We start from the raw sequence: 139,848 nt of genomic DNA, 5'->3' as shown, positions 1-139,848 counted from the left end.
ACTCCGGCCGCCTGAGAGGAGGGGATCCGTGTGGAGCAGGAGGGAGAGGAGCTCACAGGAGAGAGTCCTTCAGAGAGAGAGGCCCGTGCGCCCGGGACAGGGATGGGATGTCCCGGTTCAGGCCAGCCGGGCCTGCAGGGGGAGGGGTCCTGGCGCCTCTGTCCCCGTGGGGTCACGCAGGGGCCGTGTGGGTGCAGGCCTCGTTCCTGCTGGGAGCTCCCACCCTGAGAGCAGCGAAAACAGACGCCCGTTCTGTGGGTGGACCGAGGCTCTGGCTGGGCAGCTTTCCCGGAGTCTGTGCCCAGGGTCTGTGCCCAGAGGGGCTGCAGCCCCCGCCCCTTCCCCGCGGCTGCGTTTACGCAGCCGGTGACTGAGCCCGACCGGGGCTGCTGGGCCTTTAAGATCTGTCTGTCTCCACAGGAGACGCAGAGAGAAACGCAGGGTGACTGGCAGGGCACCTTGGAATCCCCTGGCCAAGTCTCCTCATTGACAAATCTGTTAGGAAGAAGCGGGGCCTCCCCGTTCCACTAATCCGGCCTCGAGGGGCCCGCTCCGAAGGCACCAGGGAGAGTCCCGATTCCCGGCTGCTCGGCTGGACGCGCCCTGAGCTGCAGGGAGAACGGAGATCCGGCTGGGGAGGGCGGTGTGCAGGGCGGCACCGGGTCACAGGGGTGGGCGGGCAGGCGGGCGGGCAGGCTGGCGGCCTGATCACATCGCTCACCCACACGCCCTTTAAGCTGACAGAGCGCGGGGCCTGGGCGCCACCTTGTTAGGGGGCTGAGCGTGGAAAATGCTCTCCATTCTTCGGGAGGTCCTCCACGTTTACTTCATCTTAAACAAAATAATTACTTCCAGAACATACGCTTTTAAATGGTGATGACAGCCTGGTGGGCGTGGCTCAGCGGTTGAGCATCGACATATGAACCAGGAGGTCACAGTTCCATTCCTGGTCAGGGCACAGGCCTGGGTTGTGGGCTTGATCCTCAGTGGGGAGTGCAGGAGGCAGCCGATCCATGATTCTCTCTCATCATTGATGTTTCTCTCTCTCCCTCTCCCTCCCTTCCTCTCTGACATCAATAAAAATGTATTAAATTAACTAACAAACAAATAAATAAATGGTGATGGACCATAAGGTGACATTGACATGGAGCCGGGACCAACGCTGAGGCACCCCAGAAATTCCTGCCTCCTTGGAGGTTCTGACGCTGCCAGCAGGGTGCGGGGGACACTAGGGGAGGGGAGATGGGGACACAGATATAGGCCCTTCCTACCCTCTCTTCCTCATTGTCCCTTTGCACGAGGATGAACAAAAAACATTCAAACTGCGTCTCATAAATGAGGTGGTACAGCCCCCCGTGCGGGAGGCGAGCCCGGGCACCCGTGTGAGGACACGTGTGCGCGGGAGACGCAGCGCCCACAGGACAGAGCGGGCGTCCATGGGGGACCGGCAGCCCCGCCCGCCCTCCTTCCCGAGCCCCCTCTCCTTTCCTCACCCCCACACAGCTCCTCAAAGGAGGGTTGGGAGGGAGGCCGGAGCGCTCGGTCATCCCTCCTCCCGCCGCGGGGCCGGCTCTGGGCTGCCACGTCCGCCTGGAGCCGAAGCCCAGCAGAGAGGCCTGCACGGGAGGTGCCCGGGCCTGGGACCGAGACGCCGTGTGTGTGTGTGTGTGTGTGTGTGTGTGTGTGTGTGTGTGTGTGGTCACCTGCCCAGCCCCGTGCCGGCCTCTTCGTGTGCCTTTGTGCCCCTCTGTCCCCATGGAGATGGGTGCCACCCCCCTGAGAGCCTCCTCTTCTCCCTGGGCCCCCCACTCCCACCCCGCACCGCGAGGTCTGCAGGCGGGTGTCGGGCGCAGACCGTCTCCTGTGGGACACCGGCTTCTCCTGGGACCCCAGTTCCAGGAGCCAAGTCCTTCCCTGACTCGTGCTGATTTCTGGGACCTGCAGTCGGACCAGGGTGACCGGGCAGCCCGCGTGCAGCTGAGCCGGCCCCAGGGGAGGAGGGAATGACCCAGGCTCCCCAGCATCGGGACTGGCTACCTCGCCCTCCTCGCTGGCGCCAGGCCCGCGGGAGCCCCACTCAGCCCTCGGGAACGTGGGGCGGTGCCCACAGTGCAAGGTGCTCCCTTGGGCCTTGTCTTCCCGGCCGCCCCTTCCTCACCGGGGCTTCCCTGGCGTCCGGCTGCCCGTCCCCTCCCACCGCCCTCTGTCCTTCCCCCTCCGATCGTCGTCCGAATCCGGGTGAGTCTCAGATTGGGGGCTCGAGCCCAGATCTCTGCATTGAGCTCAAACCACACTCTCACTTCCCACCCACGCCCTCTCATGTTCCCAAGTCACCTCGAGTCCCACGGGGTCACACGGCGCATTACCCTCCCTCGCCCGACCCGCTGCCCACCTGAGTCGGCGGTGCTGCACCCCTCACCCGTGTTACCTGTGTCCCCGTCATCACAGCCTCCCCGAGTGCCCGCCACCTGGGGGCCCTGCGGAACGCGGGCCTGGTGCTGGCTCACAGGGAGGCCTCCTGGGCTTTGCGGGCCGCCCAGCGCCCAGCCCGACCTGCTCAGAGGCTCTGGGGAGTGTGGTCGGCGGGACTCCCGGTGCCGCTGGGCCTCGCCCTCAGGCCCCGCCTCCTCTGGTGTTTGCACAGCGTGGGTTTTCTGACCAAATGTTTTACTTTAAACAATGGTCTAAATTCATCCTAAGAGTCAGACATTCAACCACTGTTTCCCGCCTGTTTGAACGGCTGTGGCCTTGATCTGGGCAGAATTGTGCAACTTCCCAGGGGCGGGCCGTCCCGGGCAGAGCTGCTAACCGGTGCAGCAGCCGAGCCCACAGCCACAGCAAACCGCCTCCCGCCCCTGAACTCCCGGTGCCCCCAGGCGACGCGGCCTTAATTACAGCATTTCCAGCGTCTCAGTCAGCCTCAGACTGCGGCCACGGCCCCCTCCCGCGGGCACAGGGGCAGCGCCCATCCCACTTGAACTCGAGCGTACAGGAAGCCACGCCCGGGAGCTGGCCCTCCCTGCAGTCCGGTGGCTGCGCCCAGTCAGGCTTTCTCAGCCGGCCCGCGGCCAGCAGGAGCGCGTCCCTGGGACCTGCCTTCGCTCCTCGCCCCTGGGCCGCCACCCGCACTCACCCGTCTGTGGAGCACCTGGCGCATGTCCTCGAGGGCATCCCAGTAGGAGGCTGCCCCGGCTCTGCCCGCATCCTCACATCTGAGCCGTGGCGGCTCCTGGTTCTCTCCAGCCCTGCCCCTTCTGCGTGGGGACCTGGGGGAGGGGGGGCCTCGGTGCTCTCAGGGTCCACGAGGCGCTGGCAGGCTGCCCCCCCCCCCGCACCCCGCCCTCCGGGTCACCCCGTGGCCTGGGTGTGAATGCAGGCTCAGTGAGAGTCCCTTTCTCTGGGAAGAGCCTCGAAGGGAGACAGCCCAGCCCCCAGGCGAGGCGTCAGCCCAGCCCCCAGGCAAGGGCCATGGCTGCTGGTGGTGACTCACCAGGCCCTCCCCCCACCTGAGCCTCCAGATCTGGCCAGGGCAGAGCGAGGTCGCCGAGGTCCTGTGAGGGCCCCGCGGCAGGCAGGGGCACTGCCACATCAGGCCTAGACCGCTAGTCGGTGTTTATGGGGCAAACACCGTGCTCCAGGAAGACAGCCTTTGGTGGGGTGGGGAGCACGCGCCAGGCACGGCCTCGCCCCAGGGGATCCTGGCGGACAGTCTCCCAGATAAGAGAGCAGACTCTCTGGATCCACTCCTTCCAGAGTCTGAATCTCAGCCGGAAGGCGGGAGGGCGGGGAGGAGACCGAAGACCTGTGTGCACGTGTGCACAACCGTGGACACAGGCAGGAGGGCGGGGCGGGGCTGGGGTCCACGGGGGAAAGGGGACGTGTGCAGTACTTTCAACAATAAAGACTTAAAGGAAAAGAGAGGAACCCTGCATGGCCTGCCCCAGGTCGCACGGCAGGCTGCCCGGCTGGGGTTGGAGACTGGCCTCTGGGATCCCAGAGGTTAGTGAGGGAACACTCCAGGCTTCTAGTTTAGAAACGGAGGAGGCCGAGGGAGGCCAGAAAGGACTTATCTCCCATGGAGAGGCCGGGCTCCGGGTCGGGTCGCCCAGGCTGCCTCCCCCGGGCGGGCCTGCAGGCGGGCTCAGAGCTGAAAGTGAATTCCAGGCGTTCCGCGCTTCCCGCCCTCCTTATCAGAGGCTGTGCAGGGACCTTATCTCTCCTCTAAGCCTCAGCCCCAGGTCTTCCCGTCATCTCTGTCATCTCCATCTCCATCTTGACAGCAGCTGGAAGGAATGCCCTGGGCGCTGGCGGCCTCTCAGATAAGAGGGGCCGAGGGCTGGGGTCTCAGATCTCCTTTCCCTTCCTTGTGGCCACGCGGACGTAAGCGAGTGTATGCTCAACGGAAAAGGCCTGTCTGTACTCACATTTTTCCTATTTAAGTCTTGAAGACCAATGCTGCCCAAACAACTGCTCCCGCCTGCGGGCGTCAGCACGTGGGACTGGCGGGACTGGCGGCGGCAACCCCCAGGAGGTCAGGGTTCCAGCCCCACCTCCCCACAGGGGTGCAGGGCCTTGAGCAAGGCCTTTCCGGCTCGGGGCCTCGGGTGGCGTCTGGGGATACAGCTGGACTCGGGGTGCAGGCAGGGGGCTAGCCCACAGGCCTAGTGGTTGGCTAATCTGTTTAAGTTATAAAATGTTATTTTAAAACTTAAATATCTGGTTTTTTCTTTTAAAAAAGAAAAAGAAGCAAGGCCCTTATTTCCTGCTGTGGTGGGATTAGGGGTTCACCTCCCCCCCGCCAGCCCTCACGGTACAGGCGGGCAGGGGGCTGGGGGGAGGTCTCTGTGACCCCAGCCAGACCCGCCGCTTCCCAGCTCCCTGAGTCAGACCCGACTGTCCCGACCCCACACCAGCCCCCACCCCCTCGGGGGAGCGGAGGAGCTCAGGCCCAGCAAAAGGGAGACGTTTCACTTTCAGACAAAACCTGTGCCCTCTGTCCCACCAGGAACCCAGCCACGAGCGCCTGCCTCCGACCCAGGGCCGTGCAGCCAGGGATCTGGAACGGCACAAGCCAGGACCACCCTCCTGGGCTTTGCATCCCTCCCTGCTTCTTCCTGTCAAACGCCGACCGAGGCCCCCGTGGGACTGGTTGCCAGAATGTCGGCGAGGGGCACGGCCAGGCTCCCGACTGAGGCAGCCCCGGCCTCCCACCTGCGTCTCCCCCTGAAACGAGCCACAGCTTCCACCCGGCGGGCGGGAAGGGTGTGTTTTGTTGTGTGTTGTCTTCTGGTTGCTGTTAAATCCTCACCTGAGGACACTGACCCATTGATTTCTAGAGAGAGTGGAAGGGGAGGAGAGAGACGGGGAGAAGCGTCGTCCATGTGAGAGGGACTCATGGGGTTGCCTCCTGCACACGGGCCAGGGACGGAGCCCACAGCCGAGGCACCTGCCCTTGACTGGATGGAACCTGAGACCCTTCCATCTGCGGGCCGACGCTCTGACCCCTGAGCCACCGGCTAGGCTGACTCAGGGCTGTTTTAACCTGATGTTTTCGGGGACTCCTGCTTGTTTAGACTATTTTAATGATTGAATTTTACAAGATCTGTGCCCTGGGGCTTTCTTAGAGAAGAACAACCATTTTAGGACGAACCTTAAAATGCTCTGCATGGAAAGAAACACCGTCCGTGCCCATTTCCTGTCCTGCTCCCTCCTAAGGCCGCTGGTGCCCTTCCTCAGGTCGGGTCCTGGGAGCTCGGGGCGAGGCAGACACCCAAAGACCCGAATGCCTTTCGAGCTGGTTCTGCAACTTCCTGTCCTCGGGAGCTAGGCCATTAGGGTTTGGGGTTTGCCACAAGCCGGACTGTGACGCACACGGGAGCCTGCGGGAGCCGTGCCCTCCCTGGCGTGCAGGCGCGTTTCCGTCCTGGGCCGGCCACCACGTGTCCCTGGGCGACTGAGCTCCCTGCCGGCAGCGCGGGGCGCGAGGAAGGCGGGGCAGCGCGGGTGTTGGTGCACGGCCTGCCGCGGACTCGCTCTCCCCAGCCAGATGCATTATTGATGGGCCTGCTGTAAATTTTTAAACAAAATAAATAATGTATTCAGAACAGTGGCAGTTTGTGCTGGTTTAAATGTTCTTCTAAAACAATGCAAACATGCTCCCTTTGAAATAGCGCGGTGTTTCCACAGGGAGACAGCACATTCTTATTTTTATTTATTTTTTTTATATATCTTATTGATTTCAAAGAGTGAACGGAGGGAGAGAGAGAAACATCCCCCTTGGAGGGGAGTGGTGAGGGGACACGCCCTGCTGTCTGAGCCCCTGAGGACACCCGGTGAGGCCTGGCCGGCAGTGAAGGGTGCAGACTCGTGGGCAGGGCCACCAGGGGGCTGTGACGGACGGACGGGACAGGGCCACGCGCAGAGGGAGGCCGGGCACCCTTGGTCGGCTTGCCGAGGCCCTGTCACCCCGTGGCCTCCCTGGCATTCCCCTGGGAGCAGCCGATGTGTCTTATCTGCTCCCGCTGATACGGTGGCGCCCAGTCCGCCAAGGGGGCCTGAGCCGCCGTCACCCTCAGACCTCGGCGCTGACGACAGTCTGTCCCGCGTCCTGGGCCCTCGCCCTCCTCCCCCTCCTTCGGGGATGTTGGCAGGTGCCAGGGCCCGTCCACTGCAGCCCAGCAGGCGGGCACAGCGTCTTTGTCAGCCAGGCCCCTGCGAGCAGCAGCCCCTCCCTCGGAGCCCACGTGGGGCCTCCTGACGGGGGGACCCTCCGGGGAGTCAGCGCAGAGCAGGTGGCAGGGGAGCTGCTGCTGGAGGCGCAGGTCCCGGTTGTGGGGACAGGGCGGGGGGGGACAGCTGGACCCCACAGCACATCTGGGCGACCCCCGCTGTTCTCGGAACTCGGAGGCGGCCCACCCTGGAGCTGCCTCTGAGCAGGGCCCACCCAGCAGTTCCAGGCTCTGCCGTCCAGGACTGGACGCGGGAGGGGAGGTTGGGGAGCAGCGAGAGCACCACAGCAGCGCTCCCCGCGCACCCCGCTGCCCGGGATGGCGCCCATGGCCGGGTTCTGCCCCCCGCTCGCCCGCAGGAGCACCGCTGTGCTTGGCAGGGAGGCCGCCAGGAAGCCGGGCTGGGCGCTCGGTCCCGCACACGCCAAGGCCCTTCCTCCATGTCCAGGCCCCTCTGGCCTGTTCCCTCCCGGTCCCCACTGCTCACAGGCGCTGTCCCCACGCAGCGGACAGGCCCGACCCAGGAGCACTGTGACCACCTGGGCCTCTCCTGGACCCGGAACACAGGCCACCAGATAGCCAGCCGCCCCACTCCGCCTTCTGCCACCCCACAGCCTGAAGCAGGAAGAGGGAGCCTGGCCCGCCCGAGGCATCCCACGGTCAACCCAGAGACGGGCACCTGTTCCCGCAGGTCCCGCTCCCAGCTCAGTCCCGAGAGAACCCCAGCCACCTCGCGGGCGGAGCCCTCTCAGGGGTCCCCTAATTACTCCCTCCTCAGCCAGGGTCCCCACAGCTGTGATGAACTCTGTCCCTCGGGAATCTGTCATCTGGGGAGACAGGCAGGTTAATGACTATTGTGGAAGGCTGAGCGAAATAAATGCTTTAATAAACGTACAGACGTGCGTTATGGAGACGCACGGAGGCAGTGATGACAGCTGGCGGGGCGTTGGGTGGAGCTGGCATCGGAGCTGGGCTTCAAAGGATGCCACGGAGGAGGGGGAGGGTGCCATTGAGAAGGGGGAGGGGGAGGGTGCCATGGAGAAGGGGGAGGGGAGACAGAGATGCGCGAAACACTGACCTGAATCTCAAGCTGTTACCGAGGCTTTAACTTTCTGATGAGCCGGATGATAGCCATATATATATTTTATGGATTTCAGAGAGGAAGGGAGAGAGAGATAGAAACAGCAATGATGAGAGAGACTCATTGATGGGCTGCCTCCTGCACGCCCCCTACTGGGGATCGAGTCCACAACCCAGGCATGTGCTCTGACTGGGAATCAAACCCAGGACCTCTTGGTTCACAGATCGATGCTGAATCCACGGAGCCACACCAGCCGGCCGGTGTTAGCTTGAAGTTCAAAGCCCAGCATGATCTTAGAGATGTCCCACACCCAGTTCCCTCATCAGCTGTGTCATTTTTTGTTTCTTTATGTAAATAAAAGCCCATGCTGACACAGTCCTCCCCCCACCCCTGCAGGTCTGTATTTTGCTTCTCATTTGGCCTCATGCTCTGAAGACCTTGACAGCAGCACGCAGCTCGCCCTCGCCCTCACCCTTGCCCTCGCCCTCGCTCAGAGCTGCCTGGTGTCCCAGCAGCCCGGGCGCAGTAACCCAGGCCCTCCCGCCCTCTGCCCTCCGGGCTCTGCCCCGGGAGCCATGGTACATGTAGGTCGCTGTGCCGGTGGCCGGTGTGACCGAGTTACCGAGCTGGGGCTGCAGGCCAGGTCCCTGTGTCTCCCCACCTGTGGGGACCAGACAGATCCCTCCCCGATGCTGTGGCTTCCACACCCACCTCGGGTGCAGCCCCTGCTCCCAGCCCAGCCCAGTGCCTCTGGCCTGCGGCCGGTGTGCCCATCTGCGGGGGGAGAAATGGAGTGTTCGTTTCCGTTGCCTTCCTGTTGTTGGGAACGACGAAGAGCCACTGACTGTGTGTTCTTGGAAGAAGGATCCGGACCTCTCCTCCAACATCCACCCGAACACCCAGCACCGGCTTTGGGAGGCGCCTAGTGAGACCGCATCGCGCACCGCCCTCCCCTCCCTCCGCCTGGGTGGCTCCCTCTGGAGGAGGAGGGAGCGCACAGCACGGGGAGACCCGCAGAGGGCGACTTATCTGCTCCTGTTTGGTGGCTGGTGCTCCTGTTTGGTGGCTGGTGCTGTGGCCCAGGGGGCTTGGCCGGTGCCAGCGTGAGCCAGTCAGGCTGAGCCAGGGCGACCCTAGGGGTGCCTTCTCAGCACCCGGGCCCCTCCCCGCCCAGGCCGGCGTCCCTCTCCTCTGAGCGGGTCCCGTGGGCGGCCTGCCAGGCTGTGAAGACCCTGGAGCCTTCTTGTGGCCCCAACCTCAGCCCCTGTGCTCACAACCACCTTTGTGGCAGCCACAGGCCCCTGGTGTCCTCAGAGGTGACCTCGCCCAGGGCGCAGGCTGTCTCCGCTGGCGGAAGCCGGTGGCTGAGGGTTGGAAATACACAGACATTTTTAATGGAAGCAAAATGGGGCAAAGGCATCACGGCCATCAGGGATTGAGCTCAGGTGAGGCAATGCGAGGTCACCCCTGAGGGGTGAGGCGAAGACACCTGGGCAGGAGAAACACAGACCCTCCCGTCGGGAAGCTCCACGGTGGCATTGCCCGTTCTCCGTCTCAGGCTCGGACAGGGTCCTCCTGCGCTTTCCAGCAGAGACAGGGCCCGTGGGCGGCCTCGAGGGCAGAGGGAGGCACCAGGGAGCTGTGAGCGCGGAGAGCCTTGCATGTGAGGAGCAGTCCTCCCCTGGAGGCAGCTGGAGAATGTCCTAAGGACCCATTCACTGCCCGCCCGGGAGCACAGCGCTCTGCAGGCTTCCGGGCAGCCTGGGGTGCCGAGGTCAAAGGCGAGCAGTGATTGTGAAACTATGAAAACTCTTGGCTCCAGGCGGGCTCCCCAGCCCTCTGTCCAGAGTCTGGGTGGGCTGTCCCCTGAATGGGCGCTCACAGATCGCCCTGCCCGGCTCTGCCTCTCAGTCACAATGACTGGTGGCCGTCGTGAATATATGGCAGACACTGTTCCCAGTGCCTTCGATGGATTAGCTCATGGCATCCTCACCACAGTCCTGTTCCCACTCATGTTTTATATGTCAGAAGTCTGAGCAGGGAGGGAGTCCCCAGGGTCATGGGGGGAGGGTGTTGGGCACTGGGATTTAGACACAGGCAGGGGGGCTCCTCAGGCCTTGCTCTTAATCACACCCTAAGCTGCCTCTCCACCCAGATCACTAGATTATAGCTGCCCCCCCCCGAGTTCATTCACCCATCGAGCATGTAGCATCCATCTGCCCATCCACCCACCCACCCATCCATCCATCCATCCACCCATCCATCCACCCATCCATCCAACCAACCATCCATCCATCCACCTACCCACCCATCCATCCATCCACCCACCCAACCATCCATCCATCTGCCCATCCACCCATCCATCCACCTACCTACCCATCCACCCACCCACCCACCCAACCATCCATCCATCCACCTACCCACCCATCCATCCACCCACCCACCCATCCTTCTAACCATCCATCCATCCATCCATCCACCCACCCATCCATCCATCCACTCACTCATCCATTCACCCACCCATCCATCCACTCCTCTATAGTTTTATCATGAACAGATACTATGGTTTACTGGGTAGGCAGAATTCCACATTTGGCAAAGGAAGGAGACACACAGTTGTGCTTGTATTAACACATGTTAGTATTGGGGTCCAGCCCCAGCAGGTCCTGGGGTTCCCAAAGGTGTGGATGGAGTCGGCGAAGAAGGAATGACACGGAGGAAGCGTTCAGTTGATCATCATAGCTAGGTTCCGTGTTTTATTTTTTATTTTTTTTTAAGAATTTTTGTGAGTTTATTTGAGCCAAACTGTGGACATATGCCGGGCGGGAAGCAGAACCTCAACGAATTGAGATAGTGCTCCGGAGAATGGCTGGTTACATCCGTATTTATACATTTGCAATCAGAGGAGGGACGGAGGTGGGTTACATGAAATCCATTGGTGACAGATTAAGGAGGAGGGATAAAGCAAAGCAGGGAAACCCCTGGGATTGGATAAAAGTAAAATGATGGACACATACTTAGGTGGGTGCAGGATCAATGAACATAACAAGAAGTAATTTGTGGTATCTGTCCTGGGATCCAGCACTTTTGGTTGTGCCCCAGGGGCTCCAGAAAAAGGGGAGTTACAAGTTACCCAGACATTTCAAGGGTATGTTATCATAGATGCAAAAAGACAGATAGGCTCAGTTAAGGTAAAGGTTGATCTTGTCAGTGAAGATACCGGCCCAGGACGTAACTGCCCACCATCACTGCTTTTAGTTAAAGTTTAATTTCAGGCCATCCTTGGTGGTGAGTTTCGGTCTCTGAGTTTGTAAGACGGCCATGCAGGCCTCCCTGAGTTTGTCTGGTCAGCATGTGGCCCCTTTTGTCCACAATTACCTTCCCTCCATTAAGAGGTCCATAAAAAGGAGCAAACTGAGATCCACAAGGGGAGTCAGCAGGAGCCATGTTTGTTTTCCCCACCCCGTCATAGGTTTTTGCTGAGGGGCCACTGCTAGGTCCCCATTTGCTCCCCTACCATTGGCCTGAGATGGCAGGGCAGTACAGGGGCTTTGAAGGAGCAGGTCATGACTCCTCATTCCCAGAATCATCATCATCATCATCATCACAGTCGGCATCTTCCTCCTCCTCATCTTCATCATCAATGTCAAGGTCATACAAGTCGTCATAAAGCAAATCTGAGCTGTTGTCATTGGAAGGCACTTGAGTTTCGATGCAATATTCCGCCAGGGTCGTGGGGACTTTCACTCCATCCTTTTCTGCTTCGGCTTTAGTGGCTGAAACCTGTTTTCCAATGATTTCAGCATATGCTTTGTCTTTTCCTTGACTGTCCCTCCATTTCCTGAACATAACTGAAGCCTCCACATTGGCTGGGGAGAAGGTGTTGGGCTCATTAAGCAACGAGATGACACTTAACAGGATGGTCCTGACATTCTGAGTGGGATTCCACCTTTCGGAGGGCAGCTCACCACTCTGTGGGTCGTCTACGGGTGGATGAAGAATTGAAATGCATACATGTCCATTCCCATAAATGTTGGGGTGCCACATTTTGGTCAAGAATCTGAAGGTAGGTGGTGAATATGGATAGTCGATAGGAAACTTAATACGCGCCTTGAAGTAGCCGCCCTCGTAGAGGGTGTTGGGGGGCCCGAAGATGGCCACCTCCCAGTTGTAGAGGTCGGACTCATCCACCACGGCGATCCGGGAGCCCTCCACCGGCTCCTCCTGCAGGGACTTGAGCTCCAGCATCAGGGACTTCTGCGAGCTGGTCATCTGCTTCCAGGCCATTGCGGCGGCAGCGAGCTGGACCAGGCCCCCCGCCTTGGTTCGCCCTCAGGCCGGGCCGCACCTGCCCCGGTCTTCACACACCCAGCGGGCCGCACCAGGCCCAAGACGGCCCGTGGGCTGGCCCGTGGGCTGGCCCGGGTGCTCCTCACACACGACGCGGGCCGGGCCGGCTTCTCCTCACACTGGGGCCAGGTGTGGGGAGAGGGTGAAGGAGTTAGTGGAATTCACTCCTGGTCCCGTTCCCGGTCCTCCCCCCACCCCGCCCCTTGAGGGGGCCTTCACTTGAGGGGGAGAGGAGAAAAGGTGGAAGCGGAGAAAGGCGGCGGAGGGCCGGAGCTGGTGAGGAGAGGGGGCCAGGCTGGCCCGGGAGCACCTCACTCACTCACTCGCTCTCTCTCATTCTTCTCTGGGGCCTCCGCGGCCGCTGTTTCTCTTTAGAATAGTGCAAATGGGCAATGGTGCACTCACCTAAGGAGCAGATCCAGGGCTTTCCGTAGCAGGAAAAATAGGAAGAGGTCAGCTCAAGGATCAAGCCTTGATGTGTGGTTGCAGTCTCTTCCAGAAGTCTCCCCAGCCAGGTGAGTTCCCAAGACACTGTTCTGGAGAAGGTTCCAGGTTCTGTGTTTTACTGTCTTGTTACATCTGTATTTATACCAGTTGATTTTAATCCTGTCAATTTCTATTCCAAAGGTTAGGGCGTTTCTTATCTCCATTCCAGGGAGTAAAGATTATGTAGCTTAAGCATGATTGTTCGTAGTTAAAGTGATTAACTACCCACCTGGCACTTAGTTAAGGGGTTTTATCCCCTCCCTAACTTCAGGGGAAAATCCCTACCTGGGGAAACAACCTTTCTCGGGGAGGTGACCTTGGTTAGAACACACAGCGCTAAGGGGAGCAAACATATTAAGAACAGGATGCCATATACCCCAGGTCCCTTGGAACACATGCTGTGCAGATGTTTCTTCCTTGCAGCGACTGTGTCAAGCAGCAAGGATGGACCGGCTCCCGGCATGTTAGACTGCACGCATGGAGATGCGTGGACGGGAGGCTGGGGTCTGGTCAGCATCTTCGGCTGCCCGGAGGGTGCTCCCCCAGCACCTTCACTGTGGGCCTCACCATGGACCCTCCTCTGGCCGTCCCAGTCGTCATCTCTCCTTTCCTCTCTGCACTTCACCCGGGAGGCCCTCTTCTCGCCCCATGTTCACCTCAGTTCCGGACAACGCTGCATTTTTGCCGAGTCATCAACTTCATTTATGGGGGAAACTAACTGGGTTTTCTGTGACAAATGACCCAGACCAGAGGGTCGATGGCACTGACCGGTGAAATGATCACTAAACACATCTGGTCCTCCCCACGCTTGGCAGCTGCTTGGGGGCAGGTGAAACTCACTGCGGGACGAGGCCCATGTGACCACAGCCCAATCGTGCTACCACCCGCGGGAATTCCAGCGTCAGCACAGGCTGTTGCCAGGAGACGGCGCGAGGCCAGTGCGCAGGCTCTGTGCTCCCATCGGTGCAAAAGGGAGCAAACCAGCTCCGAGCGATCCGCACTGAGCGTGGTGGCCGCGTCTTCACCAGCCAGTGAACGCAGCCTCAGGCGGGCCTGTGGAGCCACTCGCCGCTCAGGGCTCGTTCCTGGATGGATCGGCCGGAGCCTCTGTGAAGTGTTCCCCACAGGACACAGCTGGCGGCCAAAACAAATCACACGAGAGAAACAAAAACGTCATCTTGATTTTCCTTCAGATTTGAAGACAGAGACACTATTTACAGCCTCTGTGTCACATGACTGTCCCGGGGTCCTTCTCCGCTCCGGTCAGAGCTTGGTCAGCAGCAGGGCTTTCTGAGCAGTAACAGCTGATGTTTGTTAAGCGTGTTCATGCTGCTCACCCATATCCACCACCTTCCTGACCCCGTGGTGGGCGTGGCCACGTGATCCACGACCTTCCTGACCCCGTGGTGGGCGTGGCCACGTGATCCACGACCTTCCTGACCCCGTGGTGGGTGTGGCCACGTGATCCACGACCTCGTGACCCCGTGGCAGGCAGTGTGTGCCCGGTCCGTCCAGACTCGCCGCCAGGCCCTTTCCTCCGGCCACTGGCTTTGCCCTGGACCCGTGTGGGGACAGGCGACCTGGTGGAGCAGCGGTGTCGGAACGTCGGGTCGTCCCCCCGAATCTGGCTGTAATGGCGACCGGTGCTGGGCCTGCTCACCGGGCACGTGTTGAGCCCACGCGGGGCACGGCGGCGCCGTCCGCTCGGGAAGGCGCGGGTCTGGGTCTACGTGGGACGGACTTAGCCCTTCTGGGCCCTGGGCCACGGTTCCAGCGACCAGCTGGCGGCCTGCGGGCTCCGGCTCCGGCTCTCAGGGGCCTTCTGCGCCGCCGGTGACGGCTCTCCCGCAGCCGTGACGGTGGGGAGCCCTGGCCCCGCCGCGGGTTTCCTGGCCGCCGGCGTGGGTGCCACCCCGCCCGGGCCGCGCTGCGAGGCTCCAGCCCTGGGCTCAGACGCGGGACCAGCTGGGACCGGGGCAGGTCCTCACCGGGGAGCTGGAGGTCACGCCTCCCACGGGCCGCCCGCTGCTTAGAGGTAAGTGGCCCCTGGCGCCCAGGAGGCCTCCATGGGTCATGGGCATTATTCGGACTTGCTGACCGGCGGCCGAACGTGCTGTCACCCTGCATCTTCGCGGACCTCGCATCACTGGGCCGTGGTGGCAGCGATGCCCAGAGACCCTCTGATGTTGGGGGTTGTCGCGAGCGGTGGAGGCGGCTCAGGTCCCCCCCACGGCCGGTCTCCCTTCTAGGCCTGGGGGTGCCAGGGCGCAGGGGGCACACTGGCAGGCAGGGGGGGAAGGCCTCTCGGGTGGACTGGCCTCCGTCTTCCCCAGAGCAGAGCTGATTGGCCTGGTGTGTCACCTGCCACCTGAGTTCCCCAGCAGGTCACCTAACCTCCGGCCACCAGCAGGTCAGACAGTGACCTCTCCCCCTCACAGCTGTGGGCTCGGGGTTAAGGTGGCATGCTATAGACCAGCGGTTCTCAACCTGTGGGTTGCGACCCCTTTGGGGGTTGAACGACCCTTTCACAGGGGTTGCCTAAGACCATCGGAAAACACATCTATAATTACATACTGTTTTTTTGATTAATCACTGTGCTTTAATTATGTTCAATTTGTAACAACGAAAATACATCCTGCATATCAGATATATACATGACGATTCACAACAGTAGCAACATTACAGTTATGAAGTAGCAACAAAAATAATTTTATGGCTGGGGGTCACCACAACATGAGGACCTGTATTAAAGGGTCGTGGCGTTAGGAAGGTTGAGAACTGCTGCTATAAACCATTGACCTGGTCCCACTTGATGCAACAGGGGAGAGTCAAAATAGGTTACTGAGCAGTAAAATAAATGAATATGTAGATCGACCTATGTTTTATTGTGATGATGATTATTTAATGCAGAAACAGTTTATTTTTTTATGCTTCAAAGTTTTTGTGTTTTTTTCAAAGTTTTTTTTAATATATTTTTTGTTGCTGATGGTATTATAGATATCTCCCATTTCCTCTCCTTCCCCCCCTCCTCCCAGCCCCTACCCACCCCAGGCATATGTCTTAAAATGGTAAAGCAGATTCCCTTTGTTCCCTGAGCTATATAATTATCACATAAGCACCTGTGTTCAGCCATCTGAACGTTGTTGGCACGGCTCCTGCCTGACCCGGCTGTTCCTATGGGACGCCCTCGACTTGACGGGAACTGCAAAACCCTCCCAACAACCTCGTTAATTACACGGCCGTTTGGCACCTGAGTCTGAGCTCTTGCAGCATCACTGCCATTGTCGGCATCCGCGTTGGCTCCTCCCACCTGTCGGCATTCGCCACGCCGACACCCCTTACACGCACATCTTCCCGCCCCAACAACACTGGCAATCTGCGGGCTGGCATCCCTACCTTCGAGCTCAGCCGGGAACGTTGGTTTTTGGTCGGTCACCCTTAGCTCGCTGGCCGGCCGAGCTGCCCTTGTCCACAGAGCTCCACACATGTCACCTGACTCCTTCCAGAGTTCCAACCATGCTTCAAAGTCAACACTTCATCTTTTTACTTTTCCCATTAAATGGTTACTACGTGGCATTGAATTATATCCTTTAAAGCGTTTCCTCGTTAGCGATTGCAAATGTGTTTGTGCGACCCACGAGCCTTCAGGAGACCCCGCCCACCCTCGCACTGAAATATGTGGGTCCCTCGCAGTTTCAGTTTTTAGCGTTACAAATGTTGGCCCCACTGGCATTTGGCATGTCCACTGATACAAGTCACTTCTGTTCTGCTGGAACGATCAACCTGTTGTGAGTGGCAGGAGCATGGCTCTTGTCTGCCTTCTGCACGTCGTCAGGTCCTGTTCCCGCGGGTCTGGCGTGCCCACGGGATCCGAGGTCTCGGGGAGCAGATCTGTTAACAGTCCCCCTTTTCCCTGGAGATTCGGTCTGAGGCTGCCTGGAGCTTGTCTCCACTCCAGGCTGGGGACCGGCATTTCCCGTGAGCTTGGGCCCGGCCTGGTCGCCTGGCGTGAGAGTAGGTCAGCATCTGTAGCTGCTGGGCCAACGACCCTCCTCCAGCGCCCCTGCCCGGTGCCCTCTGCGTGAGGGAGGCCCCGTCCACCTGCGCGCCAGGCAGACCTTCGCCGGGCGACCGCATGGGCCGCGCGTTGGAGAGCTGGGCCGTCTCCCTCGCTGGGTCTCGGCGCCCATCACTGTGTCTCGCTGTCATCTGTCCCGGTGGGAGAGCTCCCGTGGGACTCCTCCTCCGGCGTTTCTGCTTCGCGGGCTTTAGGGTCGATGAGTGCTGGGGTCCAACCCCAGCAGGTCCAGGGGTCCCCAAAGGTGTGGACGGAGTCGACGAAGAAGGAATGACACAGAGACAGCGTTCAGTTGATCAGCAGCCTAGCCAGGATCTCTAGCCAGGATCTCCAGCCAAGTTCTGGACTGGATCTCCAGAGAAGTTCTGGTTAAGATCTCCAGCCAGGTTCTGTGTCCATGCTCTCTTGCTAGGTTCTCCAGCCAGGTTCTGTAGCCATGTTCCCTCGCTAGGTTCTCCAGCCAGGTTCTGTCCAGGTTCTCCAGCCAGGTTCAGTTACCAGGTTCTAGTCAGGTTCTCTTGCCAATTTCTGTAGTCAGGTTCAGTCCCGGATCTTTTGCCATGTTCTCTCGCTAGGTTCTGTCTCTAGGTTCTGAGGCCAGTTTCTGTCCAGGATCTTTTGCCATGTTCTCTCCAGCGAAGTCCTTCTGTCTCTAGAGAACGTTCTGTGTAGGTTCTGTGTCTAGGTTCTGTCTCTCTTGGTCCTGTCTCCTAAGTCCTGTGTCTTTCTGTCTTGTTACATCTGTATTTATACCAGTTGATTCAATCCTATCAATCTCTATTACAAAGGTTAGGGCGATTCTTATCTCCATTCCAGGGAGTAAAGATTACGTAGCTTAAGCATGATTGTTCGTAGTTAAAGGGATTAATTACCCGCCTGGCACTTAGTTGAGGGGTTTTATTCCCTCCCTAACTTCAGGGGAAAATCCCTACCTGGGGAAACAACCTTTCTCAGAGAGGAGACCTTGGTTAAAACACATAGTGCCAAGAAGGTGAGCAAACATATTAAGAACAGTATGCCATATATGCCAGGTCCCTTGAAACAGCAAGGATGGACCGGCTCCCGGCAGATGAGGAGCTTGGTTGCTTCCCTTGTTGGGTTTGTTCTCTGAGGCCCAGTTCAGGGCCCTGTGTTCTGAGGAAGGGCTGACTGGCCCAGGGAAGTCTTTTTGTACAGGGTGTCTCCCTCTGGCTTTCCTGGGGACGGTGCTCCGTCTCCGAGGGAGGAGGCGCCCAGGGGGCAGACCGCGGAGCCGCAGCGCCGGTTGTGGGATCTGACGGTGAGCACGCGGTGACCTCACGGCCCTGGCATGGCCGCTGTGCCCCGCTGTCTAAATATTTGTACCCGAGCCGCACTGCTTCCTTCCCCGAGCGCTGGTCCCCGGCGTGCCCGTGAGCGGAGCAGCGGGCGGTGCTGTTTACGCTGGAAGGTCTTTGGAGAAATACAGAGACTAGGATTCCTGAAGCCAGAGGAGTTCTGCACAGAAGCGGGCACGTTTGGAAGCAGCGGGCTTTGTGGAAGGCGAGGGGGAGTGGGTGTTCCCCTAGCGACCCTGGGGACCTGCTCGGGTCAGCGCAGAAGGGCCCACGGCGCGGGTGGGTGGCACTAGTTCCATGAGGGGGGAGCCCCTCGCATCTGCTGAGCCATCAGGAGGAATGCGACGCCCGATTCTATTAAAAACCATCGGCTCCACCCACCTGCCGGCGGCCAGGTCCCCCAGGGCTCAGGGACACACAGGCTGGGGATTCCCAGCCACCATGTCCCCAACTAGTCTGTCTGGTTCTAGGCTTTCCGCACAAGCTGGTTCCAGCACCCGGAGGACGCCTGACTCCTCCTGTCTCCTCAGATCCTCTGTCCCCACCCTGTTCCTTACCGCCCTCCCCCCCTCCTCACCCACGATCCCACTCCCTGCCCCACCCCCTGTCCCCACCCCTTGTCCCATCCCCCCACCCCCCCCATCCCCACCCTCCTGTCCCCACTCCCCTGCCCCCCCCATCCCCACTCCCTGCCCCATCCCTCTGACCCACCTCCCGGTCCCCCCCCATCCCCACCCCCTGTCCCCTCCAGGCCTCACGAGGCCACTCCCAGCGCCGAGCGCACACCCACTCTCACTCCCGAGCTTCTCCTGGCACAGCTGCTCCTGTGGTGCCAGCACCTCCCCAGTCACTGGGCGCAGTTTCTCTGGCTACGGCGTCAGTCCTTCCACCCAGGCAGCGGGCATGATGGGAGAAATGCCCTGACTTACAGATGCCCGTCTTCCCCCAGTGATCACCTTCCACACTCAGTTAAAGCAACTCATGATCCGTCCTCATTAATTTAGACTATAAAGCCCATCCATTTCTTTACAAATCTGTGTTGTAAAATATTTAAGAGAAATGCAGTTTTATTCCTTTCAAATTTAGTAAAGAGTGGGAAGGCGTACGTGACTAAAAGCGAAATGAACCCACAAAGACGGGCAGCTGTGTGTCCTGGAGGGTCATCGCGGCTGCAGCGTCCCCACCCCAGCAGGCGGCGCGCCGGGCGCCAAGGCGCTCAGGGAGGCCTCGCGGGGCCACTTGTTCGCTGTTTGTTTTTGATGTTTCGGCCTCGACCCCCGACAAGCTCTCGATTTTCCACAGCCAGGAGCGTGCGTGTCTGTGAGGGGCTCTGACACGGGTCAGGGGCCACTCAGACATCTCGGCTCCATAGTGGCTATAGACTCAGCTGTGTGTCCCCACCCCCTTGCTGAAGCCCGAGGAGGTCCCGATGGGACTGCAGGGGCGAGAGAGGAGGTCGCGGGCCTCAGGGTGGGGCCGATGAGAGGAGGTGACGAGACCAGGGTCCCCAAAAGAGGCAGCAGAGCCCACCTTCTCTCCCTCCCTTCCTCCCTCTTCTCTCCCTCCCCCCTCTCTCTTCTCTTCTTTCTCTCTCCTTTCTCTCTCCTCTCTCTTCCTCTCTCTCTCCCTCTCTCCTCTCTCTCTCCCCCCCTCCTCCTCCCTCCCCCGCCCCCTGCACCCGGGAGGGGCTGCCAGCAGGTGCACCAGGTGTGGCCGTCCAACGGGTGCGGCAGCCTCGCCCACGGGACCTGGGGAGCCCTGTGTGTGGGCGCGGGCAGCTCTGTGTCCCTCGGGTGTCAGCCTGCAGCTGAGGTGACCCTAGCACCTTCGTGGCCCCATGTGAGGGTGAGGTGGACACTTCTGATCGCGGGACATCCTGAAGCGCAGCCCACACAGGCCTGGACGGAAGAGGAGGACAGGGTGAAGCTGGGCACAGGCTTAGGAGCACCTTCTCGGGGAGCCCGCGGCTTCCGCCTGCAGGGGCGGGCTGCCTCTAAAACTGTTAGTGGTGGGAACACTAGCCGTGTCCTCTCTGGCTGGGAGCCTGTGGGATGCGTGCCCGTCTGTCACCGTTGCCTTCACCCCCGTAAGGTTTCGGGCGGTGGCCCTGGGTGTGGTGCCCAGGCCCTGGGACCACCTCAGCGGGGACCGTGAGCCCGGCCCCAGAGACCCCCCCCCCCCCCACTCCGCCACGAAGCAGGGCCGCGCCCGACGGTGGCCTTGGCCAGGCCGTGTTTGCTGCCTCGCCCAAGGCCTGCCGTCCCCTCGGAACAAAGTCCTCTGGCTCCCAACGTACGTGCTGCTCAGCCGCGCTGCACGGTTTCGGTTCAAATTCCAAACTCCTGACAGGGGCCGGGCGAGAGCCGGAAGAGCAGGCTCCGGGGCCCACGAGGCTCCTCCCTGCCTCCGCCTCTCCAGGTCACTCCCAGGCCTTACGGTCCGCTCTCCCGCCACCGCCAGGTGCAGACGCTCATCTGAGACCTTCTCCGTCTCTGGGGTTCTGCCTCGCCCTGCCCCTGTCACACCATGTTGACCCTGATCGGTGGTTTGATCACTGCCCCCCTCATTGGTACTAGGCCCCTCCCTGGGGGCACCGCATGGCAGGACCACTGCTCACCGGCAGGTGGGGACTGACCCTCGGGGACCCGGAAGCCGGGGCCACCCCCTCGCGTCCCCCCGCAGTCAGCACCTCTCTTCCCGCCAGGGCGTGCCTGTGGCTGGGCACTGGGTCAGCCGCCTCTCAGGTGCCCACAGCCTCGTGAGGGACCCGACCTGCAGGTGCAGAGGCGCCCGCGGTAACTACAAAACGCTGCATGTGGGACGGCCTCATCCCCGCGTCCGGGGCGGCAGCGTGTGGACAGTGTCAACCGGCGGCCCGGTGACGGGGCGGGGCTGGGACCCCACAGGTCCCCGTGGCTGGGGCCCTTCAGATCCAGGGCCATCATGTGGTGTGTGTGTGTGTGTGTGTGAGTGTGAGTGTGTGCGTGCCGGGTCCCCTGCTCACCAGCTCCCTCTGGACCCCCGGGTCCTGCTGTGTTCCTCGTGCCTACACAGAGCATTCACCCCGTCACAGAGGTCACAGGTTGCCGGGGCAGGGCGACTGGATGGGGGAGGGGATTCTGAGCTCAGCCAGTGCAGCTGGGCCTCCCACACTGGGCTGGAGGCCCCTGGAGGCCTGGGCCACGGGGAGGGCTGCGGGCTCCCGGCAGGAGCAGAGGCAGGAGCAGAGCGGACCTGGTGTCCAGGCCAGTGACCGCAGCCCTTCACCTCCCGGCTCGTTAACTAGCACTAAAACCCTGCGCTCTGAAATACAGCTTTTGCCAAGAAAGCCATAAAAGGCGTAATTTTGATTCATTCACCCCAGGAGGGGGAGGGGCTGTCAGCTGTCATTGTTTTCATTTGACAATCGGAGGAAACGGTCAGCGCCCCTGGGCAGTCGGGAGCCATTCCTGCCTCACCGGTTGGTTGTGGCCTGGAGAGCCGAGGGGGAGGTCATGGGAGGGGTGGTCATGGGATGTGGGCGCCTGGGGCTGTGAGCGCAGAGTGAGGTCCTGGGCTGGGCCCCTCCCCCACGTCCTGGGCTGGCCACGCAGTAAGTGTGTCCTGTGAGGGGTCCTGTGTCATGTGGCACCAGAAAGTGATTTTTTAAGGCAACATCCACAAATGTGAAGACTTGCCATTGATGTATTCTGGAAAATTCCAGAAACTCCAGAAACAGCAGGCCTTCACGGCTCAGGTGACTGGGACACGGTGGTGAGACAGTCAGCAGAAGAGCGTTAGGTGCTGGTAGAAGTGGAGAAACGGGGACCCCACCCAGAGCGACGGCTCTGAGAATGCCGCCCGTCGGCCCTCGGAACAGTTTGAGGAGAAAAACTGCGGCTGCTGCTCCCTGGGCAGCGGGTGGCAGGGCCCGAGCCCCCTGTGCGGCCGGGGCTGTGAGGTTGGCCTGGTGCTGCCGTGACAGCCAGAGGCCGTGGCCGGAGGCCGTCCTGGGTTCAGACATGCCTGTGGGGTCGTCTGCAGTGACCGGGGTCCGGCCCGCGTGCCCACTGAGCGACAGCCTGGGCTCCCCGTTCCCACGCGCTGGGCCGAGTCCCCCTTTTCTCTCTCTCTCTCTCTCTTTTTTTTTTTTTTAATATTTGTGGTGATTGCAGAGAGGAAGGGAGAAGGAGAGGGAGATAGAAACATCAGTGATGAGAGAATCACGGGTCGGCTGCCTCCTGCACGCCCCACACTGGAGGTCGAGCCTGCAGCCCGGGCCTGTGGCCTGACCGGGAATCGAACCCTGACCTCCTGGTTCCTAGGTCGACGCTCACCCACTGAGCCAGCCGGCCGGACCCAAGTCCCCTTCCTAGTATGGCACCGACGGCACCCAGGGGTCCTGTGCCCACGGGGAGACGTAAGGTGCCCGGGAAGCCCCAGGTGCCGACGCCAGGCCTTGCCCTCTCCCTGGAAAGTGTGATGGACCCGAAATGAAACGCCCTGCACCGGGAAAGAGGGAAGACTGAGCTGAAATGGCATCGCCCTGGGCGACGTGAGCTTTAACATCCGAGCGAAACAGGCGCAAACCAGTATCTGTGGGTCCCGTGGGCACCTCTGGGCCGTGGAACGTGGATGTGAGTCGGGGCCTGAGTGCGCTGCTGCGGGGTCAGTTGTTGCCTCTTCACCTCCCTTGCCCCGTGGGGGTCAGTCGTTGCCCCCTCGCCCTCCCCTGTCCCATGGGGGTCAGTCGTTGCCCCCTCGCCCTCCCCTGTCCCATGGGGGTCAGTCGTTGCCCCTTCACCTCCCCTGCCCCGTGGGGGTCAGTCGTTGCCCCCTCACACTCCCCTGCCCCGTGGGGGTCAGTCGTTGCCCCCTCACACTCCCCCGCCCCGTGGCCACGGCCGCATGGCGCTGAGGGGATGACTGATGAATGGTGGTTTGTTTCCTCTCTGGAATGTGCTGCACGACCCATCGGGTCCACTTCCTGGTGATTCACACTCGACAGGTCACCTCCCCTCTTTCGAAGCGACTTTGAGGCGGGTGTGGGGGTGTACTGGCCACACGGCAGGGACAGGAAGGGCCTGTAACAATGGACACTGCCCACCGTTTCCTGCATCTCCCCCCGCGGGGCCTGGGCCGGCCCTTCTGACCCGTTGGCAGCCCAGGGAGCTGGACAGGCGGGTCTTAGGAGAGTCACTGCACCAGGGGCTGGGGGCGGGGGAAGGGGTGGCCGGTACTCGCTCTCAGGGTGACTGGCCAGACGGCTGCCCCCACCTCCTCTCCTCTTAGCCCCATGGGGAGCCTCCCTCCGCGTCAGGTCAGAACTCTTACCACCCAGTTCCGAGCGAGATGAGAAAACAAGCCGTGCACTGACCGTCACAGACACGCGTGTGAGTAGCTGACACGACGGCGTCCTGTTCTCAGCTCGGCCTCCGAGCACCGACAGCGCCCAGCGTGCCCAGTGACACCCGAGGAGAGGAGAGGACGGGAGGGGGAGGGGGAGGGGGAGGGGGAGAGGGACGGGGACAGGGACAGGGACAGGGACAGGGACAGGAGAGGGCACGGGCCTCGGACCAGGTCTAGTCTGGAGCAGGAAGGAGCCGCCCCGCTGGATCGCCAGGGAAGTCGGGGCGAAGGATGCCGCTGGGGCAGGGAGGGGAGAAGGCTGCTGAGGGGCGGCCCAGGTCCTCCCCCGGACAGCCCGCCTGGGCGTGGGCAGGGCTCCGCCGCCATCGCTCCCAGGTCTCCGAGCCCCCGTGGGTGCCTGAACCCGGGCAGCCGGACTGTGAGTGCTCTGTCCCCGCACCTGCACGGCTTCCCCTCACGGACGCCCGCTGGGCTCCTGTTTGGAAGGTGGACGCTGGGCTCCCTGCGGCCGAAGCTGCAGCACCCGCACCCGCACCCGCACCGCTGGCTCCTCCCGGGGCCGCCACGCGCCTGCTCTCCCCACTGGGTCACTCTCCTAGCACCCACTCTGTGCTTGGTCGGCGTTACTGGAGGCCAAGGGTCCCATACAGTCTATTTTTCTAAATACTGGGAATTTATTCCCTTAAGGGAGGGAACTTTTAACACCATTTTGGATGTGACACGTGTTTTGTTTGCATTCTTAATCAGATCCTTTATCCTCCGTGTGCATGTGTGGGACTCAGTGCCTTGTTAAGAAAGAAAAAGAAGAAAATGTTGCCCGGCCGGCGAGGCTCAGTGGTCGAGCATCGACCTAGGAACCAGGAGGTCACTGTTTGATTCCCGGTCAGGGCACAGGCCCGGGTTGTGGGCTCGGTCCCCAGTGTGGGGCATGCAGGAGGCAGCCGATCCATGATTCTCTCTCATCATTGATGCTTCTACCTCTCTCTCCCTCTCCCTTCTTCTCTGAAATCAATAAAAATATATTTTAAAAAAAACTTCAGCCTCCACTTTACACCAAACGTCTGGAAGAGTCACTTCCTGCTCCTACTCCCTCACTTCCCCTTCACATTTCAATAACCCTGGACTGATCCCTTCGCCCCCTCCCTCATCCCTTCTTCCTCCCTCTCCCCCTCCCCCTCCCCTCCCCTCCCCCTCACACCCCTCTCCCTCACTCCCTCCCCTCCCCCAGCAGAGAAGCAGAATCTACCAACCTTGACTCCACTCTCCACCTACAGTCAACCCCGACTTCCCAGGTCAGTGATGGCGAACCTTCTGAGCTCGGCGTGTCAGCATTTTGAAAAACCCTAACTTAACTCTGGTGCCGTGTCACATGTAGAAATTTTTTGATATTTGCAACCATAGTAAAACAAAGATTGATATTTTTGATATTTAGTTTATATATTTAAATGCCATTTAACAAAGAAAAATCAACCAAAAAAATGAGTTCGCGTGTCACCTCTGACACACGTGTCATAAGTTCGCTATCACTGGACTAGTCGATCGTTCCAGCGAATCCCCATCTCTTCCCTCCACACAGACAAGTAATGGCGCCCGCCCTGCAGGCCCTTCCCCGCTGCCAGGAGAAGGCCCCTGCCCGGCCTGCCTCCACCTCGACACCTCTCATGTCTCAGTCACCCTCCTGTGTGGACGTCTCACCCCCACCTGTGGCTTAGGTGGGGTCCTCGGGGTCCCTCTGTGGCCTTCCTTCCCCTCCTCGCTCCATGGACAGAGCTGCTAGCACGCAGGTGGCCCAGCCGGTGCCCAGCGATGCCTCCCTCCACCTGAACGTACCTGCTTCTCAACAATGAACCACAGCATCACACGTCTAAACAGGTGGAGGGCGACCGTTTGGAGGGGACGTTTGTCACGGACTAAAAAGTCTTTAGCTTCACGGGCAGGCGTGGCTCAGTGGCTGAGCGTCGACCTGTGAACCGGGAGGTCGGGGTTCGAGTCCTGGTCAGGGCACGTGCCCGGGTTGGGGAACTCCAGTCCCCTCCAGCTGACTGAGGAGACACCCACCGCCTCTCTTGGGGAGCAGGCGGGGAGGGAACCCTCCAGAAGCCCCTTCCTAAAGACGTTTTCCAGTGAAATAGCACCAAGGAGAAGGGGGGGGGGGGTTGGGTGCTTTCGTTAACCAGAGGTAACAATACAACGTTAGGGCCAGGAAGTGCTGTTTCGTGTGGTTTAACATTTCATGGTTCCCCGTGATTTTCACAAGCTCGGAGTCACTGCAGGGTAACGATGTTCCCGTGAAAAATCGGTATCCGATCGGGCTGAGATGAGAGCATGAAGGTGGGAGGCCCCGCCTTCTCGCCAGACAGGGACCAGCCACAGGAGCATAAATGCCACCGAGCAGAGCCCGCGGGCGGCCGTGGCTGCAGAGCGCGGGGCGCAGTAGCCGAGCTTCGTGCAGGGTGGGCGGCCCTGAGGAGCCATCTCTCCCTGAGAAGCCGGGGTTTCCATTTTCCTTCCGTCATCTCTCCGGTTTCCTGTCTCCTACAATCGGAGAACAGTGAGGCAGGCTCGAGGAGTGAGGGCCATTCCTGCTGGTCCCCTTCTGACGAGCAGGGTGGTGCTGGACTACGTGCTTGTCGTGAGGAACGCGTTCCTGCGCCCCACTCGGCCGCCTGCCGGGAGGGAACGTGTCCGTCTGTCTGTCCGGGCGTGGCCAAGACAAACGGGCAAGGAAACGCGTTCACTTTTCGCCGGCGGGTGACTGCCCCGCAGGGAGCATCAGAACGCGGCTTTGACTGTAACGACAGGCACCGACTGACACCCGGGAAAGTCAGGGCTGGCTGACAGGTATTTGCACTTTGAAAAAATTCTTGGTGTCAGAAAGGAAGGACGCGCATGTGCGAGGGACCGGCATTCAGCAACTCTGGGAGCCTCGGAGGCACACGCAGCACCCCCCCCCCCCCCCCCGGCACGCTCACCGGTCAGCCAGCACGGCCTTGTGGGTGCTGGGTCAGGGGCAGGAGCTCTCTGCTCCCGGCCCTGCCTCCGCGGCCTGCTCTCCAGGTCCCACGCCGATGTGGACTGTCCCTCTGGGTCACAGCTGACCGACTCCACGCCTAGGACCCCTGTCTGCGTCACGGGCTGCACGCAAACGCCCCCCGCCCCGCCCCAGGGAAGCCCTGCCGTGGTTGCTGGGGACGGCGGACAAACCCTTCGGGATGACATAGAGGAGACGCTCTCTCTGCCTGGGGGTGTCCCCGCCATCCGGGAAAGAGCCATGAGGAAAGCTGTCATGCCTCTGCCGCCGAGAGCATACAGGAAGCAAGAGGCCCCGGGACCCCTGTCCCCAGCGATGGCAGGACTTTCCAGTTGTTACAGATTCGCAGTCCAACACCCGACAAGGCAGCCAGCCCGCCCAAGTCTGCGTTGAGTCAGGAGTCCAGTCCAGGGACCTGGTCCAGAGCCCCCCTTCCTCCCCCAGCAGAGGAGCCGCCTCCACGGGCAGCAGCGTTCGTGGAGGCACAGAGTCAGCGTCTCCACGAACCCCGAAGGCACCGCGTGGCACCGCCTGACACTTCCAGTGCCCGCCCTGCTGTGTCATCAGTCCTGTGACCATGCCTCCCAGCCCCGCATTCTCAGCACGTCGAACAAGGATACAAAACAGCCCGCCGGCACGGCCCAGAGTAGCTGAGCGTCGACCTATAAACCGGGAGGTCGCAGTTCGATTCCCGGTCAGGCACAGGCCCGGGTTGTGGGCTCCATCCCTAGTGTGGGGCCTGCAGGATGCGGCCGATCCATGATTCTCTCTCATCATGGATGTTTTCATCTCTTTCTCTCTCCCGCCTCTCTCTGAAATCAATAACAATATTAAAAAAAAATACAAAACAAACTCGCAGGGGAATGGGCCCGAGCAGGGACAGGCTGCGTCCTTACTGCTGGTCTCGACTCTGGAACCAGGGGCCACTCCGTGCCCTGACCCAGCGCCTCTGAGTCCGCAGGCATCTAATGCTGCAGGCGCGGCTCCTGGGTGTGGGCACGTGGTGCGATTTCTTTTCCTTGTAAAGCCAGTAGAATACTTCACATTCATAAATGTTGATGATATACTTTAAGATTTGTTTCTGAACAAATTGTCTTAGTCACTGTTCTGTGTGTCCTGCTGCAGGGATTTATTACCAGGAAACACTTCTTTATCTTCGACGTGAAGATTATAATTTAACTTCTAGACACGGAGAAAGATTGGACACGGCCAAGCTGTGCGACCTCACTCCCAGTGCTGGCTGCTGGGTTCCTTCTGAAGGTGTGTGCCCCGGGAGCCCATTAGGAAAACAAAGACGCGAAATCGCTCAAGTCCAATGTCTACCAAAGGATCAGAAAGAAAGAAAAAAAAGGTGCCCAGCCTTTGCCGAAGTTTAACCGCCTCGGGAAGTGAAAACCACAACAGGAAACCGCCTGGCCGAGGGCGGCCCTGTCTGTAGATGGACGTGATTGGAGCCCGGAGGGCGGTCTTCCCCACTTGCTGAGGTCTGAGTAACATACAGTAATGGCCCGCGCGGACGGGGCACTGGTGGAGGGCTGGCACTGTACGCACCACGCCTGGCAGCGTCCTCCTGGGCCCCTGCGCTCTCCCCCTCCCACCCTCACGGACGCGGTTTGCAAATATTTCTTCCAGACCTGAGTAGACGCTTGACGTCTCATGAGAACTCAAGATAAACGTTTCCAAATTGAAGCTCCTTGGATTAGCTGTCAGTTTTTTCAAAATATATTTTTATTGATTTCAGAGAGGAAAGAAGTGGGAGAGAGAGAGAGAAACATTGGTGATGAGAGAGAAACATCAATTGGCCGCCTCCTACATGCCCCACACTAGAGATCGAGCCTGCAACCCAGGCATGTGTCCTGACTGGGAATCGGACCGGGAATGGAACCGTGACCTCCTGGTTCATAGGTCGACGCTCAACCTCTGAGCCATGCCGGCTGGGCAGCTGCTGCCAATTTTTACATTTTTAATTGGTATAAAATATCAAGATAGAGTACACTCTACTTTTAACTCAAGCTTTTCCATGTAATAATCATATCCTACAAAATACAGTGTCTGGCCTGTGTACTTATGTTTAATAATTTAGAAATAATGTTTCCGTTGATTAAGAACGCATTTAGAAATATTACTTGTATACCATGATCCTGCCACCCAATTTTCTTCGTTCAGCAAAATGAGCACACGTGCCCTGACTGGTGTGGCTCAGTGGATAGAGCGTCAGCCTGCGGACTCAAGGGGCCCAGGTTTGATCCCAGTCAGGGGCATGTACCTTGGTTGTGGGCACATCCCCAGTAGGGAGTGTGCAGGAGGCAGCTGATCAATGTTTCTCTTTCATCGATGTTTCTAACTCTCTATCCCTCTCCCTTCCTCTCTGTAAAAATCAATAAAATATATTTTTTAAAAAATGAGCACACGTTAGGATGCCATAATCCATAAAATTCAGTGTAAATGCTAACGCCTTGTGAAGCACGCTGGGGAGGGGTGACCGAGCCTACGACAGTGGCAGTGGTTTCACTGTGAACATATCATAGAATTTGTATGGTAACATTTTTCATTTTAAAACAAAGTTGTTCAGTAACATGGATGGACCTTGAAAACGTTAAGTGAAAGAAACAGTCCCAAAAGGCCACCTACTGCGTGACCCCTTTTCTGTGGGGCGTCTGGAAAGACACAAAGGAGAAGCGGGGAGGCCTGGCCCCCTGGGTGTGCGGGTTGGGGCAGAGTAGAAACTGCTCAGTAGCGGTTCCGTTTGGGTCAAGAAAATGTTCATAAATGAGTGGTGGCGGCTGCACAAGTGTGACTCCACCAAAACCACCGAAGTTCACACCTTCACAGGTGAATTTTATGGTGTGTGAATTGTATCTCAATAAAGTGATTATTTTATAAAAACTGTTGAATTTCCCTTTAAAAGAATCCACAGAGCTCACCTCCCTCTCTAGATGTGGGTCTCTCTGTTCGCACCCAGGTGCTCATGCTGCCCCTCCCTCCACGGCCCTTCCATGGCTGATGGGAATGATAAATCCAAGACTTGGCCCTTTTCAAAGACTGGGAGCAGGAGGCCCAGGGGACGTGGAAGTGCAGAACAAAGAGTGAGGACAGGCCCCTTCGCCAAGCATTCAGGAGCGAGGGGGGGCGGGGGGCTGGAGAAAGAGGGGCAGATGGGATGGGCAGCAAGGCCCCTGAGTCTCCGAGATGGAAGCACGAGCAGGTGCTCCTCCATGGGGAGAGGACAGATGCGGCCTCTTCTCCCGCACACAGAACGCAACGCTCGCCCACTCACTGCACACCAGGGCCGCTGCCGCCGCCAGGCCTGGCCGCCCTGCACTCATCCGCGGGCGTCAAAGCACCTTTCAGTGGAGCCTGGCATGCCAGAAACCCCGGCTTTTGTTGCTTCCATTACGCTCCCTGCCCTCCCGCCCCCGGCCTTCTGATCAGGTCCCGTCGCACGCTCGGCCTGCCGTTCCTGCCCCTTACGGAGTCTCATTGTAAAAAATCCTTCTGGTGCGATGGTAAATGGGATTGCTTTTTTAGTCTCCCTTTCTGTAAGTTCACTATTGGTATAAAGAAATGCCTTAGATTTCTTGGCATTAATTTTGTATCCTGCTACATTGCCGAATTCATTTATTAACTCTAATAATTTTTTGATGGAGTCTTTAGGGTTTTCTATGTACAGTATCATGTCGTCTGCAAATAAGGACAGTTTTACTTCCTCTTTTCCAATCTGGATGCCTTTTATTTCTTCTTCCTGTCTGATCGCAACGGCTAGTACTTCCAGTACTGTGTCGAACAGGAGTGGTGAGAGGGGGCCTCCCTGTCTTGTTCCTGTTCTCAGGGGAAATGGTTTTAGTTTTTGCCCAGTGATTATGATGTTGGCTGTGGGTTTGTCATCTTCCCTTCCACTTTCCACACGTGCTCAGCACTTTCCTTTTTTCTGCCGTGTTCTTACGTCAGTCACTAGATGGATCATTTCTAGGGTTTCTGACGGGTTCTTTTAAAATATGATCTTGTTTGATTTCTGCCAGTTGTTAATTTCTGATCCTTTTCATGGATGCTGTTCCACCATCTGCTTCTTCAGGGTTCCTAAACATGCACTTAAAGCTCTTTCCAGAATGCTCTGCCATTTTTTTGTTTTGTTTTTTAATGTATTTTTATTGATTTCAGAGAGGAAGGAAGAGGGAGAGAGAGAAACATCAATGATGAGAGAGAATCATGGATTGGCTGCCTCCTGCACGCCCCCCACTGGGAAGGGAGCCTGCAACTCAGGCATGTGACCTTGACTAGAATTGAACCTGGGACCCTTCAGTCCGCAGGCCGACTCTCCATCCACTGGGCCACACTGGCCAGGGCTGCTCTGCTGTTTTGATTTTGTCTGGAGTCGATTCTCTTTAGGTTGCTGCTGTTTGATGGCCTGTAGCATTTGGCTTATGCGTGTGGATTGGAATCTGTGGTCTGTGGGCTCCTGGGAGGTGGGGCTTCTCTTTCCTCTCCTCCCCTCTGCCTGTTCGCTCCCTCCTCCCTCCTGCTGAGGCCTTGACCTGCAGCGGGTCACATGGTCTCGGCCTGAGCAGCCCAGACACAGGGCCGCAGGGCTCAGCGGGGCTCCCAGTCAGGGGCTCCTCAGTGTGTTTTCTCCTCCAGGCTCCTTGGTCCTGAGCACAGGGCCCGGCTCCGTGCAGGATCCACCCGCTTTGGGCCAGAGAGGAGCCAGCTGCTGTTGTTCCAAGTACCCTTGAATTCTACCTTTTCTCCTTCGTTCTTAAAATTTTTGATTTAATTTTTTAAAATACATTTTGATTGATATCAGAGAGGAAGGGAGAGGGAGAGAGAGAAACATCAATGAGGAGAGAGAATCATCGATCTGCTGCCTCCTGCTCGTCCCACACTGGGGACCGAGCCGGCAACCCGGGCCTGTGCCCTGGCGGGGAACTGAACTGCGACCTCCTGGTCATAGGTCGCTGCCCAGCCTGAGCCACGCCGGGCTCCCTCCGGTGCTTCGCCTGTCCTTGGGGTGATGACCTCCGTGTGGCACGGAGGCTGCAGAGGACGGGCCTGTCACCAGCTCAGCAGGAGCCTGGGGCCGAGGCTCACAAGTCGCAGGGTGACTGCAAAGGTCAGCGGCAGGCACCCCTCGCGCAGACGTCTGCGACCAGGCCGCTTCATTGCGAGGTGCCTGCAGGTGAACAGAGATCCTCGGGGAGGGCGTCCCGGGGCAGCTCACACTCGCTTCTCTCGGTTCCCCTCGTTTTACCGCTGGTAGGGCATCTAACGGTGCCCACTCCCTTCATTGGGTGTTTTTGTTCAAATAACAGTTAAAGGGAGTTTGAATGAAAAAATTACCAATTTTCCAGAGAAGTTATGTATGTCCTGTATATCACCATAGTATGAATTAGTTATATAACTTTAATGTATTTCTGTAAGTAATATAACCCCATGTATTACATATTTATAAATCATCTATATTATAAAAATATATTTATATACATATGTAATATGCCTTTTCTGGCAAAAAGGGCATGATATATTCCTATTATATGATACTTTAAGGTTTTCAGTAGATTTAAGTTTTAGAGGTATTTAGAAGTATTTTTAGAGTAGGGCTGATTGAACTCTTTTTAAAAATAGTGTAACTAAAAATAAAATACTTTAAAAAATAAAACCAAAAGTTAAATATAAATTTAAAAACTCATATTTTTTAAAAATTAACCTTTTCCAACCTCACCCAATGCAGTCTTGTAGTCTTTCATCTCACACCTCAGTGTCTGTCTGTAAGGTGGGGTTGATAACAAATCCCACGGGATTTTATTTTTATACAGCATTTCTTGAGCACTTAAACACAATTTCTTAAATGGATCAGAACTCAGCAGGTACTCTATGGACGCCAGGCTGCTTTTAAAACTTTATCAATAAGTTTTAACTTATTAAACTTTATCAATAAGCCACAGTGGGTTGGGACGAGGAATTGTAGCCTGGGTATTAATACACCACTCACGCATACTCTAAATGGGGTTTTTAATGGGAGTCAGGAAAACACTAATAATTAGCACTGACACGTAGCCATCTCTGGGTGGTGCACCCCATGTGCCATATCTCCCATCACAAAAGCCCTGCAGGGAGCCCACCCTACGTTCTCGAAAAGCTGCGTTCCCTCCTGAGCAAAGACTCCATGCACTTCCGTGGGACACCAGCACTGGAACTGCCAGCTCTACAAACCGACTCCCGCCCCTCAGAGCCAAGTCATTCCTGGTAACAGCACCGCCAGGAATAAAGCTCTTTCTGTTAAAATTCAGCTGAAACGGGGGTCTGATGACCCGCGTGGCTGGGGGGAAGCCTCGCCCGGACAGCGCCTGCCGTATGGACATCAGGGTGCTGGCAGGAACCAAAACACACACAACAGCCTGCGTCTCTAGAGAAGCATAAAGGAGCAGAGCGCCGCACACGAGGACGCCACTCCTGCAGACGCTTTTCTGCGAGTCCCCGACTTTCCTGTCGAGAAAGAGCAGATAGAGGTCCATTGAAGGCTCCGTCCCCATGGCACGGGTTCAACACCTCAGGCTTCCGGCTGAAAAGCCTCCTTATGCAGCTCTGCATGGGCAGCAGCAAGAGCTGGCGGGGGACAAAGCCCAGCAGGAGCACAGAAGCCCATCGGCCGAGAGAAATTATCTCCAGGCTGGAACAAAGTGATGACGGAAATAAAGAGGCTTTGTCCCCTGCAGCTCCCCGTTCCCATTCCTTAGCTTCGGGTATTTCAGAGATGCAGGCCTTTTGCTACACCGCAGGGCGGGCAGGGTGAGAGCCCCGGGGCCTGAATGAGCGCGGCTGCGTGGGGAATATCCTGCGGGGATGTGTTCTGCAGCCAATTTGGGGGGGTTGGAGAGGGAGCAATTGAAAACATGCAAAGAGGCCCTGGCCGGGCGCTCAGTTGGTTAGGGCCTCGTCTGGATACACCAGGCTTGCGGGTTCCATCCCTGGTCAGGGCACATACAAGACTCAACCCATAACTGCATGAATCAGTGGAGCAACACATCAATGTTTCTCTCAAATCAATCAATAAATTAAAAAACCCCAAAAAGAACATCCAAAGGAAGAAACAGCTCTAAAATTTACAAAACTTGCTATGGATGCACCTCGGGGGAGTGGAAGACTTAGAGGCTGTCCTGTTCTGCAGCACAAACGCCGCCCGCGCCGCCCCCGTAATGATCTGCTATGGTCAGCGGGGGGTCCGGCCTGTCCGTGTCCCTGCGGCCTCGTGGCTCGTCTGGGAGGCTGTGCTGTGAGCACCGGGGCTCCGGCCGCGCCGGGGCTGCGAGCGCCCGGATGCCTGGAAGGAGCCGGGAGGGTTTCAAAACATGACCGCTGACCCGGGCGCGGGGGTTGCCGTCCCGGGAGGAAGGCCATCCGGGAAGGTCGGCTGCGGTCTGACCCTCGGCCGGGGAGTCGCCCCGAGGGACACGCCAACCGCCGGGGACACCGCGGCCGGCGGGAGGGGGGGAGGGCGGAGCGCGCGGGCCTCCTGCGGCGGTCGGCGCGGCCGGGCTCGGGCTCCCCACGCACAGACGCGGGTCCCCGCACCGGGTCCGTCTCGCCCGCCCGCAGCTGGACCGTAGCACCTTCGGGACCCGCACCTCTGGGACCCGCCCGCCGGCCCGAGGTGCTGCCGCGGGGACCGGCACCCCCGCGCCGGGCCCGGTGCAGCGGCGGCGCGGGCGGGAGGCGCGGGGTGCAGGCGGCGCGCGCAGCAGCACCGAGCGGAGGTGCCGAGGTGCGGCGGTACGCGTGCGCGGGCCGGGGGCGCGTGCGCGGAGGGGCGGTGCGCGTGCGCGGGGCGGGTGCGCGCACGGCGGGCGGGGCGGGCGGCGCGTGCGGGCGCGCAGGGCGCACACCGGCCGGCGGGCTGAGGCGGCTCGGGAGGCGGAGGCGCCCGCGGAGTCGGAGGCGGCGGGTCGGCGGAGGCGCCGCGGAGCACGGAGCCGGAGCGCGTGGAGCCGAGGAGCCTGCGGAGGCCGAGGAGCGCGGGGCGGCGGGGAAGCGGCCGAGCGCGGGGAGCCGGGCCCGCGGACCTGTGGGCGCGCGGTCCGGCCGGGCCCCACCCGCGCCCGCGCCCCCGGCCCCGACCCCCGCGGCGCCCGGCGGGGGAGCGCGGCCGCGAGGATGTCGGCGGGCGGCCGCGAGGAGGAGCGGCGGAAGCTGGCCGACATCATCCGCCACTGGAACGCCAACCGGCTGGACCTGTTCGAGATCAGCCAGCCCACCGAGGTGCGCTCGGGCCCGCCGCCCGCCCCTCCCCGCCCTCCCCCCCCCCCCCGCGACCCTTCCCCCCGCGACCCTCCCGCGGGACCCCCGCCCCGGCCGCCTCCCCGGCTCCCCCGCCCCGCGCCCCGGGTGGCCGCGCGGGCCGGCGCGGGCGGAGCGGTCACCTGTGCCCGGGCCGGGGCGGGGTTTCGGGCCGGGGGGGTCTGGTCCGGAGGTGGGGGCGCGGGCCGGGTGCGGGTGGCGGGCCCAGGGCGGGGGCCGGGTCTCGGCTCGGTGGGGCCGCGTGTGGGGGCCGGGGCCGGGGTCGGGGCGGCGGCGAGGCCCCCTCGTGTCCGGCGGGGGAGGGCGTGCCGGACGCGGTGTGACTGTCTCGCCGATCGCAGCCCGGGGTTCGCGGCGCCGGGGCCGCGGGGACCTTTGTCGCCAGAGCCTGCGGCGCGGCCTGGCTCCGGGCGCCTGGAGTCGGGGCGCCGGCCGCGAGCCGAGCGGAGCGGGGGTCGTGCTCGCCGCGCCTTCTGGGCCGCCGGGCGGCGGGGCGGCCAGTCCCGTCCTCGGGAGAAAAGGAGGAAATCGCGCCCGCCGGGCGGGGGACAATGGGGTGGCTGACGGCGGGCCCGCGGAAGGCGTCCAGCAGGTCCCCGAAAACCGGGGCGGAGGCGGGGGACCCTGGGCATCAGTGGGCGCAGGAGCGTGGGCGCTCGGAGCCGCGCCTCCCTCCCCGCGACGGCCGCACCTCCTGGCGCAGCGTGGACCCCACACGGGCTCGCGCCCTCGCGGGGCGCCCCTCAACCGCGCGCCTCCCCATTTGTTGCCACAAGCGACCCGAAGCGGACGTTGTTTGTGGAAATAACCCCGCAGCGCCCGTCCTTCTTGGCAAACCTGGACGTTCCCTGCGACGTGGCTCCCCGCTCACCCCGCCCGCTCGCCTCCCAGAGCCCCGCTTGCCCTCCCATGGCGGGAGCCCCGCGTCCCGAGTTCAGGGGGGCGCCCTTCCTGCTCGGGACTCGTGGCTTTCAGACTTCACGGTGGCCGAGCCCCTCCACCCGGTGGGAACTGATGCAGCCTCCCCCGCCGGCGCCCCCGGGGTGCCGGCAGCCCCGCCTGCGTGGCTTCTGCTGTGGGCTGTGTGCCCGAGCCTGTTCAGGGCCGGGAGGCCGAGCCGGGTGCTGGTAGGTCAGGTCTGTCACAGGCGTTTCCACGGGCGGTATTCTCACCAAGGATGGGGCCCCCGGCTGTGACCCCACCGCCAGGCGAACGAGCACCTGTCCATGTTGGGGTGCAGGTGGCCAGCGTGCACACTGATGTGCCGGGTTCCTCGGAGCGACCCCTCGCCTTCCCGTGATTTTCTGGGCTCGACTCGACGCTGTGAGGAAGTTGGTGGCAGTGGGCGGTAGTTCAGGGTCATGTTGTCTTTCCGAAGAATGAGTTCATTCTTCTCGTCTCTGGTTAGAGAATTCGGATGTAAAATATTATCGTGGCCCATAGTTGTGTTCCTGTCTGAATGGGCCTATTTATGATGGTCTTCTGAGAGGTTTACCATGTCTGGTTGGGAAAAGGAGTACCTTTTCCGTTTAGTAATAGAGACTCGGGTTCGCTGGAATTTTAAGTGGAGGCGGTGCTTTAAAAATCCCGAGTCCTGATTCCCGAGCTCCGGCGGCGGCGCCCAGGTGAGTTCCTCTCTGTCCTCTGACACGCGGCCTCTGTTGGGGTGACACTGGCCTGCCGTGGCCAGAGCCCCTTTCCTGGTAGTTACTCTGCAGGTGAAAAGTTGCTGAAGCAAAACGAAAGTTGAAGAACTTTTTCATTTTGTAGGTTTTCCTTCCTCCCCCCTTGTCCCTGAACATTCCTGTTTTCAGAAATGACCTCCAGGATTTTATTAGAAGGCTTTCCTAATGAAATGAGTTGTTGTTTTTAAACGTCCGTGTGCTGTTTTCTTAGGTTTTTCACTACCTAGTATATATATATCTGTGTAATCTCTGCGTATGTGTATGCGAGTGTAGTTGTGGTTTGTTTCCTTTTCTGGGCGGCAGGGTGATCAGTATCTATTATCAACTCTTACAGCTGCATTGATCATTTACGATTGGTGGTTTCAGGCAGCCTCCACAACCGCTGGTAATTCTGTGGTTTCTGTTTAGGATGATGATGAGCTTGGCTTTTGGATTACGTTCACTTTTTAAGACAATCAGAATATGTTTTAGAATCAACCTGGTTATGCTTGCTTTTCCCTTTGCATCTGTATTTGGATGTACAGGGAGGGCGTCCGAGAGACGCAGGTAATCTTTTATCAATGTGTAGTTTTCAGCCCCTCCGCAGCTGGATCCTAGATTCTTTTGGAATTTTCAAATGAATTGATGACCTAAACTCAGTGTTGACATATCATCACCAGGAGATGGATTTTAAGCTGAATTAATGTCTTGGTTATTGTGGAAAACGATAGCTCATAGCACAAGCTTCTTGAAGCTGTTTAGTCCTGTCCTCCCCTGTTAGTGACGTTAGGGTTGTCTTTCTGTTGGGGCTTTCTGATGCTTCAGTGGGGGAGTGCTTCTTGCTAATTGTCACTTCCCATGTCTCCTGGGGCCTCTGAGTGTGCCCTCAGGTCCCCTGCCCTGTGGTGGTCCATTGCTTACCTTAGACCTGTCCTGTTGCTACAGCCCCTGGTTCCTCTGTCTCCATCCCTGGTTATCTATGAAGGCAAGAGCTTAGAGCGCTGTTTTAAAAATATCCTTATGTCTGTCAGATGGAAGGTGCCCAATCAACATATTGTGGAGAGAATATTGACTATCGCTTTCTTTGTGTCCTGACAAGACGTGGGATGGATGTATGCTTCCAGAAAACAGTGACATTGTCTGTTAGGTTAAGTATTAAAGACTGTTTTCAAGTTTCATTCTTTTGTATAAAGATTAAACTAAATGCAAAAGCTCTGCTAGGTGGTTGGCCACTTTGCTTCATGAGGCATTTCTTAAAGTCATTTCTTTTGTTTATTGTTTCTTGAGTTTGCTGCCTTTTTTCAATGGTGAGAAAAATAACCTAGAATTCCATGTGCTTTACTAAAGGTGAATATTTAATACTTTGAAGAATACTTTTTATTAATACTCCTAAGAATAACGAGTTGTTTTAATACTCCAATCAGTCTTGAGAAGGGATGCGGTGATTCGTATCACCCAGAGGTGTGTGTGAAGACTAACTCCTGGCTTGTCAGCAGAGGGGCGTGGGAAGGCACTGGGTGAAGGAGTGATCAGTTGCATAACTTACAGCGAAGCCTGTATTCCGGACCGTGCTCAGGTGGCTACTCTTCGTGATCCTACGACTTAACTATCTTAAAAACAACAGTTGTATTATTATTGTACACTCGTACTTGGGAAGGTCTTTTTTTCTGGTGATTAATGTATAAGGAGACAGTTGCTAATGGTGTGTATTATAGGCATATCTGTTCCTTTTTTGGTTTGTTTTTATAACTTGAACCTCGGTGATTATAAACTTTATTTCCTGGAATAACTGGTTAAGGTTTCTATTTGTATGGGTGTGTGCTTGAAGCTGAGGTAAAGACCTTGCCTAACATTGTTTAGTTATCTTAAATTAAAACTGTATCTAGACTAGCTTCAATTTGCTATCTTCCTGCCAGTGAATAACTTTATTTGATGCAGTTTATAGACTTAATGGCATGTAAAGGCAGTCACTATAGGCTTTTCTAGAAGCATTAAATTTTGCATGTGGTTAATGGCAGAATACTAGTAGCAGTCCTTTCAAGTTCTCGAAAAAAGGTGAATCACAGAAGCTCAGAATATGGTTCCAAATTGGCGGGAACTGTAAGAAAAAAGGGTTTCTGGTTTTGTTCTGGGGGATTTTTTTAAATTTTTTAATTTTTATTGATTTTTTACAGAGAGGAGGAGAGAGAGAGAGCTAGAAACATCGATGAGAGAGAGAAACATCGATCAGCCGCCTCCTGCACACCTCCTACTGGGGATGTGCCCGCAACCCAGGTACATGCCCTTGTCCGGAATCGAACCTGGGACCCTTGAGTCCGCAGGCCGACGCTCTATCCACTGAGCCAAACCGGTTTTGGCAGGGGGATTTAATTGAGCAATGGTAGTGTGTAAAACATTGTTACTCAGTGTTGGTGGTTAATTTGTTTATAAATGGTTTTACCAGACTTGAACCCTGGCATAATGTCAGAAAATGCCAGCAAGTATTATAGCAATTATTTTGATATAAACCTGTTTACCTTTATTATAAAGAAAATGGCTATGCAAATAATGTGTGTGGAACATAAAATTAAACTGACCTCTTACTTGAAAGTTATTTTCAGGTTAGATAGAGTGTTGGTTCTGTCTTGATGGGTTTTTTTAGGATGTGGGCATTCATCTTGAAGATGCCCAGGACTGGGCGGAAATTTCTTGACCTACATTTACACTCGTAAGTTAGATAATCAGCGGAGTGCCAGGCCCTGTGGACCCTGTGACCAGGTCTGAGCTTGCCCTCTGGCAGGGCCTGGAAGTCATGGGTGGGTGTCTGGTCACGGGTAGAGGGACAGAGGGCAGGCATGTTGTCGAAGCTGGGCCGTCTCTCTGCAGGAGCATTTCTAGCCCTATGCGGTGACCGACTATGCAGGCTGGAGAGCCGGGACGGTGGCGGTTTGCTTGGCTCAGTCATCGGGGCGGGGTTTTGTTTTAGCGCCGTGAAAATAGAACACCTCCCTCATGTCTTGGCATGCGGGACTGACCAAGACCATTGTGATTTAACTTAGAAAGTGGTGATTTGATCAGCAAAAGTGAGCAGGTGCACAGGCTGATGGTTTGTAAACCAGGGAGTGTGTTCCCAGGGAAGGGGGGTTCCTACAGACGGGGACAAGCGAGGTTTCACACCCGCACATTGCAGTGTGTCGTGAATGAACGGATCTAGAGGAGCTGAGGTTGGAGAGTTTACTCTGGCTGGAAAACAGCCACAATCCCTGCACTTTCACTCAAAAGACATTCATGTTACATTAATGTTGAGAAGGTTGAATTGTGTTGCTTACAGAAGATAAGACAGGAGCCTTGGCTGTGCTCAGTGGCTGGTGGTGTGTGTAGGCTCGTACCCAGCACGCCTGGTTTCCTGAATGTTGTCACGAGAGCGAGGGCGGCCCGACGGAGGGCTAGGCCTGCCAGGACGAGAGGCGCTGGGTGTCCCCACGACGCTAGGTGTGAGCAGGTGAGCTTGTCGACTGCTGTTCTTTCCAGTTCCTGGAGTTCTGAGCTTCCTACGTTGACTGGTGCCGCTCGTGCCCAGGGGGCGTAGGCGGACTGGACCAGGCCGTCCCCGGGCGTCAGGCGTGGCCCTCACGTGTGGAAAGCCGTCTTCCAGGAGGATCCATAGGGAAACGGTGCGACAGGCTGTTTCCAAATGCGGTTTTGTCCTGCTCCACAGGCTCCAGCCGAAGGGCTCATTGTTTCTCAGAAGAGAGAGCGTGACCCCCGTTAGGACCGTGAGGAAATGCTCCCCGCTCCTGGTGCTGGTGCTAGCAGTCCCCTTGGCTGGCTTTACTCAGAAGCACAGCTTCTGGCTCCCTGGTGCTTGGGCTCGTACATGGCCTGTTGCCAGGACCGTCGGCTCTTTGCAGTTTAAACCAGTTCGTTCCTTCCCAAAATGCACTTTCTCTCTCTCCTGTTTCTGCGAGTGGTGCTCTCCATGGTGACTGACCTTTCACAGGAGAACCGACACCACGGCGACGTTGTAATTTCTGTTCAGGCTTCGGTGCTGAGACCTCTGACTGCTCTGGGTCCAGTTCCCTGTGTTTGGGACAGGAGACGGGCACTGGGTGACCACTGTTGGCCACGCCTGGGTGTTGAAGAACCGTGGTTCTTAAAATGCGTCATGTCTGCCGAACATGCCTGCCTAGGGTCAGGTCTCTACGTTGGGAAGTGGTCTTTCAAGTCTGTTATTTTTAGGTGGATATTGATATTGTTAACTGAGTAAATTTCTCAGGTAAATGTGGGGTTCCATGAGTAAGTGCTCATTCACCCACAACTTGGCGTTGCCCGCCTGCTTTTCCTGGAGATATCATAGGACTTGGCACTCGTGAGTGAAAGGTGAAAAGAAGAATCATGTATTTGTTTCATCAAAGATGCTCTGAGGTGAGAGAGTGCGTGCGTGGCCGTGAGAAACGCTGCTAGTACAGGCGGTGCTGCTGCCTCACCTGTGCTAATTCCTGTGCTTTCAGCCTCACCCATCGCTGCCCTGACCGTCAGCACAAATGCCAGCACAGCAGGAGAGCCGTGGTCTGGCCTCAGTGTGGATGGAGGGTTTAACCTCGCAGTTGGCCTGAGGTCCCAGGGAGCCTGAGTATTCGTGGGCTACCGTGTGTGAGCTGCTGCCCAGAATACTTGGCGATGGGTTTGAAGAATTTTGGTTTGAGCAGATTGAAAACAAATATTCTAATGTAGATATTAGAGTCCATATTTTACGATGTTTTCCATCTAGGGTATGGAGCTAACATTTTAATATTATGAGGAAAGGTAGATTTCAATATTATTAATTTGGTGTTTCACATATTGTTACATATCTGATTGTTTTTTACATTTGTAAGCACCTATTTTGGTTTTTACTAATCAAGCATTTACGTTTTATTGTTGGAGAACACTGGTCACAACCTAGTGAAAGTGGTGACCGTGCAGTTGTACTGCTCTGACCGGCTCAGGATATAGTGTCGGCCACTCCTACTCGTGGGTCAGTTCCAGTCTGGGAACAGTGGTGCCCCGTGTGCCCCAAGTGGGGTGCAGGCGGGTGTGCTGTTGGGTGTGGGCTGTGTCTGGCACTTCCCTGTCCTTTCGTCCCCTTCCCAAGTGTGAGCTGTTGATTTTGCGGACTGCTCACTGTGTAAGGGTCTTTTTTTATATTGTTTTTCGTTATATTTCCTCTTAGCTTTATTATATTTCCTGAGAGAAAGATAGACACATACCCACAGTCTTTATGTTCTAAAACCTGCCATGTATAAGACAGAATTTTAATACTTCAAGATAATACGTGGATATATTTTTAAAATGCATGTAGTAAAAACAAAATGTTAGAATATTGAGTTTATGTGTAAGATGAACAAATCTTCAGATTAATTTAGCTACTCAATGGCAACTTGTTTTGTAACAAATGTGTTATTCATGTCTAGGTGCAAATTCATTTTGAATTTTCGGTGATCATTTCCTTTTTGTAGATAACATTACTAAATTATTTTGGTGATTTCAGTCACTTAGTGAAATGTGTTTATTAATAAACATTGTTTTAATTTATCAGGATAATAAAATACAGATCAGAAGTCTTACTTGCTGAATAAGTGAATTGATGAAGGAGTCATTCCTCTGTAGGCCAGCTAAGCTTCTTTTTCAGGAGGAGGAGCCGGCCAGGAGTACCATGGACAGTGTTTCTACCACATTGAATGTTTAGGTCTTGAATATTTAAAATGTGTTTTTAATTTAAGTTTGGCAAAGGTAACCATGTTGAGTTCATGGTACCGTTAATATGTTTTATGCCAAACTTGCTGATTTCAATTTTAAAAAATTATTTTCATTATTACCATTTTGAAATTACTACTTTGGGGATGTCAAGGACACTAGAATTATGATCAGTATATCTGGAGAAGCCTGAAAAACATGTTATGTTTACTTCACTGTAGTATTATGAAAATAACTGGAGGCCTGGTGCATGGATTCATGCACATTGAAAGGAAACTAATGAGAAGGTGGCCGGCAGGGCGGGACTGGGCGAGATGGGCTGGACGCCCTGGAGCCAACTTCCCGCCGTCCCTCCCCAGCTGGCCACACCTGGGGCATCGTTGGGGTTTGAAGGGCGTCTGCAGAGTGAGCGGGGTCCCTCCAGCAGGTGGTCCCTTGGCCTGGCCCGTGGGGATCAGGCCGAAACCAGTAGTCCGACATCCCCAAGGGGTCCTGGAGTGCAAGAGGGCACTCTGCAAAGTTGCTGTCGCTCAGCAGCTCCTGTGTTGAGCGTCTGCCCCCTCGTAGTCATTGCGTGTCATCTTGGCCGGTTACTTAGGCTTTTATAAATATAGGTATGCTTATTTTAGAATATTTGGAAAATGCTTGAAGTCTGCATGTATGTTTAGTTGTGTCTGGTTATTAATTATTTGTGCTTTAACCATTACTGAGTTACATCTGTCAGGAAATCAGTTTTTAAAAGCTCCTTGGGTTATTCTGCCCAGCTGGTGTGGCTCACTGGTTGTGTGTCGACCTTATGAACCAGGAGATCATGGTTTGATTCCTGGTCAGGGCACATGCCCAAGTTTCGGGCTCAATCCTCAGTAGGGGGCATGTAGGAGGCAGCCAATCAGTGATTCTCTGTCATCATTGATGTTTCTATCTCTCCCTCCCTCTCTAAAATCAATAAAAGTTTTATTGAGGTTTTCCTGATCATAATTTTCAGACTTAACATTTTGTGAGTGTGTACATATTACCTGTATCTGACGTTAGTGTAAATGCTTTGTGTGCACCATCGGTTAGTTCTTGCAGCGATCCTGTGCGGCTTGCTGCTTGTGCTCTTTTCATTTTCGGAAGAAGAAACCAAGACAAATGACTTGCTGGAGGGTGTGCAGAGCTGAGGGACAGGCAGTCTGACTGCAGCTTTCTCCTAAGCCACTGTGTGTGTAGAATTAGAAAACTTAAAACCACTGCAATGGAAGTTCTGTGGGAAAAATTTGTAGAGTAATTTAGAGTGTCGTTTTCAGGAAGAACCACACGCGTGATAAGAGTCATGGGGATCGCTTCTTGGCCTTTGGACTAAGATCAAGTGAAATGTAAGAGTAATGGGACCTGCTCAGTTATGTTTACACCATGTGTCATGTGCATATATGTATAGATCTTGTGCATCCATATGGTTATGAGGGGTGATTTCCATCCTGACCTTTTAGAGCCCTGTTGTTATAACTTCATCTTTCATACTGGAGAAGAGGATTCTGGTTCTCTCTCAGCATGGTGCATGCTCTGATTTTGTTTCCGACCACGCACACTGTGGCAGCCAGCAGCTGGAATAGAAGTGAAGGTCTGAGGGGTGCTTGGTGGCTTCACGGATAGCTGTCCAGTGCCCACGGGAAGGAAGCAGGCAGGACCGCCCGGGTCTGGCCTGGGGGTTCACACCCTTTCGGATGGCACGGCTGTGATGTTGAGTTTTGGAGTGCAGGCCTTGTGTCTACCCAAGGGACCATTTCATCGAGTCCCTTTCCCTGTTGAGTCGTAGCCCTTTAAAATTAAACAGCTAGACTTATTTGTTCTTATCACTTCTAGGGCTCACTTAATTTTTAATTCCATAAAGGTTTTTTAAATATATTTTTATTGATTTCGGAGAGGAAGGGAGAGGGAGAGAGAGAGAGAAACATGAATGATGCGAGAGAATCATGGATCGGCTGCCTCCTGCACAACCCCTACTAGGGATCAAGCCCACAACCTGGGCACGTGCCCTGACCGGGAATCGAACCGTGACCTCCTGGTTCACAGGTCGATGTTCAACCACTGAGCCACGCCGGTTGGGCAAATTCCATAAAGTTTGCTTACATATTAGCTATGACTTTCCCCCAGGTAATGTTTGAATTTCAGCAGATAATTCCTTGATTGTTACTAACAGTTCCTTAACGTCTATTGAGCAAAACTTTGCCATTCCCAAACAAAAAAGGAGATTTTTAGACAAAATGACAGTTTTAGGGAACACCCTAGTACAGTGGTCGCCAACCAGTGGTCCGAGAGGTTGGCGATGGCTGGCCTAGTAGACCTTCTGAGAGTATACAAGCTCACGTCTCTCTGCTCATGAGCCTGTTTCCTTTGGTAAGAAACAGTGGACCGGAGGACGCTTCCAGGTGGGAAGTGAAGAACCAGAGCCCCTGACGCTGGGTGTCGAGCTGCGTGTTAGCACAGCCACGTTTGTGGTGACGGGACCCCGTGCTCACTGCGAGGTACGGGGGGTGTAGGACGGGGTGTAGGACATAGACGCGTGTACCTTCCGTTTCTCACCCTGTGCTCCTCACTCCTGTCAGCTTGATGTAGCATATGCTGTACGTTCTTAGGGCTCATGTTCTAGCATAAAATATAATTTAAAAAGTTATTTATTTATTTTTTACCAAGTGGCACCCAAACCACAAAATGTTTTGTGTTTGTGATTTTCACAGCTTCTGATGCTTCCGGATCCATTTTATTAGTGTAATGACATTTTTAGACATGTTACCTTTAGTATGTGATTACAAATGCATGCGATTGGTATCACCAGCTTGATTCTTGGGAAACATTGTCAGTTTTACATTAAATCTATATATAAAAAGTCAGTGACCATAACGACTGGAACGACCGGTCGCTATGACGCCCACTGGCCAGTGAACCAGCTGGATCCGGGGGCAGGGCCAGCCAGCCAACCTCCCGAGACCCCTCCCCCTGGCCAGCCAGCCCCTGGTCGGTCTCTCTCACCCTGATCAAGGGCGGGGCCAGCCAGCCAAACACTCCCCCCCCCCCAGCCCTTCCCCTGGCCAGCCCCACCCCTGATCGCCCCCCCCACCCCAATGGGGGGCGTGGCTGGCCAACCTCCTGCAGCCCCTCCTTCCGGCCAGCACTGCCCCCAATGGGCCCCCACCACCCTGATTGGCCTGCAGCTCCTTCCCCCCGGCTGGCCCCACCCCCTATGGGCTCCCACCACCCTGATCGGCCCTGCCCCTGATTGCCCCCCCACCTCAATAGGGGGCACAGCTGGCCAGCCACTCTCCTGCAGGGCCGGCCGGCCAACCACCCATGGCCCCTCCCCCTGGCTGCTGGGCCAGCTAGCCCACTGCCCACAGCCCCTCCCCATGGCTGGCCCTGTCCCCAATCAGTCCTCCAACCCCAATTGGGGGCGGGGCCTTCCAGTCAATTGCCCATGGCCCCTCCCCCCAGCCGGCCTGGCCTGGCCCTGATCAGGGGGTCCAGCCAACCTCCCGCCATCTCCTCCTTCCAACAGGCCCAGCCCTGATCTGCCCTAATTGGGGCCAGGCCGGCGGGAACCTACCCGTGCACAAATTTGTGCACTGGGCCTCTAGTACAATGATAATTCTTGTTTGCTTCTCTGAACTGCTGTCTGTGAGCAGACGTTTTGAACATAGTTTAGCACCCATCTGCTGGGCTCAGTGGTATGAGAAGCAGCTTCTGTTGCACGTCTGGTTTTGTTGTCTTCTGGTGGCTCAGCCCTGTGCCGACGCAGGAGTCGCTCATTCGCTACTGTTTACGGAGTGGGTGGTGCGTCGAGGCTTTGTTAGGGACTGGCCCACAGCAGTGAGAGCGAAGCCGCCTGGGGTGGCAGGGCGGCAGTGAAGCAGACTGGCCGCAACATGGCCCGTTGTGCCCCAAGCGGAGAGCCTCGGAGGCCCTCGCTCAACAGCGCTGGCCGAGGGCAGGCCGAGGTCGAACCTTGGCCCTCCTCTCCGTCTCCATTTCCAAGGTCACTCCTTGGTAATCGCCTGCTACCTGCCAGTCGCTGTGTACGTGCTGGGCGTGCAACATGTCATGGACACACGGGCCTTTTCTCACCCAGCCCCCGTTCTAGTATGTAAGACAGACGGAAGGACGTGTGGACGGTGCGGGAAGTGCTGTGTTTGGGTGCAGGGTAGGCATGCTGAGAGGGAGGGAGTGGCACAGAAGTGAAACGGGGTGGGGGTGGGAGCATTACTGCTCCAGGTCCAGAGGGAGGGCTGAAGAGAAAGTGCCACCTGCTAACACCCAACTCATCTATCCCAGCCCTTCTTGCTTCCCGTCCCACCACCCGACTGAGCTGCTCTTCTGGGAAGCAGCCTTGCTTTTCTAAGTGCCACAATCAGCTGCCCAGTGTAGGACCTTTTTCTCTGTGATGGTCTTAGTCTATTTTTGTTCTTCCCTCGCCTCCTTGGCTGGCTGCATTTTGCTCACCTCTCTTGGCAGTTGAAGTCGTGCATATTTTAATGTGGGAGTCAGTCCTCTACTGTTTTTTGTTTTTTTTTTCCAATAAAAAAGTGCCTGAATTACGTGTGGGACCATCATCCTGAGCTCAAGGAGGCAGATGGATGTGGACTGTAGCCGACATGGTAGACTTACCCACAGACTCATTTGGAACTCAAACCGTGCTGCTGTCCCGGTCACAGGGTGCTCTGCAGAAGGGAGCCGCGGAGGCCTGAGTTCTGGTGGCTTCCTCTGGCGTCACTCTCTCTGTCTCCTTCTCTGCCGGACGCCTGCCTGGGTTCAGATGCTGCTGTGATGTGTGTTGTTGTCCTCACAGAATGTGCACCGTATGTTTTCCGACCAGCTGACCTAGGTGACGGGCGATCTGCCGACGCCAGGGTCTGGTACTGCCTCTGAGGTTAGGCTGGCAGCCAGTGGGTAAATGTTCCTCAGGGCACGCTGGGCTTTTCTGGCGCTCGGTCCTCTGCCTTGATCATCTTCAGCCGTCTCCAGTGATGCGTTCACACATGGCCTACCAATAAAGCCCTAAAAACAAAGCCAAATTTGATTTTGGTGGCCAGTCTGGGAGGGAGGAATTCAGGAACTGGAGCACGCAATGAGCAGGAGCCCGGAGAGGAACGGGATAAACTGGAGGCCTTTAGGATGTGGGCACTTGGTAGCTGGCTTCGAGTTGGATTTGTCCAGAGCTCCAGCCTTCCCTCTCAGAGCAGCCTGTGGGAACCTATTGGGCCTGCTGATCATGACCTTGATAGATCTCTTTGTTTCCAGCCTATTCTGTCCTGAAAGGTCCTGCTAATTCCAAGCTTTCCAGGCTGCCAGCATGTTGTTGAGCAGCTCCTGCCTCTCCTCCCTGCGGTTTGGGAAGTAGAGCTGCACAGAGTCAAGGGCCTGATGATGATAAGAGGACCATTTTATTGGCCGGATCGAAGAAGGAGCCATTACTCCCCCACGACACTGTCCAGCGTGGGCTCGTGCCTGAAGCTGGAGCTCGCGGGGGACAAGGACCAGGCCGTGTCGTTCCTTTTGCTGTTTGAGTCTCCAGAGGAGGCTGTGATGTGCACAGCAGGTAGTTGATGATCATGTATCTTAAGAAACTAATGAATGTTGATCAGTGAGGTCAGGGCTGTTATATATACACTGAGGGTCCATTTGAAATCTCTTGTTGAAGGCTTCAGAAGTCTGGCCCTACATTTCTTTAGAAATTGAGTATCTTATTTTAAAGCAAAATGTTATTAAATGGGTATAGCTCCTCGCAGCTAGAGATGACTCGATAGCTCTTGGAGAAAGATGCCGCTGCCCAGGCGGTTAGGGCCTTTGGGTTAGCGTTTCAGTATCGGCTAATTTAGGAGAAAAACCTCCCTGGGAGAGTGGACGCTTTTCCAGAGGAGCAGTAACTGACCTATTCTTACTCACAAAGAGGCTAAAGGAAGTTTTAGAAGAGGCGACATGGAAAAACCTGTATTTTACTAAGATTGATGTGGATTAAAACTTGGTTCATGTTTTTTGAATGGAGCCCATAGGGTAAATTTGAAAGTCTCTTCCCCTTCCCATTCTGGCTATCCAGAGGTGTAGCCACTGCTAAGGATTTTTAGAAAAGATCTTTTAAGTGTTATTCGGTACTCTTAGAAATGAATTTTATTTGCTACAAATGGGACCATATGATGTATACTTTTTACCTGTTTTACTCAAGAAATTCTTCCATATGTGTGTATATGTGTGTGTACACATAACATTCTGTCTTACTTTCAATAGCTGAATAATGTTCCATGTCCTAATCGTGTCCTTACACACTACCCAGGAGGCCTTAGCTCTAAGGCCTGCTTCAGTGGTGCTGCTGTGGGCGTTTCCAGGCCTGTCTTCCTTCACTCACCTATTTCCATGAGAGGTTTCTAGAAGTGGGATTGGAGTCAAAAGGCTCAAATTGAAAATCCTTGCTAGACTACCAAGTGTTATTTAGAAAGCCGGTTACAGTTTATTACCCCCACTGTCATGGGCATGACCTTTAACCTAACACTGCATATTGCAAACTAAACTGTTTCCAAGTCTGGCAGGTGAAAGAAAAGTCATTGGTTTCAAAATTCACTTTTCCTTGTTTGTTGTTGACGTGGAGCGTCTTTCAGGAATTTATGGCCATTCATTATACTTTCTTTTTATGTGAAGTATCTGTTTTTCTGCTGGAATATTTTTAAAAGTTTTATTGATAGGTGAAAATGCGTTTAATAAAACATCATAGCCTGTGTTTATAACTGTTTTCTCCTAGTCATTTTGGTCTTCTAATTGTATGCTACAAGTGGATATATTTTTTTGGTTCATTTGTTTCTTTATTTTTAAGGTACTAATTAAAAGACCAAGAGAGCACTTCTAAAACCTGAAATACCTTAACTGAGTTATAGCTGGTAGCTCGTACCTTTTTCTTTTTACTTCCTTTTACATTTAGTAAATACCTCATTTATCATCAGAGTTTGAACGGTCTTTTCTTAAATCAGGCTCAAATCTATTAAACTCTCTGGCACTAGGCTTATGGTATTAGAAGAGGTTTGCATGTAGATAGGTTTGTTTCTGAGGTCTTTCATCGTTGACTAATTTGGATATTTTGCTTTAAAATCCCCAATTTTCAATATGGCTATAAAAATACTAAATTTTACTTAAACAATTTTATTCATTGAGAAGATTCTCAAAATGAACTACAGGGAAATATATATTGCAATGACGGAACTTAAAAACTTCCCCCAAAATCAGAGCATGAACTTTTTAAAAAGTTCCAAAATAAGTCATGAGCTTTGTAGAAATCAGCCTATAGCTATAAACAGTTAAGGTTATCTGACTACTTAAAACTTCCTTCTAATTTATTTGATATTTGTTATAGTGATAGGATGTGTATTGTCTTCAGTTTGTTATTTCTACAAAGATCACAGTAAGGAAAATGAATTAGGTTAATAAGGATGCTTAGCAATTAAATAATAAGCATTTTGTTTTTTGCTCTATCTTACAGAACAGCGGTCGCCAACCTTTTGGACCTCACGGACCACCAGTGGTGCATGGACCACCGGTTGGTGACTGATGTTCCAAATGTTTCCTTAAACCAGTAGTCGCCAACCTTTTGGACCTCACAGACCACCAGTGGTGCATGGACCACTGGTTGGCGACCACTGTTATAGAATCTTCCATGTGATTTGGGGAGAGGTGGAATATTGGAAGCCTCGTAAATGGCATTTTCAGGGGAATTACTCATGGTAAAAGTCCTAAGTAGAACGGAGGAAGTATAAACTATATACTGTTTAACATACTCTGCCAACTGATTCTGCATTGTTAAGACAAGCAGTTATTATATGATTATTTTTTCTGTTTGGTTATTTGGTTGATGTGAGCCTGTCACTTGTAAAAGAAGAAAAACACACAGTGCGGTACAGCTATATCTGCTCTCAGTTTAAGCTGTTTAATTTTAAAGACAAAAGTTACATTTTAGAACTTGTGCGTTGCTTTTGCCCTAGGGCAGTGGTTGGCAAACCGAGGCTCGCGAGCCACATGCAGCTCTTTGACCCCTTCAGTGTGGCTCTTCCACGAAATACCGGCTCTTCCACGAAATACCGACTTCTGTGCATAGGCCACGAAGTTTCAATGGCACTGTACGTGCGCGCCCGCACGTGCTATTTTGTGGAAGAGCCACACTGAAGGGGCCAAAGAGCCGCATGTGGCTCTCGAGCCGCAGTTTGCCAACCACAGCCCTAGGGGCCTGACTTGGAAAGCCCTGCTGTCCAGGTCATCAGTGACGCCCCTGCAGCCACGGCCAGGCGCCCTTCCTTCCCTCTCACATGGACACCAGCAGTCCCCACCTTCTCCACGGCCCTCCTCCACCTGCCGCCGCTCCTTCCCGCCCGCTCCCCCTCGGTGAAATCTCTCTTCCTGTGGTGTTAAGTGCTGATAGGCTCCAGATTCCTATCTCTTGGCGTGGTCATCGCCCTGCATTTAGCATGTCCAGAACTGGCCTCTGATTCCCCCACCAGTCCACTCTGCTTCGCCTGCAGTGCTCTCTATCTTAGCAAGCATCTGGCATTTCAGTTTTATCAGTTGTTTGTGCCCACAACCTTGCCATTATTCACTCATGACTCATTTCTTTCTCTCAGACCTCATATCTAATCTGTCAGCCAGCTCTGGCAGCTCTCCCTTCAAAATGTTTTCACAATCTAACCGCTTCTCCACACGGCCACTGCCCGCCGCTGGCCTGGGTCAGGCTCTCACCCGGGCTGTGTGAGGAACCTCTGACCTGGTTTCCCCCAGCGCCGACCTTTGCCCTCTTACAGTCTGTTTCTCACGCGGAGATACACTTCTAAACCTTAAGTTAAATAATGTAATTTTCCTGCTCGAGCCCAGAATGACGCCCTTTTTCCAGGATGTCTGATGCCATTTCCCCCCTTCTTCCTGCTCGAGCCACAGTGGTCTTGCCGTTCTCAGACTGTCCGTCCCCCTGCTTGGGGGGGCCCTCTCCTGTAGTTAGGCCTTGTCCGGGCAGTCCCTCCCCTTCTGTGCCTCAGGGACTTCGGGACCCTCTGCTGTTCGGTTCTTGCGTCTCACCATCTGTCATTACTGGTGTCTCCTCCTGCCAGATGATAAGGTCCATGAGAACAGGTACTATTTTGTTCATTATTTTCCCCCGTTGCCTAGAGTTAGGGATGAGGAGGGATGCTGGTGGTGACTTAATTGGGAATAAAAATGTTCCTCCCTGAGGCTTAATGTGCACTGTGTCTTCTTTGGTCACTAAATCATAGTTTTCATTTTTTTAATTCATTTTTTAAAAAACATTTATTCTAGATTGTTAATTCCCATATTCCTGAATGTTTAAATTTTTAATACAATTCAAAAGCGTCATTATGAAGTGAGCTTTATCTGAACTGATGGGTCCTTGCTTTGATCTGTGGTGTTTGTTGGCTTTTGTTTTTCACTCCTTGTGGACAGCTCTCTCCCTCTCCTTCCTTTCCTTCTCTTGAGAATGATTCCTGGAACATGTGGAGGACCTTGGTCCGAGAGAACTCCGACTGCGCTTCCGTAGCCGCGGGGGGAGCTTTGATGGGGGCGGCGGCGGGCTCCTGGGGAAGGGTGCTCTCGCCTAGCAGTGGCTGGCAGCCTGCTTCTCTGAGTTTGAGTAACTGTCACGGTCACATTTCCCTGTGACTCAAGGGCTACCACCAGTCATTTCACTTAATTCCAGGTCAGCAAAGGATGTGTCATTATCTACATTTCCTGCAGTTGAATGAGGCCAGAAAGTTTAAGGAATGAATAGTTACAGACATAGTGAGCCAAAAGGCTTTTTCTGCCTTACCTTCCTCCTCCCCGTCTTCCTCTCAAGAAATAATTACTAACTTGAGGTTGGTAAATAGTAGTTGATTTATTTTAACTGCTCTGTAGTATTCCGTTGTCCAGTTATTTATCTCGACTCTTATCTGGGGGATGATCAGGTCGTCTGTATTTTCCCACAGTTACAAGTGTGGGTTTCATGGACTCCCCTGTCCTGGTTCCTTCTGCAGGCGTGAAGTTTAGGATGGGTACCTGCAAGGGTGATTTCTTGTTTGTGGGCCCTGCACAGATTCTGTTTTACCAGGTTCTCCCAAATGGGCCATTGAGATGGTTATACCAGCTTACATTTCAAACTGCAGAATTTGAGGAATACATTCATTTTTTCTAAGCTGGAATATGCAGAATAATAATTATTTATATTACCCTGATTTCAGTGAGTGAATGTGTTTTCTTATGTTTATGGTCATTCTGATTTTTTCTTTGAATTGCCTATTTATATATTTTGTCCATCTTTTTTCCAGTGATTTTGTTTAGAAAAATTATTGTCTTTCTCTAGTTAACTTGTAGGAATTATTATAAATTTTGATTACTAGTCTTTTGTATATTATGTATTTTGCAGATGTGTTTTTGTTCATGGCTTTTCACTTTTTACAGTGCCTTTTGTCACATAGGTTTTAAAACTTTTTTTAAATATATTTTATTGATTTTTCACAGAGAGGAAGGGAGAGAGATAGAGAGAGCTAGAAACATCGATGAGAGAGAAACATCGATCAGCTGCCCCTTGCACATCCCCCACCGGGGATGTGCCCGCAACCCAGGCACATGCCCTTGACCGGAATCGAACCTGGGACCTCTCAGTCCGCAGGCTGACGCTCTATCCACCGCGCCAAACCGGTTTCGGCGGTTTTAAAACTTTTGAAATGTAGTTGGTTCATCTATTTTTTTCTCTTGTTTGATGGATATGTTTCGTGTTTTATTTTGAAAGTTTTACAGTTTGACTTTTTATACTTAGATATTTAGTCCAAATGCTTTTCATATGGCAGCACCTCCTTGGTCCCCTGTGCAGCCTGATGCCCCAAGGGCCAGGGGCCGAGGAGCCCCTCCCAGGTGCTTGTTCACTTGGCTCCCTCTGGACCTCTTTTCTCAGACAAGCTTAGCAGGCCTTTAAGGGCATGTTTGTCTTTTGTTATCTGTCATGTAGTAGAGGGTTACTGATGCTTAGCCTGCCGTATTACCACGATGCTGGAACTGGCAGCGGTACAGCCTGTGTTTGTCCACCAGGGTAAGGGGAGGTGTTGTTCAATGGTTAAAAATGTGGCTTCTTGTTTCAAAATTGCCCGAGTAAAAATTCTGGCCCCCGGGGATCAGCTTTGTGATGATGGTGACTTGATCTTCCTGAGGCCCAGTCTTCACCTTTAAGACAGGAACATAACAGCACGTGTCTCCCAGGCTTGTTAGATCTGACGTAGGTGATGCATACAAATCACCCAGCACAGTGAACAAGGTGTGTTAGCTAATCCTGCTGGTGGTGTGTTATCATTATTTGTTCTTCCTTTCTTTTCTCTCTCTGTCTCTCGTTTTGTTTGCCGTAGCAGAACACCTTGCTTGTTCATGTCAGGACAAAAATTTATAACCACCTGCTTAACCTTGTATTAGTTGATGTCACTTGTGGGGGAAGGGGGATTTTTAGCAGTAGGTTTAGGTTTAGTATTGTGTGCTTTAGGTTGATTCTGCAGCCCATATCTTAAATTGAAAAAAATCTTATTTGTTGCTGTTTCTTATTTTATGTGCAATTCTATCTAGAAATAGTAATAACTTCAAAAGTATACTTAAGTGAGACTTTATGAATAATAGTAACTTTATATACAAAAACAGCATCATTGACTTTGAGGTTTTTATTTCATGGAACCTAATCTTATCAATTTCTGTCTCTTTGTCTTTGAGTTCCTGTCTATGATGTAGGTATTCCATTAATTATCTAAAGACTTTATTCCGGAATCTACCTTTTAGTCCATATATGTATGTGTTAGCTTGGGACATTTATTTAATAGTGTGGAAGATTCTCGAATAGGGTTTGAATATATTATCTAGTGAACAGAATCCTACATAATAAAAGGCTAACATGCAAATTGTCCCAACCAGGGAGTGGGGCCAGCCAGCCAACCGCCAGTGTCCCCTCCCCGCAGCTGGCCCTGTCCCCGATCGCCCCCCACCCCCATCAGGGGTGGGGTCGGCCAGCCAACCTCCCATGTCCTCTTCCCCTGGCGGCCTGGCCTGATTGGACCCAATTGGGGCTGGCCGGTCGGACCCCACCCGTGCACGAATTCACGCACCAGGCTTCTAGATTATCTATCTATCTATCTATCTATCTATCTATCTATATAAAAGCCCAAGCGGCCCTTCAACCGGTAGCTATGACTCACACTGACCACCAGGGGGCAGATGCTAAACGCACAGGCATGGAAACATGGAACAGACTGATGAATCTCGGAATGGGAGAGGGTGGGAAGAGATTAACCAAAGATCTCATATGCATACTAGAGGCCTGGTGCACAGATTTGTGCACCTGTGGTGTCCCTCGGCCTGGCCTGTGGGAATCGGGCTGAAACCGGCAGTCCGACATCCCCTAAGGCAGCGGTTCTCAACCTGTGGGTCGCGACCCCTTTGGCGATCGAACGGCCTTTTCACAGGGGTCGCCTAAGACCATCCTGCATATCAGATATTTACATGATGATTCATAATAGTAGCAACCTGACAGTTATGAAGTAGCAACGAAAATAATTGTATGGCTGGGTCACAACATGAGGAACTGTATTTAAAGGGCCAGAAGGTTGAGAACCGCTGCCGTAAGAAGTCCCAGATTGTGAGAGGGTGCAGGCCAGGCCGAGGGACCCCACTGGTGCATGAATCTGTGCACTGGCCCGGGCCTCTAGTGTTTCAATAACATTAGATGACAGTCTACTTCAGTCGTTGTCTCTTCTCATAATTCTCTTTTGCATTCTACTAAGAAAACGTTTCCACCGAACAGGAGCCATTCTCACCATATCACCCCGCCCCGCCTAGATGCTCTCTGCCCCTTTCTAAATTAGTGCCGGTAAGTCCCCTCAACAACAGGCTCTGGTCCCCAGTCCCTGTGCCGGCTACACAGCCGGCCTTTTCGTTTTTCTCTTGCCTCATGGCATTCCCGTCGGCTCTGGTCCTCGGTGATGCAGCAGGTGGAACCGGCAGTGGAGTCGGGTCCTGGTGGCGGCAGGTGGAACCGGCAGTGGAGTCGGGTCCTGGTGGCGGCAGGTGGAACCGGCAGGGGAGTCGGGTCCTGGTGGCAGCAGGTGGGCAGTTCACGCTCGTGTGGTGCTCGGGGAGAGAACGTCCGGCACCTGCACCACGCAGTGTTGTTGTTAAACCCTCACCCGAGGATGTGGCTCTGTTGACTCTTAGAGAGAGATGCAGATGTGAGAGAGGAACATCCGTGGGTTGCCTCCTGTGCTCACCCACCAGGGCCAGGCCTGAAGTGTAGGTGTGTGTCCTGACCAGGAGCCAAACGCCCAACCTTTTGGTGGCACAGGGACGACAGTCCCATGAACTGAGCCCCCCGCCAGGGCCAGCCAGTTGGAAAAATCCCAGCTGTGAGGCCGTGATTTCCACCACAGCCAGGGCACCCTCTGTCCAACACTTTGTTTCTAATTTGTTCTTTCCACCTTCGCTCCAACCTCCTCTCACTTGTAAGACATGAAAAGCCTTAGATGTGGGAGTACTAAAAACTGCCTGTTTTAAGATCCACTTGTATTAGTTTGCAGGACTGCAGTAGACATTTGGACATATTTTTAATTTAGATACGTTCCTTGAAGTTTTTTTTAAATCAAAATAGGGCTGAGTACTGTGAACTCTGCTTTTGGGATGCTGGAGAGTATAAATGGAAGCCTCGTATTTCTGGAAGCTCCTTTGAACCAGTTGACGTAGTTTGAGCATTTACTTGGATGTGAAAGTTACTTTAAATACAGAAAATGGCAGTCTCACTTTGTGCAGAGAATCTATGGCACATTACCCTTGTTCAAGTCCAGAAACTTTTTGAGAAACGTCTTTTTAGTATTTCACACACTTAAAGAATCATCTCAGTGCCAGTTTAAGAAGCAGGTTATCAAAGCCAGCTCTCTCATTTATCTTGGATTTTTTTTGAATATTAGAAGGTTGGGGCTGGTTTAGGAACATGGTTGTTTTCTTGGAACAGAAGACATTTCGAGCCCGAGCCGGCGTGGCTCAGCGATTAGGGCGTCATCGGCTTGTGCACTGGAGGGTGGTGGGTTCCATTTCGGGTCAAGGACGCACACCTGGGTTGCAGGTTCGAACCCCATCCGTGGTCCAGGGTGCATGTGGGAGGCAGCCAATCCACGCGTCTCACATCGATGCTTCTCTCTCCTCCCCCATCCCCGTCCTCCCCCACCCCCTCGGCTCTCTGTAAAGACTGGACGGAAACTGTAGCCTCACTACTTGAGTGAGGATTAAACAAAAGGAGGAGGCTTTTCAGAATTGTAACATCTTGATTTGGTCAGAGCATAGGAAATGCTTTGAACTTTTGGACATTTTATTTCAAAAGCAGAATTTAAAATGTTGTGTTATTTTTTCTACAAAACTTGGTCTTTTGCATTTTCCACATGTGTGAGTGCCTGGGCCTGTAGTATGTGTTGAGTTGTTTTTGCTTTTTGTTTTGTTTTACTAGAGAGAGGACTGCACCCTCAGGCGGGAGTGACATTTATCATCAGGCACCTTAGTGTGGCCGGTGCTTTTATAGACAGAGGCAGAGCGGTGACCACAGAGCCCGCGAAATAAATAGCAGCAGGAAACGCAAGCGCTCTGGGGCCTTGCCCAGAGCCACAGGAGGTGTCATGAGCTCTGGCCCCTTCCCAGGCCCCGCCTCCCGGCCTCCTGTCCCCACACACTGCTGCTGGCTCCCTGAGCCTGGCCTGGGCGTCGCCATCGCAGGCTGCTCCTGCTGATAACTCCCGATTCACAGAATCAAGTTCCTGGAATGTTTTCTAGGGCATCGGAATTTTATAAAAATAGACTTATTTTATATTTAATAACATTTAGTTTGTAATTATAACATGTTCATTTTAAACATTTTGATAAAATTTCCAAACAGATGAAACCCGTTTATATCCATCCCCAGACATTACCATTTTCCAAGTTTTGTGATTCTTAATTTATTATTGTTGTTTTTGTAGCTAAACTATTTTACAGCAAAAGCTAAAAACCAACATGTTATTCTCTGTTTTGCTGTGCATCTCAAAAAAATCTAGCAAGAATGCAGTAATCCTACAACGAATTAACCATAATTCTTACTGCCTTCTAATAGGTAGCCCTTACTCAGAGTTCCGTCTCTTTCGGAATGTGTTTTTGCAGTTAATGTATTTGAATCAGAATTCAAACAAGGTCCACGCATTATATTTTTGTCCTCTTATGTCTCTGAGCATTGTAGCCCCTCGCCCACTCCCTTTTTGTTCCGTGTCGCAGACTTGCTGGGGAAACCCGGCTGGCTCTTCCTGTCGGATCCCCGTTCCTGTTCTGGGCTGGCGTTTTCCCAGAGGTGGTGGAGGTGGCCGTCTTGTTTTGGTGGCGTTAGAGCCTTGATGGGCTGCAGGTGCAGCTGTGTGACCGGATGCCTCCTCAGCGTGAGGCGTGTGCCCCTGGCGGGGTGAGAGCCCAGCAGGAGGCGGAGCTGTGACCGCCTGCGCCTCCGCGGGAAGCTCACTGGCTTTAGGCGCAGTGCTAGCCTGTTCATCCTGGTGCCGGTACATGAGGAGCTTCAGGCTTCGCATAGAAACTTTCTCTCTGATGTCGGGGAGACTGAAAAGGAACTGGCTTGGGGTTGGAAGCTGTGGGATTCCATTCATAGCAACCAGCTCGGCTCAGTGGAGAGGGTGATGTCATTTTGTGTCTGTGAGAGAGGGGGTTACCAGGTTTGTAGTTCAAGGAAGTGGATCCGCTATAATGTATTTAGGTTTTATCAAGGAATTCAACAATATCTTCCATCGTATTCTTGTGTTTAAGGGCTGTGGTTTAACAAATTAGTGCCAAGCTGACAAATGTTACTATTTGGTAGACTAACATGCAAATGACTCAAGAATTTTAATTTTACTGAAACCTAATTTGAATCAACAATATTAGATGGTCACCAGAAAGCTAATGCAATTTTAAATTGCATTAATTGCAGGAATAGTGTTGGAATTAAGCGGTGCAGCTGATCAGACAGGTGGGTGTTTGTGATCAGTTCTGGAAACGGTCCCAGGCCAGGAGGCCAGAGCAGAAATGTGTTCAGGAGAGAAGGGAGCAAGATAGCAGATGGGCTGGAACGCGCTCCGGGAGGAGAACCACTGAAGGAACGAGCTCGAGTGGGGATGCTGTCCCGGGGAGGTGCTGGGCTCCTCGTAACCGCGGCTCTCCACTGTCCCGGATGGACACACCTGGGTGGGTGCTGTGGCCTCTCGTGCACAGAGGCCAGGGGCGGTCTGGGCATCCCACAGTGCCCTGCACGGCCCCACGGCCGAGAGTTACCCCGTCCAGAGGGTCAGTGCCGAGGGTGAGACACCGTTCGGCCTGCACTAGACCCACAGAAGGAAAGAACCGCCCGACTGCATGGCTCAGGGTGTGCACAGAGGCACTTCCATGTGTGCGTGAACGCTCATTCCACCAGCCAGTCCTTGTCCCGTGTCCTTACCCGGGGGCACTGTACCTAGCAGGAGTCCATTACACTCTACTCCACTTCATTAATAACTTGGAAAAATGATCATAAACACAGTGTGAGTGTAGGTCTAAGTGATACCAAAGGGTAAGAGTAAGCCCAGCATGAAAGCTGTGTGAAATGAACTGGGCCTTGTGTGAGGCAGTGCCTTCTAGTGGCTGAGCTGCAGGAAGAAAGGCTGCCGCGCTCAGCGAGGCAGTGAGTTCCACGTGACGTAGTGGTCAGGGCTTCTTAACTCGAGGTCTGCTGATAGGTTTTGTGGGGTCTTTGAACATGGATGAGAAAGTAATTGCATCCTTATTTTCAGTAAATAAGCTTTTACTAACATCTAATTGAAATTTAGCATTTTTATCACGTAGGAGTTTATACTCATACCTACCTCAGCATTAGAGTTGTATGAGCTGACTCTAGATACTTATATTACTACTAGTGGCCCGGTGCACGGATCCGTGCACATTGAAAGGAAGTTAATTAGAAGACATATTTTAATATCGCTGTTCGCCCTTTCTCTACAATAGAAGTGTCAGAGGTGAAAGAAAATTAGTAAAATGTACATGAAAATAATATATAAATTGATTAATAAATAAACAGTAACATATAACAACAACAAAGACATGATATGAAAACAACAAAAACATGATCTAAAAACAACATTGATATAAACAGTGACTGATAAAGTGATTAAACTTATTCTACTATCTCCCTGTATGCCACATTAAGAAGAAAACACTTTCAGAGTGCTTGACTAATTTCCCTTGTGATGAAGCATTTACAACTTTAACATCACATGCTCTTTGAACTCGTTAACATCACACGCTCTTTGAACTTGAGAGAAAGCAACATATAACTGACCAGGTGCAAAAATGGGTTCAGGTAGGAATATTCCTACTGTGTCTAGAGTTTGTCCTTGTGATTTATTAATAGTCATCACAAATGCTGGCATCACGGGAAACTGAATTAGTTTAAATGGGAGGCCAGTGTCAGACGGGACAAATCAGTTTGTTAACCATTAATTTTTAAAAATATGCCCAGTTTTCTGGAAAATTTATATCATTTGGAGAAATGTTGCCTTTGCTACAACATTGAGTAAATTTTCCATCAGATGGTTTTTCATCGGAGAAATTTAGGGATAGGCAACATTGACATGTCACAGCCACTCCGCCACAGCTGTGTTCTATAACTGCACCCTCATCCACCTCATTTTCGCTGTGAAGGCAGTTCCTGCCAGTATTGGTAGCACTTCAGACATAGTCTGTCGATAACGTCGCTTTCTTTCAGCCTCAGAGGTACCTTGTGCCAATAGTCGGTCTTCAGATACATTCTGTCGATGACGCCGGCTTCTTTCAGCTTCGGAGGTGCCTTGTGGCAATAGCTGGTCTTCAGGCATATTCTGTCAACAATTTTGGCTTCAGAATGTCAACAACAACGCGACCTCATTACCTGGTGCCCACAGCCACCGTTTTCCGGGCTGGCGGGCTGTGGGCTGCTTTTTGTGCCGTGGGGTCTCAGCAGTGTCGGCTGCGATTGGGTGGCTGTCGCTCTGGGGTGGTGGTGGGGCCTGTGTTCCACTTGGGGGAGCCGAGTGTTGCTTTGTTGATGCCAGGTCTGTGGTACTAGGTCGTCCGTGGTGCCCTTTCTCTGTAACTGGCTAGTGTGCATCACAACAGGTCCTGCGTTGAGCGTCTGCCCCCTGGTGGCCAGTGCGAGTCATAGTGACTGGTCGGAGGGACACTTCGCACATTAGCCTTTTATGTATACAGATAGCGCAGGTTTTAGTATTGTAATAATTGTGCTTTAGTGGAATTGTTCCCGTTGTAATGCTTTGTATTTTATTTTATGGTGCGAACAGGCTATCGACTTCACCAGGCTTCCAGAGGGGCTGTGGCCAAATCGGTTCTGCCCTCTGGACCACTCAGGTGGCTTTAGGGTTGTTTTGTGTGTATGTTTGTACAGATGTGGTATTTAAGATCACGTCAGAAATATAGACATGTTATGTTCTTTGATCATGAATGTGGTCATTTTATTCTACGGTTTAATGTGTAACTGATCATCTTTCAGATCCCCAAGATACATTTGTATGGTAGTTATTCAGACGCAGAGATGAAAACGTGTTGAGAGTACTGGGGTAGAGCTTCTCTCTGACCTCCCACACGGCTGGCTGAGGGTGGTGGGGATTTCTAATTCCATTGGAGTCTAGCAGCAAAGCACAGATTGAGCTTGTCTCGTCAACAAATGGTTAGCGGATGTGAGCAGTCAGTCGTTAAGTAGGTAATGTTGGCAGTTATAACAGGCATTTTAAAAATATGTCGGCTCATTGGTTTTCGCAGCAGGCTGTGCTTTCTGGCATGGGGTTTTGGCCTCACAACGTTTAGGGGTTGGATACTGGATTAATTTTTGTTCAACTTCATAAAAGGGGAGATCTGCTTGTGGGAAGAGTAAACCTTAGCCTGTGAAGATATTTTACAGTTGTTATTCCTTTTGAGCTTTCAGAAGTATGGTTTTTCCTGTACAAATTTTATATGATGAAATGCATATAATTTTAAAGAGTATTCAAGTCCTACCATTTAAAAAAGTGTTTATACAAGATTCCCAAAACGCATATTCAAGTATTCTTTCTATCCTCTACCTAAATTATTAGTACTCAAGTGTAATTACTGTTTTTTTAAAGTGAGTCAAATGGGTGTTATCGCGTTGGTGGCTTATGTACTAGTGACGTGTGTGTTTGCCATGAAGGGGTCCGTCCTGTCAGCCGCTGTTCCCTCCAAGGAAGGGAGGGGCAGGGGTCACCTGTTGGAGGCTGGCATCGGTGGTCACAGGCCAGGGAACGGGTTTCAGATCCGTGTTGGCCACGGTGAGAAGAAAAGGGACAGGCGCGGTGGCCTGTGAAGGGCAGCCCCGGTGGTGCTGGTCAGCTCGAGCGAAAGGGGATCGCGCTGCCTGGGCAGTTCCTGCCAGAGCGGCGTGGAGGCCAGTGATGGTCGCGTCCACTGGTTCATGAGACGCTGATAAAATATTCAAAAGAAAACCTCCATCTCTAACTTTTTGCTTCCTGCATTGGCTCTCTAGTAATTTCATAATATTAAACATTAAAAGTTATCCTTAAATCAATTCCAAGTAGTGTTCCATTTCTGTTGTAACACAGTAAACCCGTGATTTTGCGGACCTCAATTTAACGAACTTCAGATTTAATGGACAAAATTTCTGGTCTGTATATCATATGTGAAAATTAACACCCTATTAATTTTAAAATGCTTTTAACCAAGATTTGCTTATTAAATTAACTGGTTATTTTGTTGTTAATTCACTGTTATTTTTAGCAAGCTTAAGTGGATAGGCCATATGTTGGAAAAAACACTAGTTTCGCCCACCTGAATAAGGAATACATCGCTGTAACTGTAGTCTACATATTCAACCCAGGACTCACCGCTCGTAAGCAGTGTTCAGGGAACAATGAGCACGTGATCACACCACATTGACAAGGTCATTGGCTCGGTGGTCATGTGGCGTGACTTTCTGCAGCAGTTTTAATGGAGGCCAGAAAATAACCTGAAGGAAGGGAGCAGGTGGTGGCTGTATGGCCTTTGCTGCCCTTTGAGTTAAACGGCTGCAGGTCGCACACAGGGCCACCGCACACCAGCTGTGCCGGCGAGGGTGCAGGCAGGTCCTGAAAGCAGCTGCTAACAGCAGGCACTTCATTGACATATCGGAGGACCTGCAACTGTGTTTTTTATTTTAAATACAGTTTTCTCTTGGGTGGTTTGTGTAACCAGCTCTAAGGAGTGAGTGCTTTTTTTGAAGGAAACATCTGTCTTTGTAAATTATAATTATTGGCTACAGCATTATCAGAATACTAGTGACCCAGTGCACGGATTTGTGCACAGTGAAAGGAAATTATTTAGAAGGTGGCCAGCGGGGTGGGACTGGGCGAGATGGGCCAGACACGCCCTGGAGCCAACCTCCCGTGGTCCTTCTCCGGAGTCTGCAGAGTGAGCGGGGTCCCTCAGCCTGGCCTGTGGGGATTGGGCCGAAACCAGCTCTCGGACATCCCCGGAGTGCGAGCGGGCACCCTGCAAAGTTGCTGTCGTACAGGGTGTGGAATGCAAACATAAGTGTGCAGTAAGCCAGATTCGGGGTCGACAGTGCCCCAGCAACAACATAACCCACAGCCAAAGGTGGAAATGAGCGGCCCCGCGAGGAATCGGGCTCCCTCCTTTCTGGTTTTGGGGTGCATCACCCAAGAACCACCACTGCCAAGTCACTGCAGCTCAGCAGCTCCTGCGTTGAGCTCTGCCCCCTGGTGGTCAGTGCGCGTCATAGTGACCGGTCGGCGGTCGGATACTTAACATATTAGCCTTTTATGTATATAGATTAGCCCTGTCATTGAGACCTCAAAGCTGTTTCTTAGGGATGTGAAGGTTTGTTTTCAAGAGGGCTTATCAGTTGGAAACAGCCACACAGGGGGAAGGGAGAGTTGGACGTTGTTACTGAATGCTTTCCTTTGTGTGTGTGCAGCCTCATGTTTGGGCTGTCGGAGGAGCTCCCACAGCAGTGGGAGAGGCGGGAGGGGGACAGCACCGAGGGCCAGGTGGTGATGGCTAGATGCTGGATATGGTTTGTTCGCTCCTCCAAACAAGCTTATTTGGGGAATTTCACTCACGTACTCATAAACTCACTCAAAGCTCTTCAGTGAAAGGCCAGCTGCTGTCCTGCTGCGGGCCCCAGGGCTACCACTGTGCGTGGGGGGCAGGCTGGGAGACGAGGCAGGCGGTCAGGGCAGGTCACAGACCGCTCTGAACTCCAGGCTCCGCCTCATGCATCCACCTAGCTCTTCGGGAGCCGCTCTGGGCCTCGTCTGCAGAAGGGGAGGCACTCGCATCACATCCAGCTCCGCTCAGACGACGAGCGACGGCGAGCACGGCGGTCAGAGGCCAGCTTCTGGGCCGGGAATGCCGGCGGCTGTGGGCCCTGCTGCGTGGCCAGCTGTGATGGGAGGACCTGCTCCTTGCCCGGCACCGCAGGGGTGGTCCTGGTGACCTCTCGGCCTGGCACTGGGGCCTCCGCTGCACGTCCGTCATTGTTCCTGGTGTCGGTCGTTTGGTCACCGCACTCCCAGTGTGGAGGTTCAGGAACTGGATTTTATCAGTCTCCTCGGATTGGATAAAATAACAGCAGCCAAGCTTAGAATCGACTGAATAAATGAACGGAATACTAAAGTATTTTTTAAGGGAATATTCTAGTAACAGCTGTACTCAGCTATTTCAGGCAAACTAAATTGTTAAATATCTCTGCTCTGGGCAGGAGTGCTATTGCTTGCTGCTGACACTCTGTCCTTAGGGTTACTCTTTTTTTTTTCCTCCCATTTATCTCCACTTCCTCTGTAAGCTTCGTGGCTGAAGCACATTAATGCTGGGACTGTATGTTTGCAGTCTCCTCTGCCTGGGAGGGGCCTCACAGGATGAGGGATGAAGGACATGGGCTCTGCTCCAAAGGGGGCCTTTGCCAGTTCCCTGAGTCCTTGTGATCTCGCTCAGCTGGCATCCCTCGCAGACACGGGGCTGTGTCTGTGTCCGTACTCTTTGGTAGTTTGGAATTGTTTTTTGACAATTCTCAGAGAAACTGGTGCTTCCGTGTCTTTGGGGACCCGTAGGTGTATATGTAGCTGTTTCGTTCTCATCACAAATGATATACAACTAGTCTTTTAGCAAAAGGATGGCGTCCCCTGGAGGCTCTGGCCTTTCTGGTCTGACGGGTTCTGCAGGGTGAGCGTTGGCAGGAGCCGGTGCAGTGCCGATGGATGAACGCTTGGGACTGACGTGAAATACAGGTGACTCCAGTGGTGGTGGCGAACGCCTCAGCGTCCTGGGATAGAAATAGGACTCCCATAATAAAAACTTCAATGTATGTTTTTTCTAAAGTATTGCAGGGGCCTCTGGAGGAGGCAGTGGGTGAGAGCGAAGCAGGAATGCAGAACTTGACTGATTGCAGAGGGTGGGCCGTGGAGGCGAGGGTGGGGTGAGGACCCAGAATCGGGGCGCAGAGAGTGTGAGTGACACACAGTTTGGGGGTTCAGGAGCAGCTTTCACGCGCGTTGTTCCGTGTGAAGGTTTCAGGATCGCAGCGGAACGCAGAGCTGGGAGCGGGGACGTCTGAAGAGCTGGGTGGACAGGCAGGTGTGTGAGGTGCAGCGCCCAGAGCAGGACCTGCATGTAGCTCCCATTTGCTGATTCACCCGTGACAAGCCCCACCTCAGCCCAGAATCTGTGCTCAGTGCTGTTTTCCCAACACGCATGTCCCTTCGCTTTGGTTTCTCTTGGGCCCGTGGGGAGCGGAGGGTCAGACAGTGAAGCTTGGGGGTGGAAATGTGCCTGTTGTCTCACTTTCTGGTGCAATTTTCATGTCGTTTATATAGTTAACCCCATTCTAAGATCCTGTTTTTCATACTTTTCTCCAAATCAATACTTGTCACGTCCGAATTATCCGTGAAGAGTAGCTGGTGGATTGGGAAAGCAGAGGGGAGCGACTGGGTGGGCTTTGAGCGCTGTGGCCAAGGCTTGGCATCCGAGAGTGCAGGAGGCCACAGAGCAGCAGAGGAATGACGCGGCCTGACTTGGCTGTAAGGAGGCGCGGGTGGCCTGGGTGTGTGTGGGGATGGAAGGACTGGGTATTGGGGGGGGGGGGACCCCTGCCGAGCAGTGGGATCTGCATTAGTGCTGGAGCCAAGACTGACCCAGCGGTGGAGGTGGCCCTGCCCTGCCGCCTCCCCGATGATGTGTGGCCAGCAGACAAAGGCCTGCGGGATGCGATCCTCCGAGAGCCCTGGGTTCTACAGCAAGGGCCTGAGACGCATGTGGTCTCACCCACGTGACTTGTAATACCTGGTTAAAAAGGAAGGAGACGAGAGGGGAGGGGCGCCCCCTCGTGCCTGCCTGCAGCGCTGCTGGCTGGAGTCCCTGTCGGTCTCTCTAGAAGGAAGGTGTTGAGAACAAATCTACAGGCTGATTTGGGCAAGTAGTTTACTTTTGGAAATTAGTTACAGTCACATTCTACAGTTTCCTTCACTCACGTTCACGGCAGGAACGAGGTTGGCGTTCCCGTGCTGCTTCTATGATCTTGGCTGGACAGGCTCAGGGACGGACAGGCTCAGGGACAGACAGGCAGGGACTGGCACTCACTGGGTCTGGATGCAGAGCTGGATTTGTCACATAAATGCTTGAGCAAGACACTTAAGTTGTGTGAGTTTTCATGACCAGGTCTTGGAAGTGGGGTTTACCAGTACCTACTGAACTGGGTTGTTGTAAAGACGTAGTAGAACAATGCACGCCCAGGGGAGCTGGCACTTGCGGAAGAATCAGTAAATGTTGGCCGTTACGACGGCAGCGACGCTGTAACCACTATCTTCCCCAGGAGACCAGTGAGGCAAAGAGCCATTGTATATAACGCGTCCCAAGTCACATAATTACATCTGAAGACAAATCCCCTGTCTCTTACTTTCTGTCTCAGATGTGTGGGGTAAGGAAACGTTTTTAAAGAGTGGGGAATTGCTCTGGCTGGGTGGCTCGGTTGGAGGGTCATCCCATACACCAAAAGGTTGTGGGTTCGATTCCTGGTCAGGGCACATAGCTAGGCTGCTGGTTCGATCCCCAGTTGGGCGTGCATGGGAGGTAACCGATGTCTCTCCCCCTCTCCCTGCCCCTTCTCCCTTCCTCTCTTTCTAAAATCAATGAAAACATCTTTTCTGGTGAGGATTAAAAAAAAAAGTGGTGAGTTGCCTTTTTCATTCACTAGTGTTATAGAAAGGGGATCTTTTCAGAATGTTGTTTTTCAAAAATGTATGATTTTGTTTTCTTCTAGGACCTGGAGTTCCATGGAGTGATGAGGTTTTATTTTCAAGACAAAGCGGCTGGGAACTTTGCAACAAAATGCATCCGGGTCTCGAGCACGGCCACCACGCAGGATGTCATCGAGACGCTGGCCGAGAAGTTCCGGCCGGACATGCGCATGCTGTCCTCTCCCAAGTACTCGCTCTACGAAGTGCACGTCAGCGGAGGTCAGTGTCCCCTCTCCTGCCAGGCAGGCCCCCCTGCCCCACTCCCCAGATCCTCTGGCTTCCTCCCGAGAGCCAGGGAGCCGTGGGCAGCGGCAGAGCTGCTGTGTGTCGGGGAAAGGCCTCTGCATCCCCAGCACATGATTGTTGGAAGTTGGATGGATGTCGTTTTACACGTGCTTGTTGCTCCGAAGATAAGTAGCGTGGCGTTTCCTAAGTAACTCGCCCACAGTCTGGGCACAGACCGTGCTGAGGGTGTGCTCCTTGCTTTTGGAGAAATAGTTGGCGTCACTCACGTGTGGAATGTAACAGCACAGTGAACGATACCCAGTTGTGTGTGAGATGGGTCGCCAGCCTTCCTGTAGGTGGTGATGTGAACAGCACGTTTCCATCGCTGTGTGGGGCACTCAGGGCGTCTGAGGAAGCTCTAGTAATTTCTCCTTGTTTTAATATTTGAAATATCTGAAAATATTCCATATATCTATATCAAGTAAGTTTAAATTGGACTGATTAGAAATGTAGGAATTTACAAATTTGAATGTTTCAGAAATGTCCAGTCATCTGCAAAAAATGTAATTAATGCAGCAAATAAAGGATTGCATATAACACAAACCTAATTTGAATACTTGTTAAGTTCTATCCACAAATCCTTTTTAATTTTTTGTTTGTTTGTTTTTACTTTAAAAAATACAGCTTTCTATGTAGATTTGAAATTGGGCAAAATTTTTTGTAACGTGTGGAATTCAAGTTTGGCCAAACATCCCCCCACCGCCCCCCGCCAGTGGTATGTAATGTAGGCCATTGTTAAAAAAATATATTTTTATTGATGTCAGAGAGGAAGGGAGAGAGAGAGAAGCATCAATGATGAGAGAGAAACATTGATCGGCTGTCTCTTGCACACCCCACATTGGGGATGGAGCCCGCAACCCAGGCCTGTGCCCTGACAAAAGCGAACCCTGACCTCCTGGTTCCTAGGTCAACACTCACTGAGCTACACCAGCCGGCTGTTTATTACAGTGGGGCCTTGACTTACGAGTGTCCTGACTAACGAGTTTTTTGAGATACCAGCTGTCTCTCTCCGGATTTTTTGCGTTGAGTTGACAGAGTAATTTGAGTTAACGAGCTCCTTAACGAGCTCGGTCTCGGAACGAATTAAACCCGTCAGTCAAGGCCCCACTGTACTTCCTTAAGGTTACAGGGCCTCACCTACACAAGCAATCCCGGCCCTGAGTGACGCAGGACAGCCGTGGCTGGGTGTCTGCGGGGGTGTTCCTTTGCTCAGGACCTTGGAGAGGAAGACAGCCTCCACTCCTCCGCGTCCGGTTGGTCCGTGGAAGCCGCCAGGTGGAGTCTTTACAGTAACAGGATGCAAGATGGGAATTTAAGATCTAAAAGCAGCATGGTTTTGATTTTTTTTTAAAGAACCGCTTTCCTTTAGATTTTTAAAATTAGATTTGCTTTTAATAAAAAAGTAAAATGTCTTACTTATAAGGAGGTGAAAACCATGGAGGCGTAAAAAGAAAAGGAAATGGTCTCTCCCCAGCCCTGAGGCGAGGGAGCAGCCAGGACAGTCGGCCTGTCCTTCCACCCCTTGGTGCTCAGAGCTGCGGGTCCCACCGGGGCCTCCGGTGGAGGGAGCCTCTAGGCAGACCTCAGTCTCCCCAGGTCATGGAGCCTTGGGGGTCAGGCAGTTCTTAATGGCACCCCTTGGCCTCAGGTCACACCGAACACCCTGTTTTATTGAGTAGCTGGATTTAGACAAATTAGTAAGTGTTTATGCCAGCCATGGGCAAACAGTAGGAAATCCAGGAAGGCAGGAGCTACCTGAAAGTGAGGACACGTGCACTCGGGGGGCACGTGTGCGCTAGGGCACCTCACCCTGGGTTCTGTTTGCTTTTGTGATTTAGACGTCATTGTTCTTAATATTAGTCTCTAAGCATGCAGTGTGAAGGGCTTTTATCTAGTGCAAACTTCACAACATCATGGTAATTTTGGTTTGTAGCAGGAATTTCAGACTTCTTAATCCAGTTACTGATCTATCACTCTGTTTTTTATTTCCCATGTTTTCAGTGGATAAGACAGTAGCTTGGAACTAGCTGTGCTTCACTACTGTGTGCACGCGCTGTTCACTAACTGCCTCTGTCGGTCTGCTTATGCTTTACATTGCCCCGTCCCCCGGCTGCCTTACGGAACACAGTAGGCCCGCCTCCCTTACGGAACACAGTAGGCCCGCCTCCCAGCGGTGCTGCCCTCATTGGAGCACAGCCTGTGCTCAGCACCTGTTGACCTGTGCCGCCTGGAGGCTCCTATTGGGTGGCCAGGCTGGGTGGCCTCTCCAGAGGCCTCAGTGGCTGCCTCCTCCTGGCTCCGTGAGCCCGATGCTGGCTGGGTTCTGAGGAGGAAGACGGACACTCAGCTGAGCACTTGATCCCACACAGAACAGGAGGTGGGAGCTTGTGGTTCCCGGAAGCGCATGTGAGGGGTGAGGGTCAGAGGCACAGAGCGAGGAAGAAGAGCAGCCACTTCCACGCCCGAAGATGCCACGTGGGTCGTGCCTGAAGCGCAATGTTAATGCGCGAGGAAAGCCTCAAGGACCAGTGGGACGTCTGTGCCGTGTTAGCACTTCCTTCCTGTTGCCCAGGGGACAATTTCATTTCCAGAAACAGGCTTGTTTAGCAAGGTTCTAGAAACTGTTTTCTCCCTGGTTGGTGTTTCCCAGTTCCGTTCTGAATGTCGTGAGGAAGTTGTGTCTGGCCAGGTGTGCACTGGATGCGTGGTGGTGTGCAGGCAGGGCACAGACACCGAGTCAGGTGGGGAAGCTCGCGGAGCATTTGCGCTGCATCCCGCCTGACAGCAAGGCCTCGAGGTGACCCTTCTGTCTCTCGCATTGAACGCTGTCAGGATGTTGGGTGAGCCACAGCCGCCTGGTAACCACGGCTTCCCCTGTTCTCTTTCATGTTCTGAAGAAGAAAGAAGATTGGATGTGGAAGAGAAGCCCCTGGTCGTGCAGCTGAATTGGAATAAAGATGACCGCGAGGGCAGGTTCGTCCTGAAGAACGAGAACGACGCCGCTCCTCCCAAGGTAGGCCCCGCGCCCCTCCTCCGGGCAGGCGGCTGCTCCCCAGGACGTCGCCATCCGCTCTGTTCCTCGGCGACCTGCCTGCTACCCTGTTACATTGCATAGAAATGGTCACTGACCGCTGGCAGGCCATGCTACAAAGTAAGAATGAACAAGCAGATTAACAAGATCCAGAAAAAAAATTGGACGTTTTTGCTCAAACTGTCCTTACAGCTTTGCTTTATTAAAAGCCAGTTTATTAGAGATGCTTTACTTCTTTCGAAGTTAGAAACACTACACAGTAATAACGACTTAATGCTTAGTTATTTCTGTATTTTCATTAGGTTTCTTTTATTTAAATTACTCTATGTAAACTATTTGGATTTTTATTTATTGAAAATCAGATTTCATTATTCTCACCCCAGTTTTCCTGCTGGACTTGCCTGCTTGTTTGCTTAGCAGTTGTGAGTTGTGCTAAAGTTCACACACAGTGAGATGCACAGACATTGGCGTGTAACTCGTTAAGAGTTGATGCCTGCGCTCACGGAATGGTCAGCCCAGTGGAACTGGAGGACTGCCCTGGCGCGTGGATGAGCCGGGCTCCGCCCCAGGTGAGCTTGACGTGGTTCTGTCGTAGCCAGCGTAGTGATCGTGTCCCTTCTGTCAGAAGGCTCAGAGCAATGGACCTGAAAAGCAGGAAAAGGAAGGCGTTATCCAGAACTTCAAGCGGACTCTCTCCAAGAAAGAAAAGAAGGAGAAAAAGAAGCGAGAAAAAGAGGCCCTGAGACAGGCACCCGACAGAGAGGACGGGCCTTTCCGAGGGGAAGACGTGTGAGTTACGTGGGAGACGCGCCTTTCTTCGTGTTCTGAGCCAGGGGTGTGAATGCCGCGGACGGTCCGGTCGGGGGAATGTGGGCGAACGGGGCTCTTCTGCTGGAGCTGTTGGCTGACAGCACCTGTCGCTCACTGAGCGCCCCGTGAGCAGGCCGGCGGTTCACAGTGCTGTTCTTTCCGAGTGGACATGGCTGTCCATGTCTTCTCTTCACCTGCACCCGGCCTGCCTTTTATTTCTGCTTTTGGGGTCCTTTAGGCAACAGAGGTTTCTTATGCACCTCAGATCCGCTTACCACACGCTCGGAGCTGTCACGGGCAGCGAGCGCAGCCCGGTCCCTTAAAGGGCCACGTGCACTGCCTCCCACTCCTCCGCCTGCCACCCAGCCCGTCCTGGGCGTCCTGACCTGCGCGGGGGTGTGGGCTTCTGGCCTCAGAGCCGAGGGAACGGAGCCATTGCGCTTCCGTTCGCACAGAGAGCGAGGTCGGGAGAAGTGACTTCCCCCCGTGGGGTCTCCAGGTCTGCGTGCCGCCTGTCAGCTCTCTGTCCAGGTCGCCCCCGGTTGTGCCGGGGCTCAGACCGCTCGCCTTGGTGCCGACTGCGCAGTCGTCTGTGTGTCGCGTTTCTCCACTGAGGGCGGAGGAGTTCACTTGTAAAGGAGGAGTCTGTAGACTTGCCAGAGGGAAGGAGTCCCTGCCGTCCCCTGAGCCGAAGGACCAGAGTTTGTGTCTGCTCCACAGACGCACACACTTCCTGTTTATGAAATACAGTCACAGTCTCAGAACTAGAACTTCCCACATGACGTTTCCCCACTAATGAGTGTGATTTATAGCTCACATTAAAATATATTCACAGATCTGCCTGTAGTCACAAATAGGTGTGTTTTAAGTGATCTAAGTGTTACACTGTATTCTCTCCTACAGTTTTCCCAAAACGTGTGGGACCAGCTCTTCTGCTGCTTGTAGGTGCTCACAGGGTCTTGGTGTTAGTGCTCCGGTGACGCTCCTTGCTCCAGAACGGTGGGGGCTCGTCTCGTTCCCTTAGCGTTTGCTGGGGAAGAATGGCTGGGGGCAGCTCGGGGGCTTGCTGCCAGGTGCGCCCCCAGGAGCCCCCCACACCCGCAGCTCCTCGTGCCCTCAGCACTGCTGGTGCCAGAGCGTGCTTGCTCTCAGTGTAGAACATCTTCAGTCAGTAGAGTTTACTTTATCATTAGCAAGGTGATGTCTGTCGACGTGTTCATTAACCACTTCTTTTTTTTTTATTTTTATTTTTTTAAAATATATTTTATTAATTTTTTTACAGAGAGGAGGGGAGAGGGATAGAGAGTTAGAAACATCGATGAGAGAAACATCAGCTGCCTCCTGCACACCCCCTACTGGGGATGTGCCCGCAACTAAGGTACATGCCCTTGGCCGGAATCGAACCTGGGACCCTTCAGTCCGCAGGCCGACGCTCTATCCACTGAGCCACACCGGTTAGGGCCATTAACCACTTCCATTCATGCTTCTGTTGCCATGACTTCCTCAGGCCTTTTTCCCCACTTTTGACTGATTCGGCATGTTCTGTATTGAGGACATCAGCCGTTAGTCAGGGATGGCATTTGTTTAGCATGGAATTGCAGCCCGGGTTCAGCGTGTTACCGTGGGCTTCAGTGCTGACCTGCCAGGCATCGCTGCCCACGGAAGAACTCCGAGTCTAGTACCACATAGCAAGGCTTTGTCACGGTGGTTCTACATGAGAAAGGACTTGTGTAAATATATTGCTTATATGTGCGCAGCACCAAAGGAAAGAAGAGTTTAGAACAGCCGTGGGCAAACTACGGCCCGTCGGCCCGTTTGAAATGAATAAAACTAAAAAAAAAAAAGACCGTACCCTTTTATGTAATGATGTTTACTCTGAATTTATAGTAGTTCACACAAACACTCCATCCATGCTTTTGTTCTGGCCCTCCGGTCCAGTTTAAGAACCCATTGTGGCCCTTGAGTCAAAAAGTTTGCCCACCCCTGGTTTAGAACCTTGGTAAAGGTTTGTTTTTTTATCAATTTAGTTTATGAGATGCGATATATTATTTTTAAGAAAATTAGCTACTTAAAATGCATTAAGTCACTCAGCTTGATGGAATCAAAGACTGGTTGTTAATTAAATGATTTTTATGATTGATGACCGACCGGCGTGGCTCAGGGGTTGAGCATCGACCTATGAACCAGGAGGTCACGGTTCAATTCCCAGTCAGGTCACATGCCCAGGTTTCGGGCTCGATCTCCAGTGTAGGGTGTGCAGAAGGCAGCCGATCCATGATTCTTTCTCATCATTGATGTTTCTAGCTCCCTCTCTCCTTCTCCTTTCCTCTCTGAAATCAATGAAAATATATTTTAAAAAATTTATTTTTACGATTGAGAATGTCATCTTCAGTAGCATCAAACTTTAGTCAAGTACGTCAGTGTTCCCTTCATATTTAGTTTTTAGCGCATCCCTCTGTACAGCTGACCCCTCATAGGAACCGTTGTGGCAGTTCCCTTCTGAAAACTTAGCTTCAAGAAAGTGAACCTTGGTGAACCTTTTAGTTGTTAAAACATGTATAGTCCATCTTATTTCTTGGGGTTGGGCTGTTGTGTCACTCATTTGGTCTGTTTTAGGGTAACCTGGGTGGAAATTGCTGAGTTGTACAATTGATACCTTTTCCTGAGCTTTGTTAATACACAGTAATTAACAGTATAAACTCACCATAGGATTTGAACTGTAAGTTTGTTTAGTTCGGTCTGTCAGTTTGGACTGAGAGAGTGCACTCTGTCCACATTAGCTGTGGCTGCGCGGCGAGCCCGCGCGCAGCTGCCCTTCCAGGTGTTGATGTCGCAGCGGCACAGTTTCTGACACAGAAGTGTTTCAGTGGTGTTGGTGTCCTTGTTCCTGACAGGGAGAATTCGCGCCTGGCTGCTGAGGTTTACAAAGACATGCCCGAAACCAGCTTCACCCGCACCATCTCCAACCCCGAGGTGGTCATGAAGCGGCGGCGGCAGCAGAAGCTGGAGAAGAGGATGCAGGAGTTCCGCAGCTCGGACGGGCGGCCCGACTCAGGTCAGGCTTCCGGTCTCCCGTCGCCTGTTGTGAACCGAGCTAGTAATTACCCGTCTAGGAGCAGCGCCCTGCGAAGTTGAGTGAACGGGTGACGTGGCCTGTTCACAAGTGCATGTCGTGTCTGGTCCTGACTCAGTGTGGGCCCCCGTGTAAGAGCCCTGTTCACAGAGCGCTGTTCCCTGCAGGGCCAACCAATCGATGTGTCTCTCCCTCCCTCCTTCCCCCCCACCCCCCCCTTCTGCTCTCTCTAAAAATCGATGGAGAAAGAGCCTCGGGTGAGGGTTAACAGAAAAAGGAAAAGGAAGGTGGTAAAGTTTTTAAAAGGGCAAGAGGAGCGCTCATTAACACCTCCGTGGGCTAACCACGTTCCAGACCTAGGGGGGCTCTGTGTGTCATAGGATATGATGATGAGCTGCTGAAGAGTGTAAATGGGGGTTCAGGAAGCTTTAACGTAGCTTAAGCTTCAAATCTAGAGCAGCCGGTGTGGACACAGGGTGGAGCGAGGACTTGGTGGCACGCCCCGTGGGGGCTGCCGCTCGGAGGCCTGGTCTCGGGCTCCTGACCAGCGCGGACCCCGCACAGGGCCTTCACCAGCCCCGGAGCTCGGGGCAGTCCCGGCGCTCCTCCCCGCCAGGCTTGTGCTTCTCACACGTGGACGCCGTCTTCAGTTACTTGTTGTTTCCGTGGTAGTCACCCTCCCCCAGCACCTCCTCACACCTGGATGCCAGGCAAGCACAATCGCCTGTTCAGTGACCGTGGGGCCCGGGATCTGCGTGGGTTTTCGTGGTCACGCGTGTTGACAGCCTGGGCCAGCAGGTCCGTGGCCCAGTACAGTGCGGTTTCGTTAAAGACCTAGTGTTTTTACTGTGAGTCAACTTGTCACATGGTAGTTTGATCATAAGTAGAACGCACACTGTGACACCAAAATAGATCTCTGTAGAATTCCATTAAAAACATACAAACAACAACGAAGATCCCAGGATATTCCGTTGCTCTGCCCTGGTTGGTTTTCCCTCCCAAGTTAGTTCACAGCTGGAAAGGGTGCTGGTGTGAGTCCTGGGAGTACACACCGGCCCAGTGCTTGGCGGCAGGTCCCTTCTGAAAAACCAACGTCTCCTGGTGTCCAGTTCAGTCTTTCCCAATTGGTGTAGTCAGTGGGGTTCGTATGAACTTTATCCGGGTTCTAATTTGTCTCAGATCGATGGTGAGAAGGTAGAGACGGGGGAATGGCTGTGTGACAGGGGAAGGTGAGGACACGGGACAGCCCTGGAGGAAGCAGCAGGACTGTCTACTCGCTTCCTCCTCGCTCCGTCCCTTACCCTCGCAGGAGTCTGTTCCCCGTCCTGAAACCAGCGGGGTGGAGAGGCCAGGAGGGCGCTGTCCCCTGCCAGGCGCGCGCTGTGGCAGAGTCGCTGGGTCGTGTGTGCCCCCAGTAGGAGATGAAGATGGAATTGCGTCCGTTCCCTATGGGCCTCCATTCCAGCGAGAACTTGGGCGCCCTTTTTTTTCTTAAGTGATTGCAAACGCCCGCTGCCTGTTACTGGAGTGGAGTTGTGCTCAGAGACGTCTGATGTTTTCCAGGTGGAACGCTGAGGATTTATGCAGATAGCTTACGACCAAACATCCCCTACAAGACCATCCTGCTGTCCACCACGGACACTGCGGACTTCGCGGTGGCCGAGGCGCTGGAGAAGTACGGCCTGGAGCAGGAGAACCCCAAGGACTACTGCATCGCCCGGGTGAGTGGCTGCGGCAGCGCCGCCCGTGGCGCCAGCGAGAACCTGCCAGCGAGCTGCCCCTGGGCCGATGCCTTCCCCTGTGCGGTTTAGAATGAGAGCACTCCCTCTCCCGCACACACGTTGCCGTGCTCCTGGCGAAGTGAGGGAAGGAAGGAGGCAGGCTGGGAATAACGGTCACCGATAGTTCTATCAGGGGGAGCAGCGATTCACATTTCGCTGTATGTCCTTCCAGGTGTGACTTTGGCCTGCACAGGTAGTGTGACCAGTTTGTTTTCACAGTGACTTCTGTTTGCCCCCAAACCATGACTCTTTCTTTAAATGCCTGTGATTAACTTCTGCGGGACAGTCACAGTGGATGGCTTTGTTTTAGGTTATGCTCCCTCCTGGAGCCCAGCATTCTGATGATAAAGGTGCTAAGGAAATGGTCCTTGACGATGACGAGTGCCCCTTACAGATCTTCCGGGAGTGGCCCAGCGACCGCGGTGAGTGCAGAGGGGTGTGCACCTGCTGAGCCGCTGGCTCAGTCTCTCGGCTGTAGGGGAGCCCAGCTGTAGGGGAGCCTGGCTGTGCTCCCTGCAGGCTATTTGTGGGGCAGGTTTCTCTGTCCTCCTGGTCTCCTGTTCGAGGCCACGTTCAGTGGCTTGTGTGCAGACCTGGAACAGACTGTCGCCCTCCAGTAGGTGTGTCATGTCTTAAAGAAGCTGGGCCCCCACACTGCCTGCGTGGAAGGTCACGGCCCTGTCAGCAGCGGAGTCCCGCGGTGCCGGCCAGATGACTGGGTGGATTGGCAGATGTGTTCCAATAGGGAAAGCGACCTGCCACCCTAAAGGTTGTCCAGCAATCGGTTATTTAAAAAATGAGCCCAGGCTTTTCACTCTGCAGGCCGTTGGCTCTCATTGTTCCAGAGCAGTGAAGGGGTTCCCTGTGTCTTAATGGGACAAGTTTTCTTGCTCTCGGTTCACAGGATACGCTACCTGCGGTGTAGCTGGTCTTTGCATTAATAAATACATAAAGTGCTTGAGTGTGGACTGGTAGTTTTTTGTTGTTTTTTTAAAATATATTTTATTGATTTTTTTATAGAGAGGAAGGGAGAGGAATAGAGAGTTAGAAACATGGATGAGAGAAACATCAATCAGCTGCCTCCTGCACACTCCCTATTGGGGATGTGCCCACAACCAAGGTACGTGCCCTTGACCAGAATCGAACCTGGGACCCTTTGGTCCACAGGCCGAGGCTCTATCCACTGAGCCAAACCGGTTAGGGCTGGACTGGTAGTTTTAAAAGTACACTCTCTCAATACTTTTTCTAGACAGTATACAGGTAAGCTTTATTAAAGTTAAATTCCTTTGAATTCTGAGTTAAGTCAGTTGAACTAAATAAAAATCAGATCAACTAAACAGATATTTGTGTGTATAGAGTGTGTGTGCGTCGCCCGGGTGAGTGGCTGCGGCAGCGCCGCCCGTGGCGCCAGCGAGAACCTGCCAGCGAGCTGCCCCTGGGCCGATGCCTGTGTGTGAGAATATATTTATTGCTCATAGGTTGTTTACCAAGACAAACACTCATTCATTCTTACACTGATGTGTGCTTTTCAAGGATGCCACGTGCTTGGGTAGTTGATAATGTGAATTAACCTTTGCAGCTTGGTTGCTGGAGTCTCAGAGCACATCCAGAGACTGTACTGTCTCTGTTGAGTAGAGCGTACTTGGGAAGCGTGCACGCAGCTTGCCTTGGGAGATGTCATTGGGTTGCATCTTTGGTCAGTTGGTCATCTGCACTCCCGTGCATCTAGTTCATACCCGGCATTGCTTCTGTTCCAGGGATTTTAGTCTTTCAGTTGAAGAGGAGGCCCCCAGACTATGTCCCCAGGAAAACCAAGAAGCACCTGGACGGGCGGCCCGCGAAGGGCAAGGAGAGAGCCGACGGGACGGGCTACGGCTCCGCGCTGCCGCCTGAGAAGCTGCCGTACCTCGTGGAGCTGAGCCCAGGTGAGGCGCAAAGAACGGTTCATTTTGTAAAGGAGTTTTTCTCTTGCCTGACAACCTGTTTCAAACCATTTATTTTTCTAAGAAATAACCCTCATAAGATGACATTTACTTTAAAAAAAAAACACTCAAAACCTTAAGGTCCTAAGATATGTACTTTTCATGCATAAAAATAAAGTTCACATAGGCAGAAGTTGGTATTGAAAAAAAAGTTAAAATAGTGGTAATAGAGAATAAAGAAAAGGTATAATTGATCTCCATTAACATTTTTTTGTTCAAAATGACCTTGTAAAGTCCTTCCTCCAGCTGACAGCCAGAGATGGCTCCTCCCAGGCAGGTTCGGGAGTGGCAGCGTGGGCTCAGCGGTGCTGGATGTGTGAACAGTGTCTGAAAAGAATGTCCTTACACTTAACCATGCAGCGGAGAAACTGTCTGTGAGATAGAGGGCGTCTGGTTTCAAAATGAGAGTAGACCAAGTTTATTTTCCTGTTAGGCTTAAAATCCTTGTTTATAGAGCTCTCTTAAGCCAAAGCTGTTGTAAGTGAGCCATCAGGTAGAGAAATACATTGATGTTCTTAAACGTTTTTACATACATATCCCTATGTAGCATATATGTTTGCATATGTGATACACATGGCATGTTTATGACTTAGATAAACGACATCATTCCGAGTTGATGTGGTTCGAGGACTAATGTGGCCTGTGTTACACTGCGCTGTGCGAGACAGGCCGTGGCTCTCCCTGGCCAGGACTGCGTTTAACTACGGGCCGTTAGCAATCACAGAAAAAGGGAGCTGGAAACCAAGCCAGATGCATAGGCAACCCATGGCTCTCTGAGCAGGTGTTCTGTCATTCTCTCTCTTTTCATTCTTAAGTGTGCGTTTGTTTGCAAGGTTATGACTGCTGGTTAGACGTGTGTGCTGGTCCGGCCGGCTGCATCGATGCAGGAGAAACGGTGCTGCTTTGCCGGTACGGGCAGTCGGCGCTCGGTGGCAGTTTGCTGCAGGTCCTAGTTTATGCTGATGGTGTGGGAGGGTTTTTACTCCATCAGCTGTTTGGGAGGAATAGGTTAGTGTTACTTCGTCCCTCAGTCTCTGGCTGAACAGTTTGTTTAAATGTCGCTTGCTCGCTGTGGTTTGGACACGTCCCGGTATAGTGTGTCTGTAGGGTGTGTGCGCGTGTTGGTGCCTGGAGTCTGAGGCAGTGGCTGGCAACTGTGAGACGGCCGTTTGTTTCTGAACTTAACATTTTTTAGTCAGGATCTTTGAGCACTGGGTCTGTTTAAAGTTTTGCATTACATGCTAGAAATTAATGATTATTTTCTTCAAACCAAAAATTTTGAGGATTTATAAGTATTATTAGTTCAGAGAGAATTGATAAATAGCAGTCAACATAGAATAGTTTTCCAATGAGTAATGGAAAGTTGATTTGAGTGGTAGCAGAGACAGGCTGAGAATTCGTTCATTGACTGATTTGACTAATAGTTATTGGATCCTTATTATATGTCATCGTCTGGCCTTGGAGATAGCAGTCCGACAAACAGATTAAACCCTGATTTCAGGAACTTATATTCTAGCAGGAATTGCTATTTTGACTGCTTATTTCCTATGTATAGTCTCCCAGGTGATGAGAATATGTAACATTTTTTGTAGGTGTGGGAAAGTGGTAGAGACTAGGTAAGTTTTACTTCTGTGCTCCTTTTCAACAAATATTGGCAACAGCACGTTACATGCCGATTAATATGTGCCCTTTGTCCGTGGCCTTCTGCTCCGTTGACCGAGCGAATGCTTGAGGCTGAGCAGTGGGTTTCCACGGTGAGTGAGGTTGCTCCTGCGTTGAGTGAGGGCGCCCAGGAGCTGCTGGTGACACAGGGTGGTGAGTCCCCGTGCGTGCGTGGTCCGACGCCCCTCCTGCTGGGTGGCCTTATGGTCTGACACATGCCCGATGCTCAGATCGGCGACCACTGTCAGGGTGAGCAAGTGGTGGCAGACCTGAGTGCTGGGCAAGGTCTTACACGGAAACCTTGTTCTTCTCAGTAGCCCTGCTGTCTCTCTAAGTGCTCACTCTTAGAGTCAGCATGCTGAATGAAGTGGAAGGTGTTCCTTTGCCAAGCAAGTAATGTATCCATGTTGACTTGTCGTGAATGGATGAGAACCGTGTTTCCACCGGACACGTCATCAGACTGGGTCTGTCCGCAGCTGGGCTGAATGCCGGAGGTGTGTGAGGTGTGGGTGCAGCTTACACTGTCTTTTGGAGAAATGGGGGCTCAAAAGTTCCTGTAGGCTTTGCTTTGGGTTTGACTGTGTTCTTTCAACAGAAGACTGCGGGGGGCATGGACTCCAGGCCTCCTTCCCTGCTCTCCTGCCTGGTGACTCACCTGTCGTCTCGGTGTCTCCTTACAGTCCGTTGTCTCTAACACACAGCCTGCCTGGGCCTATCGTCCGTCCTCATCCTGAAGGTGGTGGGGTGGACGCTTTCCTCCCGGCCGAGCGGTCTCACTGCAGCTCACCTCTCCTGTCTCTCCCTCTCCATGTCCCGCATGGCCTCTGTCGCTGCGCTGCCTTCACCTGGGTCCTCTGCATGCGCACCCCAGGGAGAAGGAACCACTTTGCCTACTGCAGCTCTCACGCTCACGAAGGTAACGCTGTGCTCCTGCTGCTCAGCCAGGGCGCTGACAGAGCCTGGTGTGTGTGCGCATTGGTGTTGAGTTGGTACGAATGACTTATTTTAAGACGCTTAATGTACTGTCATTAATAAGCCTTCCATATCCAGAATTCATTAAAAATAATGGGAACTTATTTTGGAAAAATGTCCAATTCCTTTACTAGGCTGACTTAAGTGAGAACTTAAAGAAGGGAGAGAGCGATTTTCCTATTCTTCTCCCCTCCATCCCCCCCAAGAATAAGAGGGAAGAGGCAGGGACGGGGAAGGAGAGAATGAGAATAGTGAGAGTGAGAAGGAGACAGGGTGAGAGAGACAGAGAGGCAGCAGGCAGGAGGAGTGCTTTGTTCAGCACCGTCCGCGACCTTGGGGTGCAGTGATGGTGGTGGGAGGAGCGTCTCAGGTCTGAGACTCCTTGGGAGGCCGAAGGGGAGGCCAGCCGTGCGCTGGGAGCTTATGTTACTTCCAGGCCTGAGATGTCCTCAGGGCTCTTTGTTCTCAGGCGAACTCATCTCTTCTTGTCGGCAAGCGGTGCTTTCTCCCCGGAACGTGCTACTCAGATTTTGAGTATCTCCGTCTTTGTCATCTTAAATGCTACAGCTAGTTGTTGGTTTTATGGAAATACTTTGTTTTTATCTGCTTTTATAGTTTAAACTAGAGGCCTGGTGCACAAAAATTTGTGCACTCGGGGGGGGGGGGGGGGGAGTCCCTCAGCCCGGCCTGTGTCCTCTCGCAGTCTGGGACCCCTTAGGAAATGTCCACCTGTTGGCTTAGGCCCGCTCCCCGGGGGATCGGGCCTAAGCTGGCAGTCAGATATCCCTCTGACAGCCCAGGAGCCCTAGGGGGATGTCCACTTGCCAGCGGGGACCAGGCCTAAGCTGCAGTCGGACATCCTTAGCGCTGCTGAGGAGGCGGAAGAGGCTCCCGCCATCACTACTGTGCTGGCAGCCGTCAGCCTGGCTTGTGGCTGAGCAGAGCTCCCCTGTGGGAGCACACTGACCACCAAGGGGCAGCTCCTGCATTGAGTGTCTGCCCCCTGGTGGTCAGTGTGTGTCATAGTGACCAGTCATTCCCAGTCGTTCTGCTGTTAGGGTCAATTTGCATATTACCCTTTTATTATATGCCTGGTGCATGGGTGGGGGCTGGCTGGCTTGCCCTGAAGGGTGTCCCGGATCAGGTGTGGGTCCCGCTGGGGTGCCTGGCAGCCTGGGTGAGGGGCTGAGGGCCATTTTCAGGTTGGCCACATCCCCTTCAGGGAGGGGGGTCCTGCTGGGGTGCTTGGCCAGCCTGGGTGAGTGGCTGATCACTGTTTGCAGGCTTGCCACAGCCCCTTCATGGATGGGGTCCCTGCTGGGGTGCCTGGCTAGCCTGGGTGAGGGGCTGAGGGCTGTTTGCAGGCTGGTCAAGCCCCCCAGCAGGGACCCTCACCCCTTGAGAGTGTGGCCAACCTGGGTGAGGGGCTGATGGCTGTTTGCAGGCTGGCCACAGCTCCTTCAGGGTGGCGGTCCCCCCTGGGGTGCCTGGCCAGCCTGGGTGAGGGGCTGATGGCTGTTTGCAGGCTCCCAGTGGAGGCTGGCTGGAAGCAGGTATCTGGGATTTATTTATCTTCTATAATTGAAACTTTGTTGCCTTTAGCGGAGGCAACAGCGGGCCAAGGCAGGCGGGAAGCTTTGCTTCCTCCATCGCCGGGGCAACCAAGCCTCCTGCTTGCTCCAGCTCCATGGCTGCCAGCCGCCATCTTGGTTGGGTTAATTTGCATATAGTTGCCCTGATTGGCTGGTGGGCATGGCTTGGGGTGTAGTGAATGTATGGTCAATTTGCATGTTTCTTTTTTTATTAGAGTAGATTTTTTTACTTGTTAAATCTAACAAATACTTTCCGTGCTTTGTGAAGTTTATTTACTTTTTACCATCTTAGTTTAATTTTCTCCAAACTGATCATACAGATTTTCATTAGCTATTAGCCAAACTTGGAATTTGGGTTTTGTTGTGTGTTTTTTAAAAAATATAAACAGGTGGTGTTCTTTTTTTTTTTTTTTTTTAAATATATTTTATTGATTTTTTACAGAGAGGAAGGGAGAGAGATAGTTAGAAACATCGATGAGAGAGAAACATCGATCAGCTGCCTCCTGCACATCTCCTACTGGGGATGTGCCCACAACCCAGGTACATGCCCTTGACCGGAATCAAACCCGGGACCTTTCAGTCCGCAGGCTGATGCTCTATCCACTGAGCCAAACCGGTTTCGGCGTCTTTTTACCTATTTTGATATTTCTGTATACATAAAGCAGAGGCTCAGGCGTGCTTTTGTTACCTTACGAGGGTTCTGGAATGATTCCACGTTTGTTAATTTCATACTCTGAGGTGATGGAGCGACAGGACTTTCCTTCCCCTGCTCACACCACGTGCATGGAGGGTGTCAGCAGCTTCGGCCGCATGCGCTGCTTCTCACGCCAGTGTCACTCGAGGGGTCATGTTCTCCCAGTGAAGCTGGGGGCTGCCCGTGCAGATGCTTTCAGTGGCCTCACAGCCCTTGGGAGTGGCTCCGCCGCTGTGTTGGTTCACTGAGATGTGAGCTCTGCTCACTTTCTCCCGGGTCCCCTGCCACACCCAGCACAGGGCCCGCCACGCAGGAGGCTCTTCGCCCGCGTCCACACTCCACACCACACACTGCTTCCCAGAGGCTCTGGACGCCACTGAGGGCAGAGTCATGGATGGAACACGTGCCTGCACACGTGCTCCTGTCTGCCCGCGAGGGGCTCCCCCTTAGTAGGCACACGCTAAGGAGGACTTCCTGTGCCAGATAAGGCGTGGCACGTGTGGCAGTGATTCAGGGACCGCAGGTTGGCAGACAACCTGACACCCACATAAATTTGGATTTTGGGTAAAACATCAGTTTTTTAGTGTAAGTTTATCTCAGATATTGCACATGTGACTGGATGTCATGTATTTCATTTGACAACCCTAAATAATATTCTAACGTTTCTGCTGCCCCCCAGAAAGGAGAAAAGAGGAACCCTTTTCCAGCTATTGAATGACAGATGCATGAAACGGCTTGTGGAAGGAAGCCTGGCTCTGGGAGAGGGCGTGGAGGGAGGGCACTCACTGGGCACCGCCTGTGCCCTTCGCATTGGGAACCACGTGCACATATCACGTATTCTTAAGACAGAATTAAAAGTGAGCAGATCTCAGACTGCTCTGCGTGGCAGGGCTCTTAAAGGGTTTTCCACTGGAAAGGGGCTCTGCCTTTGCCGAGGGGACAGCGTGGAGGGCCGGGGTTGGGGGGTGGGGGCGCTGAGGACTCGGTGTGAGGAGTGTGTGTGCAGCTGCTGTGTGAGGGCCTGGGCGGGGGGCATTGAGGACTCGGTGCGAGGAGTGTGTGCGGCTGCTGTGCGAAGGTCGTCACCCTTGAGCAAGGGGCCGGCCGTGCTGTTGCAGGAGGAAAGGTTGCACCTACCAGAGCTTCCGTGCCTCCGTCCCCCTCTCTTCCTCCCTCCCCGAACGCAGACACACACCGTCGTGGCTCGGAGTCCGTGGCCACCATGGAGGTGGCTCCCAATCTGTCTGTGGAGGTGTTTCCTGTTGTTACTTTGAAGTGGTCAGAAAGGAGGCGCTGGGAAAGGGTTTGTTCCCTTTCTCTGTAGCTCTAACTGCTGATGTGAACGTGGCCATGGAGAGGGGGTGATGGCCGTGAGCTCACACGATGCCCTTCAAGAGCAAGCACATCACCAGTCTTTCTTTCTCCCCTAAATAGACACGTTTTTCATGTTCTTCTGGGTGTGTGTTTTTTCACTTTGTATTGAAATAATTGTTTTTGATCAGTTATTTGCTTCTTTTGTTTTCTTTATTTTGTAATTGCTGTGACCATATTGCATTATTCTGTCTCTTTATTTTTAGTTAATAATTACTGACTGCTGACATTAAATCTTTATTAAACGCATACTGTGGACCGGACACTGCTGAGCACCAGGATAGAGAGGTTTCTCCAAAAAGCTAGCCACCAGGGAGCTAAGCGCTGGGAGGCGAGGCAGTAGGAAGAAGGGAGGGACAGGGACCCGGCACCTGGTGTCTGCAGCAAGCAGGGTCATCGCCGTGTGGGGGTGCCGGTCCAGGGAAAGCCCAGGTGGTGCTGATGCCTCCTTTTGGATCAGAACTTGGAGCTGCCACCATGTCATGAGGGTGGCCCAGCCATGAGCAAGCAGACGCCCGGTTCCTAGCGCACTTTGACCTGGGTCTCAGGTGCTGCTCCAGTGTCTCCTGCCTTGCCCGGATGTCGGACCTCTGCTCTGCGTCCGAGATGGGCTGTTACTGTGGGTGTTACTGTGCACACTAACATCACAACGGTTTGCACAGAGCTGGTGTAGGCACGGCATCTTGTGTCCAAGAGCTGAGACCACACCACAGCGTGAAACCAGTGTGCACTCCAGATGTTGAGCTCCAGAAGCCCTCCCCGCTGGCGTCCCTGAGCTGGCAGCTGGTGCCTAGAGATCGTAGCTGGCGGCTTAGTAAGAGGCCCTGAGGCCACAGGCGTCGTGCAGTAGGTCGTGCGGCTGCTGGGCTGCCTCCACGGCCACCTCTTTTGGGACCCGTTGGTCCTTTGGGGCTTGTTCCCTCCTGTGCTGGCAGCTCTGAAATCAGAGCAGGTCTTGGACTGGTGCCATCCTATAGGAGGGAGCGAGTAGGTGCCCTAGGCAACACGCCTGCGTGCAAACCAGCCCGCCTGGCACTTCTCTTCCCAAGCACCTCCATCATGGAAGTCCTGCGCAGGGACGTGTACAGTTCCAACACATCATAGAGGGTGGAGTGACACCAGCAAGCCAGGGCCCTCTGTCCTCCCTCAGCTCTGCTCCCTGGAACGGAGCCCCTGGGGATAGGGTCTCCTCCCCAAAGGATTTGGTCCAGGAGGTCTGGGCGAGCCCTGAGGCTGCACTTGGAAGACCTTCCTCAGGGGTCAGCCGTGCCCACAGCTGAGTGGCCGGTGCAGGTAGAGGGCAGGTTCACTGCCAGAGGGACCTGGTCTCAGGGAAGGCCCTGGGCCTGTGATGACCTTCGCTGGGTGATAGGATCACTCCCCAGAGTCATTAACAAACCTCAGGGCAGGGGCGGGGGGAGGAGAGACAAGCTTATTATCTGATGAGAAAATGTCGGTATGAATGACAGTGTTTAGCACCTTGAATGATTCTCAACAGAAGCTGATGTGTTCATGTGTTTAGTTGCGTTTTCTGTGTCCCGTTAAGTCACATGCTGTGAATTTGGAAGGAGTGTGGTGTCGCTTCTAAGGTGACCTTTTACTTGCTTCTCACAGACGGATCTGACTCCAGAGACAAGCCCAAGCTCTACCGCCTGCAGCTCAGTGTGACTGAGGTCGGGACAGACAAGTTTGACGACAGCTCTATCCAGGTGCGCGCCGGACGGCCGCTCTCAGCTGCCTTTTGTGATTCTCACCTTTCAGTAGGAGGTAGCAGGTGGGAGCGAATGGATAAGTGGGTGAACATGAGAACTGTATTTAAGCGTAAGTAGCTTGTTCACTCGGGGTCACTTCTCTGCTCAGCGTGAGAAGAGCAGAGTGTGCGCTTCTGTCCACACTGCCCGTCAGAAACGTGGGTGGCCATGACGTTCCTGAGACTGCTGCTTGTCCCCAGTGATGGCGGTGGTGTTACAGGCCTGCTCCCAGGAGACCGTGCCCATCACCGGGCGACACCTGGGGTCGCAGGCCTTCAGGAATCACAGTGCAAGTGTCGTCTGGGCGTGGTTCTCGGGCGCTTAGCAACCCGTGCTCAGCGGCTCTGTGAGCGAGCAGTCAGGTCATCGCTGCGCCAGGTGGACTTGGTTGTAAACGACGGCCGGCGGTCGATGTTGGGTTCCGCTCTGACACCCTTTCCTCCTCAGCACAGCAGTAAACAGACACACAGGAGCTTGTAACCTTATCTGTGTAGACTGACCACTAACTCTCACAGTCCTTAAGATGACCACGTGCTGTTTAGTGCTGAGGTACAGCCTGCCCTAAGCCCAGGCCCTGGCTGCTGAAATGGGATGTGCAGCTGTTTGACAGTGTTTGCTTATCTCTACACTGCGCTGGAAACCCACTGAAAAGCGCCCGCAGTCCAGAGCTGATGAGACTGCGTGCGTCGTCCAAGGGGGACTCGCAGCTTTACGATTTTGTGTTTAAATTCTGTGTACTTTTCCTCCTGTTTTTAGTTGTTTGGTTCAGGAATTCAGCCCCATCACTGCGACCTCACGAACATGGATGGTGTGGTGACCGTCACGCCCAGAAGCATGGACGCGGAGACCTACGTGGAGGGGCAGCGCATCTCGGAGACGACCATGCTGCAGAGCGGGATGAGTGTGCAGTTCGGGGCCCAGCACGTGTTCAAGTTCGTGGACCCCAGCCAGGACCACGCTCTGGTGAAGAGGCCTGTGGACGGGGGCCTGCCCGCCAAGGGCCCCAGACACAAACCCGGGTAACTCCCTGAGACGCGTTGCCTCTAAGAAGGGCACAGTGCTGCTCCGTTGTGCCGAGGCGTTCCAAACGAGGCGTCGGTCCCGTGACTTCAATTTTGTCGTAATGTTTAACTCACAGTGGGTTTGTGGTTCCAGTTCTTGTTTATTTGGTTGGTTTCAGAGGGAAGAAGAAGAAAGAAAGGTCTTCATCCTAACACGGGGTTGTGGCTAGTTTTTAAGGGATTTTAAAATATGTTGTTATTTGTTGGATCCTTTCAAACAATACTTGCTTCGCTCTTGTGTGAGGGTTACGGTGTCTGTAAGGCCCTCCATAAGGAGGTTTTGTGTTGAGGTTCCGTCTCCTGTCACTGAGGGGACAGGGAGACCTCAAGGACGGCTCTGTCTTTTATACTTGAGCTCCACCTAGCGCCTGTCTGAGGCCTCGCAGAGGGGCTCCTCCTGGGAAGCAGGAAGGCCTCCTGTTTGGGGAGGCTTAGCCGTGGGGGTGTGCGTGTGCGTGTGCGTGTGCATGTGCATTTCACACGATGGTGGGTGTGGTCTCATGCTGTTCAGAGCAGCCGGGTGTGCGTGAAGGGAAAGCTGTGCAGGGACAGAGCCTGGAGCAGCTGTGCTGGTTTCCTGCGCCGCCTCCCTCCTTACTCCCTCCCGGACCTCCCTTTGCTCAAACCACACCCACCCCCCAGAGCCTAGACTTGGGCGGCTGTGAGCGTTGGGGTCTCTTCATGTTGGTCTTGCAGTGTCGCCGTCATCGACTTGGTGGCTGCTGTTGGCTAGCAGTGGGCTCTGCCCCACCCATTCTTTGTCCATGATGAGTCCCGGCGAAGGACAGGGTGAAAGCGAGGACGGACGGCCTGTCCGCTCTGGAGGAAGTGATCGTCACACACACTCGTAGGCGGGGGTGCGGGGAGGTCTGAGTCTAGCCTCTTCCCTGGAGCTCCAGCTTCTGTAAAGGACCAGGCCTCCTCGTCCCCCCGAAAACCTGCAGTGCCTTCGCTGTCTCCTCAAGATCCGGCTCTGCTCCCGCTCGACGCGAGCGCGTGTCTGAGCTCGCCCTGCGCCCAGGGCCGGGAAGACTCGGCTTTCCTCCTCCAGCTCTGCTTTCATCACCGTCCCCCTTGTGTCTCTTGCCCGGCCTTCCCGGCTCCTGAGGGCAGCACACAGTCCTGCCCACATGCCCTTTCCTTCATTTTCATCGTCCGCGTCTTGCTTTCGGCCCCAGACATCCTGACAGTTCACTTGTTTCATGTCCTCCTTTCCGCACCTTCCCAGGATGTGTATCCACAGGCAGCACCGTGGACGGTGTCCCCCAGGACCTTGCTGACCGCGGCTTCGTCTCGGAGCCCAGCACCCGAAGAGCGTTTCAGCTCGTCTCCATATTTCTGTCTTTCGGGCACTTTCTAAACGTCGTAGAAAGGGGAGAATTTAACTTCTCTGGTGACGCCCAGGACGGAAGCGCTGGCTCCCGCCATCGGTGTCCCGGTGTCTGGGCTCAGTTCCCCGCTGGCTGGGCCTCTGCCTGGCGGGACCCGGGGCCCCTCGCCCTCCACCTGTGCCTATGTCTCCGTGTGCCCAGGTTATTGCCTGTTTCGAATGAGAGTTTGTTTATATTCTGAATTAGTTTTCATGAGGATGGTTTAGCAGTTTTGATAAATTGATTAAACGAGACGAGCTCTCGATCTGATTGCTGACATGTTCACAAATTTCCATTTCTTTCTCGGTAGCCTAAGCAGCAGGACCCATAAAAGTCATCACACGGCCTCAGCAGGCAGCTCCTGGCATCTGAGGCGGCTGCTTCCTTTCAGTGCCGTTGGCGGCCTCAAGGCTCACTGGGTGGGACTCTTGCTTCTTTCTTTAGGGCTCCTTCCCGTTTACTGTTCTTAAACGTGGCTTACAGACTATCTTGAGAGTGTTTAGTAAGTATCGGTAGAAGCGTTTTGTTTCGCTCTGTTTTCGTGTGAGGGCGTCACGTCACGGGAAGGCCATCGCATCTGGCCGCCTGGAAAGAGGGAGGCAGGTTGCTTTAGGGTGCGACACACAGAGCCACTCTGCAGGGTCCGCTCTCTTCACGCCCAAAGACGCGACTTTCATCCTGCAGCTTCGTTGCTGGGAAGCGCCGTCCTGAAGATCTCGGCGCTGGGCGTTCCTCTAACCGCTCCTTTCGTGTCCCTGGGACGAGGCTCTGCCCGATCATTTGAGTCTTCATTCTCTGTGTTTTCTGTTTATCTTGGCAGAATTGTTCAGGAGACAACTTTTGACTTAGGAGGCGATATTCACAGCGGAACAGCGTTGCCAACAAGCAAGGTAGGTGATGGCATCTTGCCTGACAGGACGTGGTGGTTTAATGTTATAGGCACCGTGGGCGAGTTATCGTAGTGGACCCGATACACTGTTGTGCAGACTCCACAGGGTCCTAGCTGTGGGCTGTGTTATCTCTCAGCGACGCATAGCTAACTGTGGGCTGTATTTCTCAGCGACGCGGGGGCAGGGGGCAGGCTGTGTGTTCCCTGAGCAGAGGGGGCTATGCTTTCTCTTTGGTGCTGTGTGTGCCCAGCCCTTCTCAGTCAGGTCTCCCGAAGGCTCAGGCGGGAGCTGGCAGGGCATGGCTCCTCCACGGGCCTGTGGGTGAAGCAGAGCGCAGGCTGGGGCATCCTGGGGCCGCACGCAGCAGTCTCCAGGCCGGGGGCGTTCTCACCAGCATCGGGGAGAAGCCTGCTGTCCCCGGCGCCTGCCCAGCTGTCTGCTCCTGCTCACAGCATGCTTTCTTGAAGAAACAGCTCTTCCTCTGACCCCTCTTCGTTCCTCGGCTCTCATTGGCTCCTGCTCCCTCATGGGGACTGTCTGTCACGGGTGCTGAGGTCCTCCAGGTTGTCGTCTGCTGCTTCCATCTGTCTTCGCTGGGTCACCGCCCAGGGCGTCCCCCTACGTTCCTTCCCACGTGGGTTCTCCTTCCTCCTCACGCTGACCTGTTGGTTCCTCCCCGGCTTCACATCTAAAGTTTGGGGGCATCAGACCTGGAACCCTTCCCTCTGTCAATCCGTGTTCCCTGGGTGACCTGGCGCCGGTGCCCGAGTTAGAATACCAGCTGTGTGTTAATTACTCCTGAGTCTGACCTTGGCCCTGACCTCTGGCAGGTCGACCTGTCCAGGGGGTGCGGACATGTATCTCGGTTAACTCAGCTCAACACTGGGTTCTCCCTGTCCGGCCTCTGCTTCCCTGGCCCTCCCCATCTCAGTGAACGGTGCCTCCTTGGCACTGGCCCGGGAGTCTGCGGCCAGCGCTCCTCACGCTTTTCCTTCTCGCAGCCTCCACATCCAGCATCGCCCGTTCTCCCTGCTCCACCTGGGAAATGTCCCGTGTCCGCCTTTCCCACCCCGCGCGGTCGTCAGCAGCACACATAGCTCCTCAGTAGCTGCCTCTCATGTGCTACCCGGGCCCCCCTCCTCCCCGCAGCCAGGCCCATGCTTCCCGAATGGAAGTGAAGTCTTGTTACTGCCCCTTGTTCAAAGGCCCAGGCCTTTCTTATCCCGGAGATGGCGCAGTCCTCACCCAGTTACACAGCTCCCCGGGACCTGCCCGCTGCCTCCAGCCAAGCATGGGCTGGCCACGGCTCCGTCCCTGCACGCAGGCGCCTGGCTGCTGCTCCCTGACCACCCGCGTGTCCACGTGGTGCCCCTCTGTCCTCAGACCTCCGCGTAGGGCACTTCCTGAAGACCTGTTCCTCACGCACCCAGCACCACCAGCAGCTGCTGCCGGTCGCCGCGCAGCCTTCGTTCCCTGGCCCTGCCTGGTCTGCGGGTGGACAGCAGGCTCTGGAAGGAGCTCTTGCTTGTGAGCTCCTCTGTGCTTCTGGGCTCAGGGCAGCGTGTGGTGTGCGAGTGAGTCTCAGGGACCAAAAACAGCTGTAAACACTGTAGCTTTTTATAAAACGTACAGTCAGCGTAGAAAACCGTAAATTGAAAAAGGAAAAGCATGAAGACTGTTCATTCACAGTGTTAAGTTGGCTTTTGATGGGTCCTTTTTTGAACTCTTGGTGCATGTCTGTGTGTGTGTTTATACATTTTAACATACTTAAATCCCTGTCTCCCCCCCCCCCCACACACACACACACATACATACTCCATCCTTTCTGTCCTCCTTCCTTTGACTGTTTTTTTGTGAGTATTTCCTTTGAAAATCATTTGAAAACAAGGTGGATTGTACCATAATATGGTAACATATACTAGGTGTACTGGTTAATAATTGCGGATTTTGTAATCAAAGAAAACACGGTAATTTCAAGAAAAACATCAAAAGTGCTTTTATTCAAAGTAATGTCCATCGCTAGCTACACATTTCCCCATCTTTCAGGTAATTTGTGGAGACTGTCCCAATAGAACTTTTCTTGTTTTGAGGCAAACCATTCAGGACTCAATTTTCCACTTCTTCGTACCCTTTGAAGTGCTGCTCAGAAAGTGCGTGTGCCACCGATCGGAACAAATGGGAATCTGAGGGAGCGAGGTCTGGTGAATACAGCGGGTGGGTTCATACCTCCCAGGCAAGATCTTTTAACGTGTCCTTACCTGGGTTTGAAGTGTGTGATGGTGCGTCATCGTGAAGCAACATTACTTTGCTGTGTCTTCTGGCCCATTCTGGTCGTTTCTTAATCAAAATTAATGGTTTCACCTGGTTTTAGAAGCTCATCATGCACCACACCTTCCTGATCCCACCAAACGCAGAGCACTGTCTTCTTTCCGAAGCGATTTGGCCTTGCAGTCGATGTTGATGGTTGACCTGGGTCAACCCATGATTTTGTGTGTTTGGGATTCTCAAAATAAATCCACTCTTCATCTCCAGTCACAATTCGATGCAAAAAAGACTTTATTTCGTGCCGTTGAAACAACATTTTACTGATGACTTTTCGGTTTTCCATTTGTCTTTTGTTCAGTTGATGTGGCACCCATTTTCCTTCCTTTAAAATCTTTCCCATTGCTTGTAAATGATTGGAAATTGTTTGCTGAGCAAGGTTTACTCTTCCTGCAAGTTGGTTTTGAGTTTGACACGCATCTTCATCCAATAATGCTTTTTTTTTAAAAAATCTTTATTGTTCAGATTATTACATTTGTTCCTCTTTTTTCCCCCCATAACTCCCCTCCTCCCAGTTCCCGCCCCACCCTCCGCCCTCACTCCCCACCCACTGTCCTCATCCTTAGGTGCAGGATTTTTGTCCAGTCTCTTCCCGCATCTCCCACACCCCTTTCCCCCCCAAGAATAGTCAGTCCATTCCCTTTCTATGTCCCTGATTCTATTATGATCACCAGATTATTTATTCACTTGATTCTTAGATTCACTTGTTGATAGATGCATATTTGTTGTTCATAATTTGTATCTTTACCTTTTTCTTCTTCTTCTTCTTCTTAAAGGATACCTTTCAGCATTTCATATAATACTGGTTTGGTGGTGATGAGCTCCTTTAGCTTTTCCTTATCTGTGAAGCTCTTTATCTGACCTTCAGTTCTGAATGATAGCTTTGCTGGATAAAGTAATCTTGGTTGTAGGTTCTTGGTATTCATCACTTTGAATATTTCTTGCCACTCCCTTCTGGCCTGCAAAGTTTCTGTTGAGAAATCAGCTGACAGTCGTATGGGTATTCCCTTGTAGGTAACTGAGTTTCTCTTGCTGCTTTTAAGATTCTCTCTTTGTCTTTTGCTCTTGGCATTTTAATTATGATGTGTCTTGGTGTGGTCCTCTTTGGATTCATTTTGTTTGGGGTTCTCTGCGCTTCCTGGATCTGTAAGTCTATTTCTTTCACCAGGTTGGGGGAAGTTTTCTGTCATTATTTCTTCAAATAGGTTTTCAATATCTTGCTCTCTCTCATCTTCTGGCACCCCTATAATTCTGATGTCGGTACGCTTGAAGCTGTCCCAGAGGCTCCTTACACTATCTTCGTATTTTCGGATTCTTTTTTCATTTTGCTTTTCCAGTTGGGTGTTTTTTGCTTCTTCACATTTCAGTTCTTTGACTTGATTCTTGCGCTCCTCTGGTCTGCTGTTGGGAGTCTGTATAATATTTATTTCAGTCAGTGTATGCTTAATTTCTAGTTGGTTCTTTATCATAACATCGAAGGTCTCATTAGATTTCTTGAGGATCTCACTACATTTATCGACGGCTTCTAGACAGTTTTTAAGAGACCTTAAAAGTGTGGTTCTGAACTCAATATCCTCCATTGACAGTTTTGTCCTGTTTCTTTGTCTCCGCATTTTTTATGCTTTCTTGGTGCACCCCCTAGTGGTCTTTGTGCGGAGTCTTGTTGTAGTTAAGCCTTGATTGTTGTCGGCAATACTGGGGGTGATTTGACCTCCAGGCTAACTGGCTATGAGAGTCCGCTGTGTCTGCAGTGGGAGAGCTTCTGTGCTGGATCTCTAGGGCGGTGCTAATCTAGCGTTTGCCTGAGGCTATCCGGCAAATGGCTCTGCGCAGGGCTTGGGCGGGGCGGGTCCCCGGGGATCTACAGGGCGGGCCGGAGCGAGCAGTTATGGCTGCTCTCAGTTCCATCCCTAGGGGCTCTGCCTCACAGAGTCCCAGCAACCGCTGCAAACCTCAGAGCTAAAGCTGCCTTCGAGTTCCGACCGAAGCCAGACAGTCCCGCTTCTCCCGTTTGAGTCTGGGTCCCTAGAGACTCGCCCGGCTCTGGAGCACAGAGTCTGAAACTCCCTCCCGATTGAAAACAACAACTGCGCCCTCCGCCTCCAGCCCGCTCCGCGCACACACTCCGCACCTCAGTATTTTACTTCAGCACTGCGCCTCCTCTGAGTCTGGGTATGATATTCTCTTTCCTCCTAGTTGTAGAATTTCCACTCAGCCAGCCTTCCTGTGGTTCTGGATGATGTCTGTTCCGTCTTTTAGTTGTTTTTTGAAGTGGTTGTTCGAGGCAGCAATCTCCGGCGTTAACCTATGCCGCCATCTTGGTTTCTCCAATAATGCTTGTAATTGTTGGTCTTCAATCTTTTTTGGTTGACCTGGACGTTCTTTGTCTTTCACATTGAAATCACCACCTTTAAAGCGTTTAAACCAGCATTCACAAGTGTCTTGAGATGGAGCATGTTCACCATACATAAGCTTCCCGAAGTATCCAGTAGCACTTTTCTTCAAAATAAAGTAATGAATTAAAACTTCCCGCAGATGCTTTTTTGGGGGGGGGGGGGGGGGCACAAAATTTGACATTTTTAAGCTTAAAAAGATCTATGATGTTAACACCTTCAGCAAATTTGACATATGAAGTTTTGAAGCTTGCTGTCACTACAACAAAATAGCATACATATCAAATCGCATATATATCAACAAATGTGTAACTTCATCTGTTGAAAAAAATCTGCATTATTAACTGGTACACCTGGTAAACTTAACCATGATTTATCACCTGAATATTCATTTAAAATGAAATTTTTGCAGTCTAAGTATTTCTGTTCACTGACCAGTTTTATTTCCGTCAGTGTATCTTATGGAAGTAATTATTGTGTAACAACAGAAAGGGTTGGTTTAATTTGATGAATAGACAACAAACGTTGTACAGACATACGCTTTTGTAACATAAAAACATCGCTAGATGTGTATGGCGTGATAGAAAGTAACTTTTTGTAAGGTCATGCTCTCATTTACGGAAAACGCGGACTAACGCAAAGATACATGCGGCTCAGGTTCCTCTCGGTGGAAAGACAAGGGTGATGTTCATCTCTGCTCGGCTCTGCAGTCAGAGGAGTGCTGAGACCTGGCACAGGCAGCCTGGTGCAGGGCTCTCTGTGAGCCCTTGCTGCTGTGCTGGTGTTTCCCGAACGCGGGGACTCACCCATTGGCCTGTCTCGGGCTATCAGGAATGGGCCCTGGCTGGAAGGGTTGAATGTACGGCACTGGTTGCTGTAGACGGGTTTCTCCCATTGTTGGTTAAGGACAAGAGACACCTGTTTCTGTACTCAGTTCTTTATTAGGTGCTGAGCTACAAGGAGCAGATTTTAAAACCCTTTCTTAAAACTAACGAGCCATAAAAGGACCTAACTCTCCCTGTTGTACGTATTCCGTCAGCGCTGTCCTGATTTAAGAGGCCCCTGTGACTCCTGTGCGCTGGGAGAACCTGGTGCTGCGTCTGGGTGCCTGTGTTGTGAAGCCAGCTGCTGGCCTGGGGAGGGCGTGGCTGTGCCTCATTCGTCCTCAGTGATGTGTGTTCTGGGCGTGCCCTGGGGACATGCGGCTGTGCTCCTCCCGCTCGCTCACCCGCCTCCGCCTGCCGGCTGGGTCTGAAGCCAGTGCCTGTGTGGTGTTGCTAAGCACCTGTGTTCCCCCTTGGCTAGAGCTCCACTCGACTGGACAGCGACAGGGTGTCGTCCGCCTGCAGCACAGCCGAGCGGGGCATGGTGAAGCCGATGGTCCGCGTGGAGCAGCAGCCCGAGTACCGCTGGCAGGAGAGCAGGTAAGACTGGCCGCTTTCCATTAGGAAAGGAGGGACGTTGCCCAGAGGGTCGGGGTACAGCTACCGCATCTGTAGAGGCTGAGCTGACCTGGCTAGAATGTTCGAGAGGCAGAGTATTTCATGGTGTTGATGTGGGAAACGCCCTGATAGTTGTGTCCCTTTTGTCCACTGCTCTCCGGGTCGGAGAGGACGCGTGTTGGCTTCCGCGTTTCTGTGTTTGGTGTGCTACTCTGAGCCATAGAGAGCGTTTCTCTAGGACTTGACTAGTTGGTCACCTCCCCCGTTCTTAGAAGAAATTCCCACGTCTGAAACGCAGAGCCAAGGTGGTTTCGCAGGAGCTTTAGCCCGAGCTCGCCCTCCTGCTCCAGGGTGGTCTCCTGCCGAGACCTGAGTCGGAGTCAGTGTTCCTTCCTGCCTTGGTCCTGCCCGTGTTTGCACAGAGCACTGCCTTTTGTTACTTCCTTTCCTCGTGATCCTTAAATTCTGTGTCACTTGTACCTCAGTTCTACTTCCTTGGGGTCTCTGCCATTGCGGCCATGGGAAGTTACGGTCAGTGCCTCCAGCGTGGCGGTTAGCAGGCGGTGCGTCCAGTGGCGGGGCCTGACCTGCAGCTGCTGGTGCTGAGTGTGCTGGGCCCGCGGCTCCGCCAGAGCTGGGACGCAGCCGGATGCCCGGCCGCTCGCAGCAGCAGCCCTGTGGGGCGCCCCTCCTCTCTGGGTGCTAGTCTGAGTTTCAGGGCGCCGTTCTGACTGCTCCTTCTCAGTCCAGTAGCTGAGGCTGGTGGTCACTCACCCAGGCGGTGGCGGCCACAGGTCCAGGCCAGAGGTCTCAGTGCCCATCACAGGGACTATGCAGGTTCATGTGGGACCTCAGGGCTGCGCGTCTGGGCTTTTGGTTCTTCCCTGAGTGTGCTGGCTTTGGTTTCTTAGACGGAACAGTAAATCGTCTACTTCCGGTGTCTGTGCTTGTGTTTGGTGGTGTGTTGTAGGATAAGATGTAGAATGGTACATTTGTATTGTAAGGAGCACCTCTGTTTATTTATAACCTTTTTCAAGGTCAGATTATTTTGCTTTGCAAAAGATTTATTAAAGGTTTTATTTGAACTGTAATGTGTGTTGATATTAAGACAGTGATAGAAATCGAAGATTTTCCCATTTCCAGTCTTGGGTGTTTTTCACATGCAGTGTTGGTATAAGCAATGCTCAATGATACATTTATAAAATCTAAGCTGCTGTAATAAGCATGTTTAAAATACTGATTTTAGTCAAAACAAATCTTTCCAAATGATGGGAGTGACTAAATTGTTGCTGACACTTTATTTTTTCGCTGAGAATTTAAATTCTCTATTTTTACTAGATTTGTTAAATTGATGAAACAAACAAAGTTTACCCAGGGCCATTTTATGGACATTGAATGAAAATAACTACTTACCTGCGATTTTAGATGTCCATAAATAGGGCAGTGTAAGAAAGACACATTAACATCCAGCACTTAAATTACATTGTGAGTCTAAGAGCATTTTAACACATAAATTGTTGAGTTAAATCTAAGCTATTAAGTCAGAGACGGCATACATTTGAAGCATGTGATGTGATGAAGATGCTTTTGGTTTACCCGTGTGACTCCTCACTGGGTTCACTCACACGTATTTTCTCCTCCCTCGCCTGGTGCGTCGGGGAGAGGGTGGAGGATGGGAGCTGGGCTGTGGGAAGGTGGCGGCGTCTTCGTTACCAGCCTGTAACTGGGGATCCGCGGTCATCATGGTGCTGTTTCTTTCGTTGTGAAGAGTCTTTACTTTTTTAACTAACTTATTTAATGAGGAGACATACCAATGACTCCAAATACTTAAATGTTGCTGAAAAGATTCATTTGAATCAGTTTTGACTTCAGTTTGGTTTAAGCCAATATTTAAAAACAGATATTTTCATTTCAGTGTAAGTCATAATTCCCACTATTTAATTTTCAGTTAACTTTGCAGAAAGGCAAAACACATTTATATTATACATTTTAAAAAGTCTACTTATTAATGGCTTTCAAATGTTTTTTGATGAGTGTACAACACAATATCATATGTTTACGTATGCCCTGGTAGACACACACCTACATGTGTATCTATTCCTACTTGTAACTGAAGGAAGAATTTCATACAACAGTCCCCCACCTTACAGCCTGTCAGTGGGGCCAGGTGTCCCGCAGTCTGAAGAACTCTTTAATACACATCACCTGACCTTTGAATTACCTGGAAATATATGAACATGAGCACAGTGCTAGTTATTAGGAATGTTCCCAAATTACAGCTTCTCTTTGTTTGTGTTTTAGGCAGTTCCTTGTTTTTGTAGTGTCAGGCTAAGTGATGAAAAGTGGCTCGAATTTATGTGCCTTGGAGAAGAAATGTGAGTGAGTAGGATGTGTTCTGAGGCAGGCGTCGCTGAGCATCGAGAATGCTGACCGCGTGGTGGCAGGGGTCTGCGGGCTCCTGTCTGACTCAGCTGGAGAGAAAGGGCGTGGGCAGCGGGGCATTCCTCCCTTTCCTGAGTGGAGCTCAGGGTGGCTTAGATGGTCTGTGTCCCCAGCAGTGTCTCCTCACTGTCACCTGAGCCATCGCCGCAGCAGGTGTCTAGCGGCCTGGCTCTGCGCGGGCGTGAAGCCTCGTTAATAATGGAGTCAGGGCAGGTCTGCTCTCCCCGCGGAAGCAGGTACTCAGAGGGGCTGGCCTGTGCCCAGTGGGATGTGACAGCTGTCAGTTTGCTCATTTGAATATTTGCATACGTCACATGTGAAAAGGAGGCAGTGGGCTCTTCCTTATCCAGAAAACTGTACAGAGGTTGTTTGTAAGAGTTTCAGAGCTCTCCACAGGTTGTCAGGATGCTGTTAGCTCCGTGACCTGGCTTTAAGAGCCCCATTCTTCTTGCAGAACGCAGGATGCTCCCGGGCCTGAGCTGGTGCTGCCTGCAAGCATTGAGTTCAGGGAGAGCTGTGAGTATTCACATTCCACTGGTAGTGAACTTTTCTTGTCCATTTTTCTCCATCTGATATTCATGTTTTCTTTCTTTTGTTCTTCTTTTGGGAAACTTCACAGCTGAAGATTCATTTTTATCTGCTATTATAAATTACACGAATAGCTCCACAGTCCACTTTAAGTTGTCGCCTACGTACGTGCTCTACATGGCCTGCCGGTATGTATTGTCGAGCCAGTACAGACCGGAAGTCAGTCCCCCCGAGCGCACCCACAAGGTGATCGCCATCGTCAACAAGATGGTGAGCATGATGGACGGCGTGATCCAGGTAAGCCCGCGTGGCCACCTGTAAGCCAGGGAGGGCCAGTTCTTTAATGCTTCAGACTTGGTTTCACATTTGACTTTATCTTAAGAATTTTTCCTAAAAGTTACATGTATTATCTTGAAACTGAGTAGCTTTAAAAGTTGAAAAGAAATGTAAAGTCTTTTCTATTTCTTCCCCACAAACTTGAGAATAAGGGAAGGTAAATTGTACATGGTCACATGATTATCATGAAGAAGACCCTTACAATGACAATAGTAGTTGTGAGAAAGTATTGCGACTTGATGTGGGTTTCTTAGAATTAAAAATAATGATAATGTATTGAGATGAAATTCATGAACCATTTTAAAGTGAACATTCAGTAGCATTTAGCACGTCCCAGCGCTGTGAGCCACCAGCTCTGCCTGGTCTGAAACATTCCCCTCACTCCAGCCCAGCCCGGAGCGGGCCTCGTTTCCCTTCCTTGGGCCCAGCAGCCCCCCTGCACGTCTTTACTGCTGGAAGGAGCCCTCGCGCTTGCCGAGCCTCCGTGAGGCTGTGGGGTGTCCAGGAGCTGCTGCCCCTCTTGTGGGCACAGTGGCAGCCTGGCCTTTCTCACTGGGACGCGCGCTGCAGGCGCTGCTCTGAGTCAGCTCTGACGGGGCAGGAAGACGTGTCCTCTGGGTGGGATGGTGCGCTCTCCGCAGAGGAGATGGGCGCTGTAAATGGATAGATTTGCAAACGTGTCTGAGTGGCGTGGCAGTGCTGGTACTCGGCTCTGGAGCACAGGTGTGTCCCGTTCAGTAGCCGCCCAGATGGCTAGGTTGTCTGTCTCCTGTCGGGAAGGTTTGAGGCAAACTCATCTTTTTTTTTTTTTTTAATACATTTTTTATTGATTTCAGGGAGAAAGGGAGAAAGAGAGAGATAGAAATATCAATGCTGAGAGAGAATGATGGCTCGGCTGCCTCCTGGGGATCGAGCTGGCAACCCAGCCTGTGCCCAGACCAGGAATCAATGACAAGACCCTTCCGTCCGCAGGCCAAGGCTCTATCCATTGGGCCACACCAGCCAGAGCCAAACTCACCTTTAATTCCCTCAGAGGCCCATGTTTTAAGAGACATGTTGTTTCTTTATGTTTGAGTGATTGGCATATGACTTGGATGGGGCTCTTCCTTTATCCAAGCGAGGACAGAGATTCCACAGGAAAGTCAGTTTATTGGGACACCATTTTCTCACTCCTGTTATTTTATAGACAAATGCGATTTCCTGTCCAGCTGTCCCTCAGAGCCATTGTCTGTCTCCCATTACGTTTGGGTTTGTAAATCCTGTTTCAAGTTATGAGATTCTTGCCTTCACGACTTTGACAGACTTTTCTTTATTGAGTTTGAACTTCACTGGGATCACCAGCATTGAAACCCGTCTTTTAATTTCAGATTCAGGTTTAGTGTATGATTGGAGGAGTCTTTTTTAAAAAAATACATATTTTATTGATTTTTTACAGAGAAGAAGGGAGAGGGATAGAGAGTTAGAAACATCGATGGGAGAGAAACATCGATCAGCTGCCTCCTGCACACCCCCCACTGGGGATGTGTCCACAACCCAGGTACATGCCCTTGACCAGAATCGAACCTGGGACCCTTCAGTCCGCAGGCCGACGCTCTATCCACTGAGCCAAACCGATTAGGGCTAGAGGAGTCTTAATGTTATAGAAACAAACTGGTAGTGAGTAATTTAAAATTTTTAATTTTTAAAAACCCAAGTTCAAAAACCAGTTTACTCACTTTTTAGATTTAAGTTTTTATGTGTTTTCAGATTCTCAAGTTTTTCAGCATTTGTGTGTGTTGTTCCTGTTGGCTTTCCTGTCTCTCTTGTTCTTCCTCAGTCACGGGAACAGGCTCCTCACAGACAGGCCTTTAGCCCCAGCGCACGGTGTCACTAAGACACCAGACCAGTGTGTGTCGTGTGCTCACTGTCACTTCACCGATCCACTCGGGGAGTTCACGTCGTGTCACTAGCCAGTGTCAGGAGCACAGACTCCTCTGTGCCTCGTCCCTCGGAGCTGCGTCAGGGCGGGGCTGGATAGGTCACCCGGGAAGACCAACTCAGTGTCCTGCCTTCGTTTTAGTGTTTTGATTTTTTTTAACTATCATGATTGTTTACAAGTTTCTTTCTCTTGTTCTGCTTGATCCCCCTCGTCTGTTTTTCTCCAGGAAGTAGACCAGGTTGAACAGGTAGGACCTACTGTGGGACTGAGCCTGGCTCTGTTGGCTTAGCTGAGTTTCTCATGCTGCTTCCATGTCAACACAGTGCTCAGACCGGACCGAGCGTCCATAACACTCATCCGGCAGCTGAAACACGCAGTACTAAACCCCTTTGGACTGTGCAGCCCTTACCAGCATTTCATAACTTCTGCTTAATGCACTTCCGTGTGGATATGAAATGACAACAGTTCTGTCTCTTCTCCTCGTTCATCCTTGGTTCCTATCCTTTGGATCTCATCTGAGGTTGCCTGGCCTGCACATGTGGTCGGGAGAGGATGCGATAGATCAGTACTTGATACTGGGTTGCTTGGCATCCAAGCCAGTGACTGCGAGTATCCGGGTGGCTGTGGGTAACCATGGATACGTGTGTGTACGCGCAGATTACCAGATAATGCACAACCTCTGATTCGGTGCTGGATTCCTCAATATCCCATTTCTCCATTGATTCATAAATGGTAGCCAATTAGAGCCCTGTGTCTCCGTGAGCCAGGAAGCGCGGTGGCTACTGATTTCCCACCGCCGTGCGTGGGCCCAAATTCCCCGGCAAGTATCTGGTATCTGTGGCAAGTGCGCTGGTGGAACGGGAAGGTACTGGTCTATCCTCGCAGCTTTCAGGAGCAGCTAGTGGTTGTTGTCTCGGTCGGTCCTGTGGCGGCTCACGGGATGCGTTCTGCCCCCAGAAACAGAAGAACATCGCAGGGGCGCTTGCTTTCTGGATGGCCAACGCGTCCGAGCTCCTCAACTTCATCAAGCAGGACCGAGACCTGAGCCGCATCACCTTGGACGCCCAGGACGTGCTGGCGCACCTGGTGCAGATGGCCTTTAAGTACGGGACCCGTGTGGGGAGGCGACGCTGTTCTAGAAAGATTTAAATCATGTTATGTTTTCTTAAATTTTCAAAACTAATTTTAAAGGTTTTTATTTGCCCTGTTTGAATAATATCAAGAAGCATAAATAACTATGCAAAATGTGTCGACTTGATAAATTGAATCGGTGAGCTGTGTTTCTTGAATCCTGAGAGTGAAGCTGTTACATTTTTTAATGAAATCTTTCTGAGCAGTGCAGGCTGGTCCGCGTGTGCCATGTCTGACAGCAGCTCCTCGCGCTGACATGAACACTGCGTGTTTTCAGGTACCTGGTCCACTGTCTGCAGTCAGAACTGAATAACTACATGCCGGCCTTTCTGGACGACCCCGAGGAGAACAGTCTGCAAAGACCGAAAATAGGTCAGGACAGTCATTTCTCCTTCCCTCCCTCCCTCCCTCTTGTTTAACTTCATTTTCATATTTCATATTTGTAAGAGGGAGGTGTTTTGAAAATAAACAAGCTATCAGATTGGGCATTCTTGTTAAAGCAATAAGTTTTACTAGCAATACCACCAGCAGTCAGTTTTGTTTAAGAAAAGCTCTTATTTGGGTGTTTCATGCTGGTTGTCCTTTTCAGAAAGTCTCAGGGTGAACCTCAGTGTTACGTAAGTACAGTTGAAGCCTCTATGTGTTTAAAACACATTCTCCTTCCTATTGAACGAGTGGCATTTCAAAGTGCTCCGGCAGGGACTGCCGTGACTTCTGACTAAATTTACTGCCAATTCGAGACTCCCGAGTGACCAGGGGCCCCCTCGCCTGTCTCTGCAGACGACGTCCTGCACACGCTCTCGGGGGCCATGGCGCTGCTGCGGCGCTGCCGGGTCAACGCGGCCCTCACCATCCAGCTCTTCTCCCAGCTCTTCCACTTCATCAACATGTGGCTGTTCAACAGGCTGGTCACTGACCCCGAGTCGGGGCTGTGCTCGCACTACTGGGGCGCCATCATCCGCCAGCAGCTGGGCCACGTGGAGGCCTGGGCGGAGAAGCAGGGGCTGGAGCTGGCTGCCGACTGCCACCTCAGCAGAATCGTGCAGGTGGGTGCCACTCCCGCCCACGTGGTGAGCTTGTCGCCAATGTCTCTATTCCATCCTGGGTGACCATGCGGACTCGACAGAACTCCGCCTCCCGCTGAGGTTTCACGGGCACAGAACCTGAGACCCCGGGGTGTCGTTTCCCTGGGCCACGAACAAAGTGCCGTGCGCTGGGGTCTCGCACAGCAGAGATCAGGGTGAGACGGGGCTGCATCCTCCGGGGCTGGAGGGTGGATCTGCCTCAGCCTCTCCTAGCTCTGGGGGTTTGCTGGCATCTTTGGGGTCCTGGGCTGGTAGAGCACCCCTTGATCTTCCTCTCCATGGGGCATTCTCCTTGTGCGCATGTCTGTGTGCAGATGCCCCCTTTCCAAGGACAGCAGTCAGAGGAGGTACGACCTCATTTCCCCATGATGGTTCCACCAAAACCCCGCACCCAGGCCTCTTGCTGAGGTGCCCAGGGTTAGGACCTCAACATGGGGCTTGGGAAATACACTTCCGCCCATAGCAGGTGGGAGCCAGCCGGTAACTGTCCTTCAAGGGTCTGTTCCTGAGTTGCGCGAGGCATGTTTATTTCATAGCTCCTTACTGAGAGGAATTGCTATTTAATAACAGACAGTAAGTAATTCCCAAGAATACAAAACCAGGAAACACAAAGCAGACACCTGTTTGTAGTCGATGCCCAAAGATGGAGGGAAAGGAATGGGAGCATAACTACAGCCGTAGATGCACAGAGGGGAGGGGAAGGGCCGGAGCCACCCCTCCAGGAAGTCAGGAGGTCACGGAGAGGGGACTGAGGCCCTCGCCCCGCGTGTCCTCGCGCCGTGCGGCCCGGAGCTCGAGGGGTTGAGGCGAGAGCCGCTGGTGGGCAGCTAGGGCAGTGAGGGAAGCCAGAACGAGGGAGTGGCTCTGTCACTGCAGCGAGTCGTGTGCACTCATCTTCTCAGCTTCATCTGTTCTGAGGAGGTGCGCTTGGACACAGGCTCTGCCTCCTGCTCTGGGCGCTGAGCCATCTCAGTGAGTGTCTCTTGGACCCAGCAGCAGCCGTCTGAGTGGTCATGGCCATGGTTCAGTTCCTAAGAGAACGTTTACATGCTCTGTGAGCAGAACAAGTGAAATTCATCGTGCGCTTGTTTCCGTGACATGAGGGCCCTCTGCGGCCGCCTTTCCCTTCGGTTTATGGGCCCAGTCAGTGATGGGAAACCGTGTCCCAGAACCAGCCAGCAGCTGCCGCACTGTGCCTTACATGCAGGGACTGCACCGCCCACGTCACAGTGTCCGATTCTCTCCAACAGGCCACCACCTTGCTGACGATGGATAAGTACGCGCCCGAAGACATTCCCAACATAAGCAGCACCTGCTTCAAGTTGAACTCACTGCAGCTGCAAGCCTTGCTGCAGAATTACCACTGCGCACCCGATGAGCCCTTCATCCCCACAGTAAGGGCAGCGCCGGCGTCTGGGGCGGGGTGGAAGCAAAGGAAAACTCATTTAACGGTTTCCTTTCACTTTAAAAACAAGCTTATTGACCAATCTACACGATCATGTTTGCTGTTGACGTATGAGTTCGGGTTCAGTAGAAGAAGAAACTACATAAACATTTAAAGTAGAAAGGGTTTTAACTCGGTTCGGTACTTGGTCAATCATTGGGAGACCAGCAGGGGGGGATGCAGAGCACCTGACTGCTGAATCCCACTTTTCATTGGGAACACCTGGAGGCAGGCATTCCTGCTGCTCATCCCTGGCCAGCGTCTGCCAAGCTGGCTGTGTATAACGTGGGACGTCTGCAGGTACCTGAGAATTACAGGTGAGGTCATTGCATGAGACACCCATCTCCTGACCTGCAGTGCTGAGTTCATGCCTGCAGAGGGCGGCCTCAAGAACAGCCCCAGACAGCTTCCCAGCTGTCTGCAAGCGACGCCATGTGCATTGGTATCCTTAAGGGAGTACAGCTCCGAGCGAGAAAGGAGTTAGAGCCGTGGTCGGCAAACTCATTAGTCAGCAGAGCCAAATATCAACAGGACAGCGATTGAAATTTCTTTTGAGAGCCAAATTTTTTAAACTTAAACTATGTAGGTAGGCACATTGTTATTAACTTAGGGTACTCCTAAGGCTTAGGAAGAGCCACACTCAAGGGGCCAAAGAGCCGCATGTGGCTCCCGAGCCACAGTTTGCCGACCACGGAGTTAGAGCCCAGGCAGCCTGGATGGATGCCACGACGTAGTTTGTGCAGGAGTCAGATACGGTGCCAGCTGTGCTCCGACTGTCCGACTCGAGAACAGGGGAGGCTCTGGAGTGGGAAGCCTGGGTCGCGGTGCCTGAAGGAGGCACGAGGGCTGCGGTGTTGAGCCATGTGCTCGCTTCCTGTGCTGCGGCCTTTCCCGTGTGCACAACCTGTGTCCATGAAACTTGTCAAACGACGTCACGTACACCCGTAATTCAGAAAGACCGTCGGTAGCCTGGACATGGGTGTTTTATCTTGAGTTTTTCATTTCGCTTTGAGTGAGCTCTTGCCCGTGTCGTTCCGCGTTCTCCAGAAACAGGGCTGCTCACACTGGGTGCTGAGGAATTGTGCGGGAAAAGATCACGACTTTTGAAAAGAGGCAAAGCCCATCTTCTTGTGATTGAACAGTTTCTTCTCGTTTAAGCTGCACATTGTTTGAGATTAGTAATTAGTATCTTGGCTCACTAAGTGTGTGCTTTGCTGGTGTCCTGCTGCGTCACAGGCTGATTCTGAACCTGTCGTCACGTTGTCCCCCCACCTGGCCTAAACAGACGCGAGGGTAATTGCTGCTCAGCGGCCCCAGTCACGTAGCATATCGTTCGAGTTTGCATTTCTCTGCCCAGGACCTGATCGAGAACGTCGTGGCTGTGGCTGAGAACACGGCCGACGAGCTGGCGCGCAGCGATGGGCGGGAGGTGCAGCTGGAGGAGGACCCCGACCTGCAGCTGCCCTTCCTGCTGCCTGAGGACGGCTACTCCTGCGACGTCGTCAGGAACCTTCCCAGCGGCCTGCAGGAGTTCCTGGACCCCCTGTGCCAGCGAGGTAGGTGTTGCTGCCGAGCCTGAAACCTGACCCAGCTCCAGTCTGTCCTGCGTGCAGTCCACTCGTGTGGCGCTTCCGATGGAGGCACTGTTCGGGGACCGGAGGGAAGTGTTTCCCAGTGACACGGAGTCACTGATGTGCACACAGTTCCGTGGGGGGTCTGCACCCCTCCTGTGACCACTGGCTGCTCGCTGGGCGGCACAAGGGCCTTTCCTTCTGTTCCCGGTGTGGACGGGCGGGTGCTGGACGTGGCCTCGGAGCTGGCGTGTGACAGCAGTGCCAGCGGAGCAGCACAGGCTTCAGAACGGACGCCCGAGTCCTGGTCCCAGCCCTTCTCCTCCAGTTTCTCTTGTAGAGTGGGTGTGGGGACAGTGCCCACCTCGTGGGACTGTCGCGAGGAGCCCTGGGAACTGCGGCCCACGGGTCTCTTAAGTGCCGGTGGCTGCCCTGCCACCAGTGCCGCGCTCGCACGCGGTCTGTGCTGAGGGAGGCCTGGCTCCGCTGTCTCTCAGTGCGGCTCAGCTCCCCCGTGTCACTACGTCTTTCACGTGTTCTCCTACATGGGTGGGTGCAAGGGCTCGGTGGTACCGGAGGCGGGAGCTGTTCCTTAGATAGTCTTGGCCCCTGGCTGCTGCTCTTCTGTAGCGTGGAGCCCAGACGAGTACAAAGCAGACCAAACTGCAGGGTCCAAGCAAAAGGAATAGGAGAGTCGGGTCTGTGTCCACAGGAGCTTACGTTCGGTGAGTGCAGGGTTTGACTTCAGTGACTGCTGCTTTCACCACTGAGTTTTACATCCTCAGAGATCTTGACAGTTTAAAACGTTGGCCAAGGCTGCCTCTGGTAATGCCAGTGAGTGTGGCTGTGGCCCTCCAGGAGTGCGGGGGCTGGCGTGCGGCCTGTGGAGGGAGGAAGAGGCCCAGGCCCCGGTGCTCCTCAGAGAAAGTCGGGCAGTGGGAGTGCCAAGTGGCGCCTGCAGGAGGGCCCTGAGCTGGGCTGGCACCGGTGTGTTGGGGGTGGACCCGTGTCCCTCTCTGCTGCACCACGCCTCGCGTCGGAACCACACCCTCACCCCTTCCCACACGGCAGACACAGGTGTGATGGTGGCAGCAGCCCAGGCCGGGCTTCCTGCCCGGTTCTCCCCCGGTTCTCCCATCCCTCCTGCCTCCACACTTCACATCTGGCTGGACTCTGGCTCTCCCGTCCCCTGTCCGCCTGGAGTCCCCGACTGCTGTGCATGCAGCACCTCCCGCAGCTCGCCTCCCTCCCGCAGCGCACGAGCAAAGGTGTAGACAGAAAAACGGATGTGGCCGCTAGGTGGCGCTGAGGGTGCCTTTCCGTCCTGCCATTGGCTCCCCTTGCCCCCAGGCTTCTGCAGGCTGGTCCCTCACGCACGCTCCCCAGGCACCTGGACGATCCACTTCGAGGGCGCCGACTATGAGAGCCACCTTCTGCGCGAGAACACCGAACTGGCAAGTCCCGCGGCTGAGGTGGGCGGGGAAGGACGCGGGCCTGGCGCTTGGAGAAGAGCTGTGGGTTCCTTCCTTGCCTACAGGGAACATGGTTGTGACAGGAAGATCTTAAAGTTGCCTTTAAATACCAATTTTATTTAAAAATCTTAAATAAGATTTAAACCCACGACTTATATGTAAAGTTTTTATTTCAGGCCATGTCTGTAAACAAATGGTGCTTTTTTTAAAATAAAGAATTATTTTTATACCCACAGCTGTAATTGGTTGGGATAACATTGGTCAACGTGAACATATAGGTTTCAGCTGTGGTTTTCTATGTGCCAAGATCTGTATCTTGCACTGTGTGCCCACCACCCAAAGTCAAATTAAAATAAACCTGTGTTTCATCCTTTAGGCTCAGCCTCTGAGGAAGGAGCCCGAAATCATCACTGTGACCCTGAAAAAGCAAAATGGAATGGGCCTCAGCATTGTCGCGGCAAAGGTAGGGCAGGCAGGCGGCCTGAGGGTGGAGGGTGAAGCAGATGGCGTGGGGGTGCTGCACCCTGTGCTGGAGCCTCTGTGCTCGGAGCCAGCCAGCTGAGGGGTGGTCTCCCCTCAGAAAGTGGAGCGAGAGCGCGTGTGCCTGGAGGTCAGGCTGGGCCTGGGTGCAGGGCCTAGGGGACCGCCCTCTCGTCCTGGCCGCATGCTGCTGACGGGCCTCCCGTGGGGGGCGATGTGCGGGAGGCGGTGTTTCCGCAGCCCTGGAGTCTGAGTGAACAGGACTGGGCTGTGATGAGCCAGGACAGAGGCGTGCTGCGTGCCTGTGGGGCCGGAGCCTGCACTGCAGCGCAGCCGAGGAAGGAGAGCCTTGCTTCATTCGCGTGACGGACGGGCTGAGGAGCGCGCACTTGGTCTCGTGGGCACTGCAGAAAAGTGGGGCGTCTGGAAGAAGAGGGGAGGGACACGATGAAGCAGACGTGCCGGGCGCCCTGTCTGGGACGCTGGGTGTAGGATGAGTGAGAAGCACCTGGACTACGTGGACTTCGGGTTGGAATCAGCTGGGGGCTGCCATCTGGGGCGAAGTGGTTTGGTCTGAAGCGCTGAGTCACGCGGTCCCCCGTGGGGGGGCAGAGGGTGGCCACAGTGCCCCAGCTCAGGCTAGACCTGCTTCCTCCTCCTGGCGGGCCTGCCATGCGTAGTCCCGGGCCGCGGGGGTGTAACTGACCACAGCTCAGACTTGGATGGAAGGGTCTCAGCCAAAGACTGTTTGGCTCTTTGCTTAACAGCTGAATCAGTGCCCCTTTGAAAGGGAAAAATGACCGGGGTAACAAATCCCCACCACCCTCCGATGCACAGGAGGAGCTCCAGCTCCATGTTTCCTGGCATCTGTTACAAGCTTTTATTTCAAATACTCGCCTACCTGACATTTGAAATACCAGGAGTGATTTGGAGGCTGCCATTTACCACCGTCCCTATCGTTTCCAGCTCAAAACCCCTTTTTCAGTAGGAAACGCACATTCCCGTCTGATGTAGGCACTCGGCTCCGAGCCTCTTCTGTGCCCCGTGTCCAAGGCAGGAAGCACGGCATTGCCCGCCAGTAGCCCCCTTGGGCACTCCTGCCCCTCCTCTCGCTGGCCCTGCCTGTCCCGCTGGCTGCAGCATCAGTGGGCAGTTAGGACAAGGCGCCCCGCTCAGAGTCACAGTCGGGTTTAGTCACCGTGACGGCAGGCAAGGAGTAGCAGGGGGTCCACGGCCACCAGGAGGCTTCGCCTTCCGCATGGGCAGGGAGGTAGCGACAGGGTGAGGCAGTGGGTGCAGCGTCCCAAGTGAGGCCCTCGCGGAAGTCTGCATGGATCCCTGACCCAGGAATGCAGGTCTGAGGACCAGCCAGCATCACTGGCCCGGGGCGCAGGCCGAATCCACGCCAGCTGTGCCAGCTGTGCCGCCTGCATGGGAGGGCAGCTTAGCCCTCACCAAACCCAAGCTGAGGGAATTGCCTCCGCCCGCCATTTGCCCACCTGCCTGGCTGCTGGCCACACACCTGTTCCTGCACCTGGCCTCCTCTCCCCCAGCCCTGCCGCCTGCTCCCCTCCACGTGCCTAAAGCTCCTGAGCTGCTGCGCGGCCTTCACATTGCATTCCCACCAGGAGGCGTGGCGGGAAGGGGGTCTCCCCGTGAATCAAGGGGACGTCATTCTGTTGTGAAAACAGGCGGCTCTGGAATCCTTTTGGGTACACGGGTGGGCCTCAGGGTGTGGTAGTCTTACGACGAGGTCCCCTGTGACCTGGGCTAATATTGGGGTACCTGTACTGTGAACGCAGTAGCCACTTGCTGAAGTGATGTCTGCTCCAGAAGAGAGCATCGAGTGTCTGTCGTGTGGAAGTCGAGTCCGATTCTGGCGCCGCCCACGCCGGCAAGAGCGTCTGGAGCTCAGTTTGAACGTGTTCGCTTGAGATTTGGGGTGCCTGTCAGGCTAGATGAGGAGCATATTATCTAGTAGAGTTAGACGTGTGGCTTGGCACTTGGAAGGTGAGAGCCAAAGGTGGGGGCGGCTCCTAGAGGCTGTGGAGGGAATCGCTCAGGACGCGGCCCTGCCTGGGGAGCTCGGAGCCCTGGGCGAAGGCCTCGGGGCCCCAGGACGCCCTGCGAGTAACGCCCTGTGCCCGGCGGGGCTGCTGGTGCACCGCCGGCTTCTGTCACGGGTTTCTCTCTCTCACTGCCGTGCGTCCTCCCCTGCCAGCCTCCGCCACCGCGCTGGGTTTTGTTTTCCTCTGTGGCTGTGTGGTCTTTGTCTTGGGCCCAGGCCTCCTTTATTTTTTCCTCATTAGCGTGTGGCGTGGCTGCTGTGAGCCGGGACATTGTTTTGCTGCGAGTTCCCTGGCGCCCCTTCCACACTGCGGTTCCGTTTTATGAAACCCAGATGCTCTGGGCCGGGTGTGTGCCGCTGACTGAAACGCGCTGTGGGAAGTGGAGAGCGCGGCCCCAGCTCATCTGTGGGACAGCACAGTGCTTCCTGTTTGTATCTTTAAAATACAAACAAGTCTGTCCTTTTTATTTGTCTGGCTCTTTTTAAAGTTTAATAAAGTACAAAGTAAGCAAAAGTTAGAGCTGACTGGTTACGTAAGAGTCTGGATGTTTGTGGGGATAAACGCCAGTGTCACCGCGTCCAGCTCGGAGTGTGGTGACCCAGTCTCGCCAGCCCCGCTGTGTTGGCTGCTGTTGGAGCAGAGAAGTGAGCGGCTTCCCACTGAGAAGTTCAGTCCGCGAGCAGAATGTGGTTCTCTGTTGTCGGGCGAGTGGGCCCAGTGGTGAGTGTCCTCGGGCGCCGCGGGGCGGGGCGGGGGTGGGGGTGGGGTGTCCCGGGCAGCTGGAATGTGCTCCCACAGAAGGCTGCTCCCTGTGAGCTTGTTCAGACCTGTCACTAATGAGCACTCACGAAGCAGCCATTTCATGCAGCACAGGTGTTTGCTGCTTTTTGTTTTGATGCTGCAAGTTCTTAAGGTTCATAAAAACATGAGGCTCTGATATGTTTTTATACAAGAAAAAGAAATTAATCCTGCTGGCTCTCTAACATGGTGAGAATGCTTGAGATCGTTCCAACTGCAGCCTCCACCTACAGAGCCGTAGACAGGGTGTCCGGAACGGAACTGGTTCAGGCGGCTTTGCGGTAGGCTTCCTCTAAAACCGTTCTCTCTTAAACACAAAGACAACTTTAAAAGTACTGAGAACATTTTACTTACAAGTAAATGGCTAACTGAAGAGTGCCTACAGATCGTTGTAGTTTGTGCTTTTAGGCTATAGACTGGGTTTAAGTTGTTAAGTCTCATTTAGCTCAAAACACAAAGTGGGATTCCTGCCCTCACAGAAGAGGGGGCTGTCGGGCGAGCGGCCTCCTCGCGGAGGCGCCCACGGTGACGGGGGACAGGTGCTCTGAGGACCGGCCCTCGGTCCTGCTGTCCTCGCTGTGGCCACGTGGCTGAGCTTCTCGGTGTGAAGTCAGGAGACCCGGTCCCTCCAGCCCAGGTGGGTCTGGCGCCTGCAGGACTATTGCTTATGAGTCTGAACACAATATTTTATATTTTAGGTCCAAAAGCAAAATAGCAAGTTACATAAAAAAATAAGTGTGTGCCTGTTTTATAGTCATGGCCCCAGTGCTCGCTTGTAGGTTGGCTGAAGTGTGGAGTTCAGTTGCAGGATGAGAATAGGAGCATTAAGGGTTAACAGTGCTCTGCAGCAGAGCCAGCGTTTCACGTGGACTCAGAAAACCACGCTGCCTGAGGTCCGTCCCAGGAAGGGAGCCTTCAGATCACTCTGCCTCGCCCACTCTCTTAGCCGAGACCTGGAGAGAGGGGAGACGTGGACCGTCGGCGTGGTATCCCCCCCTTTGGTTCTCCAATCACTTTGAGAACCTGGGGAGACTGTGACAGGACACACGGCCCTTGGCCTAGTTTTCAGGCACCCAGACACCTGCAGCCCCTCTTCGGACCCAGCCTAGGAGGCTGCTGTCTAGTTCAGGTCCTTCGTTTCATGGAGAAGGAGCGGTTGGTGCGGCCATGTCTTTTGTTTCGTAATTGATGCCGAGAGTAAACATGAAGGAGCCGGGCCTGGAGCCCAGCCCACAGGAATCAGGCCTCGGCCTGCCCGGCTCCGCGCCTGTTGGAGCGCCTCCCACGCACCCTCCCATGCTGGGTGGAGTGAGCCCAGAATGAGTTCTAACACTGACGATTTCAGAATTAAGGTAATTCCTACTGAAAAAGGGTCAGACAATGCGTTTGACCTCAAGTCTGAATTTGAGTAGCTGATGAATCAGAACTCTCGGTCTGACTAGCAGTTCCGCTCAGACACGGAGGAGGGAGCGGTGGGCAGAGCTGCTGACCGCCTGCCAAGTGCAGGGCCTGGGTGCGCAGGTCACCCAGCCACTTAGCTCTAACCCGGCTGTCCACCTCCGAGGCAGTAGGGCTGGGCTCATGCTGCTCTGGCCGCAGTATCTTTCTTCCTCCTGCTGCTGTGTGTGTGTGTGTGTGTGTGTGTGTGTGTGTGCGTGTGCGTGTGCGTGTGCGCTTTAATGATGTGATGTGTTCATCGTCTCCTACGCCCACACTCACTTGGAGTCCGCCCTGGAATGTTGGCCGCCGGGGTTCCTTCCCTGTGAGGCTCGCTGTGCGGGAGGGGAGAGCCTGAGCTTTGGAGTCCTCCCGGAGGTGCAGGGGCAGGATTAGCGGGACACTGGGAGCAGCCCTGTCCTCGGAGCGTCTCCCATCGGACACAAGGCAGTTCGCAGAGGTGGGTCCCCCGGCCGGGGCGTGAGGCACAGCACCGAGCGGTCCCTGGGCCCCTCATTCTGTTGGGGACCTTTTCTTGTCACTGACTGCCATCCTCTCTACCTTGGTGCTTCACCTTCTCCCTCTGGCCTTTCTCCCTCGCTGCCTCCTCGTCCTCCCTCCTCTCACTCTGCTTCTCAGACCCCTTCCTTCGCCTCTAAAGGAAGGAAAGCAGTTGCAACATGCATGGTGTGCTCCGCACCACGATCACACACGTAGGAGTCGTCTGTCTCGTTGTAGTTGCTTTTCTTAAGGATGGGGACCTAGGTGTTTGCACTGCCTGGTGACGTTCTGGGTTCTGTGCTCTGTCGTCTGCAGTGGGCAGGGCAGCCACACGGCAGTGCCCGCGCCTGCCCGGACCCTCACCCTAGGCTTACTCCCGGGGCAGAGCTGTGGCGAGAACCTCGTAACTCCTGGGCCTTTCGATGCGGGATTGCTTTCCAGGAGACCTTGGTTAACAGGAATAATGCTTATGGTTTTGATTTTATAAACCAGTGCACTAAAAACACAACGAGGTTTTCAGATCCCACTTTAGGTACCTTTAGGCAAGTAATTCTTAAAATCATTTAGCCTTGGTCTGTTTTTTGTGTTGTGTTCTCAGTTGTAGTGACGGGTTTCTCTTCCCGGGTTTGGAAGTCAGGGTGTGTCTTGCCGGAAAGTACTGTCCTGTGGTGCGGGCCTGCTCCCCCAGCTGCGCCATTGTCCTGTGCTGCTGCGCCCGACTGCTCAGCCTGCAGTGTGCAAGCCCGCAGCTTAGAGCGGCCTGGCCCGTGGACATGGAAATGAGCCACATGGTCACTGGCAGTTTCTATTACCATCTTTAAAAAAAAAAAGGTGAAATTAATTTTATAATGTTTTATGGTACGCATTGTGTCCAAAATGTTCCAGTTTCAGCATGGAGTGAATATGCATTAGGAGCTGGTTTGGATTCTTTTTTCCACACTAAGACTTTGAAATTGGGGCGTATCTTTTACTTGCTGATACACATCCAGGCTGACAGGTGGCCTGGTGGCTCCCACACGGGGCAGCGTCTGATATGATCTCAGCGACGTCTGAAAGCTGCTGCTGGGCATTCCCGGATCGGTTCGGCTGGTGCTCGCAGCTCACATGGCCCTTTTGTTCGTGGCAGATGATACATTGACATGTAGCGGCAAAATGTTGTAGCTTCTGGCCCTGTTTTCCTTTCTTAATTAGAAGAGGAGTAGGATTACCATGAAATGAAATTTAATTATGTGTATATGTAAGTAGGAACTAATAGAATTACTTCATAAATTTTCTTTCTTTAAAAGAAATTTTTTTATTGATTTTAGAGAGGAAGGGAGAGAGAGAGAGAGAGAGAGAGAGAGAGAGAGAGAGAGAGAGAGAGAGAAACATCAGTGATGAGAGAGAATCATGGATCGGCTGCCTCCTGCACACCCCACACTGGGGATCGAGCCCACAACCCAGGCATGTGCCCTGACCGGGAATCAGACCATGACCTGGCTCACAGGTCAACACTCAACCACTGAGCCACGCCAGCCGGGCAAGAATTTCTAACTTTTTAAACTAACTTGTTGCAGTGTTACCAGTGCTGTGCTACCAGCGCCCCTGATGAATACAGCAGCTGCTTCCTGACCGGCGAGTGCACCCCGCACAGCCCTGGGCTTCTCATAACAAGGCTTGTGTGCCAAGTGGGGACGGGAGCACCTTCTGGTAAACTCATAGGCAGGGGCTCCGGGAGCTGCTGGGAGGAGCCTCTGTGCAGCCTGGAGAGCAGGGCAGGACGAGTGCCGGGGACAAAGGGGCGCTTGTCTGACGGGAGAAAGGTGAGTGGGTGGGCAGGTGGCGGCAGGTGAGCCTGGGAATCGGTGATGAGAGCATCTGGCAGACCCATGACATCAGAAAGGAAACATGGACACAGGTATGCGTGGGGACACGAAGCGTGGTCTGGATCACGCGTGGTGTTGGGGAGCGTGGCTGCCAGTGCGGGGGCAGTGGGGCGGTGGTGGCAGCGCGCTGGGAGGGCGCCCGGGAGGGCGTTCCGCAGACCAGCCGCCCCATTGGGAGGAGAGGGGCCACGTTTTGCCAGAACTTTCTGAAGTGTCTACGATCAGCTGTCTGGGTCACACGGTCAGTTTTACCTGAATGTTGAACTTGGCTTATTAAGTTCCACATGCATGTAGGGTGACAAGTTACCTGCTCAGAAATGTTACAGGGTTTTAGGTTATTGAAATATGGATCCTGCTCAGTTTAAGGCGATGCATTAAGTTGTCTAAAGCTCAGAGTGGTTATGAAACAATCGAGCTTCATACTTACCCTCAGGTGTGAGGTTCCTGATCTGAGAGAAGCCGCTGCAAGGGATGGTCATGATCCCGGGCGGCCACGGCTGGCGAGGCGTGGGGCGCAGACCTCTTCCTGAAGGAGCTGGTGGGCGAGAGCCAGCTACAGGCAGCACACGCATGTGTGCAGGCTAGCAGTATATGAGGGGGGTGTTCTCATTTCCTTACACCATGCTCTAGGCTCGCCCCAAAAATGGATACAACACTGAATAATTAATTATAAAGGAAGTGTTTATCCAAATACATTTCATTTTCAGAATCAGGCTACCACCTGTTAAGAGTGTGTATATGTTTTTGGGGGACATGCTGTATTATGCGAAAAGAAAGAGTTCTGTTGTTATAGTTTGTCCAAGTGAATGAGATTTTTTCTTTATTAGTAGTAATCTTATAAAGTATATCAGAAATAGGGAGTGACGGAGAGCTTGCTTATTGTTTTTACCTAAATTACAAGGACAATATCACATTGCCAAACAGCAGTGCTGTGCGGAGAGCAGGTAAGTGCCCATTCACCTACACACCTGTGCGGCCGCTCCTGCCTGCTCAAAGGCACATTCCAGGGCCCCCGGGGAACCTGGCCGAGCACAGTGCCAGACTCTCCAGGCCGTGTAGCTCCTGCACACATACCTGTGATGAAGTTGGGTTTATTTAGGCACAGGAAGAGATTCACAACCATCACTAGTAGTAAAATAGAGCAATATGTTGTCATGAAAGGCCGTGAATGTGGTCTCTCTCTTACAACCAGCGTGGTAACGGGCAGCTGCGACATGGGCTGCGGGTAGCGTGGAGAGCTGGCCGCAGAGATGAGTCCCGTCCCAGGTGGGTGGAGCAGGCAGCTCGAGGTTTCCTTGTGCTTCTCAGAACGGTGCATTGTCGAGTTCTGGGGCTTTCCATGTGGTATTTGGAGTCTGGCTGAATCAGGGCCGGAAACTGCAGGAAGCGAAGCCGCGGGTGGGGGCGCTAGACTGCTTCCGTGTTCTGAGGTTCAGGAAGCATCGCTCTGATGTTGGTCAAATAGGGAGCAGAAAGGAAAAGGGTGCTTCTAGAACCTTTTTAGAAATCTGGGCCCGGGGACTTGCTATGAAGAGGTGCCCTGCGGTATTTGCAGAGGAAGAGAAGGGGGTGTGGTCAGTGCCCCGACCAGAATTCCTGCTGGACAGCGTGGAGGGAGCGCCTCTGAGACGGGGCGCCTGCGCCGGGCGCTGTGTTCTCGTCCTTTGGTGCGGGCGGAGCTGGGCAGAGTGGCCTTCAGTGCAGAGCGGGAGGGAGGAGGCTGTCGTATCACTGCTGAGCTGGGGCATTAGCAGTTAATCACAGATCCCATGGAAGTACAGAATGTGCTGCTTAAAATAATGTAATAAGATTATAGATACAGGCATACCCACGTCAACACGTGGGAGCAGGAGGGGTGCTTGAGAAGGGAACTCCTGTCATGTGTCTTAGGCCCCTGAGGGAGGAAACCCAGTCTTGGCACAAGCGAAGGGAGGTAGCACGTCTGTCTGTTGCTCTTTTGCTGAGTGCCTGCGACTAGTGTGCACTTCTCACGGTGAAATTCCACATTTACAAAAAGTACAAGTGTGCCAAGTATCAGAATGAGTTTTTTGTATTTTGCTTTTTGTTTTTAATTTTATAGCAAGACCACAGGTTGCACTTGGTTATCATGCTGTTGGGAGTGGGCGTGACTGGGAGGGTGCCTAGTGGCAGCTGGTGTCCGGGACTGGGCAGGTCTGTGGGGAGGGGGGAGTTGTCGACGTAGACAGACAGGTGTTGGCGGTGAGCAGACGCAGACCCTGGGGTCGGAGCTGCAGAGGGAGCACTTGATGTGAGCTCACAGGAACTTTATAGACTCAGCCCCCAGCCACTGCACACACATGACATCAGAAGCACCGCATCCCCACGCCGAATGCTGTGCTCGGGAGACGGTCACGCTGCTTTCCGGAGCAGCGTATCCTGGACGTGGGCTGCGTGCTGGTGCCCCGAGGAGAGCAGGAGGCCCTCGGTCACGCTGGCTGGTCGCGCTCCAAACCGGCACGGCGACCTAACGGGAAACGGGCGTTTTCAAGTGGAAATCATGTCGTTGGAGCATTGTAGGAAGATGGTTTCAGCGACGTCACTTGTTGGAATCTCTGTCTGCATGGCTTTCGGTGATGCCGTCCTGTTTGCTGTCATGACACAGCCTTTCCCGGGGGTGGGGGTGGCCTGGGAAATGTGCGGGCTGGCCCGCGGGAGCCGCTCCCTGTGGCTCCGGGAGTCATTGAGCTGCTTCATCTCGCCGCTGTGCCGCCTGAGCAGGACCGCAGAGGTCCTGGAAGCAGCTGCGTGTGTCTGCGTCTCACGCTGGCCCTGTTCCGGGGCAGGCCCCGCTCCAGGCGGTGTTTCATCACAGCCAGCACCTGCCCGCGACGGGGCCACCACAGTGTGTTCTGTACGGCCCTTGCCAGGCCCCCTGCGTGGCCATGAGAAGCTTGTCTTGTTTAAACTTTAAAGGTGTGAGGACCCGGGGTCAGGATGGGAGGCAGTCGCTCTTGTATGAAATGGTCCGCCGTGCCTGCCCTGAGAGGGGGTTAGCTCCCGTGCCCTGGGGCTGTCCGTGACCAGCCTCTACCTGTGGGTTCAGTCTGGTCAGTCTCCTGCCAGCTGATTTAGTCATAATTGACTGGATTTTTAGGAGTCACTTTTCTTCATTTGGAAACATAAAATAGGTACATTTCCTATTGGTTTCTTATAGTTACCAAGTAGACGTTAATTTTATTCGTGCAGTTTATGGTTCTGATTGTCACGGGGAAGCCAGAACCAGGACTTGGGGAGTCGCTGTGTGCATGCTTTGTGTTTGCTCTGCCTCACGGGGCATTGCCTTCCTCCTGTTTTCAGTGCAGTGTCTCTTCCCTTGTTTCTGCCCAGGGTGCTGGTCAAGATAAACTTGGAATCTACGTCAAGTCCGTTGTGAAAGGAGGTGCTGCGGATGTGGTTAGTACAACTTTTAAAGATGTGAACGTCCATATGTCATATTTAACAAACGATAAACATGAAACACTGTTGAAAACCGACAGATAGCAAGTGTACTTACCACTGACTTCCCTTCCTCCCTCGGCCTTGGCTGTCCCTCTCAACACGGTGCCTCGGTGCGCACAGGACGGGCGGCTGGCCGCGGGGGACCAGCTCCTCAGCGTGGACGGGCGGAGTCTGGTAGGACTCTCTCAAGAAAGGTATCATCTATGTGTTTGCTTTAAGCTTAATGTTAGCATTTGTAGGGGTAGTTCACATTAAATTTGGGATTGGAAGACGCAAAAGAATGCTAAAAGGTGTGTCCTTACCCTCATCTGTTTAAGTGTAAAACTCTTATATACATGACATTTCATGTGTGAGCAAAATAGAAATACGTATTTTAGTGTGGAGCAGTTTTTTTGAAGTTTAAGAAAGATTCGTGACGCTCCCTAAGACCTCTCTGCTCCTGCCTCCCTCCTGGGAAAGAGGAGGCGGGGTGTGCAGGTCCTTTGCAAAGGGTGGAGGGTCAGGACACTCCCTGCGCAGCAGCGGCGGGGACTGCGGGCACCTGGTCCCAGGCACCTGGGGACAGCACAGCAGCCTCCTCCTGACCTCGGGCGCTCTCTCCCTAGGGCAGCAGAGCTCATGACAAGGACAAGCTCTGTGGTGACACTGGAAGTGGCGAAGCAAGGAGCCATCTATCACGGCCTCGCTACCCTGCTCAACCAGCCGTCCCCCATGATGCAGAGGCGTAAGCACCGCTGGGGAGGGTGGGGTGTGCCTCCTGCGGACGACGGCCAACAGCAGGCTTGCTGGCAGCTTCCCACGGGCCAAGCGCCTTAGGAGCAGGACCGGTTCTTCCGTCCAGTGTCCACTTTTAGAGAGAAGGAGACTGGGATGGGCCTTGCGGGAGCCAGGATTCCGACGTGGACCTGCGAGCCACAGTGTAGCTCGTCGGGCTCCATCCCCTCGGAGCCCTGCCACCCTCCCAGGCCCCGCCGGGAGGCCCGTCAGTGTGAGTGATGGGCGGGGCTCAGCTCTGCTGGCAGATGCAGGCTGTGGTCTCAGCGAGCAGGCAGGCCTCCCCTCAGGAGCGCCTGTGCGTGGGCGGCGGCTCCCGTGCCGCGTGCCGACACAGGACCCGGTGTTGTCAGGTGGAGAGGAGCTCGGGTGTCTGAATAAGTAATGGGTTGGTGGGGACCATGGTTTCGTAGCTACATCAAGCGTCTCAGGATAAAAATGTAAGTTTAGGTCTTTATAAAAGGAGTTAGTTCAGAAATTACAGGAGAAAACGGTTGACTCTATGCGTTAAGTTCCTCTGTGCTTTACCCGAGTCAGACCCACCGCGCTCACTGCCTGGCCGCACGCCCGGCCGGCTGGGCTCTCCTCGGCGGCAGCGTCTGGACCGGCTGTTCCACTGGAACAGAAAGAGTCTGAAAACCATGCACTGGCCCAGACACCTGGCCTCGGCGTGTTGTTCACTCCTTTCATCACATGATTCTGAACATCTTGGGGGTCTGCTTTCTCAGCTTACAGTCGTGTCACAGAAGCAAAGCAGGCAGAGTTAGAAATCACAGAGGGAACGGAAAAGTGGGCAATAGATCCGGTCACAGGCAGGAAGCTGGCAAAGCTGAAACCAAGGATGGAAAGTCTCATCGGAGGGCGTCTGTGACGCTGCCCTTCCTGGGTGGTTAGGGGAATTCATGTTTTAGAAAGTGGGGGGGGGGGGCATTTATTTTGTTTTTAAAAAGTTACTTTAAAACAGATTTTGTTACTTTAGTTTCATTACTTAAAACAGGCAAGTTTATGAGAAAATAAGCTTAAAAGCGTACCTTTCTCATTAATGTTAAGTGTTACTTTATTTGAAAATCTTGCAGAGGTTCTCTAGAAAGATTTTACCCTTATGTAAAAACCATCTTGTTTCTTCCGCAAAGACAAGTTTTACTTGTGGAGTTTTGAATATTTGTATATTCACCTTTCTTTTAAAAATAAACGGGTATTGAAAGTGCCACCCGAGCAGAGGATGTCCCGTGAGCATGCTTTGCTTTCAGTGTCAGATCGCCGAGGCTCAGGAAAACCCCGACCGAAGAGCGAAGGCTTCGAGCTCTACAGCAATTCCGCTCCCAACGGCTCGCCCGAGAGCCCTCCGCTGCCGTGGGCAGAGTACAGTGAGCCAAAGAAGCTGCCTGGCGACGACCGGCTGCTGAAGAACAGAGCCGACCACCGCTCCAGCCCCAACGTGGCAAGTAAGAGTCACCGCCTTCCCGGTCCACGCCGGCCCTCGCCAGGCCCGCTCGGGGTCCCGTCGGAGGCGGCGGCTCTGCTCGCTTCGCTGTTGAAACAAAATGACCACTAAGTGGGGAACTTCTGGCTCGGGTGCTGCGCTAGGCAGGCCACTGACAGCGCCTCTCCAGGTGGGCTCACACCTGTCACGGGGTGTTCGCAAGAAAAGAAGCCGCGTCAGACCGCGTGCCAGCCCTGATCTGGGGCGGGCTGTGGCTCTGGCTCTGACTGGTCAGGGGGCAGGAGTCCCTCACGGGCCTGGGTCAGCTCTGTGCAGGCCCCTGAAGGTGCGGCCACGGGGCTGCCCTCAGGAGCTCTTGCTAGGCGGCACCTTGTTTATGTGCTCGTCGTACCTTTCTGTCCGACTCTCCCCGCAGATCAGCCTCCGAGCCCTGGAGGGAAAGGCGCCTACGCCCCCGGAACGGCCGCGAAGATAACGTCCGTGTCCACGGGAAACCTCTGCGCGGAGGTCAGAGCCCACCCCTCCTCACTCCTCGCTCCTGGCCTCCCTCAGAGCCGCCCTGCACTGGGACGGCCCCCCACCAGCGTGCTCTAGCTCCTAGGACTCCTTTCTTAGGTTCAGTGTGAATCATAGGGGTTCCCAGTACTCTCAGCCAGTGTGGGACCACACGCTTCTCACCTTGAGCGGTTGTCTAGCATAGGCACTACAGTACGTCATTACTGGGCGTGAAATGTGCCCTCGTGCAGATGGTGCAGCTCACCTCTCGTCCTCCTTCACGTTCTGCAGGAGCCGGCGCCCCCGCCTCGGCCGGAGGCCTACCCCATCCCCACGCAGACATACACCAGGGAGTACTTCACCTTCCCCGCCTGCAAGTCCCAGGACCGGGCCGCCCCCCCTCCTCCTCCCAGCCAGTGGCCCCCTTACGAGGAGGAGCCGCTCGCGCACACGGACGGCAGTCACCCCAGCCTCGCGGTGCAGGTTAGCTCCCCTCGTCGACCCCACCCGGACCCGCTCCCAGCGCAGGTCACGCTGTCCGCATCGTAAAGACACCGCTGAGACCTGGGGCCTTTCTGTCCAGCGGCCCTGCCAGCGGCATCTGTTTCCTCCTGGCCGTGTGGCTGGTGGAGGAAAGGGGACGGGCGGGGTAGGATGCGGAGCCCGCGAGGGATTCTCTGTTCTCTTGCTGTTGGGTTCATGGAGGTCGTCACGTGGCGTGGTCTCCAGTTGGCCGGGCTGGTGGGGCATCTAGGAGTGAGGGTGAGACCGCGGGGCAGGCGGGGCTTGGTTGACATGGGAAGCTGCCCGAGCACGGGGGTGCCCAGGTCACCGTGGCCCCTGCCGGGAAGCTGAGCCGGAGTCAGGGCAAGGGTCGTGCTCCTGGAGAGCCAGTCCCCAAGGCACCAGCTGTCTCCGTCCGCGTGACCAGCCCTGCACCCCCCGGGCTGTGACCGCCGCCTGAACCGAGGCTGCTGTAGGGGAGGCCGGAGCCTGGAGTGGAGCGGGGGCTGCCGGTGTCGGGGTGCAGGAGCCCGAAGCGGGGGGAGGGCAAAGGCGACAAGCGAGGAGCTCGGGTTCTGTCCAGGTTAGTAGAGAACGGGCGGTCAGTCTCGTGGTTCCGTGAGGGAACGTGCTCAGATGTGGTTTTCTCTTTAGAAAGACAGTGTTGCATGGGGAGATGACTGGGAGGAGAAATGAAGTGTGTGCTTAAAAACAGGTGCGGTCCAGGCCAGCGTTTTCAACAGGCGAGCCACACGAGTTTGCAAACAGTGCAGTGCCTGGCTATTTGGTCAGGGCCCTGGCCTCCTTCCAACAGCCAGCATATAGCCTTCCGGTGTGAAGGAGTCAGAATCATCGGTATTTCCTGTCAGGTGGGCAGTAAATGTGTTTTGTTGTGCCCCCAAGTGTCAGCGATTCATTCGTGTGCCGTGAGGTGAGAAAGGTTGGAGACCGCTGGCCTGGCTCTGTGACACCCGTGTGTCTCGGGCAGTGGATTCGGTGTCTGTCTTGGGTCCGTGGTCAGGGTTACTGAGAGCTGAGATGGGCTCTGAGCTGAGCCGAGAAGGACGAGGAGGCGGAGGGAGGGTTTGTCGCAGGCGATGGGGTGAGGAAGGTGAGGAGGGCCCGTTTCTGAGGGCAGAGCATGGTCCCAGCACAGGTCACGCTGTTCACAAGCTTCGTCGCGCCCCCGGGTCCATCCCACCTTTCTCCCGGGGGGGCCGGTGCCCCAGCAGCCTGTGTCCCCCCCCCGTCCCCCCCCCTCAGCCCGGGCCTGGGGGGTGGCTGAGACGAGGCCTCTCCAAGGTTCTCTCGAACTAGAAGTAGTTCTAGGCCCTGTTTCCTGGAGCCTCTTGTCAGCCCGGGGGGAGACCTGCGTGGGGCGCGTGAGGCGGCCCCCACATTCCCGTGGTGCGGGCGGGCGTGGCGGAGCCTCACAGGTACAGCTGCCGTGTGCCCACACGTGGGCAATAATTCAGAGAGGAGGTCAGGAGACGGGAGGGCAGGTCTCCGCGTACTTCCTAGTGGGTATTGAAGGGACTGAGAGTCACGGTGGGCCTGCAGGGACGGGGAGGCGCACGGGGCCGAGGGCGTGACAGCAAAGCAGTGACTCGGAGCCACGAGATGCGGCACAGAGAGGCCACGGGGGGGGGGTGAGGCAGCCCCCACGTGTTGCTCAGAGGAGCCCGCCCTGGCGTGGCCTGCACGCCCACATATCAAGAAACTGTTTCTGAGCTGGTGTCAATGTTCCATTTTTCTGTCAGGCTTTTATTTCAAGTGACATCGTATTTTTCTGCTTTTTTAAGAGATAGTTCTTATTTTGTTGGGTTGTTTTTTAAGGAAAGGAAACATTTATTTCCCGGGTTTGCAATTTCAATTTCTCCTCACTGACAAGGCGGGAGGCATTTCACTGGATTAAGCTGCTTCAGGCATGACCCCAGACCGGCCTCCGCCGCGTGGTGGGCGCCCGGCAGGTGTGAGCTCTACGGACCCCCAGGGGCTGTGCGGTCCGGGGGCGGCCCCGCCTCCAGTGCTTGCTCCCGCGTTCGCCGTCAGGGCTGCCGGTCGGGTCAGTGCTGGGACTCAGAAGCCATGCGAGGACATGTAGGACCTGACCCTCCCAGGAGCAGTGAGAGTTTTACTGCAGAGGAGGAATGTCTGTTGCTGATCCTGTAATCAAGCTAAACACCCTCGTCCCTGCAGCTGGGTCCCTGGCTGACATCCAGGAGGGGTGTGCCGTGGGCCGGGGGGAGGGCGGCCGCCATACTGAGGTGCCTAGTGTCTGCGCCTCACTTTTTCGCCAGCGATGCAGAGAAGACAGAGCTCTTGCTGCTCTGCACCGGGTGAGCACCTCGCAGGAATGCCCTGCCACTGTGGCGGCCACTGGCACGGGCAGGCTCAGCCGCGCCCGGCGCTCTCACCGGTCCAGTAGCATCTCCCTGAGACAGAAAGTTGATGAATGTCTAGTAATTTCTTCTGAGAAATGGCTGGAACCTGACAGTTTTCCTTTCTCTCTTTCCAGCGTGTGGCCCGTTCCCAAGAGGAACTTCGGGAAGATAGAGCTTATCACCTGGAGCACCACCGAGTGGAGGCGGTGATGGACCGCAAGTCTGACAGCGACCTGTGGATAAACCAGAGCTCCTCGGTGGGCTCCAGCGCGTCCAGCCAGGAGCACCTGGACCACGCGTCCAAGCCGGGCACGCCTGCATCCACCCTGACCAAAAGTGGCCCTGGGCGCTGGAAGACCCCTGCCACTGGGCAGCCCGCGCCAGCAGCTGTCCCCCAGCCTGGCCGCACGGACCTGCCCCCACCGCCACCTCCGCCTCCCATGCACTATGCCAGCGAATTTGACGGGATCCCGATGGATTTGCCTCTCCCACCTCCCCCTGCCAGCCAGCTGGGGCCTCAGTCTGCGCAGGTGGCGGCTGCAGAGCGGAAGAAGAGGGAGGAGCACCAGCGCTGGTACGAGAAGGAGAAGGCGCGGCTGGAGGAGGAGCGGGAGCGGAAGCGCCGGGAGCAGGAGAGGAAGCTGGGCCAGATGCGCACGCAGCCGCTGACCCCGGCCCCCTTTCCTCCTGTGACTGCGCAGCCGCTGAAGCCGGAGAAGCCGGCCACGCTGCAGAGGCCCCCGGAGACCGTCATTCGGGAGCTGCAGCCCCAGCAGCAGCCCCGCACCATCGAGCGCAGGGACTTGCAGTACATCACCGTCAGCAAGGAGGAGCTGTCCTCCGGGGACAGCCTGTCCCCCGACCCCTGGAAGCGCGATGCCAAGGAGAAGCTGGAGAAGCAGCAGCAGCTGCACATCGTGGACATGCTGAGCCGGGAGATCCAGGAGCTGCAGGGCAAGGCTGAGCGCAGCGCCGAGGAGAGCGACCGCCTGCGCAAGCTCCTGCTCGAGTGGCAGTTCCAGAAGCGGCTGCAGGAGTCCAAGGAGAAGGACGAGGACGACGAGGAGGAGGAGGAGGACGTGGACACCATGCTGCTCACGCAGCGGCTGGAGGCCGAGCGCAGAGCCCGGGTAAAGGGGCGCGGCGGGGTGGGCGGCGGGGAGGACGCTAGCGAGGCCCCTAGCGATGGACCAGTGCTCAGGCATGTCCTTCTCATAGCACAAAACCAACCCAGTGGGACTGCAGTTTAACAAGCAAACTTGTCCTTCTCCAGCACTTCAGTGAAGGGAGTCAGTGAACAGCAGTCACTTGACGAGGGGTTGGCAGGCCTTATTCCTAGACAGGTAGTGAGCGGCTGGGCTTTGGGGGCCCGCAGACCTGCCTTGCTGCTCGGCTCTGTGGGCGAGTGGCTGAGAGCCCCAGACCTGTGCACGGGTGGGCAGCACGGGGCGGGCAGCAGGGCACACTGCGCCCCTGGGCGAGGTTTCGCTCCCTCACCAGCAGCGGGCTCCTCGTGGGTCACAGCTCGAAGCAGGTGTTCATAGGCAGCTGACGGCAGCAGCAGCGAACAGGCACCGAGAGCTGGGCTTCATTCACTCCTCCAGGCACACACCACTTGTGGCTCTCGCATCACAGAGAAGAAAAGCAGAGCATGTTAGTCACGTGGGCTAGATCGCTCACTGCCACCTTGAATATTTTCGTTAGCCGCTCGCCAGAACCCCCAGCAGAGGCCTCGGTCGGTGTCGGTTTGCAGAGGCCAGTGACCACCTCAGGCTGTGGGGCTGGGTGGTTTTCCTCCCGACACGGCCTGTTCTGAGGACAGACAGCCGAGAGCCTGTCCTTTTTGTCTTTTGGATTTTGTTTCTAATTCCAGCTTTTGTTTGGTGCTGTCCACACTAGATGGTCTGAGGCCGTGGCTTAGTGAGACGGCCACCCCCACCTCCGGCCAAGTCAGCGTGGAGCGGACGAGCCCGCTCACCCACACTGACAGTATGCAGGTCCCTCGCCAGATGCGCAGACAGCTTTGCCCAGAGCCCAGGTGGAGTCCCTCTGACGACCCTGACGTTTCCGAAATGAAGGCCTAGGTGTTACCTATCACATTGTTCTATTGGCATTTTCCAGCTCGTCAGTATAAGCCTCCTTCCGAATGACTCTGCCGTCGGTGCTATCTGATAGGCACTGGTGACGGTTAGCATGGGACCCTGGCCTCCATGGTGCCTGCCCGGGGCGTTTCCCTCGGCCGGCCACTGTCCCTAGTGGACACACGGCAGGCAGGTCAATAATTACACATTTCTGTAAAGATGGACTTTTTATTGAAGGCCGGTCAGTTTTGAGCCTCTGTGAATTGTGGTATCGGAACATTTCTCATGTTTTAGTTAGAGGCGTCTGCATATTTACTACTGACTTTATATTGAGATTAAGACCTTAGTCTCCAAATAAGAGAGCTGAGGGAAAGTTCACCGTTTCAGTTACCGTGTATCTTAATCCTGAATCGCAGTGTTTAATTTCTGAAAACCAGAGCTCAGCCCGCAGCCCCTCGCTTCCCACGGGCCCTCGGGAGCAGGGAGCAGGAGAGCGAGGCTTGCTGGTGGTGGGACCGCTGAACCTAACTTTCACCCTCCTCTCTTTTTCCCTCTGTCGCCCGCAGCAGACTGCTGTGCCAGCAATCTCTGTTCTAGATTTGGTATGTTCTCGTTCCTCCCCCTCCGTCCTCTCCTGTCCTGACTCCCTTTTCCTTCAGTGGCGTTTGTCTTCCCAGTCGCTGCGGTCCTGGGGGCCTGGACCAGCCTGTAGTCGTGACTCTAGAGCATGCCTTTGACTGTCCTGACATTTAGTTTTTCTTTGCTTTTCTCCTTTCATTTCGTGTAACTGTTTATGGTTTCGACCTTTTCTCAGTTTTAGTCATAAATTGATCTTGTGTATTCTTATTAGTCACAAACACATGAGCAAATGGGAAACGCTTGCCAAGAGGAACCCGTTTCATTCTTGTTCCGTCAGAAATGGGTTTCAGATGCTGAACTACTAGCGACTCAGTGGAGGGGGGCGTCGCCCGTGACGAGGCCGCTCTAGGACGGTTGCTGGAGTGAGAGACCCAGTGAGCAGGCGTGGGCAGGTCCCCCTTCCTCACGGCAGCCCGTGCGCTGGGCAAGACGGGCAGGCCCAGTGTTTTGGAGACGCACCCAACACACAGTCAGCGTTCTCACCAGGTTTTCTGGGTCCTGTTGTGCTCTTTCTGCCCCACAGCAACCTCGGCTGCTAGGGACCGTGCCTTGATGACACGTTCACGTGGCTGACGGGCTCTCCGTGGCCAGTCCCAGCTTCATCCTGTTGCCAGGTGAATGGTTCCCTCGCTGACACCCCTTCCCCTTTCAGCGACATGGGGGCTCTGCCGGTTCCTCTGGGACAACCCAACGAGACCCTCCCTCCTGGGCTGTCCTGTCGGGTCTTCGTGCAGCTGTGGGAATGGGCGCCTCGAGCATCCAGGCACGCAGGGGGTGACTTAAATATAAAGGCTTCAAGCAGGAACGGGCAGGGAGCCTCCTCGAGAGCTGCCCCTTCAGAGGGGATGAGGTGGAGGGACCTGGGAAGTGGGAACTGGCCCAGAGCTCAGAGCCGAAGGGCGGAAGGCAGGCAGGCACCTCCCCCAGGAGTTAGGAGGACAGGGTTCATGTCATGCCCACCGTGTGTGTGGAACATGAAACAGTTGCCCTGAAAAACTTGAAAGGGCCGTGAGCCGCCCCATCTGCCGGGTCCTTCTGCTTCGTCGGCCGCTGAGGGCTGCAGCAGCTACGCCGCAGGTCGCGCAGCCCCTGGTAACAGATGCTTTTCTTAGGTGTCGGAGGCCCGGCCTGTGGAGGGCGGCTCCCCTCCTTCCGTGGCTTTGTCCTCCCCTCTCCGCCCGGCGGTGGCTGCGGGCGGCTCCCCTCCTTCCGTGCCTGTGGGCCGGAGCGTGGCTTTGTCCTCCCCTCTCTGCCCGGCGGTGGCTGCGGGCGGCTCCCCTCCTTCCGTGCCTGTGGGCCGGAGCGTGGCTTTGTCCTCCCCTCTCTGCCCGGCGGTGGCTGCGGGCGGCTGCCCCGGGTTAGGCGGGTGCCAGAGACGAGCAGGAGCGTCTGAGGCGAGCGCTCTGGTGGTGATGCACAGCACCAAGGCCCAGAGGACAGAGGTTTCTTAGGGACCATGTGCTCATTAACAGACTGTCTTTTAAGTAAAAATGTCAGAAAGTGAAGTATAAATTAAAGGTAGAAGTAAATGTGTTTTGGGTATAGAATCATAAACGCACGGATCTCACCTCCACACACACTTCCTTTGACCTGGAAGTACTGAGACGTGTGGGCGGCCGGCAGCGTGGCCCGGGGTCAGGCTGCAGAGTTCCTGGCTCAGGTCCTTTCCGTCGGGGTGGTCGTGAGTCACGCCGTAGCGATGACTGTGTAGCCGTTTAGATACGTTCCTCAAATGGGACTCGCTGCCAGTGGCTCTGATCCCAGGGGACCTGTCCTTCCTGAGCTCTGACAAAGTACACTGCGGGATGATGTGGTTTTTCTCTATCACGAGGGGGTTTGTTTGGGGGGATAGTTGTAAAGCTGCCTGTCTTTAAGGAAAAAAGCAGCCTGGGGTTTGAACACAAACACTGTGTAAAGCCTCGTAGCAGACTGGGGGGTGGAGAAGAGGGAGGGTTCTTAGGAGAAAATGTCTGTTTCTAGGTTGGAGGGAGCATTCGTACTGTTGTTTCGAGGATTGTTATCCTTCTGATGCCTTAACATCACACTCCTCTCCCAAGCCCCGACTGGCTGCCTCGATGTGCTCTGTGTTCTTGCTCAGAATTTGTTTTCAATGAGACCCAGAACGTGCAACATGAAATGGGTCTGTGCTTTACTGGTGATTGGGTAACAGAAGTACCTGCGTTGCACTGATGCAGTTTTACATTCTTCCATCAATTGCTTTTCTGTAGAATATTCAGTATCAGCTGCATCTTTATTTTTTTGTCTGGGTGCGTTTTGTCATCATTTGTGCTGGTCACTCTGAACGTCCGCTGCCGGGCGACGTCAGGCCTGTGTGCCCCTGGAGCAGGCCCCGCCTCTTCTTCCTCGTGGCCCCTTCATTCTTTCCCCGTAGCTCCTATTCCTCCTGCAGAGCTCCCCGAGCACCCGCACCCTGACGCCCCGGGCTCACCCCTCGACTGCAGGGACGAGGAAGTAGAGGGCTCTGTGATGGGTGGAACCTTAATCTCTTTCTAAGATGGTCATTGTGTGTGACAGGAAGCAGCCTGGGGGCCGAGCCTGTCCTTTCCCACCAGGACACAGTGTGCTTCCCCCAGAATCGACCAGAGCCAGGGCCAGGTTTTGTTTAAGAACAATGCACTCGCAGTGGAAGGGGACCCTTGATAGAGTAGCTAACCCCACAGCTGCGCACACACCTGAGGGCGTGCGTGAGGGTCCCGCAGGGGGTGGACGGAGGGAGGTGGCCTCGGGCTCAGCTCGCTGCTGTGAGGGGCACAAGCCGTGGGGGGAGGGAGGAGAAGGGGGGTGCCGTGGGCGCTGCCAGCCAGGTCCCCTGGAGAGAGAGACAGGGATGAAGAGAAGGCGTTCAGTGGCCTCGGGCTCAGCTCGCTGCAGTGCCCGAGGGGAGGGGAGCCTTGTGCGGTGCCCTCCTGGCGAATGAGCATTTCCTTCGGTTCCTGTAGAGAAGGTGTGTCAGCTGCAGTGAGTCGCAGAGAAATGCGACCAGGAGAGTAAAGGAGCTGAAACCCAACAGAAGTCTGTCCTGGGTCCTGAGGTGCCCTCAGGAGTTGAATGACTGGAATGTGCGCAGAGAGATTAGGTGGTGACAGGGATGGGTGTGAGACAGAACCTGGCAGGTGGTTTCCTGGAAACGGGATGCCTGGTCTGCAGCTGGTGGTCCTTCCCCTGTGGGCATCCAGGCAGCACAGAGCGAGGTGGCGGATGCAGCAGAAGCGAGATGGCAGAAGGCCCTCCCACCGTCCATGCGATTCTGTGACCAGGGGGGGAGCCTCCCAGGCAGGGAAGGAGCTCATGGAGCCCACGACGGGTCCAGAGGGAGCTGGTGGCCAAGCGCCAGTGCGGGAAGATGCTAGAAACTTGGTCCCCAGGTGCACTGTCACCTGCTCATGGGGTCCCGGCTGCCCCACACAGGCGGGCGTTTATCCGCCACCTGCCACGGTGCAGGCTTCCCTCTCCACTCGTGTGGAGACTACAACGAACACGGACGAGGCTGGCTGAGTGTCCACAGAGCCACGCCTGGGTGTCTGACGTTGGCATCTGTTCATCATGAGCTGGTTAACGTCACTTGACTCAGAGGTCGTGCTTGTTTGGAGCGTGGATGTGTGAGCGAAGGTCCTTCTCCTTGGCGCCAGGATCGTGGGAGGAGAGCTCGGGGTGGGGACGGCTGTAGGCGGCCGCTTTGCAGTTGTCGCGCTCAGTGTGAGTTGTGTCTCAGCCCTGCTTTGACCCCGTGTCCGTGTTGCCCTGTGCGTGCGTCTGCGTGTCGCGGTGTGTGCTGTGTGTCTGCCAGGAGCCCCCAGGAAGCTAAGGTGAATGTGCTGTCAGTTGCAGGACGAGGAGCGCCGGCGGCAGCAGCAGCTGGAGGAGATGCGGCTGCGGGAGGCGGAGGAGCGCGCCCGGCAAGAGGACCAGCGGCTGCGGCAGGAGGAGGAGCGGGGCAAGCGTGACGCTGAAGACAAGGTTATGGTCCTCTAGGGCGTGCGGAGGCGTGCGGGCGGAGCTCCGGCCCCGCCTCTCCTCAGCTGTCTCCAGCCTCCTTGCTCTCTGCGTCTCTGCCTGTGGACCCGGCTCTGTGTTCCTGACGGGGCTGCTGTTTGTGGAGGTGACGGTGGCTCAGTGTGGCTCACCTCGCGTTGGAGCTGTGGGAGCAGCAGGGACAGCGAGAGCGAGACAGCCTGTGAACACTAAGTATCCCAAGTAGATCCTTTCCCGAGGTTACTCCGTCCTAGTTGGTACAGAGCAGGTGGCTCCTCCAAGCCCTGGAACGAGGAGAATGTACCTCGGTGTATAACCTGCTAGACACTCTGACTTACCACTTGGTTTCCACGTGTGGTGGTTTTAACTCGAGCAATCCTTTAGCGGAACGTACAGTGACGGCGATTCGGCCTGTGCTGGGGGCTGGGCGCTGCTCTGTCGGCCTGCAGGGAGGCTCCGCCCCCGCGAGCTGGGCAGCCGGTCCTCTGCCGCTTCCCTTCTGTGAAGGTGGAGCTCCAGTGCCACGACTTCTGATGGGAAAATCTAGTTTTTATTGAAAATCCCTCCTTTGATAGACCTGTGAACTGTATCGATAGAGCCCCTCCCCACCCACCCTGAGACAGGACTTGCAGGAGCTGGTAGGACCCTAACAGCTGAGAGGGAGGCTGGCAGGAACGGGGACTCCTGCAGCTGACAGTAGAATCACGGTGATGAGCGGGTCTGCCTCCTCTAGGCCTGGCCTTTCCCAGAGTCTGGCCTGCTCCCCGTGTGTCTGCACAGCTCGGGGTCCCGGGGCTGAGCTTCCAGTGAGGCTCCCCGTGTCTTCCCGGGGGCAATGGCGTCACAGAGGTCGTCTCTCCAAGGAACCCAGGTTCCAGAGGTAGAGACCCTGGGGCCTGGTCTGTGTGTGTGATGCTGCCCCAGCTGCCCCAGCCCGCACCACCCCTGCCCGCGCACCAGGCGGCCCCCGGCTCTGGGTGCTGAGGGCGGGTCTGTGCCCATGCTCTCCCACCGCTGCCGGTCACACCGGACACTTTCTTTCAGCTTCTGTGATTGAGTGGCAGCATGGAAAGAAGCTGAATAACCTACTTTTTTATACAGAATGTCCCAAAGCGATGGGTTTGCTTTGTTATAGAAAGACGTTGGGTAGAACAGAGGCTTTGCGGGCCCTATAATCAGACCTGCTCCTGGTGCAGGAGGGCGTGCGGGGCCCTAGCACAGCGCCCGCTGCTCTCCGAGGCCCGGGCAGCCGCAGAGCTCCCCCTGGAGCTGGTTCCACACCCCCACGGGACACCTATTTTGTGTAGAAAATAAGAAAAAAAAGATTTTCCTTTAGTATGTCTCAATGTAGACAGAGATAGAGTGAGAAATCGGGGCTGGCGCTGGCTTTTAGAGTTTTCTCCCTCCAGAAGCGAGGCTCTGACCAGCTGGTGTGTGTGCCTCGCCGTGTGCGTGCTTGTGCACGTGTGTATGTGGGTGTGGGGTCTGTCTGGAGGCAGTGGGGGACACTACCACTGAAATGGAGACTAAAAACGTTCATCCTGACGCCAGTAAGGCCCCCAAAATCCGTTCTTTGGTTGAGTGAATTGAAAAAGCGCTGTGCTCCATTCTGTAGCGTGAACCATTCTCGTTCAGGCTGGTTATTCTATTTGTTCTCTCATCGCCTTTCTCACTTACTTTTTCTTGTGTTCTAAGACTTCTGTCAATCTAACGAAACTGTGCTGTTACCTTTTTTAATGTTTTAATGATTTTAACACTGTCAACTGGAGTTTTTGCAGACGTATGTCAGAAATGTATGTGTCAAAATACATCTGAATATCTTGTTGCTGTTGCTCTACTTTTCTGTCTGTCGGGGCTGAAGACCTGAGTGTAGACTGAGAACTGGAGGGCATGTGTTAGAGGACTGGGGGCTCGAGCAGTGCTGCCGCAGCTCCCGGTGCCCTGCTGGCCCCGGAGTGAAGGAGGTGAGCCAGGAGCGTGCTCTCCTGGAGGAAGGACTCAGTCGGGGCCTTGCGAGCATGTAGGAGTAGGAGGCCACGGAGCCCCTGTCTGGCTTTGTTTGTCCGTAAACGCAGCAGGAACAGGTAAGTTACTGTCCGAACAGGAACGGGAGCGGGCAGAGACCTAGAGCAGCAGAGGAGTGAAGAGGCTGGGGGGACGGTCACGGGGTCGGGGATGGAGCGAGAGGCAGGGCCCGGGAGTGCCTGGAGCGTCTTCGTTTGTGCTGTTGGCGGTTTTGTGTCCAGTGACTCCAGACGGAGTGGAGGTGTGCGTGAGCCGCGGGAAGCCTGTCTCGGGTCGATGGACCGTCTCTGTCTGGCTCTTCCTCCTTCACACTCTCGTGCGTCGTCAGTGTGGCCCTGGGCTGGGACTGACCAGCCTTTCCTGCCCCGCCAGGCCCAGTGGGGTGGCTGTGGTCCCCTCTGACCTTGTCTGACCTTTGCACTTTTCTGTTCCCGCCTGCAGAGGCGACAGGAAGAAGGGTATTACAGTCGCCTGGAGGCCGAAAGGCGCCGACTGCACGACGAGGCAGATCGCAGGCTGCTGGAGCCCGAGGAGCCGGCCCTGAGCAGGCCTCCGCTGCCGCGGGGCTACGAACCCACGGCCCTGCCCGCCCCGGCGGGTGCGCCACCCCCCCCACCACAGCGCACCACCTCCTCCCTGCAGGCGCAGGCCCTGTCCCCCGACTCCCTGTACACCGCCAAGCTGGTTGCCTACACCGAGGAGGAGGAGGAGGAGGAGAGCCCCGCAGGTCAGGATGAGTGCTCCCGCTCCAGGACGTCGCGCGGGCACCTTAAGCCGCGCCCGGCCTCCGATGGCATCTTTCTCTCCAACTCCTTCCAGCCGCCCTCGGCCAGTGCCAACAGTACTGCCCTCAGAGCAGGCCAGCCCCCGCCCCCTCCAAAGCCAGCAGGCTTCTACCATCTCGGCCACTCCAGGGCTAGAGGTAAAGGGCAGAGCTGCCAGACCTCCCTCCTGTCTTGGCATCTGCACACTGCGCGCTGGAGATGGTCCGTCTCGGCCAGTCGCTGGGAGTCTGAATCGAGCTGATCGGTGGGCTCAGCATGGGGACCTCCCTCTGCCTCGATCGCAGTGTCTGCTCGTCTCCCTGTGATTCGCACTCTGAACCCCCTCTCTCACCCCCACAGCAATCAGGCCTCCTCCCTCCTCGGGCGTGAAGTACTGTTGGTCTTGCCTTCATTCTCTGCCTCTTCAAGTAATTGCTATGTTTGGTTGAACATGTGCCCTTTCCCCACTTTTGGTGTCTAAAGATAAGGTTCTGCTTATTAACAGTCATGGGACACGCTAGCTTTCTGCTGTTTTGACGCACGCAGGGCTCTCTGCCCTGGGCCACATGCCTGTGGGGGCGCAGCAGAGACCCGAGCAGTGGCCGAGTGCCAGGGCCCAAGACCAGGTCACTTCCTCTCATTGTCCTGCCTCCTCCGAGCTCCGCAGCACAGGCAGCAGACCTCGTGGGCACACGCTGGCCTGGGGTCCTGCCTGTGCCAGGACCAGGGCTGCGGGTGCACATTCAGGAACATGGCTGAGGCAGCACTGAGAGTTGAATTTAATCTACAGATTCTAAGGCCTTGTCACGGGCAGAAGATTTTTTAAGTGGGATTCTTCCCTACTCAGTGACAACCCATAGAAAGACGTCAGCACCGCTGTCAACGTGTTACGACTTTAATGATAGATCATTGGGCAAGACGAGCTCACTCGCTTGCCTTTCACCCTTTTGTCTGCATCCTCTCTGTGGGTCTTCACAGCCCTGGGCGCAGAGGGCAGGTCGGCTGTGTTCACACAGGCGGCGGTTTTGTGCCTGGGGACTAGTGTCCACACCAGGGGCCTTGGTAGCCCGTTTGTTTAAAACATTTTGTTTAATAATTACAGCCATTTATTTGGGGGGGGGGGGATTCAGTAGCTGCCCTGAAAAGATTCACTTCAGTCGTGCAATCGCTTCTTAATCTGTAGGTCACCTGCACTCAGTGACCGTGCAGGAAAATTCCTGGTGTTGGGAGTGTCCGGAAAGTTCTGCTGCCCCCACCTCGGCAGTCTTCTGTGGCTTCTTCTCGTGGGTTCCTGATATCTGTGAATTTACTGATCAGAACTTTTGATCGTTACCACCTGTCGCCTGTGCTGGCTTCTCTGCCCCTAATGGGCTGGGGCAGCACCGGGAGCAGTGATTGGCTGGCTCGGGCCACAGGGGATGGGAGTGGCCATGGATGGAGCTTTTGTCTGATTTGAAGCGCTTTCGCTTTCTTCATTTAGCAACTTAAAATGTCTTATTCTTCTGTGGGCGCTGTGTCCTTTCCGTGAGCACAGTTTTCGAAATAATGCAACTGCTTTAACGTTGACTTTTTCTCTTATGGAAAAGGACCAAACTCTTTCACGGGATCTTCTGGGACACTCGCCGGTGCTCATGATGCTCACTGGGACCCGAGAGAGAAGCTGTCTAAAAGGTAATGCGTTTGCCCCTCTTTCCCTCCCTCCCCCTGTGGGCACGAGGCTGCACTGGCCGCAGAGACTAACCAGAGCCGGCAGCACCTTCCTGCCGTTTCCCACTCCGTGGGCGCGCCGCTGCGTGCTGGGCTGTGCCCGCCCCTCAGGGGAGCTGCCCGGGGAAGACCTGGCTGAGGGTCCGAGGCGAGGCTGCCACTGGAGGAAGTTGCTGTTTTTAGGAAGGAGGAGGGTGTTTTGCCCTTTTCCTACGTGGACTTAGAATTTACTCATGATTGTAATTCTAGGAAAGTCAGGGCAGGATTTAACTGAGAACAAGTCTCTCTCACTAAACTGTTCCCTGAGGTTAAACTGACTCCTTGGTGACTGGTTCCCATGGTGACGAGTAACCTTGTGCCCGCCCCCTGCAGCCACGAGGCAGGAGTCCCTGGGGGCGCGGGAGCCCCGGAGAACCTGACCTTCAGGGAGCGCCAGCGCCTCTTCTCCCAGGGGCAGGACGTGTCCAACAAAGTGAAAGCCTCCCGCAAACTCACGGAACTGGAGAACGAGCTGAACACGAAGTGAAGGAGGAGGCGCCTCTGCTCCCCGCGCCCTCCCGCCGGCTCTGTGGGCCCCGGTGCGTCCGGCTAGGCAGTGGCTGGGGTTCAGGATGCTCAGCCGGGAACTGCAGTTCACCAGCAAGGCCACGTGCAGCGGAAGCACTGTGGGCTCCTACGACCTCCCACCGGGGCCAGGGGAAGGGCAGGAGGTGCTGAGGCCGCGCCCCTTCTCCCGGGAGCACGCAGTCCTGTTCTCTTCTCAGAAGCCTGCTCCCGCTCAGAGAAGAGCTTGAACTGCCCAGGGGATGTTTGCACTACAGAGGGCAGCTGCGCTGTGGACAGTCCAGTCGGGCGGATCTGCCTGGAGCACCAGCTGCGCAGGGGGCGGGTCGAGGTCCAGCCTCCCTCCCTCCTGCCCCGCCCGCTCCTCAGGTGCAAGCCCTCCTGACCCGCTTGCCTATTCCCTATTCGATGGGAAAACTTTCTCAACAGAACATTTTGAGGCTTTAAGCTTAGGAAATTTTATTTTTATAAATACCAGATTAGTTCTATTAGAGCACTGGTGATTTTGAAGGTGGCAGTTAGCGTTAGAACGTTAACTATTTCAGATGCCTGAGGGGATCTGTGAGGAGCCGAGGAGCCGGCATTAGGATGGTGTCAGGATGTGAGTCCTGGCAGAGGAGCAGCCGCTGCTCAGGGATTTTACATTCGGCCGAGAGCGACGCCCCGTGCTGGGGGGGGGGGGGGGGGGGTCTGCCACCCGGCCCCTCATTTACGTCCTGAGAATGACTTTTGTGGCAGTTCAAGCTGTTGTGTACACTCTAGTAGGGTTATTTAATTTCCATTCATTGAATTATTAGTTACCACTGTCGTTTGTTCAGCTGTGACTGTGTGGCGGATGTCGGGGAGGCGGACCTCACTTTGTTTTACGTTGTGTGATGTTAAATGGTGACTCACTTTGTGATTATGATCAAATGTTCTATGGACGAAGCCCTGAGGTGGGGCCGGGGCTTTTCTGTGCCACGTTGCTGTCTGACAGATGTGTGTTAGCAACCCGCACACTTTCATGGAGGGGGAGGGGCTTCCGGCCTGGGACCCACGGGGAGACTGTAGGGTAAGCCTTTCCAGGGTGCGTGTCAGTCGTCCACGTGGCCAGGGCTCTGGGGGGGGGGGGGGGCGGGCAGCGAGGGGCCTGCATGGCTGTGAAGGATCGCACGGTGCAGGCGGCTGGAGAGCAGGCTCCTCCCAGGCACCTCGAGACACTGGCGGCCCCACAGGACGAAGCCCACATGTCCCCCAAGAGATGTTGTGGACCAACTGCTGTTCTGTTAACACATGGAAAGGCCCCGCCCACCAGCACGTGAGCGACACGTGAACACGGCACAGGGCGGCTCAGACCGAGGCGGCGGCCTGCCCTCCAGGCGGGTTGGGCCTTTCGTGACTGCACTACTGTGGACGCATCCAACTGCTGTAGCTTCCATTCTACTGTATTCCAGCCCAGCCTGTTTTTAATAAACTTTGTATGTATTTAAGTGCATTTGCTGCTGTTGATTTTAGTAGCACTGGCAAGATAATATTTGTAATATCAGCCTCCCTCCCCCTCCCTCCTCCCTGTCATTCACTAAACAGGAGCCTGGCGTCCTGTCCTTGGTGCAGTGTTCCCAGGTGGGCCCCTGGAGCAGGCGGATGCAGCGGGATTTGGGGGGGAGGGGGGTGCTCTCAGCTGGGCCCATTGTCTTCATGCAGGCAGGTGCCCCTCGGCCAGACACTGGGGACACTGGTTCCACGTCCCCCACAGCAGGTCAGAGAGGTGTAGAGTTTACATAAACATGCAGCTAGTGACTTGATTGGTATAAAGAAGAGGGACAGGGCACTTGAGGGTTTAACAGAACAACCCCTTTTGAGTCGAGATGGCAGCCTTTTTGGGAAAATGGAATCCTTCCCTTCAGGGAGCCGAGGCTGCTGAGCCCGTGCCTGGAGCCCAGGCAGGGATGTGCTAGCCGTGGGTTCGGACGGGTGCAGGAGGCCGAGGTTTGCGCCCTTCATCCAACTTCCTGCCGGGTCCTCCCGATGGGAGCGTGGTGGCCTCCGGCCGGGGGGACAGGCCGCAGGAGCGTGGGCGACGGCACCCTCCGTGCTGCTGTGAGTGGGTCTGAGCGGCAGGGGGCTGTCGGGAGCAGCTTCCTTTAGAGCGGCCCTCGTGGTGTCCGGTCCGCACCTGTTCCCGGGGGCCTCTGCCTTTCTAAGTGCTTATGGAGGCCGTGGGGCCGCTGGTCCCACCTTCCACGCCAGCAAGTACTCCCGCCGCAGAGGGCGGAGCCTGCGTGCCCTGAGGGCAGTGTGTGGCGTTAGAGGGCTGCCTCCCCATGGGCCCCAATAAAGCCAGCCCCCCCCCCAATAAAGCCAGCCCCCCCCCCCAATAAAGCCAGCCCGGCTGTGGGGGCCGACACCGCGGAAGGGAGCCAGCGGGCGCTCGGGGTCCTGTCTCGGCTTTGTGTGCCGGTTTGCCTGTTTCTGTTAGTGTCACAACCTGAACACTTGGAAATGACGAACGTGGAGGAGACTGGGAACTCCGACAGCCTGGAGGGCCTGAGGCTGCAGAGTCCGACGGTCAGTGGGCCTGTGATGTCTCCTCTCGAGCTGTTTGATTTCCAATAAAATGCAAGTGATGCTCAGAGCGGACCGGGCTCTGCCGCCGGTTTCCCTCCAGTCGTTCCTGCAGCCCCACCTGTGGCCACCGGGGAACGAGGAGGAGGCAGCGCTGCCCAGGGAGAGCCCGGGCCCTGAGTCCACCCAGGGACCCTGTCCCTGCAGGACCCCAAGGGAGCCCCGCTGAGCGGGGGCGGGACCCTGTGTCCGGGGCGCCAGAGGCCCTGCTGGGGCTGAGCTCCCCGGGGGCCCTCGGCCTGGGCCTGGCCCACCACTGCGGGTGGGCGGGGGCGGGGGGTCGTTGGGCGGGGCCCGCTGGCTGGGGTTGTAGACCCAGAGCCTGAAGGTCACAGGCGGGAGAAGCATTTCCCGGGAACCCCTGCAGCAGGCGGAGACCCCCCAAATGCACGGCCTGGCGCCAGGCTGGGCATCGCTGAGGACAGAGACCCAGGGCAGAGGGGGGTCTCCCTGAGAAAGGAGGGTCTGAGGGTGGGGGGTCCCCGGGGTGGGGGGTCTCCCAGCTCGGGCCTGGCGGGCAGTAATGCCTGTGAGTCCGCAGCCGCCCTGTTAAGTTTGGAAGAGATGAAGGTGCAGATGCTGGGGTGGGAGCTGGGCCCCGCCGCCTGGCTGCCCCCACCTCCGCCGCCCCGCCCCGCCCCCTGCCGCCCTGCCCCGCCCCCTGCCCCGCCGCCCCGCCCCGCCGCCCCTCCCCCTGCACTGCCAGGTCCTTCCCGGAAAGCGGAGCGGCTCTTCCCCGCGGCCACTGCCTCCCTCGCTGTGCGGCGCCGCCCCGGACTTAGGAGGAAGCAGGAGACATAACCTTCATGGGTTTTATGGTCAAAAGCACATGTCCCGGCGCTGACACGTGTTCCCGAGCGACGCCCCTTCCAGCGCCGCCTCCAGCCGTGCGCAGCTCACCGGCCCTGCCCTGCGCTGCGCTGGGACTGCGCTCCTGCCCGAGGCAGGGCCGCCCGCTGGTGCCGGTGCTGGTGCCGGTGCCGGTGCCGGAGCGGGAGCGGGGCTGGGGGTGGGCTGAGGGCGAGGGCGCAGGTCCAAGGGTGCATTCCTGCTCCCTCCCCCCCCCCTCCCCTGTCGCAGGTGGGGCCTCCGCACAGCTCACTGGGCTCCAGGTTGGCTGCCACCTGGGCGCTGTGCGAGAGGGGCGCCCCCCCCCCTCCTGCTTCCTGTCCGGAGCCTGGGGGGTTGGAGGGCTCGGGCGCACTCTGCCTCCGGACCCACCCTGGGCCTCCGTGCCCGGGCGTCTGTTCCGAGGGCGCCAAGCTGGCCCTCCGCGCAGGTCCGGGTCCTCGCGCGCGTTCGGAGGCCGCGGACCTTCGGGAGAAAAGCAGGAACGTTGGCCCTTGGCGCCGGGGCGCCCGGAAAAGAGTCCTCAGCCTAGCTCCCGCCACCCCTGCCCTCCCCGCCCGGCGCCCCAGGCCCGCCGAGGCCTCCGCCCTGACCCAATGTCCATCCGATGCCCGCCCGGCCGCCGCCCTGACCCCACCAGGTGGGCGATGCCAGCGGCGCGCGGTGGGCGGTGGGGGCGCTTCCCCGAGTGGCAGGCCCGGCAGCTGCAGCGGCAAATGCAGGTGAGCAGCTGGGGTGACCTCCGGGTGCCGGCCCTGCCCAGTCCCCCGCCCCCGCCCCCCCAGCACAGGGCCTGGAGCGGTGAACAGCAGACCGCCGCATCGGGGTGGGGCCCACATCGTCACCCCTAACCACTGGGATCCCCTGCTGCACCCGAGGAGCGGTGGGCTACCCGGTCTCCCCCTGCTCAGCTCCTGCCCCTCTCCACCCAGTGCTCACTCTCACCCTCACCCTCACCCGCACCCCCAGAGGCTCCTGCCAGCCTGTGTGCTGTGCTGAGAGCCAGAATGGGGGGCCGGCATAACCCTGGTCCCTCCGGCCCTGCCCCCCTGGGTAAGCGAGCACAGGAAACGGTGGGTCACTAGCCCCAGGTGAGTGGACACTGTGGGCGGCTGGTAGCTGCTGCCCAGGCAGGTGAAGTCTCCTCAGTGTGTGGTGCGGCCCTGGGGCCCACTGGGGCCTGGGCGGGGAGGGTGAGAAGCTGGGAAGGGCGGAGGGCAGCCTGACCCTGGCGCGGCCACTGGACGGGATGGGAGGCCTGGGGCATGCAGGCCAGGTGGCGGGCTGGGGCGGAGAGGCCAGAGGTCAGTGCCCGGCGGGCAGGCAGGGCTGTGAGGACCCTCATCCTGCCGCAGGAGGGGCTGCTGAGGAGGCAGGAAAGAGAGGGGAGTTGCGAAGAGATCCATGTTTTGAAGACATGGCCTCAGAGCAAGGCGGGGCCGGCCGGGCCCTGCAGGCCGTCGGGGGTGTCAGGGCTTCCAGGATGGGCTGCAGGATGAGGCCCTGTGACTGCCCCCAGCAAAGCCAGCAGCTCTGGTGAAAACTCTTTAAGAG

The 139,848-nt window shown here is 54.7% G+C and overlaps 2 protein-coding genes across 35 annotated transcripts; one reads left to right on the top strand and one right to left on the bottom strand.

Moving 5' to 3' along the window:
* Nucleotides 1-11,177: 11,177 nt before the first annotated feature.
* Nucleotides 11,178-12,096, bottom strand: LOC132236415 (ubiquitin-conjugating enzyme E2 R2-like). Its single transcript, XM_059699576.1, has one exon. It carries the CDS (start codon nucleotides 12,094-12,096, stop codon nucleotides 11,374-11,376), a length of 723 nt encoding a protein of 240 aa, XP_059555559.1. The 3' UTR covers nucleotides 11,178-11,373.
* A 22,166-nt stretch (nucleotides 12,097-34,262) lies between these two features.
* AFDN (afadin, adherens junction formation factor) lies at nucleotides 34,263-136,315 on the top strand. Of its 34 annotated transcripts, none has more exons than XM_059699822.1 (36): nucleotides 34,263-34,669; nucleotides 66,473-66,668; nucleotides 69,635-69,747; nucleotides 70,394-70,554; nucleotides 73,470-73,630; nucleotides 75,212-75,369; nucleotides 75,740-75,851; nucleotides 77,187-77,354; nucleotides 79,945-79,989; nucleotides 85,317-85,411; nucleotides 86,210-86,472; nucleotides 88,705-88,774; nucleotides 94,795-94,913; nucleotides 97,828-97,889; nucleotides 97,993-98,198; nucleotides 100,382-100,402; nucleotides 101,113-101,258; nucleotides 101,564-101,658; nucleotides 102,067-102,332; nucleotides 103,622-103,765; nucleotides 105,173-105,371; nucleotides 106,737-106,858; nucleotides 107,235-107,321; nucleotides 117,357-117,422; nucleotides 117,588-117,661; nucleotides 118,073-118,191; nucleotides 119,492-119,686; nucleotides 120,101-120,192; nucleotides 120,472-120,663; nucleotides 122,985-123,023; nucleotides 123,203-124,198; nucleotides 125,716-125,751; nucleotides 129,632-129,766; nucleotides 132,248-132,728; nucleotides 134,157-134,241; nucleotides 134,650-136,315. In XM_059699822.1, exons 1-36 carry the CDS (start codon nucleotides 34,565-34,567, stop codon nucleotides 134,801-134,803), a joined length of 5,778 nt encoding a protein of 1,925 aa, XP_059555805.1. In that variant the 5' UTR covers nucleotides 34,263-34,564; the 3' UTR covers nucleotides 134,804-136,315. The 34 variants fall into 34 exon arrangements, with proteins under 34 accessions (XP_059555805.1, XP_059555802.1, XP_059555807.1 ...); XM_059699819.1 differs by having other exon boundaries at nucleotides 70,391-70,554; XM_059699820.1 differs by having other exon boundaries at nucleotides 34,264-34,669; nucleotides 69,632-69,747.
* Nucleotides 136,316-139,848: the final 3,533 nt, after the last annotated feature.

This window comes from Myotis daubentonii, chromosome 6 (genome assembly GCF_963259705.1).
Source record: "Myotis daubentonii chromosome 6, mMyoDau2.1, whole genome shotgun sequence".
Classification (NCBI taxonomy): Eukaryota; Metazoa; Chordata; class Mammalia; order Chiroptera; family Vespertilionidae; genus Myotis; species Myotis daubentonii.
This window is presented reverse-complemented; position numbering and strand designations above follow the sequence as displayed.

Coding starts and splice junctions, on each gene's coding strand:
- AFDN (XM_059699818.1), top strand. CDS start 34,565: ATGTCGGCGGGCGGCCGCGAGGAGGAGCGGCGGAAGCTGGCCGACATC. Junction 101,659..102,066: donor TCTGCAAAGACCGAAAATAG/GTCAGGACAGTC, acceptor CTGTCTCTGCAG/ACGACGTCCTGCACACGCTC. Junction 123,024..123,202: donor CTCTTGCTGCTCTGCACCGG/GTGAGCACCTCG, acceptor CTCTCTTTCCAG/CGTGTGGCCCGTTCCCAAGA.
- LOC132236415 (XM_059699576.1), bottom strand. CDS start 12,096: ATGGCCTGGAAGCAGATGACCAGCTCGCAGAAGTCCCTGATGCTGGAG.